This window comes from Lipophrys pholis (assembly GCF_963383615.2).
Source record: "Lipophrys pholis genome assembly, chromosome: 14".
Classification (NCBI taxonomy): domain Eukaryota; kingdom Metazoa; phylum Chordata; class Actinopteri; order Blenniiformes; family Blenniidae; genus Lipophrys; species Lipophrys pholis.
In genome coordinates this window covers 24,902,348-25,046,526 of record NC_137633.1, presented here as the reverse complement: position 1 = coordinate 25,046,526, position 144,179 = coordinate 24,902,348, and the positions used below count along the sequence as shown (strand labels likewise).

The window sequence follows — 144,179 nt, the reverse complement described above, 5'->3', positions numbered from 1 at the left end:
CCTTATCACGGTTTAACAGGGGGTGTTTCAGTAAAGTGAGCCGGACATGAGGCAGCTCGTTTTCACACTCCAATAGAGGGTGGGTCTGTTTGTTTGTCTACCACCCCCCCTCCCTCCCCATCATGCATTGTGCCCTGGCTGGAAGGTCTGATCAAGCATGTGTGATGTGTCTCCCCCCCCCCCCCCCCCCCCCCCCCCCCCCCCCCCGGCCGATGGTGCTCCAGCTGGGGATGTGTGATGTGTGTTCCTTCCTCTCATCAATCAGTGGTCACATAAAGACTGGAGATCACATCTGGGTCATCTAATCCTGCCACGATTCAATTCACACACAGGAAAGTCTCGGAAGAAGTTTCATTTACTTTAACAGACCGTTTTACCTGGAGCTTCGAGGAGACCACAGAAAATACTGACGGGCGACGATGAAACCACTGGAAATGAATGGAGAAAGGTGGAGAAACTACCAGCAAAAACCACGAAGAAGAGATAAAACAAACATGTAAAACAACAAAAATGCAGTGCAGTGAATTGCAACAGGGTTCTAATGGCTTAAATAGTTAAAACAGATATAATGGCTCCGGAAGATTAAAAGTTTCAATAAATCCTCAAACACCGTCTCAAGAATCCCCCGGCTATAAACGGCTTCTCAAAATGTAATTTAAATGGCTTTAATTGTACTTTTGAAACTTCACAAATACAACCTAAGATTAGTTTATTTAATTTTTTAGGAATACAAAACTTATATTTGCCACTTCATGAACTACGTTTTCTCCATTTTAAAGTTTGGACATGTTTATGGCTCCAGATGAGTTTTATTTAAGGTGAGAATTGTACTTAATAATTGTAATTGTTGAGTGTAGTTCACACTGCTGTACCTCACAAAACAATAACGGCTTTCTCGTGATAGTCAGACCCGGCCCACGAGTACGCTCCCACTCGGTCAGCCTTCCCACCCCGGAGCATTATCCTGATGTAGGGAGGGGTCGTTCACGGGTTATCAAGAGGTGAACGTGATAAATATGAAGTCTGGAAACGAGTTCTTTCTTTAACAGAAATGTGTCTGAGGCGTCCGTCTGTGTCCGTTTTGTAATTTCTTTGTTTATTGTGTGTGTAACTTCGGGCGAAGCGTTAAACGACTGGAAACGTCGGTAAACATCCCGAGTCTTATCTCGTGGTGGTTCTTATCGTTAGTGATCCTCCCGAAACGGGAATGTGCATTAACATTCAGTCTCTCCCCGGATTGTCCAACAGGAGGAGAGCGTTCGCAGCCTGGGGGCCGAGGGTCTCTTCCTGTTCTCCTCCTTAGACACCGACCACGACTTGTATCTCAGTCCGGAGGAGTTTAAGCCCATCGCAGAGAAGCTGACAGGTGAGGTCCTGTCAACCCCGCCGTGTGTTCCCCCCTCCTGGTTTTAACCCCTCGCTTGACCGCTGGCCCTGCTTCCTCTCAGGGATCACGGCTCCTTTGGATTCGGAGGAGGACCTGATTCACGACCCCGATGGAGAAACTCTGACTCTGGAGGCCCAAATGCAGCCGCTGCAGCTGGACTCCATGACCAAAAGCAAGGACGGCTTTCTGGGGGTGAGTCCCACCTCAAATATGTTCCACATCAGAAACGACTGTCAAATACAGACTGGAATCAGGTTTGTAGTGTTGAAAGTATGACATCATCGTTACAGGGTCGACATTCACAATTCACAAATCACTCCAGACTGAATAAACTGATAAATGATGTGTTTCTACACGCTGTACGGTCGGGCTCTGCAGAACAGGCACTCGGTAGAGTGCAGACCTTCGCCAACGCCACGTTTGTTTGCGGAGCGGAGTTAGCATAACTATTATGATAGCCTTTTGCCTCCCACATCCGCTTTGTATTGGACTTTTTCTTTATGCAATTTTGGGGGATTTATTCAGAAATGGTGAGCTGTTATCATCACACTGTCTAATCGATTGGTCCTTGGATGGTGACAAATCATCTCTGAAATGTTCATGCAATTCGGGTGAGTACCTTTTGCGAAAAGTTGGTAACATACATACATACATACATACATACATACATACATACATACATACATACATACATACATACATACATACATACATACATACACGCAGATGAAAGCATAAGTCCGACTGGATCGCTTAAACTCATCGGAGCCACTCGATCTCAAGTCACAACATCAAGAAAAGTGACTGAAAACAGCAACGTTAACACTGCGGCGATTAAAGGAGAGAAGAAATCAGTTGTGTTTGGTCCAAGAAGAGAGAGAGAGCAAACACATCAACATCATGCACTTACCTTCTTCCTTTCGTCCCGAAATAATTCAGCTCGAGTTAAAATGTGATGAGCAAGTCATGGTCCTGAACTGTTCCACCTCTTCTCCTTTTCTCTGAAACCGTCAGCAGATCTTTTTCCTGTTGTGGTTACATCTCTGGGTATTGAAGCGCTGATACATTTAAATGCCCCGTCATACTCCCTTTTTGAACCCATAAGAACAAGAAGAAAATTTCGGCGGTGACGTCAGCCAGCTGCTGAAAAAAAAGCTTTTTGGGCAGGACTGTTCATACTCCGATAAGAAGCTGTCGAACTCGCAGGCCACGCCCCCTCACAGCAGCCACACGTCTGTCAAGCGGCGTTTAAACTTTTCAGCTGCACAGTTTATTTCTGGCCTCCAGTGCTTTCAGAAACACATTTCTCTGAACTGTTTCAGTAATAAAAGAGTTTTTGTCCGAGCGCCATGTTGGTCTGGTTTTAACTACAGGAGCTGACAGCTGTTCGTGATGCGTTCAGGTGCATCACGTAAGCCTGCGCTCTTACAATAGCGATGTTACAAGCTAAATATGATTAAAATATGACTGATAGTGATTAGTGAACTGGAACACGCATGTGCAGCACACGGCAGAGCAGAAGTTTGGGCAGTGCGGCTCCTGCATAGTTCGGCCAGGGCAGTTGGCACAGCCCAAACAAATTTCATCGGCCAGAGGGAGCTGGATGAAGGAAATGACGTCATTTTGTTTCGTCTTGTTCTTATGGAGTATGAAGCGGCCTTAACCCTTCACTGTCTGTGTGTTCTGCAGGTTTCTCACAGCTCTCTGAGTGGACTTCGCTCCTGGAAAAGTGCGGCGGTGCCTTCCTCCTCCTTCTCGGCCTCACAGTTCAGAGTGTTCCTGCCTCCGAAGAACAAGATCGCAGTGGGAGACACATGGTGGCTGATTCCCAGTGAGCTCAACATCTTCACCGGATACCTGCCCAACAATCGTTACCACCCCCCAACACCGAAGGGCAAAGAGGTGCAGAAAGGACGTTCCACGGTCGGTCAGGTCGCTGCGGTACATCCGCCTGCTCACGGCTCTTTCCTCCTGCTGCAGGTTCTCATCCACTCCCTGCTGAGCATGTTTCACCCTCGGCCCTTCATCAAGTCCCGCTTCGCCCCACAGGGAGCCGTCGCCTGCATCCGGGCCTGCAACGACTTTTACTACGACATCGTCTTCAGGTGGGGATCGTCAGACTGACTGTGACTGGGTCACAGTTTGATATTCCGTGTGTTTTAATGGTATTTTCCCCTATTGGGTGCACAGATTCAGAGTGAGGCAAATGTCAGGGACATGTAATAGTGGCACATGGTGAGTGAGACAGTGTAGGTCCTCCATCAGTCTAAACCTCCATCAGTAAACCTCGAGCAGCTGGACTACAAAATAGTCCAGATTGTCCTGAAGCAGCTCTCACTGTGAGCTTTATTACAGAGAAAAGTCTTGAGCTGAACCTTCAAAGTAGAGCCTGCGTCAGCCGCCCTAACTGAACCTCGGAGCCGGTTCCTCATGAGAGGAGCCTGAGAGTTGAAAGCTCCGCCTCCCGTTCTACTTGTAATGGACCCAAGCACCTCCAGGGGGCACCACTCTGAGAACCAAGTGTTCCGCGAGATCGGATGGACTAACAGTCTCTAACAGATGAAGGAGCCCGAAATAAAACACAGTTCAGGTTCGGATTACAAATAAATTGGAAATAATGTAAGTTATGTAGTGTTTCTGTGCTGCCCGGTACAGATTGGTCCACGGACCCAGGGATTGGGGACCACTGATCTGACAGACATGTTGGTTTAGATGAAGAACTCAGAGGCTCTACAGCAGAGGTCTTTGACCCATCGATGGCAATCGACAGGTCCGTCTTTCGCAAGTTTAAAGTCCATCTCATATTTTTCATTCAAATCTGCCCCTCTGTCTCTAATGTCTGATTGGGTCATCAGCTATGGTGAAAAATGGAAGCAGCATGTGTCGGCAGCAGCGGAGAGACTCCACAGAGTTTCAAACACTAAAGGAAACCTGTGGTCTGTGGCGCCGTCACGGTCGAGCATTGCGCTGATATGTTCGGACAGCACCTTGCTACAGTCCTACTCCGATCTGTGCCGTGCGTCACGTGATAACCATTAGTGGTCAGGTGACCTGGACGTGGCCCCGGATTTGATCCTGGAGGAGTTACAGAGCAGAGCGAGCAGAGCAACATAACGTTTCCACGAAGCGTCAGGGCGGAGGATGAAAAGACCTTAATGAGGCTTAAAGTGTGAAAAAAAACCTGACTGAATCAATAAGCGTTGATGGTGAAGCCTTTTTCAAAAATAAAACTCAGTGCAGACTAACGGAAACCTAAATGAGCATTTTCAAATTATAACTCTTTACTCTCTCTGTGCTGCCTGGGACCAACTGATCCATGGACCTTATAGAAGAATATGGAGGTCGTCTGTCTGCAGCAGCAGCAGTGCGTCCCGAGCGCATGACCGTACAGCGAGCGGCTTTTATCAGTATTTACAGCCATAACGTAAAAATATACTAAACTGTATCACGTATGTATGATGATAAAATAAGCAATATAAAATCTGTAATTTCTTTATTTTACATGTAACCCATTGGTCAATCATCTCACTTGCAGTTTGTTTTGCATGAGACTTTCCCAGAGACTCACTTTAGTTGTTAAGGTGTACATACAGTTTAGTATATTTGTACGTTACAGCTTTAAATCCTAATAAAAGCAGCTGGAACAGAACAGACGTCCCATCGACAGTCAGTCAGTTTGAGCTCTTGTGGACGGGAATCAGTTTTTGCACAACACCGACACATCCACTCTGCAGCTTTACACACGGCTGTCACCACACTATTTATGTGTTTACTCTAAATTAGACTGATTGTTACACACTTTGTCACAGTTGATAATCAATCAGTTCTATCCACCGCTCTGGATCAATCAGTTCTATCCACCGCTCTGGATCAATCAGTTCTATCCACCGCTCTGGATCAATCAGTTCTATCCACCGCTCTGGATCATTTGAAGATGAAAGTTTGACATATGAACATGGAGCTGCTGATCCAGTAGTAATGTCCCACTAAAGAAACATCTATACCACTGCAGCTTGGCTGTTTATGATTACGTGGATCTGTAAGTCTGATATATGAAGATATTAAACGTATGAGATGAATCTGGCTTCAATTCTCCACCTCACAATCAGCACTGCCAGGTTCCCCGTCTCCAAAATGTGTGTGTGCAAGGTTCAAAGTTTACGTACCGGTACACACATTCTCCCTCAAAGTTTATTTTTGTAGATCACAAACTTTGCGTGGGAAGTGGCGTACGCATCTTTCAGGACCCGCTTTGTGCGTAAGCAACCTTTATAAATGAGGCCCCTGGTCAGTAGTCGTACTGGAGCAGTGTGAGTGATGAAGGTCTCTGTGTCTGCAGGATTCATGCTGAATTCCAGCTGAATGACGTCCCAGACTTCCCCTTCTGGTTCACCCCGGGTCAGTTCACCGGAAACATCGTCCTCTCCAAAGACGCCTCCCACGTTCGTCACTTCCACCTCTACGTCCCCAACGACAGGTGAGTGAGCGAGTGAGCGAGTGAGTGAGTGAGTGAGTGAGTGAGTGAGCGAGGGAGTGAGTGAGCGAGGGAGTGAGCGAGCGAGGGAGTGATCGATCCTTTCCTCTGTGGTTGCTGCAGGTCTCTGAACGTGGACATGGAGTGGCTCTATGGAGCCAGCGAGAGCAGCAACATGGAGGTGGACATCGGATACCTGCCGCAGGTACAGCTGCTCACATTCGTCTCACGGAAATATACGTCATGAAGACAGATCATATTATGCTCACCCTCTCGGGCGAGCGAACGAGAACCTCAGAGGAGAGTGGAGAGTTTCATTCTGCTTTACCTAAAGCTTTGAGATGTGCACAGGGACTCCTGGAAACAATCAAATCCACTGGAAACGGCTTGAAAAGGTGAAAGCGCTACAATTGCAGCTGAGATATATATAAAAAAAAAATGCTAAAATGCTTAAAATGAGCTTGGTTGGTAGAGCGGTCGTCTCCCAATCGGAACGTTGCAGGTTCGATTCCCATCTCTGCCTGCCTACATGCCCAAGTGTCCTTGTGCAAGACACTGAACCCCAAAACTGCCCCCCATTGGAGTGACAGCGCCTTGCACGGCTGCAGCCTCCAGTGGTGTGTGAATGTGTGTGTGAATGGGTGAATGTGATGAGCCATGTAAAGCGCTTTGGGGCTGTTGTCAGCAAAAAGGCGCTATATAAGTAAGTCCATTTATCATTATAAAACAGCTGCAAAGGCTAAATTAATAATGGGAAATAACAATAGTACAAAGAATAAACCTGCTAAATCCACTAAATCTGTTAAAATGACGAAAACAGCTGTTAAAACAGCTGGAAATGCAATAAAAGACACGTTTTCCAGAATAAATCTACCTTTAGATTTACCTTAGTTCCACAGGTGGATTCACAAACAGTAGTCACAAGTCACAGCACAGATGCTGAACATAGTAAAGTGGCATTTCTCCTTCAACGTGTGGTTTCAGTTGGAGCTCCGGTCCTCCGGTCCATCCACGCCCTCCATCATCACCGACGAGCAGGGGAACGTCGTGGACCGTCGGGACGGCAGTAGCGAGTCCATCCACTTCGTCTTCGAGGACATTGTGTGGGCTGCCGAGCTCAGCCGTCAGGAGGCCGCTCGGCGCCTCGAGGTTGCCCTCTACCCCTTCAAGAAGGTTGTTCTCTATGAATGCCTGAGTCATTTGTGTGTTTTGGTTTTTCTCGGCCCCCTTCCCGAGAGACGTCACCTTGTCCTGGTCTTCCGCAGGTGTCCTACCTGCCCTTTTCAGAGGCTTTTAATCGAGCCCATGCAGAGAAGAAGCTGGTGCACTCCATTCTGCTCTGGGGGGCTTTAGATGATCAGTCCTGCTGAGGTGAGTTAAAAAAAAAGCGAGCACATCTGAGCAGGAAAGTGAAGCCACAGGCTCTACAGTCACAGCTGGACACAACGTAAGAATGACCCCCGAGAGAAAAGACCTGTCACCCAAAGTAAAATGTTCCTGTCATTACTGGAAGCTGGATGTCTGATTCATAACACTAATGAATCAGTTTAACAGCGAAAACTCTGACACTGAGCTCAAACATGCTGTACCATGGAGGACGGTTCTTGGTAATTAATTGGGTCAGAGGGGAAGGTTCCAGCTGCTGAACTGCAGGACTGGATTACAGCCTTTCTGTGAAGACGGTAGAAGTCAGATTGAAATCATCCGACTGTGCAGCTGAGATGTTTTCAGTGGCCTCGTGGTTTTCGCCTCTGCAGGTTCGGGGCGAACTCTCCGGGAGACGGTCCTGGAAAGTTCGCCTGTCCTGGCACTCCTCAACCAGAGCTTCGTCAGCAGCTGGTCTCTGGTCCGAGAGCTGGAGAGCATCCAGGTGGGCGCTCCACTCACTCTCTCTCACTCACTCACTCGCTCACTCGCTCACTCGCTCACTCACTCACTCACTCACTCACTCACTCACTCGCTCACTCACTCACTCACTCACTCACTCACTCGCTCACTCACTCAAACTCCCCACAACCGGATGAACTTTTTTTAAATGTCAGGATTGAAATCAAAATTGATTTTACTTTCTATGCAATAGTTTATTTTTTGAATTCAATCGGGCTGTTTTCTGTGTTTTTGTGGAAGCAGCTGAGTATTTGGTGCGTATTCTGTGTTGTTTTTTTCCAGGCTGATGATCAGAACTCTGCGTTGGGAGAAAAAGCTCGTCTGCACCTCGCAGACTACAACTTCCCGGTGGAGATGATGGTGGCTCTACCCAATGGTACCATAGTGAGTGTTTTCAACACGTAGCCCACGTTGCTTTATCTTACTTTCAATTTATTCATTAGAAATACACACATTATCAGATATCATCATTGGGGTAAGTTCTTTTTTCTCTGTTAAGAAAATCAAAGCAAAATTGTGGAGCAGATTTGAATCGGTTGAAGTGCTGGGACTGGTGGGTTTTGTGGATTTAAGGATTTTTTTCAAGATGATAATGATGAATGGCCCCAACTTGATCAGTTGAATATTTATAACAATTTTATTTTAATATAAATGGTACATGAAAAATCGAAATTTTCTAAGCAGGGCTGCCCAGACCTCCCTCGCCCCAGACACTTCCTCCAGCTCTTCTGGTGGGACCCCAAGGTGTTCCCAGGCTCGCCGAGAGACATAGTCCCTCCAGCGTGTCCTAGGTCTGCCCCAAGGGACATGTTCGGAACACCTCCCTGGGGAGGCGTACTGAGGCGTACGGAAGTACTGGAGTTCTGCACTTGTGCATATCCAGATTAAGACGTTCCCCGCACCGACCCGTGTTCCACCTGACGGCGGACGACTTTGCGCGAGAAACTGCAGACGGCGGCGCCGATAGAGGCGCTGCTTCACAGAACTGCGGCGAGTCGTCACAAATACCAGCTTGTTAGCAGCTAAAGCTAACAAACGGTTAAGAATCAAAATGTTAGGTCGAGTTTGAAGTTTGAAACTGTTACTTTAGTGGAGAAAGTGAAGGTCACTAGTGGTAGACTCAATTACACGGCGAGCAAGAGTTTCTAAAAATCTCATGAAATCCCAACTTCACTGGTGGTTGAGTGGTTCAGCTTCTGTCATACTGCCTGGTTTGAGTCCAGTCATCAACTAAAACATTTATTTATTTATTTTTTATTGAATTATTTTTTCGATAGGATATCTCAAAGGCTCGACATTTTTTTTAAGGGATCAGCGCCTATATGGTTGTTATAATGCCGTGGCTAACAGCTTGTGCACCCACTTTACTTATTTACTGGAATTCAGTAGTGTTGCCAGACCTGAAATAAAATCATGCCCCACCAAGTATTTACATCTAGAAACGCCACTGGGCGTGTCGATTGTCAAAGAGTACAATACTCTGTAAGTCCATATTTTGACACTAAGTACGGAGGTAAGTATGACAAGGTTAGACTCAACTGAGCAACGAGCAAATGTATTTTTCATATCTATGCGAATGCATATGTAATATTTGTAATATGAGTAAGTAATAAAGTCAGAGTTATTTAAAATTGAGGAGTAGTTACATTTATTTTACATTATATATGATTACATTTAGTTACATTTATACTGTTTTACAGTTACATTTGGCCCTTTGAGGGCAGCAGCCATTATACTGATGTGGCCCTCGGTGAAAAATGAGTTTGACACCCCTGTCATAGACGATATACATCGTATACTTTTAGTCTTACCAAATTTAAATGTTCTTTAATTGTTCTCTTTCCAACTTCGATATGTTTTGAGGAGTTCACAACACAGAGTTGAATGGTAAAAACGTGTTCCGTTAATTACGTGCAGTTTGCATCATGTACAGTACACAGTGTCTGTATGTCAGTTAATCAGCTCCGTGAGCTCCACGCCAGTGCAATAACTGAACACGTGTTAACATCAAATCCAAATAAAACCTTGAAACCAGTCAGACAGACAAAGATGAATGAAGATCTCAAAAAAATGTTATTGTTTTTTTTGGTGTGTTTATTAGTTCTACAGTCGTAAACTAAAAAGTTTCAAGTAGTTTTTTTTTTATTTATTTCTAATTGGTATAATTACTGCCTCCACTTGATAACATATGAAAAATATGTAATCTCATACTGTAATATTTTGAGATCCATACATTCGTCCATCTTCTTTCCCTCTTAGTCCGTTTGAGGTCTCAGTGGCAGTACAGAGAGCGGAGAAGTCCAGACATCTCTGTCCCCTAAAACGTCCTCCTCTTTTCTGGGAGGACCCCGAGCTGCTCCCAGACCAAGCCAGAGATAGAATCTCTCCAGTGAGTCCTGAGCTGACCTCTGGGCTTCCTCCCAGTGGGGTGTGTCTAGTAAACCTCTAAAGGGAGGCCACCAGGGGGCACTGTGATGAGCTGAGCCTCCTCAAACTGGCTCCTCTCCATGTGGAGGGGAAGCAACTCCAGTTTGAGTCTCTCCTGATGGCTGAGCTCTTCACTGTATCACCAAGAGTGACGCCTCCACCGTGCAGAGACAAGTCAATTCAGCCGCTTGTATCCTCTATCTTCACTCTGTCAGACATGAGCCACAATATTAAGACCACAGGTGAGGTTGGGATGAAGACTGACCTATAACTAGAACTCTGCTTTATGGCTCACCTCCTCTTCGTCACAACAGTCGGTACAATGACAATCGTCTGAATATTGAGATCCTGTGTGTTTTTTATTATATAAAGGATTGTCAGTAAATTCACAGGGGCAGCGCTCATGTCTCTCGTGGGGTTTCAGGTTCACCACATCAACGCAAACTTCTTCCTGGACCAAACCGCCATGAAGCCCGAAGAAGAAGCGGCAACTTTCAGCTTCTCCAGCGGATTCGAGGACCCGTCCACCTCCACCTACATCAGCTTCCTGAAGGAGGGGCTCGAGAGGGCCAAGGAGTACCTGCCCTAAGTGTGTGTGCGTGTGTGTGTGTGTGTGTGTGTGTGTGTGTGTGTGTGTGTGTGTGTGTGTGTGTGTGTGTGTGTGTGTGTGTGTGTGTGTGTGTGTGTGTGTGTGTGTGTGTGTGTGTGTGTGTGTGTGTGTGTGTGTGTGTGTGTGTGTGTGTGTGTGTGTGTGTGTGTGTGTGTGTGTGTGTGTGTGTGTGTGTGTGTGTGTGTGTACTGGACCCTGACAGACTAAACTGGAAGACATGATGATCATTCTTGTAGTTTGGCTGAAGATAAGCAGCAGTGAGCAGCTGGTAAACATTTTCGTTTTTCATTAAGTTTGTTGCTCTCGATTCAAATGAAGCTTCGGAAGCGGAATTTGTGTTGTCAGTGGTACGTTTGGCATGAGCAGTAACAAACATTCAAAGCTGCTCCTGCTTGCAGCTGCTTCAGCCATGTGGCTGGAAGACTGATCCAGGAGGCAGGAGTCCCGGTGTGTTCATGGTGTTTCTGTGTCCAGGAAAGAGTTTCTGTGCTGTTGTTCCCTCCAGCCAAGCTCAGCTGGTAGTGAAGGCTTTGCCTGAAAGCTCAGTTTTGAGCGGGTAAGGCCTGATGTTCATGCTGAGGCTGCTGTAGGGACCCTCCTGCAGGGGACACACTCCTGCAGGACATCCCGCCGCAGGACGTCCAGGATGTGCACATCAGCTGTGACTCGTCCACCTCGTCGCTCATTTTCTTCTCTATCAAAGCCAAATGGTTTTTTTTTTTCTATGTGGTGGACGTTGGAACCATACCAAAAGGTCTGTTTTGAATTCAGCAGGTTACACTTTGTCTTCGTGTTGACTTGTACTGGAAGAAAAGAAAACCTGTTAACATTTTGGAGGCTGTGAATCAGATTTCAGTGGGATTCAAGTGTCACAAGGTCTTTACCATCAGATTTTTATTTGGTCTTAATGGTTTTCAGGCATGTGCACAAACTGCAGTTTCCACTGTACATTAGTATTTTTTCCTATATCCTGTAGGCTTCGTCATGTTAGTGAAGCTTTGCATTTTTTTTTGTTTTTTTTATAAACAATGAATTATTTACCAATGGATTATTGCTTCCGGATGTCCAACAAACATTCGCCATTTCATGCTTAAGATACGAGTCAGTTAACCATGTGTCAAGGTGTGCTCATATTCTTTATATCCAGGATAGGATATTTACCTTGTCTACAAATGTGTTCTTTTTACCTTCAAATGTTTGGATATTTTGGAATAATTAAATTCTGGTGTAAACCCAGTATGACCAGATGTTTCCATTGTTTTTGAGACCATTTTTACTTCATTTCACCTCAGGGGTTAAAAAAGTTACGCTGGACCAGAAGACTGACGTTTCCCTGAAAAAGTACACTGAAACTAAAGTTTTATTTGACGTCTTTGTTTTTCTTTTTCTTTTTTTTTTATCTGAATCTATTGAGAATTGTATATATTTTTCATCCCCTTTTTTATTAAAGGCAAGTGTCCCTTGAAGACAGATGTCCTCTCTTCGGAGGGACGGGTCATGAGGACAAATTGTTTCATTCAATATCAACTGGTCCTAAAACACAGAATATGTTATGGTTATTTAAAAGCACATAACTGAACTAATATAAAGATGTACACAATATATATACAAAATAAGTTTCATTTTACTTCAGGGACCACATCCAGTCCAGTTTCATCTTGAGTGGACCAGACTGGTAATGTCTTCATACTAGGACTCATTCATTTTCTTCCGCTCATCCGTTTCCGGGTCGCGGGGGTGACAGTCTGAGCACTGTCACCCAGATCACATTGCACCGATTAAGAACCTTCCTGCAGGTGGTGAGCCCACGGGAAGGTGACGCCCGGCGTGGGACACGAACCCACTACCCTGAGATTGTGAGTCTCATGCTCTACCAACTGTGCTAGCCGGGGGACATACTAGTTGTTAAAATCCCTTGATGAATCAGATCATTGCTGTTGATGGCAACATCCCTTTGGTCGGGGTTCGATTTGAGGAAGACCACCTGGTACCTCCAATACCACACATCATCAGTTGTGCACCCCGGCTTCATTGGGTGTTTCGGCCTTTTATCAAAATGCACCCTCACCCGTGGCCGGCCCACCGCAGGCTGATCAGGCCTGGGCGTGTGTCGCACCGGAGGCTCCAGGAAGTCACTTGACAGCCCATGACGTCTCCTTCCGCTTCAGCCACAGCCAGTGACTGCATCTTTCGGCTGTAGCCGCCAGCTCTTAGACGGCCTTCCGTTGTGCTTGTCTGTTGATCCCCACCTCCTGTGGTAGCCTTGTTGTGGTACAGGCTACAAAGCAACCCTGCAGCTCACTTCCACTGGACACACGTATACCCTCCATCCACGGCCCTCTGCTTCACTGGCCAAGTTTGCATATCGCAACTTTTTCCTCTCAAATGCCTCATTGATGGCTTCCTCCATGGGGATTGTCAGCTCAACGGTGAAAGCACGTCGACAAGATTTGGACCACAGGTCCAGGTCTGGGCACAGGTTGGTCACTGCAATTTCAGGTGGGAAAGTGAGCCTCTGATTTAGGTCTACTCGAATTTCCCAGTCCCAGGCCGCATTCAGTGGACCTGAGTCTGGAGGCAGTCGGTTGGTCGGGAGTGTCTCCCCTCCTCGATCACCCTTCGCCTGCACTCAGCTGGAGTAGCCTTCTGCCATGTGGTTGTTGTTGCACCCAAGCCAAGGCCCCCTCTGCCATGTTCGACATGACCCACTATGTCCCGATGCCTCAGGTTGGACTTTGCCACTGCTACTGCTGCACCTGGCCTCCACTTCCTCCCTGTGGCTAATGTGGGAACTGCAGCTTTGACGAGAGGATCTTGGGATTCTGTGAGGGTAATTTCAAGTCTTGCCTTAGAGCATTTGTACTCCTCCACCAGGCTTGAAATCGGCAGGGAGAGGGCTCTATTTCCATACAGGCCTATGCTATTGAGGCATCTTGGTACTCCAAGCCACTTCCTCACTTGTGCATTCACCAATCTCTCATAGCAGATTGGCGTCGGACAAGGTGACCTCATAGATAGAAATTGGCCACATGAGGCACCAGCGCTTCAGCTTCCCTGGGAGGGCAGTGCTGTTGATCTTCTTGAGGCCACTGATCGTATCTTGCCTGAGTTGTTCCAGCTGTATGGAATCTTTGAGATCACCATTGTACCATGGCGTTGATGAGGATTGTTGGAATTGCCTCGTCATTGATCTGGAACCTCTTGTTAGCAAGCTGGCCCTTGACAATGAAGATACTGCAGGATTTGCTGGGTTTAATCTCCATTCATGCCCAACTGATGTTTCTCAGAAGTTGGTCCAGCAGGCGTTTGGTGCATGCTTCTGTAGTTGTTATGGTCGTCATGTCGTCCATATACGCCCTGATTGGAGGAAGCCGCATTCCGTTCTTCGGGTGTTCTCCTCCAACGATCCACCGAGATGCTGGAATGATTAACTCCATCGCCATGGTGAAGGCCAGTGGGGAGATGGTGCAGCCCACCATGATTCCTATCTGCAAGTGCTGCCAAGCAGTTGTACCTGCCTGAGTTGTGACGCAGAACACATCCTGGAAATAGGTGTTTTGGTTGTTGTTGTTTTTTAAACTTTAGAGTTTTTCAGTTTAATGTACATACAGTACATATCGTGCACACAAACGGATCCAATTATGCATATAAACACATAAAGTCACACTTAGAACACCCTCCCTGAAATTAAAAAAAAAATGTAATTAATTAAATAAATAAATACATAAATAAATAAATAAATCAAATAAACCAAAATGCTGCAGTGTACCCTTAACTTGTAGGCACCGACACAAGTTTTATGGCTATAAAAGCAGCATCGTAAAGTCAGACATCAGCAAATGACATCTTCTAGACAAATTCCATAAAAGATGACCATGTTTTATGATATTTACTTAGAGACCCTAGTAAACTGTATCTTTAGTACTCCATCTGTAAGCAGAATGAACAATCTGAACAATCACAGTTTAGTAGGCAAATAAAGAGCCACAAGTGCAACATAAACTACTTTAAGAAAGGTGGCGAACCCCAGGCAGCAGAAGTGGAGATAGTTTTGCGATCGTTACGTTACGTTATGGAACGATAAGGAAGTGAGCCCAGAGTGTAGTACAGATGCAATCATGTATCACCTGTATTTAGTGTGTGTATGTGGGTGTTTCCTCAGATCTAAACTGAAATATGGAGATTCAAACTGCCAATCGTTGTTACATTTGAGAAATGAAGAAAAAAACTGTTAATTTAAAAGTTCAGAGGCCTCGTTTCTGCTGAAATGTTTGAAGACATTCTGTAGCTCTAATATTGATCTGAGCTGTCGGACTTGGCAACGCCACCACAGGTGGAAATGGGAGAAATGCCATTAGAGATGAGGAGGTTACAGTTATCAATGGTATATTGGGTCAATCTACAGGGGCATAGTCAAAATCATCCAACAAAATGCAGTTTAGAACCGTGTTGGGAAAAAGTGAGGATAGGGAAACATAATACAGGGGAATGTGGGAAGTGTGGGCAACCGGAAACAGTCATTGTATATTGTCAGGGATACAAAACAGCAAGACATAGGTGGATTAGGAAGTTGGGAAAATAATAAGGAACCTTGTATATCACAGATATACCACAGCAGAAGTCAGGGAGTAAGGGATATCAGTTTACGTTTGAGTTTCTTCGGGAGAGCAAGTTAGTGGGGACAATATAATTTTGTTGATTCATCTATGTATTTATTTATCTTTTATTTTTGACGGTGTGTTAAGCCATTCTGATCCACACTCCATGTCAGTAGGTGGCGGTCTTGCACCAATGCGTTGCTTGCCAACTGCCATAACAAAAAAAAAAGAAGAAGAAGACGAAGACTGCAACGCAAAGCGGAACGAAGTTTCAGCCGACGTTTCTGGGGGACAGATGTGCCGTGTGTGGTTCCGGTTTGCATGAACGAATGGGATTTTATTTTAAAAGCTTCATATCTGTAATGGGAACAAGACTCGGAGGTTTAGTGTGAATCTTTTTTGAGGATTTTCCTGTTTTAGGAACTGAAGGTGTGGGGCGGAGCGGAGCTAGCAGTTAGCCTCAACGCTAACAGCAGAGCCACACGGTTTCTGTCTTCCTCCTGTCCTCCCATTCTCTTCTGTCCTATTCTCTTCTGTTCTCCTCTTCTGTTCTGTTCTCCCTTTCCTACTCTTGTCCTCTCTTCTGTCCTCCTCCTCCTCCGTCCACACTGCAGACATGCTGGACTCGGTCTCGGACCTCCCGCTGGACAGACACATCTTCTACGCGGTCCTGGGCTTCTCCTGGACGGTGTACCTGTGGGAGGCGTACCTCTCCTACAGACAGGTGAGGTTCCATCATCTGATGCACAACCAGTCCTGTTGTCCACATGCTGACTGGTCAGTCTGGGTTGTGTTGATGTAGTGCAGAGAAGACTTTGAAATCAACTTAATGTGCTTTTACAGCCACGAAGTTCTAAACCAAGACGTGGATTCAGGAAGTCACATAATCATGTTAGTCTTCCACAGAAAGAAGCAGCAGGCCGCTCACTTTAACATGCTGAAAACACTGACACGAAGATCTGCAGCATCCTATCCAGGAGCCTCCAAACATGTTCCACCTTCACAGTCAACTACAATTCACCGTTATAGACATTTCAGACGTCTTTCTTTCTCGTCAGTTTAAGACGTTCCAGCTGCACTGCATTTTTAAAATCTATTTTACAACTGTTGAGCCAAACTGATCTTGTTTGTGTGGCAGGTCTTCCTCATACCTTTCCAGTAGTTTGTGTGCTCAGTCACGGTTAATGAATTTTCCGCTGGGGCTTTTCTTTATTTGGATTTATTCCTGTTCTCTTAGCAGCAGGAGAATTTGGAAACTCATCATTTCTCAGCTGAAGCGAAAGACAGCATGCAGGAGACTTTTGGTTATTTTCTTTTAACCAGATCTTACTGGACTTCCCATGGGCTCACCACCCACAGGAAAGGTTCTTAATTGGTCCAATGTGATCTGGGTGACAGTGGTCAGACTGTCACCCCCGCGAAACGGCTAAGCGGGAGAAAAAGGATGGATGGATCTTACTGGATCCACTATTCAAATGTTCTTTACTTCAAATGGCTCATGTGGACCTTCAGCTGAAAGAGAAGAGTCTCTTAGAAAGAGTCTTGTCTGTAAATCCAGAACTGAAGGTCCAACCAGACTGACATTAGCTGTCATTGTATTATTAGGACCATTGCAGATGTATTTGTTTGTGTTGTCACAAGGCCATAAATAAACTTGGTGGTGGTCTGACGCGTGTGATGATTTCTAAAGCAAAACTAACACTGTGCTCATGTCTCTACCTTGAAGAGGAGAATCTACAGAACGACGACCCATGTTCCCCAGGAGCTCAGCAAGATCATGGACTCTGAAACATTTGAGAAGTCTCGTCTTTACCAGCTGGATAAAAGCAACTTCAGCTTCTGGTCCGGACTTTACTCGGAGACTGAGGGGACGGTAAGGCATGCTTTAATGAAGAGGGGAATTCAGGACCGTGCAAAAGTCCCAGTCTTCTGCGAGAGAAAGCTGCAGGAGCTCTTTCAGAAATGGATGTTAATTGTTTATTCGATCTCTCGAACCTTTTTTTGGTCAATTGCAGATATTTGGTACTTTGTACAATTCTTCCTGTTCTAAAGCTTCAGTTGGTGAACACAGAGACTGAATGCTGTTGTCTCTTCCCTCTCGCTTTGGTACAGCATCTTTTTGTCAGGAGTACCTGAGTGATACTTTTAACTTGAAATTATCTCTCAGAAAATGGTTTACTAAATTCTTGTTAGTGAGTATTTGGATGTATCGCCCCAACGGTTCCAGTAAGTCAGATTCTGTTGAACCCAACATTATAATGTAGGACAATGGCTCTTATGTTTCCAGAAATGACACAATTTTGTGTGATTTTATTAATTTTGATGCCGTTAAACAGATCAAACATGTAATTGGAAAACAAGGGTTTTGGTAACACTGTTTATATTCTGGTTTATAGTTGGTCGAGATGTGTTTTGCATCCGCATTTGAATATTGAACCTTGACTGCAGAGAAGTTGTTTGTTGAGGTTTCTTGTGTTTCCGCCCTCCAGCTGATCCTTCTGCTGGGTGGAATCCCCTTCCTCTGGGCCGCCGCCGGCACTCTGACCGCTCGCCTGGGATTCGGTCCGGCGTACGAGATCAGCCAGTCCTTGGTGTTCCTGACACTAGCCACCCTGTTCAGCGCCATAACGGGACTTCCCTGGAGTTTGTACAACACCTTTGTGATTGAGGAGAAGCACGGCTTCAACCAGCAGGTACTCGGACCGACGGGCTCGCCTCACTGCGGCCAGCATCATTACACTCTACATCTCCAGAGTCGCTCTGTTCTTTGTTTTGTTTGAATGTATTTGCTGGTCATCCTCTCAGACGCTGGGATTCTTCCTGAAAGATGCTGTGAAGAAGTTTGTTGTAACTCAGTGTATCCTGCTGCCGGTCACCTCGCTGCTGCTCTACATCATAAAGATTGGTGGAGACTACTTCTTCATCTATGCTTGGCTCTTCACCCTGGCTGTGTCTCTGGTTGGTGCTGTGCTCATTCAGCCCCTCGGCTGTGTGGAGAAACGTGTTTTGTGCTGTTTGGCGATGGTGAAGGAACTTCAGGAGCAGCCGCTCATTATGATCCCGGCGTGTGTTCTGGTTCTCTCAGGTTCTCGTCACCATTTATGCGGATTACATTGCTCCTCTATTTGACAAGTTCACGCCGCTGCCTGAAGGCGAGTTGAAGACGGACATCGAGGCAATGGCAAAGAGCATAAGCTTTCCCCTCACGAAGGTTTATGTCGTCGAAGGTAAGATTTACTCCTCCACTCTGGCCCCCCTAAGGTCTCCTCCGGCTCCCCTAGGGTCTCCTCCGGCCCCCACAGGGTCTCCTCCGGCCCCCACAGGGTCTACTCTGGCTCCCCTAGGGCGAGCTTCTTAGCGTAGCCATGATGTTAGGGTGAGCGCGTGAAAGTTTGCAGATATCCTGTGTCCTCATGTTTTCACCAACATTAGTCTTAATCAGGGATGCACAGATACTGATACCAGTATCGGGTATCGGTTTGATACCAGACACGAGTACTCGTACTCATAAAACTGCCACCGATACCGCGACACCCGATACCGCTTCACGGCAGCGCGCAGTTTACGGCGCTTCGCTGCAAGGCACAGGCGGCCAGTGAGGAGCACAGCACTATTTTGTCAGCCATATTTTTGGAAAATTGACCTTTGAAGTGGCGGTGGTGCGGGGCCCGAAGCTGTCCTCGGCGTCGGGGTGAACTCCCTCGCCTCACACCCGGTGGAAAGCAGGACGTGGAACTCAGTTTCTGAGATGAATACTTGTTGTATTTATTGGCCGCTTACTTTCATGTACAGCTTCTTGCTAGATCGGCTCAGCATGTACACGCTCGCTCCCTCAGGCGCAGTGGTTAAGCGCAGTGCGTCTCTTAAAGAGGCCACACACACACACACACACACACACACACACACACACACACACACACACACACACACACACACACACACACTCTGATAACAAAGGTTTTCTCACAGTATATGTGGCAGTGCCATAAAAGACGGATCGTTGTTCAAACAACATCTGTGGAAAAACATAAATGTGTGTATTGGCCTACTTAGTACTCGGTATTGGTATCTGTGAGTACTCAAATGCAAGTACCCATACACTACTCGTTTAGGAAAAAAGTGGTATCGGTGCATCCCCAGTCTTAATGCTTTTTTACTGTTTTTATAAGGTCTTATGGGTTTTCAATGCTTTCAACATGAACTTCTCAATGTGGTGCTTTTAAATTGCCCCGAGGGATCAATAAAGTTTTTTTTGACTTTGACAGACTGCTGCAGGTCACATTTACTTCTTTTTGAGAAATTACGCTCAGGGTTTCATGTTTAAGTTTCAAAGAGACCTGTCCGGGTGTACCGTCCTCACCCATAATTAGCCGGGTCTGGCGCCCCGCTGCCCTGAGCAGGATAAAGGGGTAAAGGCGGTGGACTGGCTGAAGTTTCAAACAATAGGAGAACGTTCATGTTGTGTAAATCTTACTTACTTCACTGGTTTTGTTGCGTTTCAATAATGTAGTCAAACTTTTTTCTACTTAAACAAGTTAAGCTTTGCAGTTTTTGGTAATTGGTTAATAATCTTTTCGTGTGAACTGAAATGACTTTTGACACCTCCTGAGAAGTATTTAAAAGTTTTACTGAGATAAATGTAGGAATGAAATACAGTTTAAGGGCGCGTGACGTTGCTCTATATTGAATCCTTTTCAGGTTCCAAGCGTTCCTGACACAGCAATGCCTACTTCTACGGCTTCTTCAAGAACAAACGCATCGTGCTGTTCGACACTCTGCTGGAGGATTACTCTCCGCTCAACAAGTCCGGAGAGCCGCCGGCCGAGCCGGCCGAGAGTGAGGAGATGTCCAGCGAGGCCAGAGTCAAGCCCAAGGTCAGCAGGAGCACCTCGGCTTCCCGTGTGGACAGTTCTCCTCGGGGTGGTGGCTTCAGGGCAACGCTTGCTTCAATTGAATTGACAGGGTTTTGGGTTTATATTTACTTCACATGAGAACATTGTTCACCTGGGATGTTTTGATGAACTTTCACAGAACAAGAAACAAGGATGCAACAACCCGGAGATCCTCGCCGTGCTGGGTCATGAACTGGGTCACTGGAAGCTCGGTCACACCGTGAAGAATATCCTCATCAGCCAGGTGAGGTCTCGCCTTCCATCTGGAGCCGCTTCTACAATGTTCAACTCTTATGAAACCGTGACCACGTGGATCACTCTCTGGATCACTCTCTGGATCACTCTCTGGAAAAGCACCATCCAAAAGCTTTGCTCGTTTTTATCCCCCCCCAAAAAATAGGCGCGTGAATATTATTAGTTTTACTAACATTTAAACAAATGACGTGCTTTGAGACGGCAGTTCTGTCCATGTTCTGGACGCCCAGCCGTCACATGTACAGCAGGTCACTAATATTCCTTCAGTAGCCTCTTAAACCCATTGTCCTGTTTACAGATCGTTCTGTTGGTCAGAGTTCTGAGCTTCCAACACAAGACAATGTTCCATTAATTTTATTTAGATAGAATTTATTGTCCGACCCAAGGGTGTCAGAAATTAGTTTTTCAGGCTGGTTTAATCTAATAACAGTTGTAAAGTATTTGGATCAGTGTGATAACTGCAAATAATATATGTAGCACAACAAGGATATTGTATGTTATCCCCTTCCTCCCTCCCCCCTCCCCCTCAACTTCTCTTCTCTCTCTTCTCTTCTCTTCTCTCTCTCTTTGAGCGTTCCCCCCGGTCGTGTACAGCAGCCATGCCAACTTCTAATAAAAGCAGCAACAGGAGGAGACTCCAGGTCTCTTCCTGTTCAAGAGTAAAAACTGTTCTGACTCCGAAGGCTCTCAATCACATCATATTGTTTGTCCAAGCTGCCGAACAGGACAAGGGGAAGAAAAAAAAAAGAAGAAAGAAATGAGTTTTTGACAGGGCTCAAAACTGCGTAACACTCACACACATAAAGGCATTAAGAACAACAATACTCATAAAGGACGATATTACAACATTATTACTTAAAATAAGGGCGAAGAAGGTGAAAGGACCGGCTGCAAGATTCTTAAGTTCTTGGAGTTATGTTTCCTCTGCTGCTGAGGGCGGTGACTGCAGATGGAATGCAGATTGTAAATAGTTTTTCTGGCCAGTGGGACTTTGTATCTTCTGCCTGATGGGAGGAGGGTGAATGAGTGATGGAGGAGGTGGAGGTGGTGGAGGGTTCCTCACACAGGTGGGACAGTGGAGTTTGTGTTGAGCCAGTTATTTTGCTGGCTTGGTCGCTGACGCGGGATCGTTTTATTTTCTGTTTGCTGGTGAGGAAGTTTCACCAAGATGTGATATTAAAGGTGAGAATGGATTCTATGAGTGAGCGGTAAACCATTGTTAGAATCTTTTTACTGACGCTGAAGTGCCTCAGTTTCCTGGGAAGATGGAGACGCTGGAGTGCTTTACTGTAAATGGTGTTGGCGTGTGTCTGGAAGGACGGGTAGGTGTCTGTCTGTGTCCTTAGATACTTATAACAGTCCACCTGTTCAGGCAGTTTAGACTTTTTTTTTTAGTGATTCAGAGATTAATGGGGACACCGTCTTCATTGTCCACACTCAAAGCCGAGTTGGCGTTTTAGGATTTCTGCCCTCTGGGACCGGTGTTAAACAAAAACCCGTGTTCAGGCTCCCAAAGCGCCGCGTCGTGTGGCTGATCGGACCAAACTGGTGCGTCTTCGTGAAACGGCGTCCTCGTGTGGACAGGCCCCGAGACTGACCTTTTGTTCTGAATAGGTTTTTGCATGTTTTCTGAAAAGGACTGCACACAGGACTGTTCTATCCTAGATTTGACCGTAGAGTGCTGAAAACCCCATTTTGGATTTTGTGTGCGTTACAGTGTTTCTCAAGGTTTTGCCAGGTTTCGCCTCATTTATTATTTAAAATGTATATATTGCACTTTATTGAATGCAGGCCAATAAATGTAAATGGTATAGATGGAACCTGGTCATTAAAATGATTACAGATGGGATTTATTTTGTCTCTTTTTTTTTTCCCGGCGGCCCTCAGTCTAATTTTGGTGTTTCTATATTGGTCCTCGGCTAATAAAACTTTGAGAACCCCCGCTCAACTTTCTCGGGTCTGGAACCGTTGTCAGACGGCGTGTCGTTACTCGGCTGAGCTCCAAATGCTCTCTGATTGGTTGAGAAGCGGCACGAAGCCCAGCCCCCTGTCTGTGTGAGCCTCCGGAGCCCAAAGGGCAACGACAGTCTGTTTGAATTCGTTGTGAGAATAATGATGACATGGTGCCACCTTGCACGGCTCCGCTTTGAACAAGTGCTCTCTTTCTGCAGATGAACTCCTTCCTGTGCTTCTCCCTGTTTGCGGCGCTGATCGGACGCACGGAGCTGTTTGTCGCGTTTGGCTTCGCTGACAGTCAGCCCACTTTAATAGGCTTGATGATCATCTTCCAGTTCATCTTTTCTCCTTACAACGAGGTGAACCAGAGTCCACACACACACACACACACACACACACACACACACACACACACACACGCCGATCCTCGGTTTCAAGTCATTAAAGCCTGTTTTCCCGCTTTTTTTTTTTTTTTTGCAGCTTTTGTCCTTCTGTCTGACCGTCCTGAGTCGCAGGTTCGAGTTTCAGGCGGATGCGTTTGCTCGAGGTATGGGCAAAGCCTCCGAACTCTACTCCGCCCTCATCAAGCTCAACAAGGACAACCTGGGCTTCCCCGTGGCGGACTGGTTGTTCTCCATGTGGCATTACTCCCACCCTCCTCTCCTGGAGCGCCTGGTGGCGCTGGGCAACATCAAGCAGGACTGACACGGCTGGATGGAGGAGCAACGAGGGGCGCCTCCTCTCGAGGGCCTCCGCGGACCGCTGCTGCCCGCTGAAGGAGGAGGAGCAGCGAGGTGCGCCTCCTTCTCCTTCCGTCGAGGGCGTCTGTAGACCGCCACTGGCCCTCTGCAGCACCCTCTGTACTGTTCCTACTTTTCTCTTACTTCAGCTATTCTTATCTTGCCATACTTTTTGAAGTTTTCCCCTTTTGAGAGTTTTTTTTTTTTAACCAAACCAAAACATATCAGCCTGAATATTGTAAGCGTGTCTTTATTGAAGTCTTTTTCTCTACAGACTCCCGTTGGACACCTGCTGTGAGCAAATCATCTGGACAATGTGTGTTTAGAAGAAAACTTGTCAGATCTATAAAAACAAAACAAAAAATGTATGTATGTATATATATATATATTTTTTAATTTGATTCTAATATTGGGTTTTTTCTTTATAATTGATGAGGTAAAACATCAAAAAACAGACTTTTCAAAGGATGCAGCCACATTGAAATATTGCTAATCCGTACTAAAAATACAACACGTCATGTCAGTTTATCTGTGGAGAATAACTGGATTACATTCTGGGAACTTGTTTGTTTTTTTTAAGACACACAGGTCCGATTTGTTGCTCTTCAGCATCATTAGTATTTGTTAATCTGAGTCTTCAGCTCCAACTTAAGAGGAACTTGATGTTTTGTCATAGTGATGGCATGCGAGTCCCTCCACACCAGTTTTAGTTCTGATAGTGAACACATTGTGACCAGAGCAGTGCACAGAGTTTCATTTGAAATTTGCCTGGATCTTTATTTTCCTAAGTGTGTTGGAGGAATCTTATTTAAATATTTCTAAAGCACTCGCTTGCCACCAAGGGTCCAATGACGCCAGTATATGTGTAATTTTGGTGATTAAAGAGTTATTAAGTGAGTTGATTCGGTGTTTCTTAGTGTCTTCTCCTCATTTGGGACCGTTTGTTGCCTGACTGAAGGAAGAGGAAGTCCGACTTGTTCAAACAGGACCGTAAACTATGTTTGCAACGACGATTAAAATATCTTCAGCGCATTTATTTCAGTCTGACTCCTTCATTTGCGGTCGTCCTGGATCATAACTGCCTGCCTGGGGTTTGTAACAGACTGAAGCGTTGTGAAATCGTTGTAAATTCAGTGAGTTCTGACTATTTGGACAGTTTAAAGGCTCGTCCACTGAACGTACTGGAGGAGAGGACGATCCTCATCCAAGATGGCGGAGATGCCGAGACCTCAGCCTACATAATAACGTCTGCTTATACATGTTTACGATGACTCATTTGTGTATTGTTTGGATTTTATGTTTTGGTTAAACAACAAAATGATGCTCAATTGATGCCCCGTCCCCACCATGGTATGCTGCTCAGTCCCCATAGTGGTACGGTCCGCCTCCCCGGTCCACACAATGGTACTGTCCTCCCCACCCCGGTCCACACAGTGGTACGGTCCGCCCCCTCCCTGTCTCCACAGTGGTACGGTCGGTCCCCTGTCCCCACGGAGGTACGGTCAGTTGGTATATTTTGGTGGACAAGGACAAACTCCAGCATAGCGAAGCTGACGGTTTAAGCATCGACCATGTCGAGGTTTCTGCGGCCCAACATCCGGACTGTCATCACGTCACAGCTCAGAATGTCGTCGGACCAGGTAATAAACAAGCCTCCAGATAAATCCTGACTCTGGGGCCGTTCCTCAGCCAGAAACAGCGCAGAGTCACTCTGTCATGGTTACTCACGTGACGTTTATCCTGGGTTGACCCTCCATTCCTCTCAGGTGTTATTGTCTGTACACAAACACTTTCTGGACTCTTCCAAAACACCTCCAACAGAACCGAGTAAACAAACAATGAGGCCTTTTTGTCCCCTGGAAAGGTTTGGACGTTGACCTTCAGCGGAGCTGCTGGACTGAGCTGAACTGTCTAATGCCTAATAATGACCCTTCTCAGAGATGGTCACCTGTTCTTCAATGTCAACCAAATGTAAACCCAGCAGAGCCTCAATGGATCTGAACTGTGCTCCTGTCTGATTGTCTTTCCTACGCATGTTTTTTTGTGTCCCAGCTGGGCGAGCTGGGTAAGGGTGCAGGTAAAGGTGGCGGCGGTGGAGGCTCCATCCGAGAGGCCGGAGGAGCCATGGGCAAGAAGCAAGCTGCTGAGGAGGAGATGTACTTCAAGTATGGAGACTTTCCTCCTCAGAAACCCAAGTTTACCTTCAGTACGGTCGAAGGTTCCTTCATTTGGCTCTCTGTGTCTGTGTCGGCCAGGCGTAAGGAGCAGGAGCAGCTGGCCGCGCTGAAGCAGCACCACCAGGAGGAAATCGACCACCACAAGAAGGAGATTGAACGTCTCCAGCGAGAGATTGATCGTCACAAGGGGAAGATCAGGAAGCTGAAGCATGACGACTGAGTCTGATCTGCACTGAAGAGTTCCCTGATGCCTTTGAGAAATTCTCCAATTGCTGCATGCAACTGTGTCCCCGGCCAGTCATGGGTGTGTGAGTGGTGGTTGTTATGTGATGTTTAAATTTATTAAAAACCATTTGTGAAAAGGTCCTGCAGGTTTCTTTAGGCTTCTTTTCCCACTTTCACATTCCAACAGTGTGTCTAAATGCTGCAGGCACAGGTTCAAAAAGATAAATATAGTTGACGCTTCGCGGGGTAAGACCAGCTTTTATGTGCTGCATCAATAAATTCTGACTGTGGTAGTTCTCAGTGGTGTGTCGAACAGATGAACAGAATGATTTATTAATAAAAAAAATCAATCATCATTCTCTGATTGCAACTTCTCACAGGTTGGTGTTTTCCAATGTTGCATACCTGAGAACAACTTTAGGATTTTTACTTTGAAAAAAGTTTTAGTTATGACTTTATTTGTAAAATTCTAATTAAAAGGGATGAATAAAATGTTTTTTTTTATTTTTTTTATTCAAAGACATGACCATAATAGTCCTGTAAGGAACAATAATGGAGACCCAGTACATGAAATTATCAAATCCAGTTATTTACAGTTATTTTGTGGTAACTGGATCCGATTTGCCGGTCGCCTGTAAACCATTGAGGCACATTGAACAAGGAGATGTTGATTACTTTTCTGTCAGGAGAATTCCCGATTAAAAAAAAACCCTCAGGGAGACAGAATACACAGGGATCACACTGAGAGCAATTTAAAAAGTTTAAGACACTTTAATTACAAGATTCTTGCAAGAAGAGACAAAGCCACAGTACAACCTTTGCATGGTTGTCCAGGGGGGGTATTCCAGGTAGGAGGTTCAACAAACTCCGAGTCTATCCATGAATTCTGACTTGATTTAGTCTGAGATGGGAAATTCAGAGTTTCCGGTTCCAGAACAGCTGGTCAGAATTAGTTCAATCAAGTCGTATGTGAACCTCGAGTTAAGCTTGTGCACAACCACAATAAAAAGCCATCATCGATGGAGCCCTGACACCACGGATCACTACGGCAACAGACGGAAAACCGGGTTGTTTTGTCGTAAAAGTCCCGGCGCTGCAGCAGCACAGGAGAGAGAGAGGAACTGGGAGAAAACTGCTGCATGAATCAATGCACGAGTTTGAAAGATCCACTCCGGTGAATTAAAATGAAACTTTAGATCGCAGCATACAGGTAGAAATAATAAACAGGCATAAAATCTGAATTTCATTTCGGTGCAATCCAACAGGAGAAAGGCAACTTGGAAGCAGCTAAAAATGAAATATAAAACCATAATTCAAAATAAAAAGGCAAATGCATTTATGCTATAATTGCACCTCACTTTGATTTGATTTTCCATCTTTATATTGTTGGATATTGATGGAGGCTTTTAAATCATTAAAAACAATAAGAATTCAGTAGCTGCTTCAAGTAGTAATTTAAACCACTAACTAAATGTTTGAACTTGTCCTCTGTTAATATACTACTGAGAAGATTTTATTTTTCTTGTTCTGGCCCTTGTCCTGTTCGGCAGCTTGGGCCAACAATATGATGTGATTGAGAACCTTCTGGAGTCAGAACAGTTTTTCCTCGTGAGTTTTTGACCTCACCTCCACCACGTCACCACGCCTTCTGATGGGTTTGTTATAGTGGGGCAGATAGCTGAAACAATCTTTCACTTGGTGATGCAAGCACCAAATTTGGCACAAATGTGGTTCAAGACCTACTCTTTCCAAAAAGTACGCTATCCAGGTTGAAAAACAATATGGCTGCTATTTTCCAAGATGGCCGCCACAACAATCATGAAATAACCGTTTCGGCCATAGAATGCCAAAAGACTTGGTGGTAGAAGCACCAAATTAGGTAAAAATATGCATCAAAAACCTACTCTTACAGAAAAGTATGCTTTCCAGGTAAAACAACAAAATGGTAGCCATTTTCCAAGATGGCCACCACATAAGCCATCAATAAGCGTTTACGCCATAGAATGCCCATAAAGATTGCCATCAAACCCAAACTTGTGGTCAACCATGTGTCTGTGCAATATCTTTGCAGCTTTTGCAAGAACAAGTGCATCAGACAAACTTGAGGCTTCTGACAGTACAGGACCAACATCCTTTTTAAAAGCCAAAAGAACATCTCTGCCTTTCTTGTAGGCCTCTAGCCCAGGAATCTCTGCCAAACGTTTTTCTTTTAGTCTGGTTGAGTTCACATCCGGTGCATCTGTGACAAATTGCTGTAGTCTCTTGGTAAAAAGACTAACCAATTCTGCAAGCCGGAACACAACTGGCTCACTGCTGCTATTGCTTTTCTCAATGATATAAGATAGCAACTCAGAGAACACTAAAGGAAAGGCATCCTTTTCTTGAGATGACTGTTTTTCTTTGTTCTCAGCTGCAATATGTGCCCTCTCTCTGTTGTATAGAGCTGTTAAGCAGAAGCGGTGATATCTTAGTTCCAATGCAACAACATCTCCACCACTTAGTAGAGCCAGAAGTTTGCCATCACTGAGATTATGAGCACATTCATTGAGCCTCTCATTAAGTTGCATAGTCATGGCTTGACGTAGCTCGGATTCAGGTTCCAGTTTTATGTCATAAGAAACATTTTTGCACTTCAATGCTAGTCCTACGAATCTTTGAGTGTCCTTCACAAGGGTCATCCTGAATTTCAGCTTCTCTTTTTCTAGCACGCTCTAGTTTGCTATTGCTGAACATTTGGCGACAGTTTTGATGATATTTGGCATTGTTTTGCCTCAGTGTGTCCTTGATACCGTCTCCTTCATCCAATCTGGAAATGTCTAACTTGATAGGCAGCAGGTTGATTTCTTGAAAGAGTGGTATATTTGTGGCTATCATGGAATAGCCATCAGAACTGCACATATAACGGGTTGGGGGAGACTTTAACTCCTCTTTTGTAGTTGTCTGACATAGGCAGCACTTTGTCCAGTCAGTCTTGACATCACAAGTCAATGGATTATTTTTAGACATGTTGTGTAATATGGTTAAAGGCCGAGGGGCTATCATTTTACCACCTAACCATACTAAATATCAAAAGCACATTGAAATATGGGATACAACAAGGTTCAGGCATGTAGAGCCCTACACCTGGCCCGATCGTTCATCCAGTGCCATTCAAGTCCCGTGCGATCTGTACACCATCTGGGTAACTGAAGCCCCGTTACCCTTGGCTCGGCTTTCCCGCGCTGGCACATCCTGTCAATTCAGGTGCGGCTATCTAACTAAATTTACAACTAACTAAATACTTAGTTCAGCTATATACAGGGCTTATTAGATAGCATTTGGGACACTTAAGTACTAAAAACTACAGTGAGTATACCACCACCACAGTTAGTAAACTACAACTACAGCTAATACACTATAAGCCGACACTGAACCCCATGCTGAGTCTCACAGCAGTGATGTCACCAGTGTGCCCTGGTTGTGCTTTGACACCACTCTCTAATGCAGAATATTATAAGCCATATTGAAGATCTGGGGATCTGGGCCCAGTATTAAAAAATATGGCACTGTTGATTGACATTACCAAGCAACTTCACACTATATGCAATTAGACAGTCGTAGAAATTGATAAAACAACACCCATTTTTAGTAACTCAATAGCCTCTATCTTGAAAAAAGCAGACTATTGGTTTTTTATATTGCTACTCTAATGTTACTTTAGACAGAAGACATCCTTTTAAACATTCACATCATCCAAATATTCATAACCCTAGTAATGTTATGCTGAAACTGATTTTTAAAGATTTTAGATGGCGGCCATCTTAAAAAATGGTCACCATTTTGTTTTTCAACCTGGAAAGTGTACATTTCTGAAAAAGCAGGTTCTGAAGCACATTTGTGCCAAATTTGGTGCTTGTATCACCAATTCTCTTGGCATGCTATGGCAAAAACAGTTTTTTCATGGTTGATGTGGCGGCCATCTTGAAAAATGGCCGCCATATTGTTTTTCAGCCTGGATAACGTACATTTTGGAAAGAGTAGGTTCTGAAGCACACTTGTGCCAAATTTGGTGCTTGCATCACCAAGTGAAAGATTCTTATGGTATATTGACTTAATATGCCCCACTATTAAGCCTATTGGCGTCTCCATCCTCACCATGATGTCCCAGCATGCAACAGCAAAGAGGATGGAGCTCTCCACCACAGACTCAGAGAAGACCTTCAGACTCAGAGAAGACCTTCAGACTCAGAGAAGACCTTCAGACTCGGGGAAGACCTTCAGACTTGGAGAAGACCTTCAGACTCAGAGAAGACCTTCAGACTCAGAGAAGACCTTCAGACTCGGGGAAGACCTTCAGACTTGGAGAAGACCTTCACCATCGTGTGACAGATGTTGGACATCAGCTGCCTCAAAAAATAGAAACAGTGTTGGCCCTTCTTGAAAAGAGCTTCAGTGGTCTTCTAATTTAATGTCTTTTTTTTCTTAAACAGAGTTAAATAGTTTTTTGGATTTCACAAATAAACAAAAGAACATAAGATTGTACATCATTCCATTGTCTCACGTTGCACATTTAAAACAACAGAGAAAGAAGGAGGAAAAACAACAAAGGGAATATTAATTATTTAAATCAGTTTGCAGCTGAGAGAAAAACAATAAGAAATGTTAAATGACAAAAAAACAGAAATACAGCCACCGTACTATGTTGTACTATCAATACAAGTTGAGATCCAGCCGCGGTTGTCCAAAGTCGTCCTGTACTCAGTGTCATCATCCTGCTGATACATCAACTACTGCAGAGTCACTAGAGAACCTCCGGAGACGGCAAGTGTCGGTGCAGCTGAAGTCCAGGGTGTAGAGGCTGACGAGAACGGGAAAGAGGATGGTTTTAGTCAATTAAATTTGTATTTTTACCTAATTCATTAGGCCACCAGAGGGATCGGTGTTACTATTATCTGGCTGGGAAGGCTACATAGGCCTAAGAATATCCTTTCCGATTACGCTACCGGAAGGAAGTATAAGTGTTTTGACCATTGTGCAGAATTGGTTTAGTTTGCATTTTAATGAACTTTTAAGGTGTCCTTAGCTCTTCATTTACTGCCAACAAACAATCAAACAAACAAACAATATATCAAGGAAGTCTTCTGGTAGCAAGTAGAGTCCTTGTTGAGGTTTTACAACATTATACTATAGGTGGATTGATGCATTGGTGAAAATCTACCTGAGGTTGGCTTTAGTTTTCACTAAACTCAGACTAATTGTCATTTCAATTAAACCAACCCTAAAACACATTCATTTCCTAAAACGGAGTAATTAAGCATCTTCTTGTATTTGCTTACAACTGTGTTGATAATCTGTTCAAAAGTACAATAATCATCACCGAGGGCCTCTCTCAATCTGAAAAAAAGGCAAGACTGTTGTAATGGGGTTTATAAACACACTGTATGTGTTTACTATTCTACTGTTCTGGCCACTTGACAATCTTTAAGCAATGTCACCTTTCTCTAGCTGTTTCTGGCAGTTTGAGCAGTTTTTCTGCACATATAAACTACCTTTCTATACATCAAATGTCACATTTATCTCCTTGAACAACTCTCAAAAATACTCCTTGAAAGATAATATGGCATTTAGAAATAATATTGGTGTCCATATTTTAAAGTATAATAGTTTCTGTCACAGATTTCAATGACATTTAGACTCAGAATAAATGTTAATAAAGTTTCGTTTTCAAGCTAGTGTGTAAAACACACACACACACACACACACACACACACACACACACACACACACACACACACACACACACACACACACACACACACACACACACACACACACACACACACACACACACACACACACACAGGAAGCTCTACATGTCCTCACTTCCGCCCGCCCCTGCCTTTTACTTCGGGAAGCCCCGTGGCTCGCTCTTTTCGCTCATCATGGCGGACCGCTTCAACAAGGTGAGCTCCGGCTGCGCGCTCTTTCTTCGTCTTTGTGATCATTTCACAGAGTTACATTGCGTTTTTTGGGACTGCAGAGATGGGGGAACCGAGTGGCACGGGTGAGATGGTAGTAGTTTGGCTGTGTGTTTTCTGAAACGACAGATTATAAGCACTGCGGCGGGCGAGCCTGCCTCCTCATGGCTCCGGGGTTAGCATTGTTAGCCGGTCAGACGGAAGCGTCTGGATTAATGTTCAATATTCTGGACTAAGAATGTAAACGTAATGTAATTTACATTTCCTCAACAACATTCGTTGCGTGATCACAATTTACATCTAAACTCGTATCGTTCTTTAAGATTAATGCTAAGCTAACATTCGCGTTAACCCATGTGCTTCAGTTTTTAATCTGAAATTACCACAGATTGAAACATCCGAACCTACTACAGTACAGGACCTTTTAGCTGGTGTATTTTCCGGGTGTGGTATTACACCCGTGCCTATAATGTATCTCTGCTGTGCTCAGGTTCTGCTCCTGGATGGCCGGGGCCATCTCCTCGGTCGGCTGGCCGCCATCGTGGCGAAGCAGGTTCTTCTGGGTAAGTTTGAACCGTGAGAACTTTCAAAGTCTTATTTTCGATATAGTTAAATTAATCCAGAGTTCTGTTTCAAGTCTAGTTATGTAGATTTGAGTTTTGTGGAAAGTCTCTGGGTATTTAAAACCCAGTTTGGTTTTCCGGGGTCTTGGTTCGGATCTTCAGAAGGATATTTAGATTTCAGAGTCCAGTGCAGGGAGCGATTCTTCTATAATTAATCTGTCTGGATTAAAGAGCCTCGAGAGAGAACTAGAGCTTTGAGTCTCTTTGAAAGACTGAGTCCAGTTGTGACGCAGTACTACCTTTGCCTCTGGTCGGTGATGATGCACTTATCCACCTTGTTCGAGTGTAAACGCTGAGAAGACTCACATGCACTACCATCTGAGACCGGAGGCTAATTAATCTCTCACTAGATGAATCTGTCCTCCTGTGATAACGGTTCTGAAAACTAAATTTATTTTATCCTTCCTCAGGGCACAAGGTTGTGGTAGTGAGATGTGAGGGCATCAACATCTCTGGAAACTTCTACCGTAACAAGCGTAAGTCCTCCTCCCTCCAGCCTGTCTTACTGTAACGCTCGTTGTCGGTGATGTTTTAACCCCAATATTTTGAGTTTCAATGACCATGAGATGATCTTACATGCACTCCCATCTGAGACAGCATCATTCATTGAAGTGACAGCGGCCGGTGTCTGGATTCCTCAGCTTTGTACCCATGTCCTCTCCTGTCCCTCCACAGTGAAGTACCTGGCTTTTCTGCGTAAGAGGATGAACACCAACCCCTCTCGTGGCCCGTACCACTTCAGAGCTCCTAGCAGGATCTTCTGGAGGACAGTAAGAGGTGAGAATGAAGTGAGAATGTGCTCAGATTCCTGACCACCTTACTCTGTACTGATGCCACTGCTCCAGAAGAACCGGCTATTTAATGTAAATTAAACCTGTGGACAGCAACTCTGAGTTCACTTTGATACTGTAACTTCCTCATGAAACGCACAAGTCACAAAATACAAAAAAAAAAAGAGGAGCTCCTTCTGGTTGTGGATTGTGCAGAGTTAAAGGTGGTCTTTGCTTGACAGTGATGAGCAATTATCCCGAAGCTGAAACAAGTTGATGCCACCAAAATTACGGATCTGAGTGCTGAGTCAAGCAAAGCAACACGCTAATGATTTCTTTTAGTTCTGACAGAAGTGGTAACCTCAAATGTCTCCACCAGGCATGCTGCCCCACAAAACCAAGAGGGGCCAGGCCGCTCTGGAGAGGCTGAAGGTGTTTGACGGTATCCCCCCACCATATGACAAGGTACATGCTCCGACTGTGTGTCCTCATGCTTCCGCTGTCTGTGATGAGCATTTATCCACCTTGTTTGAATACCGACTGAAAAGAACCAATGCCTGAGACATGTTCTCCTCTAGAAATAAACTCTTCTCTTCATTTCCTGTGTTAAAGTTCTGATTTTCATTCACAGAGGAAGCGCATGGTTGTCCCTGCTGCTCTTAAAATTGTGCGCCTGAAGCCTTCTCGCAAAGTGAGTGACACCCTACAGAGCAGCACCTATACGGTTAAGTATGTGAATTCTTCTAATGGAGCTTTGTCTTCCTCAGTTTGCTCACCTCGGCCGTCTGGCTCATGAGGTCGGCTGGAAGTATCAAGCTATCACGGCCACTCTGGAGGAGAAGAGGAAGGAGAAGTCCAAGCTCCGCTACTCCAAGAAAAAGACTCTGATCAAGCTGACCAAGCAGGCGGAGAAGAACGTGGAGGGCAAGATCTCCAAATATACAGACGTCCTGAAACAATTCGGAGTCCTTGTCTAAACTGGTGTTCTCTGGCCAATAAAGAGAAATAAATGTTTATAAAAAGGTTCTGCTTCATTGATCTACATCTGAACGGACCGGGTTCGTTTCTGAGTAACTGAAACTTTCTCAAGATGAAAGAATGTGGCTTCATTCAGGTCTGAGGTTTGTCCTGGTTCTTCTGGGTACAGCACATCCTTCCATGCTGACCTGGGTGCAGTTTGTTTAAAAAAAACAAAAAAAAAAACGGGTATGGACTGGACGGAACCACTGTTCTGTCATGGATCACCTGGGTTTCCAGGGGTTTGTGATGCTGCTCTGGGTTTCACCAGTAGGTGGCAATGTGACTTCGATAATACTGTCCCTCACTTTCAACTAGTGTTCGATTAGTTTCAGTTACTACACTGTAACTTGCTTTCCTTTCCCCCTCAACCAATTAGAAACTTGACTGCAAATTTAGAAAATGACCTAAAAACCATCAGTTTCCTTAATTGAATTGCGGTACATTCTGAGGTACCCACTGGCCTGTACTACAACCTGTGATGGACATCAGGATCTGTTTCCTGGTTTAGCTTATCCAGACATGCACGATCCTGATAACCACTACAAAGCAGGTTATCTACTCACTAGTTCTCCAGAGTGTGCGAGTTCAGTGACGGGTGAGAATATGAAGAATTAAAACATCAACCAGGCTGAAAGCAACACCGTTACTGTGTCTAAAGCCAGACCATTCCCAGAAAGTGAAACTGATTACACACGTGAAATATTTCAAGCCCTTATTTCTTGTAATTTTGATGATTATGGCTTACAGATAAAAAACCTCATTCAGTGTCTCAGAAAATATAAATATCACAAAAGATGTTACAAGCACAAATGTCAGGCCTCTGTAAAGTATTTAGATTTTATTGCACTCAGTTTAGGTTTATTCACAATTGTGTAAAACAAACCAAACTCAAAGAAAACAAACATGAGTAACATCTTTCACCACTCCATTAACAATGTGATCGGTGAACTACTCAGTCTCTCATTAGAATGCGTACCATAACAGTTAATATTCAGCATCTTTATCCCCTCTGCAGCTTAACATAGAGCTGCAAAGTGATCTCACACACCATCATTGAAATTCACAAACAAAAGAAAACAAAAAAAATTCCTTTTTACTGTATTTACATCATCCAATTCTTAATTTTAACATTTTATTTTATCTCAGTTTAAGAATCCAGTAGGTTTACCACTACTTTCATTAGCACTAAACAAATTAACCACACAATTTCCAGACTTTTATGACACTATTTTCACAAATTAATTTTAAAGTTTACTCAGTTTTTTTTTAAAGCAGGGCTTTGTCGGCTGTAGTTTTCACGTTCTCATTATTGTAGTAAAGAACTCCAAATGATCACAGATCATTATTTGATAATTAAACGAAAACAGTTTCAAGCTTATCTCTTCCTCTGACCAAGCCCATCCAGTGTTGCCGGGGCAACCCCCTTTACGATTCACGGACGACTCGTCCACAAAACTGCAACCCCGGAATTTTCTAAAATAGCCGACGCCCCCAACACATTTGATAAGGAATATAATTATAGTACCCTCACCCAGGAAATGCTACAACTGACTGAATATTCATTTATTGTCGGTGCTGACATGAATGCTGTCTGGCAAGGCCTCTGAAAGATCGAGTGCGACTGCTAATAAGGACCAGGAGACGGCGACAGCAGCTTTACAGGCCGGGGTCAAGAGTTTAGCATTGATGGATATCTGGGCGGCTGACCCCGGCCAGCTCAGGTGGTAGAGCATGAGACTTGCAATCTCAAGGTAGTGGGTTCATGTCCCACGCCGGGCGCCACCTTCCTGTAGGGCTCACCACCGGCAGGAAAGGTTCTTAATGTGTGAATCTGGGTGACGGTGCCCAGACTGATACCCCTGTGACCTGGAAACAGATAAGCGTGAGAAAATGGATGGATGGATGATATCTGGTGGGCTTTTAACCCGAACTTTAACAGATTACAGCTTCTTCTCGGCCAGGCATAAAACTTCTTCAAGGACAGATTTTTTTCCCCATCACATTAGCTGTTTCAGAACATTTCTAATGATACTCTTCTACCTATGGCGCTTTCGGATCATACAGGGGTCTTTGGTAATGTGTGAAGTGGTGGTCTATCTAAAAAAGCAGCTCGATGGCACTTCAATTCCTTCTTGTTGGAGAATGAGGCTTATAAAACACAGTTTAACGCTCAGTCGCAGGATCTTTTTAGATATTAATGTGGGCTCAGTAGAAGATCCCTTAATTCTCTGGAATGCTGTTGAGGGACTCATCAGGAGTAACGACACACTTTTTTCTTCAAACATGCGCAAGGCCAGAGCCGCTACATTACAAAACTTAGAAGCAGACTTTACTAGACTGGATTTGATATCGCGAACAAATGATTCCAAACAGGTAGAAACACAGCATGATATTGTTAAGAAGGGAATAAATAATTTTCTCAAACAACAATCAGAGTTCTTGATACATAGGACGAGACAAAAGTGTTATTTCCATGGCTCAAGGCCCAGTCTTCTTTTAGCTTCTAGAATCAGAACCAAGGAGTCGCTTGCAGATATTCCATGTATTAGGTCGTGTACGGGTAATATCACAACTGATCCTAAAAAAATAAATGAAACTTTCAGAACCTTTTATGCTAAACTATATCAGTCAGAGATTCTAGCGGATGGTGATAGGTACGCTAACTTCCTTGATCAGACGGACCTCCCGAAGCTCACAGAAGGCGATGCTGCAAATCTGAATGCTCCAATTTCCTTGCAAGTATTGAAGGATGCAGCAGCCGCTATACAAAGGACTAAATCTCCGGGCTTTGATGGGATACCTCCTGAGTTAGATGTAACTTTTGGGGACAAACTTGGCCCATTAATGTTAGATATGATGAGAACATCAATAGACAAAGGAGGTTTTTCAAGAGATCTTAACCTTGCACTTATCTCTTTATTGTTGGAGGAAAATAAGGACCCAGATGACTGCGCCAGCTATCGACCTCTCAGTTTGCTGAATGCTGACCTTAAGATTTATGCAAAAGTGCTTGCCGGTTGCATCTAAGAACACATGCCTGAGTTAGTCCACTGCGGCCAGACAAGGATTATTAAGGGCAGGATGGATGCTGATAATGTTAGAGGCCTCCGACATGTAATAGACGACGCAACGGGTAAGAACACACCATGTGCAGTTCTTTCCTCAGACGCTGTGAAGGCCTTTGATAGGCTTGAGTGGCCGTTTTTGTGGGCTGTGTTACAAAAAATGGGTTTCGGTGGGAATTTTATACATATGGTGAAGGTTCTGTATTCTAAACCTTCTGCCCTAGTTCTCACAGGACAATTGTCATCCGCATTGTTTCCTGGCTCCAGGTCCTCCTGGCAAGGTTGCTCCCCGAGCCTTTCGAGCCTTTCGAGCCTTTCGAGCCTTTCGAGCCTTTCGAGCCTTACGATAACCCAGAGTACAGATGATCTGCCAATCTGCTACCATGCAGCCCATCTCAGTTGGTCATACCTCTCATCATCTGGCTTTATATGCTGATGATGTGCTTGTATTTATGGAGAACCCGGTCCGATCCCTTAATATTCTGCTCAATGTCTGTAGTGAGTTTGGAGACCTATCTAGTTTCAAAATTAATTGGAATAAGTCGACCTAAAGCTAAAGCACTGCAAATTCCATCTAATATTCCAGTTGTACAACAATTTAAATACCTTGGAGTTCATATTTTCCCGACCCTGAACCACATTGTTTCTCACAACTACTTAGGAATTTGGAAAGCAGTTGAATCAGACCTGGACAGATGGACCAGCCTCCCTAACGCTCTTCAAGCCCGTATTTCTATTGTAAAAATGAACATCTTACCTAGAATTAATTTTGTGTGCTCTATGATTCCTTTTGCACCTCCTGTCAATTACTGGAAGAAAATTCATTCTTGTGTTTCGCAATTTATTTGGAATAAAAAGCGGCCTCGCTTAAAACTGTCAACTTTACAGAGAGGTGGACCCGAACCCTCCTGAGAGGGATGCAGGCCTCGGATGAGCGGGAGGCACACCTGAGCCGGGAGCTTTTGGGAGCTCCAGCAATTGGAGCAGCGGAAGCGTGTCCGCCAGGAGGAGCTCCGCGTCCGCCAGGAGGAGCTCCTTATCCGCCAGGAGGAGCTCCTTATCCGCCAGGAGGAGCTCCGCGTCCGCCAGGAGGAGCTCCGCATCGGCCAGGAAGAGAGGCAGGAGGAACGGCGCCAGCTGGCACAGCAGAGCCAGCTCTTTAACGAGACTTTCCTCCAGGGGGTTGCTTTGCTGGCGCAGGCCCTGAGAGCCCAGCGTGACACACGGCCAAATGAATAGCTGGTGGTGGTGTTCAAGGTCCTGAACAAAATGGCCACATCAAAGTGCTAAGAAATGGATGGCCAGAACACAGAGGGAATATCCCACCAAACCTCAGACCCTACATCAGGGGTCTCAAACTCAATTTACCTGGGGGCCGCTGGAGGCAAAGCCTGGGTGAGGCTGGGCCTCATCAGGGATTCCACAAAAAAAGTTGTACAACAAATCCTCAAATGTCATTATTAACGGTTTAAAGGATTTCTTCTGAACCTGAAGTGTCCTGAACATGAATGGAATGCTGACTGAAGATCATGAACGGCTCTTCTGAATATGGTTTCTCTTTCCTCCTCCTTGCTGCGCTTCTTCTCACATATCTGAGCCACAGCTTGAGAGTGGAAGCAGTTGAGACTTGGGTTGTTCGGTATACCTGTACTGTATTGGTATCGCGGTACTGACGCCTTTAAAACGATACTACACTGGGGCCGGCCGGTACCGGTTACGGGATGTTTTGGCCAATCAAAAGTGCAGAAAACAGCGCTCTGGTTTCTTTTTTTCCTTTTCTTTTTTCTTTTTCTTTGCATTCCGGTTTCTCTGAGACGCGCTCCGACCCGAGGTCCGCAACCGAATAAACGCTTCACACTCGACCTTATTTACCATCAACATTCCTGGACACGACTTCAAAATAAAAGTCAAAGGAACGTGTTTTCAAAAAAATCTTCTCCCAAACGAGCTTGTACTTTGAAAAGAATACCAGATGCGCATGCGTAAATGACATGGCGTTTGCCTCCATGTGAGAGTACGCATGCGTAACTGACTCAAACGACCCGTGGAAACTCCGTAAAAAGAAATCGAGTGCATCAACGGAGCAGCAAAGAGCAAGAGTCTGGCGAGAAAGAGAGAGAGAGAAGAGAAACAATGGCTGCTGCTCCATCCACAAGGCCACAACTGGTTGAAAAAACAGGTGCCAGAAGTGCTATATGGGGATACTTTGGCTTTAAAACAACTAAGCACGGTGTCGCCATTAACACCGACGCACCACTGTGCAAACGGTGTTTGAGAACATCTCTGGCCAAGGGTGGAAACACTACTAACCTGGCTAAACACCTGAAGGACAAACACCCAGACCTGCACAAGGAGTTCAAAGAACGACAGGTAATAACTTATACCCATGAAAAAGTAACTCTGGATAAAAAGTAAAGCTGTTATAAATATTAGTATTATAAATATAATATAATAAAGAATATTAAAGAATATAATATGAAAATATTTAATTTTAGCCATTTAATGTCATAAAGATTACTGCATAGTAACATACCATTTAAAGACGTTGGTCCTACTTAAGACAGGCTGGATCTAATGACATTTTTTTAGGTTATGTATCTAGAGATAATCACCTTCATTTTATTTTTTCACTCCAGAGGTCTGGTGCTTCTGGTACAGAGAGAGTGACGCCACCCAGTGCCCCCACTCAGAGGCAACCTACCCTTCAAGCTGTTTTTGAGCCGCATGCAAAATACTCCAGAGACTCTCAAGATGCTAAAAGGCTCAACAGAGCAGTTGCAGAATTCATCTGCCGGGATCAAGTGCCAGTATATACAGTTGAAAAGGCTGGGTCCAGAAACCTTGTTCAGCAGCTGGACAAATGTTTTGACCTTCCCTCAAGGAATTTTTTTCATCTACACAGAAATTCCCAAAATATATGTTGAAACAAGGTCAATAATTAGTGCACAGCTGGCAGACAACCCATTTTTCTCCTGCACGACAGACATCCGGACAAGCAGAGCTGTGAGTTCGTGGCTGTAACTGTGCAATTCCTGGGAAATGCAGTCCTGGTGCATAGGATGCTCTGCATTGCAGTCTGACCACACAGCAGACACTCTGAAAGAGGCCCTGGAAGATGTCATCATGGACTCCAGGGGCCTTGATATGGAAAAGAATGTCTGGAATTACAACAGACAATGCTACTAATGACCGCAAGGCATTTTCCAACGAACTCTGGATTCCCTGTTTTGGCCACAATTTGCATTTGGCAGTCAAGAAAGCCATAGAAGTTGATCGTGTGGCAAACTGTCCCGGTTACGTAAGACAGTGTCAGGCTTCTCAAGATAAAATAAAATGTCAAGACAGCTGAAGGACAAACAAAAATCTTTAAAGCCCCCACAACATAAGCTGATTCATGATGAGCCTACACGGTGGGGATCTACTTATGATAAGGTGGAACGCTTTTGTGAGCAGCAGCAAGCAGTCTGTGCTGTTCTGGCTGATGACCGAAAGAAATGGTACCTAATGCCCAAAGACACAGACATGACAACTTTGGAAACAGTGAGGGATGTCCTGGCTCCGCTCAGCAATTTCACAGATGCCCTTAGTGGAGAGAAAGAAACAACTCTCTCATCAGTCCCGCAACTCCTGTGGAAAACTAACGCCTGCCTGAACGACGAGGAAGGCGACAGTCCACTGGCACCGGAAATGAAAGAGAAATGTAGAGAAGACTTTGAAAAAAGATGGGATGACCACAATATTAAGACGGCACTGAACATCTCCACCTACCTAGACCCACGATTTAAAAGCACATTTGTTACAATGGAAGAGGAATATAAAGGGGAGCTGCTCCTAAAAGCTCACAGAGTTGTGCTTCAAGGGCAGCGGAGAGCAGAGCAACGAGAAGATTCAGATTCAGACTCAGAGCACCAACCAGCAGGTAGTGATCTAAAAAGCTTGCTCTGCACAATCACCTCCGAAAAGAGGGGGGCTGACAGTTTAACAAGACAAGATTCGTCCACACTGACAACACCTGAAGACAAACTAAACAGTGAGATGACTGACTATGAACAGTTGAAAGAGATAAGTGCTGCACGGGACCCCCTGGCCTGGTGGGGGCAACACGAGGCTGATCTGCCCACCCCTGCTCAGTTTGCAACACAATATATGTGCATTCCAGCATCAAGCTGTTTTTTTTGTGATTGTTGTCATTGTTTTTTTTTTTTAATGTGTTCAAATTGTTCACCTCTAACTTAATAATTTTTGCTTATTCACAGTACTGACTGTTCTAAAATTAGTACAATCAGAAAATGTTAGTTTTTTGAATTGTATTTTCTTCAATTTATTTTAGAATGTCTGTTCCACAGAAAGTTTGTCTTTGTGGTGTTTTACTTATTGATGCATATAGTTCTAAGATTTTCTGGAAAAAAATTGAATCAATAATGACATTTTTTTGTGTTCTCTTGTTATTTGGAAAATTATCAAAAAGTATCGAAAAGTATCGAAATACATGGTGGTATCGTTATCGATACCGATACCTTCCCGATCCGATACTCACATTGCTATTGCAAATATACTCAATAGTCTATTTTTGGAGCGACTAAGATGTCTGAAGCTAAAAGCACTATTGGCAGAAGCTTTGTTTAGCTAGAAATTATTGTAAAACTCACTTATTGAATCAAAATTCTTCTCAGAATGACTTAAGAACTTATTTAAACTTTAGTCATAACAAAAACCCAATTACACTCTGCAGTCTTGTTCTCTTATTAATGTTAACTTAAACAACTTCACCTGGATTTTGTGGCAAATAAATTTTTTTTTAAATGAAACCCAGTGAATCAGTTTGACTAACATATGAACTATAAAAAACTACAACATAAACAGTATTCAGTAAAACCAATCAGAAGAACCCAATTCCCAATTGCCTTTAGGGGGCGCTGTGACTCAAACAAAAAAACACAGAAGAAGAAAGACCACAAAGAAATTTAGAAGTAGACTTCTGCACATAAACACATAAACCCCTATATATAACTCTAGTTTTATAGGTCTATGGCCCCGCTCCGCCTGCTTCTAGCTTCTGCAGCTCGACCGGAGCTTCTAGTCCCTGATTGTTGTGGTTATTAGGTGACATAGCGGATCGCGGTTGGGGGTCGGAGGGGGGTGATTACGTCATCTTATTTCCACGGATGATCGTCTTTGATGAGCGTACTCCGCCGCATGTTTACTTTTTAGATGTCTTATCAAATTAGTTGTGTTAAACGAAGCTCTGGTGCTCCACCTCTCGAGACTGTGGCGAAGCAAATAGTACAACTGGCTGCTGGACTGGTTTGGTTGTCAACATTAAAATACCTCCAGACTGCTGACAGTTTATCCTCTCACTGGCTTTAGGCTGGTAACCTCAGTTTACGGCAGGTCGCAAACGGGGCTCGCTTTACGGTGTAGGTACCAGATCTGTCCGGGGCGGGGCTTGCGCATGCGCCTGAGCTACCAGAACTCCGCCCCGGACCGATCTGGTAGCCTGAGCGCATGCGCAAGCCCCGCCCCGGACAGATCTGGTACCTACAACGGCAGCTGACGTGAAAGTCAGACTCCCGGTGAAAAAGTTCCCGGGGAGTTGCACTCCAGGAAATAGTAATTTATTGTTTTTGTCATTAACAAGGTCACACGGGTTCAATAATACCACGGGGCGAGACGGTTGCAATTAAAACAAAGTTTATTTCCAAAACAATTTTTAAAGATATACACCCCTAAATCAGGGTCACACACCAGTACCCAGACTAAAATATGATGGGCGAGAAGGGAGGGATTAAGTCAGGGCTGGGGCTTACCATGTGGCAGAGCAACCAAAAAGACAGGGGTCCTCAACTGAAATCACCCGTGACACTGCAACACACACACACACACACACACACCCACACACACACACACACACACACACACACACACACACACACACACACACACACACACACACACACACACACACACACACACACACACACACACACACACACACACACACACACACACACACACACACACTCTTTGTACATAGTGTTGCTGTTTAATAGATTAGATCTCCGTGTTCGATGTCGTTTGCTACTTGAATGTGTTGATTTATGAGATGATTTCAGAATTATTTATGGATTAATACATTTTGTTAATAAACGCCTGTTAGCTGAATTGACGATTCTTGGTGATTATTGTGTATTTATTGTTGACAATTCACTGGTTTGTAACAGTCTGTGCTCGGATCTCACACCTTCCCTTTTATTTAAGATTGTTATATTTTACACAGAAATATTAACTAACTTAAATAAACCTTTTACAAACGAGACTGATATTTTGGTATTAGCTATTTCCAGTTTATCTGGTGGTGCCCCACTTTATTATTAATAGATAAATAACAAATGTATTCAAATTAATCATTTTGAATTATTTATTTTTAATTAAGAATAAAAAGAAAGCTCAAGAAACAGATGCAACAAAACTTGCTAAGATTGGCAACTTCTTCATTAAAACCAGCCGCACGGTTAGAAACAACAAATGATGATGGAACGGGTAAGATGTTTAACTTTGCCTCCAAACCACTTTCAATTAAATTAAGTCAATGAATTCTGTGGAGTGGTAGCATATAACATAATATTATATAATTTAAATAATAGTATCGTGCAACGCCACATAACTGGGAAACCTTGTCTTTTGGTTCCTCAGAAACCAGATCCAGCAGCACCAAGCAGGTCGGACTGATCTCAGGATAGATCATATTATTATATTCAATATAATGAAGAGTAGGATGGAGACCGGCTCCATATGAGACATGCCCTGAGATTCTAGATGATTCAGCTCTACATTAATGAAACTGACCTGAACTTTATAAAAAGGGGAGATTTGTGCTGAGAATTTAGATCATTTTAAAAAGTGATTTAGTGTGAGAAGCAGAGCCAGTGGTGATGAGGGGATTGATCCTGTCACTATGGAAGGAACAGCTGAGCTATTGGAACAGTGTGTGGACAATCAAGCAGTATGTCTAATATATGAGAAGTTTCTCAACAGTACATTTTGATTAAAAACAGACTCAGGAGCACTTTGACCAGAAGTAACTAGAGGCATCCATGCTCATGAGCACTGAGGAAGGAATCCTCATGTCTTTGGAAAATGATATTGTCATAAACAAAGAGGCAGAGACCAGTGCACTGCTCAGGGTTTATTCATGTTCCAGGGTCGGCCATGTTTCTTTGAAAAACAGATGATAGTGTTATAAGAAAGTTCATTCTGTTAATTCTATATTATGAATCTAATATTTTATGTTTTTGTTTCATTTTTAAGGTTTGGATATCTGTTAACACTTATTTGAAATATAGATTCAGAAATTCTATTCTTAAAAAAAGATGTATTGTATTCTGTTGGTGCACTTGTGTTGAAAAAAGATTTCATTATGAAGCAACACTTACTTGCAATGAATTTAAAATATTTTAAAGACTTTACAGGATAGCGCTTTGGACTTCACATGTAAGATTAGAATTACATGATTTTAATAGGTGGTGATCCAAAGTGGGCCGGTCGGAGGTAAGAAACTCCAGGGCTGAAAATGAGTCCCACCCCGGCCATGGTGACATTGATCCAAATTAGTGGCAATAACTTGGAGGACTACGTGGACACAATGTGCAACAAAATCTAAATTTTGGCAATCTCTCGAATGCCCCCCTCCTGGATAGATGAGGGCTTCCCAGAGGTCAATAAGATTTGCTCCACAGTGGTTCATCACTGTCAATATCACAACACAAAACCCCGTCAGACTGCAACCATACTCTTGTGAGCCGCCGTCAAGTCAGTGTAAGACAAGTTAAAACTGGAAGGACGTGAGCCCCCAAGTCCCCTTTGCCTGGGGCCTGGTCTGTCGTATTTACAATTTTAACAATGAATCCTTCATTTGGGAGAAATATTACGCGTCATAATGTTGGTCTTCAATTCTCAAATAACTCTTACCTGACTCAAACATCCAGCACTACTTTTTACATTCTGTATTGTTTGAACAGTTTCCTTACTTTTCTTTGCATTTTTCGCAGTCTTGTGCATTCTAGCTTTTGTTTGATCTGGCCGCTTCCTGTGGTTTTCATGGTGTTGGAGCTTGTACTTTCTCTACTGAGGTACTTTGTGTTTCCAGCGGAGCTGCAGTCAGAAATGACACACATTCATTTGTAAACTCAAAAGGCCCGTGTATCTTTCATCCAAACACATCTGTCTTCCTGTCACACCACAATGCTCCCGGGCTGAGATTTGTGTACGTCCATATCTCAAAGAGAAGTTCTGTGGCGTCGACCTGCTAATGCACCACTGAGAAAAGGTAGCCTGCTGTTGTTAGATAATATATTCCATTTCTCTCCCTCGTATACCTCCTCTCTTTCCCCCGCATGCTCCTCCTGCTTGTAGGGAAACCTCCAGAGAAAGGGGGGAGGAGAGAAGGCCAGAGGAGAAAGGTTTCAGGGAAGAAGTCATTTATTTCCAGGCATTTCGCACGAACGTCATGAATAAATTCAGTTAGGTGAGCATTCATATGTGGCTCTGATTGTTTCGTCTGGTCCCTGTGGAACAAGGAGAAGGGGCTTTGACTGCTGGCAGTGTGTGACGGTTTTATTCCTGGAGTCTCTCAGGGAAATAATTTAGCTTGTATTTTACACGAAGGTTTGCAAAATATGGATATTTTACACATATTGTGTTATGTGATGTAATGATGGTCATTGTTATCCCACTTCCCTGCTAAAATCAAACAAGTAATGAGGAGGAGTGAGGATACTGAGCTTTTCTTTTCCGCATAATCAAATGTCCAAAACTGATCAAATTCAATCAAATTAGATGTAATGAAACTCGAAACTTTCTCAGAGACGTGACAAGGTCATTAGCATATAAGTACATTTTATCCATAAAGGATTTCTCACGGATTCTTTTTCTAAACCAAACATCATTACAAACTTTGGCAATACAGCTATTTTCTCTCAGTTATAAATATTAGTTTGATAATATTATTTTTCTATTTTTCATATTTAAGATTTTAAATCTTGATTCATGTTGTCACTCCTCTCAGATCGATCCACAAAATGCAAAGTGAGGATGTGTGAAAATGAATCAGCTCATAAGAAAACAAGTGGTCAGGCACTTCTTACAGTGAGACTGAAAAATCAAACACTGAGACGACAAAGTGTCCATTTTTATTACATCTCACAATGATAAGACATTAAAACCAGTGACAGCTGACAGCAGGGGGTGGGTGTTTTTAATCCAGACCTTTCCGGGTACAATCTGCAAACTGAAAAGAGATCTTTACTCGTCATGAGATGGACAATAACTCGGCTGCATCGTTTTTTGTTGATTCGTTCAGAAAAGTATTTTGCCAAAATATTATTGAGGAGCACCACGGGACAAAGACTAATATAAGTAGACATGTAGTCGATCATAAATTCGGTGAGTTGAGCTCATTCATTGTTTAAAGTTCGTCTCACAGAATCCATACAGAAAAAAAGAAAACATTTAGGAGCCCGTTTTAGTCGTTGATGTACATATTTAATATGCTGCCAATACCTTTCCTTGTGTCTCAAGAGCCTGTTTGTAGACTCAAACTCGCCAGATCTCGATTTGCAGCGGAAAAAACCGATAGTTTGGTTCAGTTGGAGCCAGAAACATTCTGGTCAAAGTTACAAGTGATCTTCTCATGGGCCCAGACAAATGGCTGCTCTCCGTTCTGCAGAACCTGATTTACAGTTATCCAGCGTGCGTCCTATAACTCTCTCTGAGTTATTCTCAATCGTGGCTTCACCTAAACCAACATGTTCGATCCAATCCCAACGAGACTGTTTAAAAACGTTTTCCAGGATTTAAACTCTGCGTTACGTACCCAGTTTATTGACGGATAAAGCTACCCGAAGCAAGATCCTGTTTGTACATACGATCTAGGATCTCAATTCGCACTGGAAAAATAATTAACGATCTGTTTCACAACTATTCTTGTGGCTTGAAGACTCTTTTGTTGAGACAGTCTTTCTTTGTTTTCGGGCCGAATCGGTCAAATGTTGATCTTTTTGCTTGTGTTTTTCTTTTTAAAGGAAATTTGCCATTTTTCGATATCCCAGAAACCCTCGAAGCAGGTTTCCCAAGATGACGCCAGTTAGGAAACATAAACCCAGGTTGATGGCTTCAAATTCCAGTTTGTTTGTAAACAAATCGACTTTGGTGTGATGTACTGGGGAAACTGCGGGTTGGATACGAGTAGTAATGGTCTTGTTTTTGGTGTGTTGGTTTATTCTCTGTGCAGAACTGAGACTTTTTATTGGAATTATATTTTAAAGGTGTTTTCTGGTAGAGTAACTTTAAAGACCCTCTACAATCAACGTGAATGAAGTGGAGGAGAAGCAGGTCCTCTTCCAGGAGCTCCTGCAGTCAGTGAGGTGATGTGCTCTCATGCATGAAGGAAAAATACATGAACTAGTGAAAATACATAAGGATCCTTCCTTTAACAGGGCCCATATGTTCAGATCAATTCCTGCTTTCATGTAGAAATGGATTGTATTTCAGAAATTAAGAGGATAAAACAACAACATTGAATGAAACAGTCATCCATCCATCCATCCATCCATCCATCCATCCATCCATCCATCCATCCAGCCATCCATCCATCCATCCATCCTGTCCATCACTTATCCTGTTTAGGGTCGCAGGGCGCTGGAGCCGATCCCAGCGCCCTGTGGTGGAGGGCAGAGGACACCCTGGTCTGTCACATGAAACAACTGTTTTCATGATTAAATACTGGTACCAGTACACACACACACACACACACACACACACACACACACACACACACACACACACACACACACACACACACACACACACACACACACACACACACACACACACACACACACACACACACACACACACACACACACACACACACACTTCCAACTAACATTAGAGAGATGTGCTGCTTCTGTTGTTTGTTTATCTGCCGCCATTCTTCAAAATACCAAAATCATTCACTTCTGCCTTCCTTTGTTTTTGTTTTTTTGCTTGATCATGTATTTGTTTGTTCAACACTCACTTTATGTTTATGTCTGGAAAGTGCTGCTCAGGCTCGTCTGCTTGTACAGCGGTTGCTTGTTGGAAGGTGTGTGTGGATTGGTGCGGTAACTGTTTTATACCATGAACAAGGGGTATTGTCTATTGTCGTACTATTGTATTGTTTCTTGCTTGTTAAACTACAACTTCAGATCTTTCTTACAAGCCCCTGATTGTCTCTGTGTGCAAAGTACTCGTGTTAATAAACCCATGCGTAAAGTGTGCCATCCTTGAGTAAAGTGTAAATGTCTTAATCAACCTCTCCTCTTCCCTGGTGCACTTCTGCTTTACACTGCAACAATAATGTGTGATCATAGGTGCGCAGACTGAAAAGATTGAGCACCCAATGGGGGGGGGTAGCCGAATTAAAAAAGAAAAAAATAAAGAATAACTAAAACCACAAGTTGGCCTGGAACCAAGCCCTAACCTCCCGCAAGATAGGCAAGAATTCCCCTGCTGCACCACCGGTGGTTCAGGTGTGACGAAGAAACGTCCGAGGCTTTTCTCACTCAGCTTAATATTGTCGATAAAACGTTTGCCCCCCCCATTGAAGGGACCCTAGAGTTTTCAGCAGGATATCCCCAGAAGTCATTGTACATAAGACTCCAGGTCTGCTTATCGCAGGGTTGATTAATGGTGATACAGGGACAATGGTAAAGCAGAGGCTCTCCTGCCACGGTACTAAGGAACCTGTTATTCACTCATTAATGACTGTCAGGGCCAGGTTGAATAAGTCTGTAGATGTCTGAGCGAGCTGTGTTACAGGAGAGATAATCAAAACTGACTGTGCATCTCGGTTTCTTCACTGCTTATCAAGATTAACTGATGCGCACTTTCCTCCATCTCTGCTTGTGGATATCGTGTTCAAACTCTTCAGTAATGACAGCAGGTATGGCTTAAGCCTTGTTCTGAATGATCCTCCCAGCGGCTCTCAGGTGGGTTCCTCCGTGGGCGAGGCTCTGCTTTGCTTGAAGCTCCAAGATCCACTGCTGTTGTCCAACGCTGCAGCTTGAAGAACTCATTAGAGCTGATTGTCTCTGTGTGGGAAATATTCATTTCTCACTCTGTGTGTCCTCTGAAATTCCTCGAGCTCTGAACAGAACTCTATCACAGTTAAGTCTGCTGCTAAACTGCTCTCATTAAGTCTGTGCCAAAGCTTTTGTTCCTTTTTCAGTTGGTTGATGAAATGTTTCTCTGCACTCAGTTTCCTCCATAAAACCTTGAAGACTCACACGGAGAGCTGAACTGGGAGAAATTACTGCTCAGCGATCACGGAGCCGGTCGATGCAACGTATCATGGAAGTTTCTGTTCGTCGCGTTTCAGATGTAATTATTGGGGGTTTATATTAGGTTTGTAGTGTAACGATTGTGTTGTGTTATCTTTTTGTTGCTTTGTTCATGCAGTTAGTTAATTCTTCTAGTTTAGTTTGGTTTATTAGTTGTGGGTGGGCAACCAGGAGTGAAGAGGGTTTTGTGTGGCGTGTCGTCCTGCCACGGTGCTCATGTTGATTGATGAGTGTCAAAGTAAAAGCCTGTGCTATTCGGGTAAGTCATAAGAGAGCTCTGCCATGAGCGTCATCTCTGCATTGCTTGACATTTTTAAGACCGTGAGTTTGAGAGTTGTGGCTTACAGTATTATTTAGTTGTTGAATGATCCCCCCATTATAGATTGATCACAAAAGTCTCTTTGCACAAATTGGTGTTTTTTTTTATTGGAATTATTGAAATGTGGCACCGTCCGGTCCGGCCCGCCTCGATCAAAATATTAGGTCGATTATTTATGAATACAAGTTTGAAACTCTTACTTTAGTGGAGAAAGTGAAGGTAACTAGTAGTAGACTCAATTACACGGTGAGCAAGAGTTTCTGAAAATCTTGTTGCGAGGTGAGGCTATTAGGTGGGAGAGGGAAGGACTTCCAGGGGCTGCTAGGGGGCGTAGATTTTCTTTACCCTCAGCTTACGGCCTTCAGTGTGGCGTACTGGGGTCGTGTTCAGTCAGCCCCCAGGGCCACTCCCCGGGAGCCCGGTCTCCGTGAGCTGATGGAGCTCATGAAGCGCCAACAGGAGCAGCTTAACCAGCTCACCCACACTGTAGCCTCACTACAGGCCCCCCCGTCCCCAGGGGCAGGCCTCCCACAACAGCCCTTTAATATGCAGGCGGTGCCAGCAACCTGGCCATTTTGCCCGTGAGTGTGACGGGGAGAGGACCCCCCCCCCCATCCCCCTACTAATTCTGTCTCAGACATGAACTCCAACACTGATGGAGTTCGTTTCTCCCGGAAAACTGAAGCCCACTGAGTTGCTGAGCCACAGCTCGGTTGGGGAGTCTTCCGGCTTACGTGAAGGTGCCGCACCTGATTAAGTTGCTGCTTGTCCCAACATTGAAGTCTCCATTGGTGGAGTCATAGTTTCATGTTTGGTGGACACAGGTTCCATGGTGTCCACAGTCACCGAGAGCTTCTTTCTGGCCCAGTTGGCACCGTGGGGCCAGGATCACCTTCACTCTTGTCACTGGCTCCAGCTGTGAGCAGCTAATGGCCTAGCGTTTCCCGATGCAACAGGGATGGCGTAAAGACCCTGGGGAGTCTCCACAGGTAGAGAGGAGGCAGAAAGTAGGATGGCTTTAGGGCCCTGGGGAGTCTTTAAAGGCAGAGTGGAAGCAGCGCTCTCTCTCTCTCTCTCTGCAGGTGTGCAGGTGAGGAAGTGCAATCAGACACGAGAAGCACAGCCAACAGTTGACAGGCACTCAGACAGAGGCAGCAGGTACAGGGCTGAGGAGTGAATCTCTCCAGCCATCGGCGCACAGAGCACCGCGGTGCAGACTGGCATTTAATGGTGCAGTTACATTAATCAAAAAGACTTTATTTAACTGTGATGTCTAAATGTATTTTGTGTTTCTTTTTAGCATCATTCATCACGACACTAGGCACACGGCTGGTGTGAACATAAATTAAACAACTTGAAGGTACGGCATATAGGTTCATTATTTTACAAAGATGGATTTCTAATGCCAAACATTGCTTAACACCTGTTTGTTTTATTGGACTATTTACAAGTGCAATGATTGTCACAGTTTTTTCCCACCTCATAAATTCATTTTAATGGGCCTTTTTATTTACCTATTTTCTTGTTTTGTTTCCTCCGGGGTTTTATTATAACGGACGAGGTACAATATATAATGGGCGTTGTGCAGTCTGGGTAATAGCTGCCCGGGAGTTGTGGACTTTTTATTTAGTGATCCTTTGGTGTGTTGTTTTATCATTGGTGATTTTTAAACGTGTGCAGTGGTCTTTTATCTGACTGAAGGGTGTTGGGTCCCATTATTATTTTATTCCATGGTCTCCCTATTACAGTCTCTTTTAACAGAACCTGCTTTTTGCATGTTTTGCACCCGTTGGTTGGCTACTGTGTAGCCCTAACCGATCTATTGTTCCTCTTTTACTGTTTGGATTTTCTCTTCTTTTATTGTAATAAACTTTTATAGTTTTGTGAGCTGTCCGCCTCCTGTCCTGGTCATTCTGGACATTAACCTGTCTGTGTGGTGAACTAGGGTGAGAAATACAAGTCATAGAAATTTCTCAATCACTACAGCTATATCAGTTACTTGGAGCTGGATTTGTGGAAAAGTGATGCCCAACGGTGGCATCCTAATTGGTAAAGATCCCCACGGTGCCCCGCCTCTTGCCTCTGGAATCTTGGGGACGAATGCGATTCACCGATGCCACAGAGAACTCTTCGGGGTATTTGGTCCATCTCTTTTGGAGTCCCCGTTGGCATCACAGGCACCTAGTCCAGTCTTTGCAGCCCTGCAGAGGTGCCATCAGGCCGCCTCTGAAGTCCCTGGGAGCCCTACAGGTGCTGTGAGGGTCCGGGGCAGACGAGCCGTTCATATCCCTGGTGGGGTTATGAGATTGGTTGCTTGCACTCGCCCTGAGCACTTGTCTGGTCAGTGTTGTGACAGCCAGCCTGTCCACGCCCCCTGGAATCATGACTGGTGCGCTGAGCAACTCATTTTGAGAGGCGCTGCTTTTAAACTGTCGGCCTCACCTGGCAGTGTTGAGGGAACACGGGGGGAAGCGGACGCGTCGGAGCTCTGCTCCTTAATGCTCGTGAAGAGAAGTAAATCCTCCCGCCAGCATATTCGTGTCCGACAGTGTGTTCCTCCATGCCAGGCTTTTCACAGACCTCTCCTTCCTCCAGCCACTGCAGCGCCACCGGTCCACTGCAGGTATCGCACCCTTTTCTTTTCTGTGATCACAAGTTATCATTCCCGCACTGAGCAAAACACTTCCTGATTCAACTTTCAATCCACCTTTTCCACTACAGCGCCCCCTCTGGAGCAGTTGGGAAGCACGACAGGAGACTGACGGACTGACCAAATCAATCCCTGGTGCTTAAATCTTCCTGCTCTGGTAGAAACTTTGTGTTTGTGTTGATGAACTTTGAGTTGCTTCTGAATAATTTCTTTTGCTCCTGAAGAGTTTTCTTCTCCCGTTGGGAGTAAATTTGCATTTGATGAACTGAACTGCATTTTCTCTGCATTTATTATTTATTTTTTTATTGGAACGATTTAAGTTTAAATGAAAACAAATACAACATTTCCTTTTTGACTAACTGTGTGTTTCACAGATTGCATTAGTCTCATGTCGGCCTTTAAAGGAGTGGAAGTTTGGCTTGTTAAATGCAAATATCTGTTGTAGGCGATCTGACCCAGATGAGGGCGATTTGTTGGAAAATTCCTCCGAGCCTCACATTTTGATGACGCTGGATAAAGCCTTCATCTGACGGTGGCGTGGGTGGTATGGTGTGCCAAGTCGCCATACCACTTTGAGTCATTGTGGTGGCCAAATAATCAGGTGGAGAAGGAGAGTGGGTAGCAGAAGCAGCCTACACTCACCTCTCGGTCATCGTACTGTTACATAACATCTTCCCAACATCTCACACTTTCCACAGTGAGGCTGATTGGCAGGAATGTGAGGTAGGTTACCTGTTGGCAGTCTCCACAAAGACTTAAACTGCTTGTTTTTGTGTTCGATCATACAGGAAGTGCACTTAGATTAGTAGTAAAAAATCAGAACACAGCTTCACCACCCGTGTACAACTAGTCAAGGCATTCGTCTGTTGAGAAACCACTGCTGCACTTTTATTTGTTCATTATTTAAACGGGCTGCAAAAAGTCGTGATTGAGAGTCGCACTGTTTTCTTTTGTGTGAGGTGTTTTTACACAAAAAACAGATATGTTGTGGAGAGAGAGAGAGAACCAAGCACAGCGCAAAACCTATTAAAAACACTTCATTTCTCAATTTATCTGTAAAATGTATTGGCAGTGAGGTGAGAAGCAGTGAGAAGTCTCCCGACTCTACATCGCAGGTTAACTCCACCAAATATTACTTAATATTCAGTCAGGTTCAGGCTTGAGGCTATTTGTGGAAATAGAAGTATGACTATTATGCCTATCAGAGGTACAATGAGCTTTTCTCTTTTCATGGCAGACAGCACTCCGGCTCTGCAGCTTTCAGATTACAAGGGATAACAGCACTTCAGCACATAAACATCCAAAAACAAAGAGAAAACTGTGCTGAAACAAAGTCAGGCGATGCCAAAGATTGTGTTTTATTTTATTGCACTGTATTAATCCCCAGAGGGTGAAATTCCGTCCAGCAGCCACGCAGAGTAGTGGTCAGGAGAGTTGGTGGGGGTCAAGGGTCTTGCTCAGGAACTCGTGGTGCATATTTCTGGGACTGCTGGAGGAAATCAGTGTGGACGGGCGAAACCCACACACAAACTGGGGAGAACAAGCAAACCGGGCGATATTTGAACCCACAATCTTCCCGATGTGAGGCGAGAGCGAACCCCTGCTTGGGCCTCCTCCACATCTGTAGCATCTGACGCAGTTCAAATAATCTCCTTCATTTCTGGAACGTCCACTGAGCAGCTGTCAGTTCATTTCCTGTTGGGCGAAGAACAGACAGGCTGTTGAACACACTGCTATTACGTAAACCCAACAGACCACACAAACGAATCCTGTGAAAAACATCCAGGGAATGAATCAAAATGCTGTGTTGGTATCGTAGTGGTGGTTTAATGGAAGATCCACTGTTAATGAGCAGCAAATCCACTAAAACACAGACCGTGGAGAAACGCCACGAAGCAAATAAAGACATGTAAACAAAGAACAGTACAGCAAGCACAGAGCAGACAGAGCAAACCTTGTGAGCGGAGGCAGGGCCCATGCTCAGCCTGCCACTTTAAATGACAAGTGCATTGTGAAATCGTAGCAAGTGTTGGTTTTGGGAAGTATAGTTTGTGTTTCCGCGCTGCACTCCGGCGTTGTACTGCAGGTGTCTGTGAAATGACCGTGTTAGTCTGGAGGGTCGTAAAAGTGGAATAAAAGAATTCTATAACCATCAGCGTCTCCCCTTCTCCTTCCTTCTCAAGGCCCCTTCATACTCCATAAGAACAAGACGAAAGTTCGGCAGTGTGGGGTCTTGCCGAACAAAATGACGTCATTTCCTTCGGCCAGCTCCCTCTGGCCCAAGAAATTAGTTTCGGCTGTGCCAACCACCCTGGCTGAACTATGTGGGAAACTTCTGCTCTGCCGTGTGCTGCGCATGCATGTTCCAGTTCGCTCATGACTATCAGTCATATTTTAATCATATTTAGCTTGTAACATCACTACTGTACGAGCGCCGCAGCTTGTTAAAATGTCGGAGTGCAGGCTGACGTGATGCACCTGAACGCATCACAAACAGCTGTCAGCTCCTGGAGTTAAAACCAGACCAAAAACTCTTTTATTACTGAAACAGTTCAGAGAAATGTGTTTCTGAAAGCACTGGAGGCCAGAAATAAACTGCGCAGTTGAAAAGTTAAAACGCCGCATCACAGACGTGTGGCTGCTGTGAGGGGGCGTGGCCTGCTGCGAGGGGGCGTGGTCTGTGAGTTCGGCAGCTTCTTATTGGAGTATGAACAGTCCTGCCGAAAAAGCTTTTTTTTCTGTGTGTCTTTTTACACAGTTTACACCTCAGGTATTGGCACTAAAACTATCTATCTATCTATCTATCTATCTATCTATCTATCTATCTATCTATCTATCTATCTATCTATCTATCTATCTATCTATCTATCTATCTATCTATCTATCTATCTATCTATCTATCTATCTATCTATCTATCTATCTATCTATCTGTCGTAAAAACTGCATATGTGAGTATGTAGTTTCAGAAACAGAGGAGAAACTTTAATCTGAGCAGATTCATGATGCTCACAGCTTAATGCAAGCTCCGGGCCCTCCATCCCTCCACCCCTCCACCCCTCCACCCCTCCACCCCTCCATTTTAAATCACACTTTCGACACACACATTTCTGTATTTATTGTTGCTTTCTGCTAATTTATGTACCTGGTTGACAATCAATTTGTTAATATCTAGAAAGTGCGGCTCAGGTTCAGTTAATCTAACAACCGTTGGAAAGTGTTTGGATTGGTGTGATAACTGTAAATAGTATATATAGCATAAACTAGGAGTTTGGCTGTTGTGGTTGTAGGACAACTCTTCCACAAAACTGCAACCCAGGAAAACTCGTCCACGGACGGCACCCATTTTTTTGAGAAAATAAATCCTTTACAATGTACTTTTACATATTGTTATTTGTAATTGATATTTTATGTATTTTTCATATATCATATAATATATCCCTTTTTCTTTGTTAGCGCTTTGGGGGAGCTCGATCTTTCAGTGATGGTGCTGGGGGATTTAGGGAGCTCTTGTTTATTTTCTACTGTGATGTCGACAATATGCGCACATCGCACCGCGCACATAAGTCGCGCACACAGTAAAAGCTCTGCTATTTAAAACAATATTATGTGACCCAATACACAAGATATTCAGCCAAAGTGATAACGATGAAAGGTTTACAAGCCGGCCACTTAAACTCGCCACTGAATGTAAACCTTAACACAGTTAAGCCTCTGATGGAGCCTCGACAGCAGCAGGAAGCAAAACACACAGCAGGTTTTCATTTTGGCTTTAAACACAACGACACCACCTCCTGCTGCCAGTCACCACAACCTCCACTGAGAGACAATAATGACATATTAATAAACACTGCATAGACATAACCAGGAGTCAGAACTCGGATCTCAAACACCAAACAGGCAATAATCATGCACTCACCATGAGACGTCATCATAACACGATACCTCGGTTGTTGTGGTTTAGAGGCCAACACATGCACGTTGCACTTCTGTTTGTTCTATTCTGTTGTTGTAACAGGTAAAATTAAACAAAGATTAAAACATTTAAAGGTTTATAAGCTGTGTTATGTTTTGCGGGTACAGACTATTTTTCTTTGGAAGAGGCGGCAAAATGGCTCTTTTGATAGTAAAGGTTGCAGACACCCGGGAGGATGGTCACTCCCAACAAGTCGGCAATATTAAAATATCTCATCTGCCATTAACACTCCCGTTATTGTTCATGTACGCCGCTTTGCACATGTTGGTTGTTTTGTTGACTGGGTTTATTGTAACGTCGGCGCTCCACAGCACCGCGGTCTTCTGATGAGGTTCAGACGCTCCTCTCAGTAACAGGAGAGGAGGAGATCCAGCGGGAGATGGACGCTGCATTTCGGATTGAGAAAGTTTTCCGCTGTGTTAAAGGAAGATCATGACTTTGCATGGCCGCTGAGTGGCGGCTGCGGGGAGCTGACAGCTTCGGACGGCTACGCAACTGCAGCTTCACAACTCTTCTTCATTGCATAACGTCATCCATACGTCTTGTTTGGACGTTCATATGACGTCCAGACACGACCTCAACGTAACGTCCAGGAAAGACGTGCAAAAAAACTTTTATTCTGGCTTTCCTGAAGACGTCTTCTGGAGGTATGGAAATGACGTCTTGAAGACATGATTTGGACCACCGTTCCTTCTGGTTCCTTGCAGTTCCTTGTTCATACAGTAGAACCTCTGACGAGCGGACCCGGTAAGAGCGGACACACCCTGTTCTGGGCGGACACGCCACTGAGCACAGACACATGTTTAACTGTTAACACACCTTAATGAGCCACAACCTGCCTGATGCGGACAACTGACAGGTTTTCCTGGCAAATTTCAAGCTGAGAGGAAAACTAAAATGGTCAAACTTGGGCTGGACCTGATTATTGGAATATTCAGGCCACGGGTGCTACACGATTGCGTCCATACTAACACTCCGGGTTCACTTCCGTCCGCGTAACGTAAAGTAACGATTCCAAAACAATCTCTACTTCTGCTGCCCGGCGTTCTCCACCTTTCCTCGAGTAGTTTATGTTTCACTTCAGGAGTTCTGAGCCGACGATTTTGACAACACTCTTCCTTAACAGCAGAGAACATAAGGCCCGCAGGCCAAACCGGCCTGCAAGAGGCTCCAGTCTGGTCCCGCAAGCCCACCAAGCAAGATGATTATAAAAGATATATACAAGTTTTTCTTTTTTGACATTTCATTGTATTTCGCACCAGAATGTTTCATTAAGATTGACTTTATGTTGTGGATTGTAATCATTTTCAGTACTTGATCTTACAAAAATATAGACAATTTCATTACATCCACTGTGATCGCAACAAAGAAAAACTTTCAAGTGTAAATATAAAGGTTATTATAGCAATAGTTTACCAGTCTGGTCCACTCAGGATGAAACCGGACAGTATGTGGTCCCTGAAATAAATTAAATCTTATTTAATAATTATTTTACATACATCTTATTTATGTGTGTAAAAAAAAAAGAAAAGGCCCCCTTGTGGCCACTAAGCGTCAGACACTTTCTGTTGACTCTCTCTCTCCCCTTTGGAAGACGCCTCGCTTCACCTGGACTTCTAGCCAATCACAAGTTGACCCAGGCTCTCTGCTGGTAGCTTCGGTACGAGACCTTTGCCAGTCGCGCACGTTATCCACAACTGTCCTGTTTCTGTGTGCGTCTTTATAAGTAAGAATGTGTATTTTCTTGTTCCTTTACTGTCAGGTGCTGGATTGGTAGTGTTTTGTCTGCTAAATGTGAGCTCAGGCTTTGCCTGCCTGACTGTAAATCCAGCTAATTGGCGATAAGGCACGTGACACCTCCCGGTGCGACCGGTTGTAGTTATTCATGCGACCAGCAGAGGGAGCCATTGTATTGCGAATGGTTTATTTTTTACCTATTTCATGGTTGAAGCTGTTTCAGCCCACAGCCCAGCCTTGTTTCATTATTTAATGCCAGTTTCGCCCATGTTCATACTTTGTTATTTTTTCAGCTCTATGACTATACTAGCATATAGTTAAGACAAATGGATGTTTCTTGCATTATAGGCCATTTGCGTTCTGCTTGTTATGTTTTATTTCTGTTTCTCTGTTTCAGAACCACACTAACTTATATGTAATTTTACATATTCAACCATACAGTTGTAAACTCAAATAAATCATCATCCAATGAGGAAATCTCATGTGATTCTGACCAATCACCCGCTGTGAGCCCTACCTAATGATCCACCCCAGTTCTAATTCAAGGAAGCCAGTCTTCTTCCGCACAATGTGTATATATGTATTTATATTGTATACATCTTGTATTGCTTCAGTTATGTGCTTTTAAATAACCATAACATATTTGGTGTTTGGTTTGTTTAATATCAACTGGTCCTACAATGTGTCCTCGTGACCCGTCCCTCCGAAGAGAGGACACCTGTCTTCAGGCGACACTTGGAGTTTAAGGCGTCCCTACATCAGAGGTTTTACTGTATATGGTTTGTATGAAACACACACGGCATCTGTCTTTGCAGCAGCCTACAACAGTGAGGTTGTACGGCAGTGTAAGGTGTGTTACGGATGAAGGGAAGCTATTCATATGCACAATTGTATGCTCTGGTTGATGTAAGCCAGTTCTTGTTGTCATTGAAGAAAGTTAGCCCGGGGAAAGCCTTCTTTCCATCATTCCACATGGTGTCAGAAGTGGTTCGAATCAAATCGAGTCCAAATGGCTAAAGTTTAACCCACCAGGGAACTTTTCATCTTATAAGCTGAATGAGTGGCCCGACTGGAAACCGTGGTTTGAGTGATTCAGGCTCGTTATTAATTTGATAAAGACGTTGGCCAAGTGCAGGTGAGCTGCCTCATTTACACAATAGGAATTGAGGCAGAAAAGATCTATAAATCATTCATATATGCTTGGAATGAGGACTGCAACAACCTTGCCATGATGGTGGGGAAGGTTTAGGAATATTTCTTCCTGCAGAGTGATATTATCCATGAGCGTGTGTTTTCATCATAGCCCAGCGGCGAGGAGAGAGAGAGTGGCGTGTTTCATCTGAGCCCTGTACGACCTGCCGGAGCATTGTGAGTTCGGTGCTTGATGAGAGGAGAATATCCACTACCGCATCGTTGTCAGGATACTTGACTAAGAGCTCTCCCGGATGCTGCAGCTCATGGCGGACCTGACGCTAAAGCGCCGACGATACAGATGCAGTCGGAAAAGGTTACTGTGCAGGTGAGCCTGCAGGGACACACGACGGGATTGGCACAGAAGGTGCATTCAAAGAAAACAAACACACAATGGAGGCCACATCGACAATGAGGCAAGTAAAAAGACAAGAAATGGGAAGGAAGGGAAAGCACAGCATAATAGAAATAACAGATGTCGAGCAAAAGCTTCACGCAATCAATGCAACATAATGGGACTTTGAGTTTGCCACATAGCAGCCGCTTTGTGAACCAAGTCAATGAGATGGAACGCCAGTGAACAAAGTGAAGTGGACTGTGTACTCCACTCCACTTGACAAGAACTGATATCACAGTCATAAGTGAAGACACATTTTACACACTCACTCTCACAAAAACACTAAAATCACCAGACATTCTTCTGGACAACCCGGGAGGCGAGCTATGCTGTGTGGGTAGTTTTGATGCAACCATCAGATACAAAAGGTAGAACTGCCCACTCACAGCCTACGTGGTTCATAGACACAAAGCCAACAACCTACTGAGACAGTCTTTATCAGTACGGATGAACCTGGTGAGACATGTAGACGAGGTGAGGAGAGAGAAATGCTCACTTAGACAAAACAACCTACTGGGCATCGTATCGACCAGTCAGGGGTCAGGCCTGACTCTGACAAAGGGGAAGGAATTCACCGCCCACCACCACCTTAAAATGTTTGGAAGCTTAAAAGAGTCCTCGGCATGCTGAACTGTCTGGGGAGGTTGATTCCAGCTCTCGCAACAGTGGGGCAGCCATTATATGAGCTTTTAAAGAGCAACAATATCTGGACTTAGGCCACCCACAGCAATCAGCTGTTGAAGGAATCATGACGCTGAAAAGATGCTGATGAAGGCATCTGTGCTTACCTTCTATGATGTCATGAGGCCTACATCTGATGCAAGCAGTTATGGACTGGGCGCAGTGCCACTAACTCCATCAGGAGTGGAAGCCAGTAGTTTACTGTTCCAGACGTCTCGTAGAGGCTGAAACACACCATGCGCAGAGGGGAAACTCAACTCAACTCAACTTTATTTATAGAGCACTTTAAAACAATACCGTTGGCCAAAGTGCTGAACACAGAATAAAAGCAACGTAAAAAGGAAAGGAAAGAAAAGGAAGCAAAGAAGAGGAGTGTTTGGCTGGCTTGCGGGCTTGTGAAAAGGTCAACAAATATTTTTGTGGCTTAGACGAATTCAGGCTCAAGACTGATCACAGGCCATTAGTCCCACTCATCAACAACAGGAGCCTTGATAATGTTCCTTGAGGATTTGGAGGAGCTCATCTCCTCAGCGGTCTGGATAGATAATCGACTCCGGTACCGTCAAAAGAACCAGAGGAGCCGTCAGCTCCCCAATCGTCCTGGAACCCTTGCGGCCACCCCTGATCGTACCACCCTCTCCTATCCAGCTCTTCTGGCCCTGGGGAACCCATGCAGCTCGGGAGAGCCCACCTGTTTCCTGCGGAGAGGAAGCGCAGGTTCAATGCCCGTCTCTGCCTGTATTGTGGGGAGGCGGGACACCAACGAGCCACCTGTCCCCATCAGCCAAAAGCCTCGGCTGATCAGGATTGGAGGTGGTCCTGATGAGCCATAGCCCTAGCCCCCAGCCTTCGGCTCCCTCTCGCCTCCAACTCCAAGCGTTCCTCTTCTGTGACAAAGGCAGTTTCTCCCGGCACGTCTTGGTAGATTCTGGGGCGGATGATAATTTTTTTGGATCAGGAGTTTGCTGTTAAAGCCGGTCTCACCTTGGAGCTTCTTCCGAACCCCTGGACTGTGAGTGCCCAGGAGGTTGGCTCACATCAGCCATCGCACTGTTCCCCTCCATCTTCTGGTCTCTGCAAACCACAATGAGGAGATTAGGTTCCTGGTTCTGTCATCACTTCATGTCCGGCTGATCCTGGGTCTCCTCTGGCTAAAGAGACACAACCCCCACATTAACTGGGACCTGAGCACCAGTTCCAGTTGGGGTACTTATTGTCATACTTACTGCCTCCAATCGGCTCCGGGACTCTCCCTGACACCCCCCTCCGCAGACCAGGAGGAGATAGACCTGGGTTCCGTCCCTCCTGAATATCACCATCTGAGAGAGGTGTTCAGTAAGCAGCGGACTACCTCCTTTCCCCCTCACTGACCATATGACTGTGCCATTGAGCTTCTTCCAGGGGCGCCTCTTCCCTCCAGCCACTTATATAATGTGGCTCTCCAGAGAGAGAGGCCATTGAGAAGTACATCCACGAGAATGCCGGCCTGATCCATCCCTCATCATCTCCCTTGGGAGCCGGGTTCTTTTTTGCGGCTAAAAAGGATGGTAAGTTACAGCCATGCATTGACTTCCGAGGTCTGAACAATATTACGGTGAAGAATAAGTACCGCCTGCCTCTGATGGACTCCGCTTTTCAGACGCTCCATGGCGCTCCTGTGTTTTCCAAGCTGGACCTCCGCAACGCTTATCACCTTATTTGGATCCGTGAAGGTGATGAGTGGAAGACGCCGTTTGAGACTCCCCTCGGGCACTTACAGTATTTAGTGATTTTGGACTCACAAATGCGCCCGCAGTGTTCCAGCACCTGGTCCACGATGTGCTGTGGGGACATGCTGAACTGGTTCATCTTTGTTTACTTGGACGACATCTTGATCTTCTCTCGAAACCAGGAGGAGCATATTTTACACATCTGGGCAGTTCTACAGCGTCTTCTGGAGAACTGGTTGTTTGTGAAAGCAGAGAAGTGTATCTTCCATGCGACCCCGGTGAGTTTCTTGGGGTACATCATAGAACAGGAACAGGTCAAGGCGGACCCGGCCAAGGTCCAAGCGGTGGTTGACTGGCCCAGACCTACTACCCTAAACAGTTGCAACGGTTCCTTGGGTTCGCCAACTTTTACTGGCGGTTCATCAGAAACTACAGCAAGGTCGCAACCCCTCTCACTCAACTTAATGACTATTGTGGACCGCTTCTCCAACTCCGTGCACTTTGTCCCTCTCCCTAAATTGCCCTTGGCTATGGAGACAGCAGAGCGGATGGTCAGGGATGTGTACCGGCTGCAACGGATCACCCAGGATGTTGGTTCTGACTGAGGCCCGCAGTTTGTGTCCCAGGTATGGAAGGCTTTCTGTAAAGCTCTCGGAACTTCTCTCAGGCTCTCCTCAGGGTATCACCCTCAAACCAACGGTCAGACGGAGAGGACCAACCAGGACCTGGAGACTGCGCTGTGGTGCGTGACGGCTCGGCATCCATCTTCCTGGAGCTCACAGTTGCCATGGGTGGAGTATGCCCACAATTTCCTTATCTGCTCGGCCACTTCTATGTCCCCTTTTATGGTGGCCCTTGGTTACCAACCCCACCCAGGTGGTTGGCGTTGCCGTGTACTGGTTGCCATCTTAGACGCTGCCGGCGGGTCTTGAGGGAGGGTAGGGCCGCCTTGGTTCAATCATCGGCTCGCAACAAGAGACTGGCTGACCGTCGGAGGTCTCCAGCTCCCTTGTATCACCCCGGACAGAAGGTATGGCTTTCCTCCCGCGACCTCCCACTCCAGGTGGAGTCCCACAAGATGGCGCCTGGATTCATCGGTCCCTTAGAGATTGAGGAAATCATCAACCTGACGGTGATGAAGCTGAAGTTGCCGGTATCCTTAAAGATCCATCCTACGCTCCATGTCTCATTGTTGAAACCAGTCCACTCAAGCCCTCTTGGGTTCGTGTGAGCAATACCTAGTATTACCCAAGTTCAAAACATGTTCTGGTTGAAAATGTAAATAATGTGACACTTACTGAATGTTGGCTCTATTTTATGTGGCTTGGATCCACTGTGGCCAACTTGGTGACTTTCTCGATAAATCTGGCCAGTTTTCAGGTCCTGTTGGCGACTTTTTTTTGTGAAAAGTGACTCGCGACAAATCTAGCGACTTCTTCTGGTGTTATTGGCGACTTTCTAATGTGTTTGTCAACTCTGACGGGAAAGCAGGTATCGTTCTGCAGTCACTGCCGTCAACGAGCAGCGGGTCCTGCTGTGAGCCCCTCCTCCGTCCCGAAGCATTGACAGACCTGCAGTCAGTCTGACAGTCCCTCCCTCCCTCCTGCAGCGGTCCCAGCTGCAGTCAGACGAGAGGAGACCCTCACCACACTGCGTCCACATTGAGAATGAACCGCGCATGCGCAAGCCCGCTGCTGCTTTACTGAGCGGCAAGTAAATAGAAACGTTTTTTCAATCACACTAAAACAGATCCAATAAATCACTGCATTTGACTCGCACAAGTCTCAGTCACTTACCTTGCCAGAGTGTGTGCCTCTCTGTGACATAAGCCAGCTCATCATGTCACAGTCAAAACTGTACTCTCAAAAATACAGAAAGGAGTGGGAATCAAACACACATTTTAAAGGCTGATTGAAGCCGTATACTGGAGGGGATACAAGAAAATTCTGCCTTTAGTGTAAGTAAAACTATCAGATATAAAAAAACACATGACAACTCAGAAACATACCCAAAAGGCAAAGCCTTATCACAGTTCATCACTCAAAGCCGTCCTCTATAAAGCGGCGTTTTAACTTTACGGCTTATTTGTTTTCAGAAATACATTTCTGAAAACCGTGTTTCTGAAGGCCGCATCTGAGCTGGTGCACAGTGCGCCTGTTGAGTTTGCGCTCTGGCCAGCTACCAATATTTGTATTTGTGTCAAATACACTTAATAATCCTCCCAACTTTGTCAAAAATACTTTGGAATCCAATCCTTCAAATCAATAATGCAGAAAAAAATTGTCGTGGACGAGTTGTCCGGGCTTGCAGTTTTTGTGGGAGAGTTGTCCGTTCACTGATGCTCACAGCCACAGAGAGCAGCAATTATTCACATAAAGCTAAATAACAGTGAATTACTCAACTGAACTCACACTCATGGTTCAATGACAAAAATAAAAACAAAAACACTAGAATCAGCAGCAGAAAGTACATTTGCAGGTCTAAACATATTCAGGGCATTTGTTTTTAAACTTTGTCTCTTCTACGATCTTATTCCTCTTTCCTACAGCTCCCAAGTTGATTTACCTGCACAGTATTCCAATAAATGGAAAAACAACATACTTCAGGGTAAACAAAGGATGATGCGATAGAAAGACTTCAAAGACTTCAAAGATATATTCTTGTGGCAAGGACTCAGCTTTGCTGCATGCTTTTATATGGACTATTGTATGGCTGTATATTTCCACAACATCCTTCAGAGCTCTGTCACCTTCTCTAACCTGTAGAAAGCAGGAGTACCTACATCACAAGCCTGTGGTCAGACAGGACACACAGCAAACAGCCCCATAATGCAGCTCTCGTACACTATGTTATGTATGTGGACAATTCTTTTCTATATCAAACAAATCAATGGAAAACATATTGTGAGCAATTAAAGACCTCGAGCTCTCATAAGTATAGAGTAGTGTATTTTAAACCCCTACTCTGTATCTTTTTTTTATGCATATAAACATTGCTCAAACTAATGCTGTAAACCACGGCAATCCTGCAATGACAGCTATAGAGGTTATAGGACATTTCCACAGCAGTTAAACTGTACTTCAGCTTCCATATAGACTGATCTATTATGTATATGTGCCATGCAATGAAAATAGAAAATAATTGTAAAAACATCAAGACTCAAAACTGCATCACAAGATGTACATGAATCTTTCAAAAATTATTTCAACATGACTGAAGTAAACAAAAAGCCATAGTTAAAAAAACCAATGGTGATTTTACAGAACTGTCGTACTCTACTACTCTGTTTTCATCTAGTAAACTATCATCACCACTAGTGGGCATACTCACTCACATACTGGGTAACTTACAACCGAACTGGTGGCTCTATATCTGCAGGGTCGTCTGTGGAATCCAGCCCCCCGTGAAGCTGCCATTGGAGAGCTGCTGTCAATTGGATCGTCCTGCTCCAGCTCACTTCAATGTCCAGACCAGGGGCTTCATCTATAAAGGTTGCTTACACATAGAATGGGCCCTGAAATATGCGTACGTCACTTCCCACGCAAAGTTTGTGATCTACAAAAATAAAATTTGCAGGAGAATGTGCGTACCGGTACGCAAACTTTGAACCTGGCAGCACTGATTGTGAGGTGGAGAACTGAAGCCAGATTCATCTCATACGTTTAATATCATCAATTATCAGACTTCTAGATCCACGTAATCATAAACAGCCAAGCTGCAGTGGTATAGATGTTTCTTTAGTGGAACATTACTACTGAATCAGCAGCTCCATGTTCATATGTCAAACCTTCATCTTCAAATGATCCAGAGTGGTGGATAGAACTGATTGATCCAGAGCGGTGGAGAGAACTGATTGATTATCAACTGTGACAAAGTGTGTCACAATCAGTCTAATTTCAGAGTAAACACATAAATAGCCACGGTGACAGCCGTGAGTAAAGCTGCAGTGTGGATGTGCTGCAGTGAGTGCGGAGCCCACCGCTGCTGGAGACAGACAACCTCCTCGTCACCCTCCACCTCTCCCTCTCGAGTGACTGACGATACAACACCAAGTCCACTGAGCGTGTCCGTGTTCAAATATTTGATTCACTTATTTAATAAACAGATAAAGCTGAACTCCTCCAAAATGTCTTTTTCCCTCTCCGACACTCCGTCACAACCATGGGGGCTGTTTTGTGTCCAGCGGGGCGCTCGGGTGCCAGCCCCATGATGTCACTCTCCTCTGGCCTCCACCTTCAGATCGGATTCTTCTTCTCCACCCCTGGAGTCACTGATCTCTGTGTGGCTCTCATACCAGAGGCCAATATGGTACCATCTTGGTGGGCAAAGGCTACCATATATTTTCTGAAAGCAAAACGTCTCAGGTGTCTGAAAATACATAACCTTTTCAACTTGGTCGCTTTTAGAAATTAAAGCTCAGCAAATATCGGAAATTGTGAAAAAAATATGGCAAACTTTGAAAACGTAAAATTGCAATAGCTCAGCATACAAAAGTGATATACATTTGCAATAAATGCCTACTTATTGGTTATTTGATATGGGGAATTCATTTATTTATATAAAGGTCAAGGTCAATGTCAAAAAATGCATAAATTTAAGGATATGACTTCATTTAACATGCTCTAGATATCACATATATTTTATAGATCCAAAAGTAATGTAATCTTGAAGGCAAGGCTATGGGCTTTTTAGGAAATGTGTAATATGTGGTAGTATGTGTAATATTTCTGATCTTTGCCGAGCTGTAATTTGTAAAAGCGACCAATTTGAAAAGGTTCTCATGCATTTTCAGACACCTGAGACTGTTCGCTTTCAGAATATATGTGGTCGCCTTTGCCCACCCAGATGTACAACTTTGTCAAACTAGTAAAACAAAAGTGCGTGCAGATGTGCGTACGCACAGTTTTATCGATCCAAGGCCCCAGGGGCCTCATTTACAGCGCATAGGATTCCTACTAAAAATGTACTTGAGCCCAAATCTGGAAATGGAATGCGCCCCCAAAAATTATATGTAAATATATGCCATACAATTAACACAATGCGGCATCGACTCTTTATTATATTTATGATCCTCCCCTCTTGAAGGCAGCCTCAAGACTCCAGCTTCAGGTTGAAGTCACTTCCTGGGTGCACGTTTACATAACAATAGCTATTGTCTCTGATTTACTGAGGCCACACTGGTGGCAGGGCACATAGGAGTGAGAAGTGAAAATAGTTCAACAACACGTACAGGAAAACAGTCACAGCTTTTCTCAGGCCACATTTACACATACCTGTGTTTTTACAAAAACTGATATTCCCCCTCTACATTTACAAAAGTTCAGAGAGAGTTCAGAGCTATTATGAGCAGCCAGACGTGTAGGGGGCAGTAATAGCCAATAGGCAATAGCCAATCAGAATCCTTGAAAAAAATAGGTCACTAATTGTGACGTAAATGTCCGCCTACCACCCTTTAGATGCAGAGTTTTTCCAGAAATCCTCATTTGTGATGACTCATCGCTGCATTTATGTGTAATTGCAAGACGCAAATGCAGAAAAATATCACAGTTTTGGAATTATGAGTAAATGAAAGCTGATAAAATGCTGCTTCTAACTGATTCCAGTGGTCGTTTCCAGATGCCCTCAGGGGGAGCACGTTTTCATCTTCACAGGAGGTTTGGCTGTCAGCTTTTCATTGTTCAATGAAATACAGGCGGACAGAAAATTTGGATTTTATTCTTGGCTTTGAATATAGAATAAAAAATAAATAAATATAAGTATGGTATCGACTGCATCGTGCACAAGGCAGCTGGTCCGTTATATTTGTCTGATCTGAATCACGGCATGTGAAGTTTTCAATAATGCCGCTGTATTGCATTTTAATCACCCGGTGAATTGTTTGATTTCACCTTTATTGTATGATTTAATACGGAGGTACTTCATTGACTGATCAGGCTTTCAAAAGTGGCCTAAAATGTTGCACACTCAGCACAGCAGACTAGTGCTACAGTCATATTATGCATACTGTATGCAGCGTTTGGACTCTGCTCATATCAAGTACGAAGTGTGCTTGCTGTTTCACGGTTAATAAATATTTCATGAAGCCGAGTGGAAAAAGCTTGAGGTGCAGAAAATCTGAAAAAAGTCAAAGAATACCTCCACAGCTCTTCCTGCAGCTACAGCCATTACAGTGATGTTTGTATCATGAAGTGTGAGGAAAAGGAAAGAGTAACGTGAATATCGGCTAAGCCTTACATTATTCTGGGGAGGAAGTGTTTCTATCCTTTCACCTAAAGATGGCTTAATATGCAGTATAATATGTGTATCTTACCGATGAATCCCCAGGAGCACTTGTTCATCATTCTTCAAAATGAATCATAAGTAAAGTGTGATTGGTTTATTCAAGCAATAAATTGGTTAATTTATATAACAAGAGGCACTGCTTTCCTCTCTCTTAAGTGAAGCATCTGACACATTTAAATGTGATTAATGATAAACTATTAAACACTGTATTCAAAATAAAAATAAGTGAATGAAAAGTTTTTTCACCTAATTTTCATTCAGCTCTGGAATTCTGTGGCTAAAATCCTTTATTTTCATTTCATTCACTCTTAAAAATATTTCTTGAAATGTAGGTGTTATTTTTTTCAGTTGCAGGTTTAATGTATTCAGAAAAGGATCTTTTTTTTTCACATTCAAATCCTGTTTTCAAGTTTCAAATTTTTTTTTCACTTTCAAAACTTTTTTTCACTTTCAGATGGTATTTTTCCTGGTTCAAGCTTTTGGCCCTGTTCTGGTGTGGAGGCGTGGCTTCCACTGAGAGGGGCGTGGCTTTCACGGAGAGGGGCGTGGGATTGTGTTGCCTTCAGGAACAGTGGGTACTTTGAAACCTTAACTCAATACTCTCTATACACTGTTTTCCCCCGATAGCTGTAACTAAAGTTATGCTGAGGAGGCAGATCACTTTTACAGGCTAGTTTGGGCAATTCTTAGTAATTGTCAATATATAAAAAAAGTTAAATATTACAGATTGTTAATTTTAACATCCATACTTAGAGAACCAATGTTTCCCATTTCCACATAAGACTGTGAATGCAGTGCAGTAATGCTGAGTACAATGGTGTCCTCGTCGGGCCAACCTGCTGGCGTACAGTGAAGAAATACAGATATAAATATACTGCAAACAGCAAAGGTACAGTGGAAATTATCCTAAGTATCGTAAGGCTGAGTAACATTCAGGAAGACGTTTTTAGGTGTTAAGACAGCAAGTAGGCATAGATCGTTTGCACTGACGTCACAAATTTCCCATGATCCTCTCTGATTCGCTAGTGTCCGCCATCTTTTATGACAGCTTTTATTTACAACACACCGGTAACTGTTGAGGAAGGCGCAAAATATTTCATTTCATATTGTGTTGGTGCTTTTTTTGAGGGGATTGTCCACACAGAATGATCTAATACATAGACTTACAGTAGTAGACCCCTACTAGATTGTAGACATACTCTTATAGATAGTTTACTATACGGTGTAGACTGTAGGCTCTCTACACATATAGTGAATGATCTACTAGCACATGTCTACATTGTCGGCTCGTTGGAGCAGACATTCACACACGGTGCACATTGACGGCAGAATTAATTTATTAATAGTTCCTCATTAGTTATCTGATGGGACATTTCTTCACCAAATGGACGTCTTCAGCAGCCACACAGCGCAGCGCTCTGGGAGGGGATGGAGGCCGGGGGTGTAGCTCAGGAAGTGACGGTGCAGGCTGTAATGACTATCGGAGTACCGGAGGAGAACCAGCACACACGGAGAGAACATGAAAACTCCACACAGAAAGGCTCCAGCCGGGATTTGCACTGGGACCCTTTTGTTTTTGTTTTTTTAACTGGTCCTTCTGGCTGTGAGGCGAGAAGCTGTGGACTAATTTACACGTCGTGCCTACATCATCCTCAAATTTGAACAAATTTGCTGTAGGGGTCAACCCCACCGCACTCCTCTATCTCACCACGATACCCAGCTTTATCTGGAACGTTCAATCCTTGATAAATTTGGGAAAAATCACATGAATCCGATACGAAGACATGTTCTTATTCAGCTGTATACAAAAAAGATGGCGGACCCAAGCGAATCTGAGAGGATCATGGGAAATCTGCCATCAGTTGCAAACGATCTATAATCATTGTAGGAACTGGCTTCATACTATCAGCTGCTGTTAATGTTCATTTCAAACTTCAGTCGTCTTCAGTCGTCCTTTTAAACAATGTTTATATGAGCTTCCTTTGAATCTCAATGAAGGAAACACAATCAGGGAACAAACCCTGAGCTTTCTTTGCAACGCTGTCACTAACAACCCCACACATGATCCCACACCCCTCTCAGCGAAAGCCACGCCCCCTCAGGGAAAGTCACACCCATCTCAGTGAAAGCCACGCCCCTCCCAGGGAAAGCCACGCCCCTCTCAGGGAAAGGCACCACCTATTAGTGAAAGCCACGCCCTCTTAGGGAAAGCCACGCCCCTCTCAGTGAAAGGCACACACATCTCAGTGAAAGCCACGCCCATCTTAGGGAAAGCCACGCCCCTCTCAGTGGAAGCCACGCCCCTCCCGGTGAAAGCCACACCCCCCCACACCAGAACAGGGCGAAACGTTTGAACCTGAAAAAAATACGACCTGAAAGTGAAAAAAAATGTTAAACTTGAAAACAGGATTTGAATGTGAAACAAATAAGATCCTAATCTGAAAACATTAAACCTGCAACTGAAAAAAAAATAACACTTACATTTGAAAACATATATTAAAGAGTGAAAAAGGAACATAAAGGATTTTATCAAAAGAATTCCAGAGCTGAATCAAAATTATATGGAAAGTGAAAAAACTTTTCATACACTTATTTTTATTTTGAGTTTTTAATTTTTCAAAATTGAAGCTCAAACCTTGGACATTCAGTTTCAAAATATTGTTTTTCAATCACATTTTTTTTTCAAATGACCAAACCTTTTGACCTGGATCGAGCTCCAAAATAATGGCATGCTGTTTAGGAAATTAATCATTGAATATTTTAATATATTGAATGAAACCTTGAATATATTGAATGAACTTTGAATCCTTGCTGACGTTAACGAGGCACTGTCACTGTCATTTTAAGCAAAGAGGACATGATAAACTCAATAGCAAATGCTTGCAAAAATCCAGATACCCCGCCGAACAATTATTCCTGATGAAGAAGTTCGGTTACTTTTTAATGATGGCAGACCTCCAACAGCTAAGCCTATTTGTTATTGCAGGTCTCAACCAGGCATGTCGAGGTGTAATAAACGCACATGCTCTGTGCAGGCTCATGTAATGGATGACCTGAAGCCTTAATTTACACTTTCAGTCTATTTTCCGAATTATTAACATACTTAATGGCACAGGCTGTGATAACAGTGAATTTATTTTACACTATTTATTCATATATCTGTAGTTGAGGGACAACATTTGTTTTATATGTAATTAAACTATGTACCCTGATTAATACAGAAGAAAAACAATTTTTTTTATTGCATGGTACCATCATTTCTGGCTGACAGCCATGAGTGATGCGTTCAGGTGCATCACGTAAACTCGGCTGCTGAGAAATCTTTCTCCTCAGAATCACAATCAGCAAATAACCAATAAAATCCTTCATCAACAGAGATAAAACCCTTGGTGAGTGTCTCTCTCTCTCTCTCTCTCTCTCTCTCTCTCTCTCTCTCTCGGCTTCTCCGCAGCAAGCGGACGACGAGCACACACACACGCACACACACACGCACACACACACACACACACACACACACACACACACACACACACACATATATCTACACACAAATATATATAAAGAATAAAACATTTTTTTTTTGCATTCATACACATTCATTCAGACAGTGCACCTCATCCCAATATACATATTCACATTCAAATCCATCCATCCATTTTCTCCCACTTATCCGTTTCCGGGTCGCGGGGGTGTCAGTCTGAGCAGTCAGTCACCCAGATCACATTGCACCGATGAAGAACCTTTCCTGTGGGGGGGTGAGCCCCACGGGAAGGTGGCGCCCGAGCTCATCCTAATCATTGTAGTTTGAACACTCTTTGTTCTGAAGTCCAGATTCTCCCTGTCATCAAAACCCCCCTTTCTATCAGTAAAATGTCTCTATATGTCTAATAGTTGCTTATTTTGTGCATTCATTTGCCAATTCTGCCGATGTGGGCGTTTTAGTAGGCTAGAATGAATAAATAAGGCATTAGTGTGGTCCTGGAAGCCTTCCTAACCCGTCTGATGGCTCTTTTCTGGAGTGAGCACGACGGTCGGAATGATGGTTTGTAGGTGTTGGCCAAGTTTCCACACAGTAATTCAAATATGGAAGTATTAATGAACAGTATAGGATATGTAGTGCTTTAGATAGATAGAAATCCTCAAAGAAAAGTACATTTTCCAGTTAAACACAAGAACATGACACCAACAAACCTCTTTGTAATGTAATGTAATATAATATAATATAATACTGTCAGGTCTCTGTGTCGGCCCCTGTTTGTCTAAACTCGTGTTTCCAATCAACCAATGATGTTCCCCCTCTGTGTTCTCCCGTCGTTGTGTTCCACCTGTGTCTACCCTTTCCCTGTGCATTTAAACCCCTCTCCATCTGTTGTCCTTGTCGGATCGTCTTGTCTTCATGTCGTTCCACTCGCCACCCTTGTGTCCCCTGGACTTCAATAAACTCTGGTTTTTATGGATTTCTGTGAGTCTGCGCTTGTGTCTATCCACACGCCACCTGCACTCCCTGACAAATAGATTATATTGCACATGTATTCTGACGGCCATGGCTTCCAACGTGAGAGCAACATGTCCATTTTCAGCCTGGTCTTCCTGGCATCTTCCCGCTGTAGTGATTGAGAAATTACTATGACTTTTTATAACTTGTATTTCTCACCCGAGTTCACCGCACAGACAGATTAATGTCCAGAATGACCAGGACAGTAGGCGGAATAAAACAATACTGAGACCCAACACACTTCAGTCAGATAAAAGACCACTGCACGCGTTTAAAAATCACCAATGATAAAATAACACACCAAAGGATCACTAAATAAAAAGCTAAAAGAACGTTATGAAAATAGTCTTTGAATTTAAATATAGTCTCTGTGGGTTGAGTCGACATTAATTCCATGGTTTTCCCTGAATAAATATCCATTAGAAGCTTCAGTCTTCAGTAGAAAAACAATGTGATTAATCGCAATTAATTACAGAAAATTTATTACAATTAATTCGTAAAATTTTTTAATCGACTGGCAGTACTAGTTTTTATCGAAAAATATTTAGAGAAGTAGTTGATGTATTTAATTTATTTTAATGAATTTTTTTTTAAATATATGGATTTGCTTTTGGTTTAACTTGGTTTAATTTTTCAGACTGGCCACAGTAAAGTGTCTCGTCACCAATGCAGCACTACACATGATTTAATCTGGAAAAAGTTACCAAATTTTGCACTCAGTTTGCATTGCACACACACTCTAAATTTATTAGTAAAGAAATCAACTGGTATCCAGTTCTGTTAGTTTGTCCTCCGCTGAGCTTTGCTTCAGCGATCTGAGAGCACTTCCCATCCAGCTCTGTTCTAAGCTCCAAAATGGACTCGTTGATTTTCATGTTTTTAAAGTAAAGTGTGCTGAAATGGACCTGACACTACTTAAACAGCCAAATACTGCCTGTGTTCAGTCTGTTCCACCGAGCGCCCCCCGCCCCCCATTGGAGGACGTGATCGCGAGTACCCGACCCAGTGCAGGACTCGGCTGTGGAGGTGGAGACTTGCGGCGGTGGCGTATTTGCGTCAATTAAAAAAAAGAGAGAAATGTGAAGGAGCGGCGGCAAGGATTTAGGAATGGCGGCCCGCCACTCCTAAGTGAATGTAGAGGAAACAATGTATTCCACAAGACGTCCTCAAGGACGTACGTCTTTCCTGCACATTACATGGATGTCTTGTCTGGACGTGACATGAACGGCAATTAAAAAAAACAAAAAGCCTCAAATTGAACCCAAAGTTCCTCTGTGATGCAAATTAACCTCTGAAATAACATGTATAACAAACTAGACAGACTAAATGTGCCAAAATTTAATAAATAAATACACCATTAGGTAATTAATTGAATGTGTCATTAATTAATTAAATCGGGAATGAAATAGATAAATGTGTCATTATACAATTAATATTTAAAAAACAAATTTATTTTATGTAAAAAAAAAAAAAAAATATATATATATATTATTATTTCACCATTTAATTAATCATCTCATGGTCTAAATGATCCAAAATTAAATAAATAATATACTATTCAATAATTAATTAAATGTGTGATTAATTGATTAAAATATGAATTCATTTTATGTAAAAAAAACATATTTAATTCACTATTTAATTGAATATTTCATGGTCCAGTGTTGCACTGCTTCATGAATTAATTGTATCTGTCAAACTCACCCGTCAAAGTGAGTGGGCGGACCTTTACATCTGATTGGTTCCCCGGCACATCAAGTCAGAACAGATCCCAGGTAGAGGATTGATGCAGAGCGAGTGAACATATTCCAACACACTGGGTGGCGCTATACATCACTAGGTTGGTTTTGATACTTTATGGACTACCAGTGAATTCCAAGGGGAGGACTCGGCCCTGCTGAACGCCTCAAACACGTGTGATTTGTCAAAATGTCAAAAACTGCCTATATTATTCAGCCACTGTTTTTCAACTGTCTTACCAGTATTTTATTTCAGGTGATGTTGCAGTCGGAGAGGGGGTGATGCCTTACCTTATGACCACAATAATATCCAAACTCCAGTTTGGATTCAGACTAGATCTCGGTATGTCTCTTATTATTTTAAAGATTAATATGAGGACATTTTTAAATGTATTTAACAGGTTAGTTGTTGTGACTCTATCCCCTGCTCTCTTGATACTTTACAGGAGGAATGGGCCAAACTGTTTGAGGGGGAACCTGACCATCTGGTTCCAGCAGCATCAGAGGCACTTATTGAAAGCTACCTCTTCCGGGTTGCAGGAAGGATGTTGGCCCACTCCTTTCTGCACGCCGGACCCCATTTCACTGGATTAAGTCCTGCTGTGATTCATGTACTGTTCCAACGGGGACCCGGAAACAGCAACTGTTGTTTGCAGGAGACCGTCCTGATCTGCTTATCAGGAATATCATAAACCTGGTATGTCACATTAAGAAAACTGCCTTGCAAAATAGTTTTTGGGTTCATGTAATAACCATTATGGTCTTGATTTTAGTCTGAACATGACAAACTTACACCGGAACAGAAGGACACAGCGTCAGATCTTTCCATATCTTTGGATCTTCCGGCACCACAACAAATCGGAGATAGCTACATAACAAACTTCTTCTTAGGGATGCATCAATACCACTTTTTTCCTAAATGAATAGTGTATGAGTACTTGCATTTGAGTACTCACCGATACCGATACCGAGTACTTAGGCTAATACACACATTTATTTTTTTCCACAGATGTTGTTTGAACAACGATCCTACATGACTGACGTTCAAAATTTATTATTTTATGGCACTGCCACATTAACTGTAAGAAAACATTTCAATAAAACATATCTGTGTGTGTGTGTGTGTGTGTGTGTCTCCCCATTAACAGTGGTTGGGTTTGCTGCTCGCTTGACCACTGTGCCTGAGGGAGCGAGCGTGCCTATGCAGAGCAGATCTAGCAAGAAGCTCTACATAAAAGTAAGTGGCCAATAAATACAAGTGTTCCTCTCAGAAACTGAGTTCCACGTCCTGCTTTAAACCGGCTGTGACCGGAGTTCACCCCGAAGCTGAGGACATTGTAGTTGGTCTCCCCTGCGTCTTCCGACCACAGTCTGGAGACCGGAGCAGGAAGGGTTAACACTTTGTCATAAACTGAGAACTAACATTTGACAAAAGTGCTTTCAATAAAACTTTGTCAAAAACCACGGGGTTTCCTCTACATTCATTTAGGAGTGGCTGGCCGCCTGGGGTGGTGGTGGGGGTGGGGGTGGGGGTGGGGGTGGAGGGTGCGCTCGGTGGAACAGCCTGAACACAGGCAGTATTTTGGCTGCTGGAGTCGGTTTAAGTAGCGGCAGATCCATTTCAGTTCACTGTTTTAGGCACCGAGCCTCCAACTGTCATTTGGACGGTCAATTTTGAAAAGACGGACATAAAAATAGCACACGGCTTGCTCAAACCATTGAAGATTGTTTAAATGGCTTTGAGCAAGCGGCGCACTCCTCACTGCAATGTGTGCTCCTCATCACCGCCCGCCCGCGACTTGCAGTGAAGTGCCGTAAACCGTGTGCTGCTGTAAACCTTGTGCTGTGGTACTGGCGGCAGTTTTATTAGTACGAGTACTCATGCCTGGTATTGAACTGATACCCGATACTGGTATCGGTATCAGTGCATCCCTGTTTCTTCTCCATACGGTGAGTTTCTGCTGGTTAAGTCACAGAATTCATTGCTGTAGTTGTTAAAATGATGTAAAGTGAATTGCTTTGTCAACAATGGTAGAGATGGAAATGGTAAAGTTTTAGTGCTGAAATTCGCGCTATGAATGCTACTTTTTGTAGAATATAAACATATTTAATCTTTGCCCATGGTCATGTTAAAGTTCTTCAAAACCAGCATTTAATGCATATATAGTTGAACTTCTACAGTATTTCTCACTCCTGCAAGTATTGATAGAACGGTTGCATATTTAACAAAACCCTGATTTCACATTGACACAGTAGGAAAAAATGATTAGGAAAATCTAAACCTTCATGGAAAAATATCACTATGGTATAATCAGAGCATCTCAATAACAGACATTTGGTTTTTGTAAATTTGCATTTTGATAATGTATTTTCTAAAAAAATGTGATACAGTCAAGAGTTCACCACTGTTACCTTTTCTTTCAAATACAGTTTTTAAGCATTTCAGCATTAAAGTCACCAGTTGCTGAAGTTTACGGAGTGGATTTGACCTATTCATCAATCATGTCTTAAGCAGAACAGTAATGTCAAGTGTGCATGAAGTACCACATTGGTCCTGCTCCATAAACGCATGGGTTGGACAGCTGAACCTCACAGCGCCTCAATGAAGACTGTGGGGTCCATTCCAGTCCATCCCATAGTCTTCATGAACCTGAATGAAGGACAAGCATGCTTTGTCTTGGGGATTCAAGGGATTCAGATTAGTTTTGGTCTCAAGTTGGTGAGAAATTTAATCTGGTAATACATGTTGCTTATTCAGTTGTTAAATCGTTATGCATCCTCCAAAGAGCGTTGCTCCCTGTGTCTTCTCCAGAGTTGCTGTGGTGGCTGATTCCTTTCAGCTCTAAGACCATGGAAGTTCCAAGCATCTCTGAAGGAGTTGAGGCTTCACTGAATCATTGGAAGGAAGATCCGGTGTAGTGCGATTCAGTGTTCCCCAGTCTTCCAATGAAGTGAAAATCTGATAGAAGAGGTACAGGGCCTGTTCATAGACATCTCACTACATTTTCTCTATTCTGTGTTTAAAATAAAATTGAACACATTGTACAAATACACAGATATCAAAAAAGAATTTGGAATGTGTCTGAAGACATACAAGAGGTAGGAGCTCACTCTCATTGAGTGTACTGCATGCGCATAGGTTTGTGAAGGAATGTTAGATCACAGTGAGAAGAGTCAGTGCGTTCCACTCACTACAGCAAGAACGAGTCTCTTCTCCGTAGGTGAACAGAAAATAAACAAATTTTGCGAATTTGAATTAAAAAGCAATCAGAATTAAATGGAAAATGGATTAATGGTTCAAATCAGTTGATAATAAATATAACTTTTTAATGTATTTATTTATAAGATATTTTCTTATTTGCATGATGACGTGTGAGGCTCTGCCTCCCCTGCATCTATAACTGCACATCACTGATAGACGATTTGCAATCCGTCACACTTCTGCTCCCTGTTCCTCATTTGCATAAAGTTGACTGAGGATTATTTCATGCAAATGGCCTCAGACGCAACACAGCTTCAAAAAACACTGCACCGTACCCAGCATGCACTGCAATGCATTTCACATTGACAAAGAATGAGAAACGGGAAATTTATGGATCCTGTGGACACGTACCTTCATCCTGCACTGCAGATTAATTAAGATGATAGATTAATCCACCATGTTAATTTTGCCAGTCCTAATTTATACTGATGTTGTTGGATATATGGTAGCTACACATTGGCATTTCCTAGTGGCTACTGTTAAGCGTTAGGTGGTGGCTACGTGTTTATTGTTAACTGGTGGCTACATGTTTAGCATTAGCTGGTGGCTACATGTTTAGCATTAGCTGATGGCTACATGTTTAGCATTAGCTGGTGGCTAGATGTTTAGCATTGGATGGTGGCTACATGTTAGCATTAGATGGTGGCTACATGTTTAGCATTAGCTGGTGGCTACATGTTTAGTGTTAGCTGGTGGCTACATGTTTAGCGTTAGCTGGTGGCTACATGTTTAGTTTTAGCTGGTGGCTACATGTTAGCATTGAGTTGATGCATAGACTTGAATTTCTTGGTCATGTGTAAACTCTCTAGACTCAGACTCCCTACCAAATCGATGGAAGCTACATCAAACATTTCACCTAATAACAGGATTTAACTCTGAATATGTTGAAAACAATATAGTCAATACAGGACATGGTTTTAGGTAGCGAGTCGTCCAGTCGTTATTTGGACGGTCAATTTTGGAAAAAGACGGTTGAAAACATAGCGGCCGGGTTGCTCAAAGGCATCTAAAATATGTATATAATGGCCATCACTACTTGTCAACATCTAATTATGTCTTAATCTATTCTTTTTTTTGGCAGAATATAGCGAATTATAGGCTCGATTACACGACTTGCAACTTCTGGTTTTGTATTACGCCCAGTGACGAGCAACGTGATTGGTCAATCGATACCACATATATACCTTTTAAAAGGCAGCCTCTGATTGGTTCGTAATTCTCTGACTGATCCTCATGCATTCAAATGCTGAGGCAGAGAGGAGAAATTTGGAGGAATTTTCTTTCCAATATGCTGAGGAATTATGTATGCAAAATCTACACAGGTGATACTAATTCTATGGACCGATAATCTGTCTAATTTTTCATTTCCAAAATGTTGACATGTGTGGATATCTGTACATCATTCATGTTTTTCACCAAAGAATAACTTATTCTTTGCTGTGAAAATGTTGATTTTGATATAAGTGTAACCAGGCGGTTAATATTGTATTTTCCCACCGGCGTACAGCCCGTGAATGCACCATCCCCGTCTCCCAGATGTTTTCTCAGCCGTGCCCCCTGATTAGCAGGATCATAAGCAGGTGTGCACACGTAGCATCTGAGAGTTCGGGACTCCGAGGCTGTATTGTCGGGCACTACATGTGAGTGGAAATCGTTTTTTTTTTTTAAACTTTCAAACCCAATGATGTGATGTACTTAACTTATTTTTGTCTTGTCACTGGGGTAGGGTCGCTATTGAGGGGGAAATGCTGCTCTGGTGATGCTCCCTGAGCCCCTGTGGGAACTGTGTTTCCAGGTGTGAAAGGTACATGTTGTCCGATATGTTCAGTATTGAGTGTGGATGTTCAGAGGGCTAACTGGTATGTTTTTTTTATACAGTTGGCCGCTGCGTGCTCAAATTAAGCTCTCAGTTAGTGTCTTAAGAAGCTCTGAAATAAGCTCAATTTGTGTCTTAATAAGCTCTCAAATAGCTCTGCCTAAACATAGCACCGTGCACTTTCTCTGAATAAGGTGAGGTTTAGCTTATTGGGTTGGTTTGGTTAACTTCTTTTTTTTGTTTGGTTTGTTTTTGGTTGATTTCCGAATCTTAGGTTTAAGTTTTGTTCGTATTTTTGTTTTATAGACATCACATTGTTCAGAAGGGTTTTATTGGTGTTTATAGTTGTATTCTTTTTGTGTCAAGCTTTTAAAAACGTCTTTTTAAAAAAATTTGCATTTTTAATATTGCTAGAGATCAATAAAACCACCTATTTTTCCTACTACACCTGCCTCTGTTCAGATTTGTAACAGACTTACCTCGTGCTGTGATCTTTAATATACAAAAAAAAGGGGAGCCCTGCCTTCCCGCTGGTTACGTAGTGGCGTTGTCGCCAGGATCTGGCGAACGAGGGTGAGTGTGGCATAAGGGGTTTTGTAGTTTTGGTATATCGGAGAGCTATTAAATGAAATAAATAAATACATTGAGAGCTTAATTGGGCAGCAGCTGGCGCACCGTGGGACGTGGTCCGAGACTTTTGGCTGCCAACGTTTATCCCACTAATCGTGGCGGAGGAACTACAGCAGCTTTGGGACCGGGTCCGCATGTTGGAGACCGAGCGGGACCAGCTGCAACAGGAGCAGGGTGCCACCCAGGCGGGTCCTAGTCAAAGAGGAGTAGAAAACACGGGAACTCTGGACCGGATCATCTACCTGCCTCGAGAAAGAAAGTGCCCCATGTTCCGAGGAAGTCACGGTGTTGGGATTGATGAGTGGGTGAGGAAATCCGTGCAAGCATGCGTGTTAGGCATGTTGGACTGGCAGATCAGCCGAGGTTTATTTTTGATCATCTGGAGGGTGAAGTGCCAGATGAGATCAAGTACAGAACTGTTGGAGAACTTGATAACCCTGAGACTGTTTTCAAAATTTTAAAAGAGCTATATGGGTGTCAGAAACCTTAAATTTTGTTGCAAGATTTTTATTCCAGACGTTAGAGGGGGAAACTTTATAAGAATTTTCACATGCATTGTTTTGTCTAATGGATAAAGTGGTTGGCAATGCTCCATATAAGATGACAAATTCATCATCATTGTTGCGTGATCAATTTGTGTAAATTATGGTTATTGACATTTTCAACAGAGAGCATATAGTCTGGGAAAATCCAAACTACACCCTGCTTGATGTCTGGTCAGAGGCCAATGAGTGGGAGCGTGAGGGAGGGGTTGTTGAGAGTAGAGCCTTCTTTGTATGCTATTCAAAGTGCTAATATACCACCACAGGGCCTCTCTGCTACCGATACTGCTTCCCAACTAGCAGCCCTAACTGCTTTAGTTCAGAAACAACAGGAGCAATTAGCACAGATTACCCAGGCCCCTTACCGCTATACAGTCACCTCCACCGAGGTCTTCGGGTCTCAATAGTGTTACCCGTCATCGTTGTCAGCAGTCGGGCCATATTGCTCGGCACTGTTATGCCCATTTTCGTTCCAGGCCCAATCCTGCTCAGTCCTCTCAGGCTGCAGCCCCCAAGAGCCTTCAGCAGATGGAAAACTAGCACCCCCTACTGTCAGGAGCCAGACATTAGGAGGGGTAGGGTTAGGCTCATCAGTCCCAGTGGTAGATGAAGAAGTGGAGTATTTAATAGCCCCTTGTCCACAGGTTACAGTGAAATTAGCTGGAGTTCCTGTTCAGTGTATCCTAGATACTGGATCAATGGTTTCAACCATTTCAGAGTCCTTCATACAGAATTTTCAAGATAAATTAAAGTCATGTCATTGGCTAGAGTTGAGGGCTGCTAATGGGTTAGCTATCCCCTACCTAGGTTATCTTGAGCCTGATGTAGAAGTGGGTGGGAGCGTGGTCTCCAGAAGAGGAATCTTGGTTGTAAAAGACCCTCCAGGACAGGATAGTGCCACTTCCGTACCGGGTATTATTAGCGTGAACGTCATATAAGCGTATTACGAGCAGCTTTATCACCAGTATGGGCCTGATTTGTTTGACCTTACCTCTGGGTTAGGAGTCCCCACCTCCTGGTTACCTGCTCTTCAGTTGTGCCAACAGGTCACGGTGCATGATCGCTCAACTAGAAATGGTTTGGCAAAAGTTCGGGGTCGGAGGCCTGTTGTTATCCCTGCAGGAACCACAGAATTTGTTGCCGCCACTTGCTCCGCTGTGTTTGGATCTACTGGGGGTACCCTATACAAAAAATATGGAAGCCCTGCCTTCCCGCTGGTTACATAAGTATTGACAATCATGCTTGTTCCCCTACCCATCTAATTATGTGTGCCTGTGACATTCCAAGGCCTTGGGACCTCGCTATAGGTCGCGTCCAGGTAACAAATAAGCATACAACATTCACTTAAAAACTAATAAGAGGATAATAGAAACTATTTTACGGTTCAGAGTCTACAGGTGCACAGTTTAGGGGTGTAGATAGAAGCAATGTGCCAACTACAGGGGCCATAAACAGCACATGTAGTGAAGTTTGGAGTGAGGTGAGTCCGGTACAGGTACAGGTGGAAATCATCACCAATGGAAATAATCCATTACCTTAAAAGATAAAAAGACAACATTTAAACAAAACAAGTAAGGATATAGGATACATCAGTGAAAATTAAATGCATTACTGTGAAGAAGCAAAATCTCCATGTCATATTGTACTATTTAGAAGTCTACACTGCATTAGAATGTACCATTTAAAGTCTGTTTTTCAAAAAGTAGACCTTAAGTCGATCTTGAACACCAGTCGGACCAATGTGTGCCTTGAAGTGGGAGGCAGATCTAGCCACTCGGGTTCGTCAGACAGACTGCAGGAGCGTTGGCTTGTTAGGCTTTTAGGAAGAACATGGCAAGAGTGGGGAAGACTGCAGCTCAAAAAACATGTATAATTCACGTCATGTCTCTACCCTCTAACCCTGTATAACTTAATAATACATGCACTTTCCCACCCCCATGTGGCTCCACCATTATAAAGAAAAACGAAAACTCACAGTACAGTCTTAGTGCTGCTGCAGAAGTGGCTCATGTTTGAGAAAATGACTGTTTTCCTTTATTTTGTGCTATTACCCCTGTACCAGACATGAGAATGACACCTCTGTGGCGAACCATTTAAAATTTTCTGGTCTGGCAAAATGGCTCCATAGCATCCATGACATTGTTTTCACATTTGTAAGATCTACTACGGGCAACATATTTCATCGGTGTCCAAGTAATTTGGTAGACTTATGAAGCATGCTAAGCCTCACAAAAATGTCAATGGCGCCCATACTCTAAACACAACATGAAGTCCGCCATTTTGAATTATGCGTGAAATGCATGAAACACATTCCTTCCAGGCATTAAGTCCTAGCAGCCTGAAATTTGGTCAGTATATACAACAGGTCTTCCTGATAAAAAGACATCAAAATGATACTCACATCTCAAAGTGCGTGGCCATGGTGCTTCATTGAATATCTGATGGTTTGCTATTAAACAGGAAGTGCTGTGTAACTCCGCTCTAAATGCTTCAATTTGCCTGCAACTTGCCATGTGTCATCACAGTGCTGCCCTGAACACATCCACATGCAAATGTACATTCATAATCATAGCGCCCCCGATTGGCGAGAGGAATTATATTTTCACATACACACACTTAATATGTGTGACATCATCCTTGAGACCAGCAGGGATATGAAGCACATCAGGACACACAAAAATGTCATGACATCCATACTGTTACAACCAGCTCAGAGAAGTGACAGGCAGTTGAAGTGCAGTACCGGTAAAGAGATGAGGGGAGCGACAGTGGAGTCTCTGTCGGGGTAGTATCGCGGACGTGGTCGCAGACAGAGTGGAGGCAGGCTGCAGCCCACGTGTTTCCATTCTGCTTAAATCAGCCAGCTGGAGAAAGCCACAAACAGGTCAGGCGTGACCAGTGGGAGACCAGCAAGGACAGGAGACACAGCATCGATGACTGACCAGAAAAAAACTTCACAGCATCCAGAGCAGACTAGCAGGAGAGCAGATGGCATGAGCCCCCCGATGTGCACAAGTGTAGCACAGTGGGGGCTGTACCAAGCACAGCACCTGTCGCATCTGTGCAGGAGCCACACAGGTGTCGCTGACTAGGTCTGCACAGAAAAATTGCCTGCCCGACTGGACAGAGTGACGCTACACCATCCCCCACCAACCAAAATTAACATGACTGAGGGCATAATTGAAGTTATTCCCCAAGTGTGCAACCTATGAACAAAACTCGGCCTAAAGGCTAAGACCACAGCCAATAGCTGCGACCAAACTCACCCCCCCAACCCCGACCACCTAAGAATACTCTTCTCCCCTCCAGGCACGGTATCTCAAGTGAAAGAGATAATGTTAGTGCAGGCGAACATCTACAACCGGGACACAGACCAGAAACAAGGCCTAGCCCACAGGGGCATGTGACAGGGCATCTGCCTGAACATTATCTCGTCCACAAATGTGCCTAATGTCCAAGTCATGAGTCTGTAAAAACAAGGCCCACCTAACTAAAAGGTGGTTTGGAGACTTCAGGCTCTTCAAAAAGGTCAGTGAATTATAGACCATATGGACCAACTATGGGAGCTGTCCCACCCACATAGACTTCAAAATGCTGAAGGGTCCAAATCATGGCTTGGGCCTCCTTTTCAATCACAGAATAGTTCGATTGATACTTGTTAAAACTTATTGGAACAAGCCGGCCTAAGCACACCATCAGACAGGGGTCCTCAACTGAAATAACCTGTGACACTGCAAAAAAATACTCACACACACAAAATCAAAGTAAGAGAGAGAGGACTGAAGACTGTACCACCACCAGGGAGTAAACTGTCGCATTCACCCCAGAAAGGAACACACATTAATAAAACACGCCCAGTGTCAAGGATTGCAGGCGGTGTGTGGATGGACCCAAGCACAGACTCACAGAGTTCCATAAAAACCAGAGTTTATTGAAGTCCAGGGAACACGAAGAGATGCAGGGGGCACAAGGGAGACGGGAGGGGCGAAATGATGACACGTAGGCAAGACGATCCGAAAAGGACAACCGAGGGAGAGTGGTTTAAATACACAAGGAAGGGGTGGACACAGGTGGAACACAATGATGGGATAAGGCCATTGGTTAATTGGAAACACAAGGTGAGACACACAGGGGCAGACGCAGAGACCTGACACCCAGGGTATAAGAAAACTGATGTGGACTAAAGGCAGAATTTCTTACATTAAAATAACCCCCGAAAAAAGAGAAATGATTGATAACTTACACTTACAGAAATCTAACTAATTTGATGAATTTAAGGAAACACAAAAAGAAACCCTATTAATGAAATTCTAAATAACAGAAAAAACAAGACGACACAAGCTTAAAATACTGAGCCTGATTGAAAAGGTGTGGGGCGATCCCACAGGCCCCAGCACGGCCTTTCAACAAGCGTCGCGTACAAAGCGGGCCCAAGCAACACGCTCCTGCACCGGACCAAGACACGGTCCAGGCCAAGTGCCGGGAGCAAAAGGATGAAAAAAAGAAAAGTAAAACAGAAGAAAAGAAAACCAAAATCACAAACTGAGAATTCTGGCTTTAAACTCAAAATTCTGACTTTCAGTTGGGAATTCTGACTGTAAACTGAGAATTCTGACTTTTTTCACAGAATTCTGACTTTAAGCTCAGAAGTATGGGTCCCTGTGGGGAACCAACTTCAGTGGGCTGCCAGTGACTTTAAGGTATGTAGGGGAAGAGCCAGACAGAAGTCCAGTCAGTAATAGAGCTGTCTGTTGATTCTGGAATCACCTTTGGGCCCGTTCGTGATGAAGCCGAAGACACTGACGACACGTTGATCCATGAGGCTTTTCTTATCCCCGCTAGTCCACCCAATCCAGAGAATGTGATAACCATCACCATACTTCATGATAACACTTTACATGACATGATCACTGCTTTCTCTGATGAAGAGATCTTGAACAAAGTAGTGAACATGAAACTCATACTTCCAGACTTCCAAACACTAAATAGGCAGGAAGTAGATCCGGGGTCATGAGTGAGGTTCTCAGCTGCTTCTGGCATGAATTCTACGAATGATGCATACTTGGTACAGCAGTGAAAGTGCTCATCATCCAACATGATTTTCCTGCTGAAACATAGGAAGCAATTGGCAGAATCCTTTTAAAAGGTTACCAAGACTTTCAGTACCTACCACTCAACTCAACTCAACTCAACTCAACTCAGCTTTATTTATAGAGCACTTTAAAACAACACAGTTGGCCAAAGTGCTGTACACAGACAGGAGCAGATAAAAAATAAAATAAATAAATAAATATATATATAAACAACACGGAATAAAAACAATGTAGAACAATAAAAATAACTAAAAACACGAAGAACAAGAAAAGTCAACCTCTCAGACTGAGTTAAAAGCCAAAGACAAAAAGTGTGTTTTCAGAGAGGTTTTAAAAACCAGAAGTGAGTCGGCCTGTTTGATGTGCAGAGGAAAGTCATTCCACAATTTTGGGGCTGCGACTGAATAGGTGCGATCACCTCTCTGCTTCCTCTTGGTCTGAGGGACAAACAACAATGACTGATCAGCCGACCTGAGAGAGCGAGGGAGTGTACGGCCGTGGGGCGAGGCCATGAAGACATTTCAAAACAAATAAAGAATTTTGAAATCAATCCTAAGATGAACAGGGAGCAGTGAACCGATGCTAAAACTGGTGCTCGTGTTTTTTGGCTCCTGTTTGAAGTCGAGCAGCGGCGTTTTGGATCAGCTGAAGGCGTGAGAGTGAGGACTGGCTGAGCCCAACGTAAAGTGCGTTGCAGTAATATAAACGAGTGGTGATAAAAGTAGGGATTAAAATCTCAAAATGATGCAATGAGAGAAAAGGTTTCACTTTGGCGAATTGTCTCAACTGAAGAAAAGCTGGACTTGACCAAACAAACTCGCGCCCGCCTTCCTAAGTGCTTTATAACTGTGTGCACTGTGACCTGAAATTGCATTTTCTCCAGTTTGTAGGCAGGGAAGAACGTGACATCTTGATGCAAGCAATGAGTGATTTCTCCACAGTTGACAGTGATGACCTTGTTGAGGTTCTTGACAGCTCTGGCTGCAGGAAAAGAATCACAGCGAAGACTCTTCCTGCAGTTCTTGATGGAATAGCACACAAAGAGCTTGTCCAAAAGCTGATGTTCGTCATTGACTACAGGAGAGAGATCGCCCAGCATTGTCTCCTCATCTGTGCAGAGGCATCGATCAAGATGCTGTCTGACCTGCGACGAATCGAAAAAAAGATCTGTCAGCTGCTGAAATTTTCAAATGATTTGACTCCAAAACAAAAGGAAATGAGAAGTCATCCAAGAAGATTCATCAGAAAGCTAAGACGAAATCAAACTACAGAAATTTCTGCGTTTCTGCACTGGATCTGATCTTGTGGCAACAGGCAGCATCTCCGAGGAATTTGAAGACATGACAGAGTTCACCAGAAGGCCCATTGGTGACACCTGTGGAAAAGTTCTGCGCATTGCTGAAAGCAACGTATGGGTAATGGACATTGTTTAGAATCCCACAACCATTACAAGGACAATACTGTTCGTACTGTTTTACATTTGAAGTAATGATGCAGAAAGGCAGGTACTGAATTGCAAAGAATGGAGATGAACAAATATTTTTGACCTTTAATACTTGTAGTGTCTCTAATAGAGAGACATATCCTCCAGCTGTGCAGGAGGAAGCCTAATCTTGCATGTTACGTTGTGTGTCATTGAGTTCAGGTCTGGATGTTTTTTAGGTGACTGATAGATCACCTCCATATCCAGTTTTTCTGAAGTGTTTTTTGTAAATGCTGATGTTCTGATATTTCACAGATACCATGTTGCCCGGATAACGCACATCTTATTAACCAACCAATTTAACAATACACAGTATACTGAACAAAAATACAAACTCAACACTTTTGTTTTTGCTCACATTTTTCATGAGTTGAATTCAAAGATTTAAAACATTTTCTATATCCATAAAAGACCTATTTCTCTCAAATATTGTTCACAAATCTGTCTAAATCTGTGTTAGTGAGCACTTCTCCTTTGCTGAGAAAATCCATCCTACCTCACAGGTGGAGAATATCAAGATGCTGATATACAGCATGAATATTGCACAGGTGTGCCTTCGGGTGGCCACAATAAAAGGCCACTCTGAAATGTGCAGTTTGATCACACAACGCAATGCCACAGATGTCACAAGTTTTAAGGGAGTGTGTAATTGTCGTGCTGACTGTAGGAATGTCCACCAGAGCTGTTGCCCTTGAATTTGAATGTTAATTTCTCCACCATAAGACGTCTCCAAAGGCATTTCAGAGAATTTGGCAGTACATTCAACCAGCCACACCAGCCCAGGACCTCCACATCCAGCATGTTCATCTCCATGATCGTCTGAGACCAGCCACCCGAACAGCTGCTGCGACAATCGCTTTGCATAACCAAAGAATTTCTGCACAAACTCTCAGAAACCGTCTCAGGGAAGCTCATCTGCATGCCTGTCGTCCTCATCGGGTCGCGACCTTACTGCAGTTCATCGTTGTAACCGACTTGAGTGGGCAAATGCGCAGATTGGATGGCATCTGGCACGTTGGAGACGTGCTCTCGTGACGGATGAATCCCGGTTTTCACAGTTCAGGGCAGATGGCAGAAATGTGTGGCTTTGTGTGGGTGAGTGGTTTGCTGATGTCAACGTTGTGGATGGAGTGGCCCAGGGTAGCGGTGGGGTTATGGTATAAGCAGGCGTATGTTATGGACAACGAACACAGGTGCACTTTATTGATGGCATTTTGAATGGACAGAGATACGATGTCGAGACCCTGAGGCCCATTGTTGTGGCATTCATCCACGACCATCACCTCATGTTTCAGCATGATAATGCACGGCCCCATGTTGCAAGGATGTGTACACAATTCCTGGAAGCTGAAAACATCCCAGTTCTTGCATGGCCAGCATACTCACCGGACATGTCACCCATTGAGCATGTTTGGGATGGTCTGGATCAGCGTATAAGACAGCGTGTTCCAGTTCCTGCCAATATCCAGCTACTTTGCACAGCCATTGAAAAGGAGTGAAACAACATTCCACAGGCCACAATCAACAACCTGATCAACTCTATGCCAAGGAGATGTGTTACACTGCATGACACAAATGGTGGTCACACCAGATACTGACTGGTTTTCTGACACCCCTCTGCCAGACACCCCCAATAAAGCAAAACTGCGCAATTCAGAGTGACCTTTCATTGTGGCCACCTGTGTAATATTCATGCTGTCTAATCAGCATCATGATATGCCACACCTGTGAGGTGGGATGGATTATCTCGGCATCTATCCTGCGTAGAAAGAGCACAGTACATCTCTTAATGTGAAATAGGCATTGCGTCACTTAACTATAGCTGGTCTATACTGAGGCCTCATTTGTCGTGCTGTGTTATATATGAAGGGGTAGAAAATGGTAAAATCCAAAACTCTATCAGTAAATAAATAAATAATTTATGCAAATCAGTGGCTTGCGCTCATATGGTTCTTCTCTGATCAGAAGGCTGAAATAATTGTATATGTCTTGCTCCTACACTGGCAGCCATGGGATGAGCCAGAAGAGAGCTGTAAAGGCTGTGCTAACAAACACCGAGCTTTGCAGCCAAGGTAACCAATTCTGTAAGTGTAGGATAGTGCTGAAGATGGCAACTGAGTTTTAGCCTCAGAAGTGATAAATGGACTAACTTATTTAGCGCCTTCTCGCTGACAGCAGCGGCTTTAGATGGTTCATTACATTCACCACCAATTCTCACACACACACACACACACACACACACACACACACACACACACACACACACACACACATCATTGGAGGCTGCAGCCATGCAAGGCACCGTCACTCCAATAGGGGCAGTTTGGGGTTCAGTGTCTTGCTCAAGGACACTTCGGCATGTAGGCAGGCAGAGATGGCAATCGAACCTGCAACCTTCCGATTGGGAGACGACCGCTCTACCAACGGAGCTATGCCTTCTTGAATTGGATTTGATTTTTGTCCAAAAAGTCTCCTGTGAAATGACTTTCATCCTGGAAAGTCTGAAACAAGTTCCACCAGAATTGTGCACTCTGGTTGTGAAGGGTAGCCCTCCATCCTTCAATTGTCTGGTTTGCCGTGCTTCTTCCATAGAGGAAGCTCCTCTCTCCTGCATAACTGTCTGGATGGTTTCTCCACAAAAACATCTGCATTTGTTCTACACAAACATTTTCTGTTCCCCTGTCTGGGCAAACCCTCTCTGGACATCCACCTTCACCTGACACTGTTCTGATAAAGTAACTAAAGTAACTACTTTGGGACAGCTGTTTGAGGGATAGGTCTCCATCCATAACACATACCGGCTAAAACCACTGCAGCCACTGATGGCAATGCCACAGGGTTTAAGCTTATCATAGCCGTCCATGTGCCAAAGTGCATTTGGTCCTCTGCAGCTGTACTGACGTCTCCTTAGGCACCGTGCTCTGAGAAGTTCTACACCTTGTGGATCGAGCAGTTTGATGATGCGTCTTATGGTGTCTTGTGACACAGCAAATCCCCGCTGAACTCCATGAAGATGTAACCTTGCTTTTGTCCACTGGTCATGACTTCATGTTGGACAAAAGCAAACACTTATTCCAAGTCAGTTGCTAAAATTGCAAGTATTTCCTTGCTACTGAAAGAAATCCTGAAGTACAGTTTGATAAGATCCTCCAAATCTGGCACCGCAGGCATTTTTGTGCAAAGCAAACATGAAGGGACTTGTTGAGAGGATTCTTCCACAGAATTTTAAGACAGCAATTGCATCATCCATGAGTACGATGGCATCTTGGTCGATCTGCTCAGAAGAGGAAATAGAATATGACATAATGACTTTTTTTCAATGTGAACATGTATAAATGTTGGATTGATTGTTCAGTTGTTTTTTTAAGTGAAGTTGTAAGAAATATTTGTACATAACATGCAGTGGACATCCTATCGCAAACACAGAGTTTGTACAGTCAGGAACAAAAGCAGGGTGGTAAACTGCAAAGGACAGGGATAGTAGTAGTACAACAACACATGTACAGTATTGAAGCTACTCTTAAAAACCTCTAGACACCTTGCAGTGATATTAACACCGCTATGTGAAACAGGATACAGTGGACAGTACTGACCCAGTGAAAAGAACTGCCCGGTGTAGACCAGTGTCACTGTAGCTTTAAATGTCACACTCGGACATTGCTGCTGCTAAGTTTGGGAAAAAAGCCTCTATTAAAAGAAAAATAGAAAAACTGACAACACCCTCCCGAGCCTTAAAACTCTAACTCAACACTATAAGTTGTAATACAGTTACATTATTGTTCTCTGAAATCAGGTGTAAAAAATGGCGCTGTCTTAACCTTTTCATGTCACCCAAGTGCTAGAACCAGGAAGTGAAACTAAACTCAAGCTTACGTCACGTTATTGATAAACTAAAATGATGCTTTCAGCAATCATTTACTGATAATCATGTCTGTTCCTTACTGCTCTTCTGTTATTCAGAACTGTAAAGCAATAGAGCCACCTGCCTCGGCACCCTGAGGCCACAGGAGCAGACTGCCAGCAGCATATCAATGAATTACTGTGACAAAATGACAAGTCGTGATGGACCCGGGGATATTGTTCAGAGCTCGCAAGCATCTGCATTTAACATATCGGCAGTCATTTCCTTATTTTTAAAACCACCATGCACCCCAAACCAACACTTATCATTTTCACTCACCTTCTGCTCCTCCATCAGTGACGTGACTTCGACGGGAACCCCTCGACCACGCGGAAACGCCACTAAATCTGACATCCTTGGTCCGTACCTGGCTCTTCCCCTGCATACCTTGAAGTCCCTGGCAGCTCACTGAAGTTGGTTCCCTAAAAGGCACCCATACTTATGAGTTCCAAGTCAGCATTCTGTCAAAAAAGTCAGAACTCAGGGTTTTCTTCCCCACAGTGGCCCTGATCCTCTTCTGTAATAACTACTTGACTTAATTAACCTTAAACAGAGGCCAATTCTCAATATGCGTACTGGACCGTACTTGTCCATCGTTATGTACTCATGAAATGTCATCAGACGTCATCAGACCAAGGCTACGTTCACACCGCACATTTTGATTTTGATTGACCTGCCATGTGAACGTGATTGGACCGGATGTTTTCAAGCCCCAGAGCGCGTGTGCAGAAGATGACGTGAAGTCAAGAAGAGCATGCGTGGCATGCCGGTCAGCAGGGTTGCCAGATGTGACTCACTGTTTCCAGCCCAAACAACATAAAACCCACACACCTCAATAAAATCCTGCCCAAATCTCAGCCTGTGTAGGAATCATGTTAAAACAGTGAAAGTATTATATGTGTAAAAATGAACACACCATAAACACACAAATGCACAAAATAAATACATTTAAAAGGTAAGAGAGTTTGGATATTAGTCACTGTGAGCAAAAAATTGGAATTGGGTTACTTTTCTCCGTAGTGTGAATGAGGCCCAAGTACTGATCCACTTCTTAGTAGCATCTCACCGAGAACGCATGGAGTACCCGGACGCGTTCTCGCTCTGCCAACTTTATCAAGAATGCATCCACACAGGACCGGTGCAGACTTGGGAACCCAAATTACCCATAATGCATTTGGCAGAAGATGCCGGAGGAGAAAATACACAACTGTGAGTAATAAATCTGCTATGTTAGCTTCATCGTTGAACAGAATGTAGTTATAGAGTATAGTTGTTTAAAATGTTGATATAAGGTTGATATTTCAGGATCACACGTGAACATCTATTTAGACGTTTTCGGAGATTGTGGATCCAGACATCGGGACCGAGATGCTGCTGACTGTGATCTCTCTCCAGTGGTTAAACATAGGATATCAAATGTTCTGTCTAAATCTAACGGTGTCCATGTTTTTGCAAATTTCAATTAGTTTCTGAAACAAATCTTCTCGGCTGAGGGGAAAGATCATGTGTAAAGCTATTTAGCTTGACTTTGATGCTTAAAATGAGAGGTGAAGGTATTACTGACCAAATTGTTTTGTCTCAATCGTACAAATGTCTTCTACTCGTTGTACTGGAGGATGCTGCGCATTAAAACTAATATCATGCACCATTTAAAATCAAGGACAACTGAGGAATACTGAATCTCTGATCCAGTGGTGAAGAGGAACTCATCCAGATGTGGATGGGAGTGAGTATTGTTTTGAATGCTTGAATTATTGCTTGCATATATATTCATACAGGTATGACTAACTTATTGAATTGGTAGTGTGTCATTAGGGTCCGAGCACTGACAGTGCAAGACACGCCTTTTTAAGGCCTTAGCATTCATAACTTTTTGTGAAACTTTGCACACTTGTCAGGTCCGGAGAAAATTCTGATAATTTGGAGGAGTTACACATGTGACTTCTGCAATAGCTCAATGGCGCCACCTGCAAAATTGGAAAAAGATTGCCCCAGAATCCCGTTTCACCGAGAGCAACGGAAATCGGCACACATATGTAACAGGCAAAGGCGAACAAAAGATTCTCTTACGGCCATACCGAAAACACAACAGGACGTCAGATACTTGGCGGAAAATGGTCAATCTTTAGGGTCCAAGCACTGACACTGCATAGGACGCTCCGCCCGCTCAGCATCAGACAGCTGGAACAGCCGGAGGAGTTGAATTTTAAGGGCGGTGTATTTTCCGTGCGCCGGCGGGTCCCGAAGTAGAACCATTACTCGGCAAGTGGTGGAAGAATCCAGTGCAGCGACGACGTGCACGTATTTCGTGTCGTTGGCCGTTACACCTCGTAGATGGAACTGAGCCTCGATATGTTGAAACCACGGCTTCGGATCGTGCTGCCAAACCTCCGTCAGTTTGACAGCAGCGGCGTACACCACCGGAGCAGGTGATTGCACCGCTGCTGGCTTCAACAGACATGTTGAGATGTCGGGGTCACCAATGTGGAGGCTGGGGAAGATAAGACGGACAAAGGAGTCGAGTCGGCTTTCTTTACTGCCTCCAGCAGCATGACACTTCACCTGTCAAACATTTTCTCTTGTGCGTCACCGCACTTCCTCTTTTGACACCTCCCCGTCACCAACACACCCACTTCATTCTGCTTGAGAGAACCTCCCTCAATGTGCACACCACAACGTCACAGGTCATTGAGCTCTCGGGAGAAATTACATTAAGGAAGTGCTTCCGGCTTCGCTACTGTGCAGACGTGTCTTCTTTGCTTCACACTTTGCTTTTGCCATTTTTTCTTAATCTTTTTTTTTCTTTTTTACTTCTTTTACATACAAGAGAGCGTTTTAAAGAAATACTTTTGTGTTTCTGTCAACATAATACTCATTTAGAAAGCTGATAAGAGGAACAAAACTTCACTTCAGGACACAGGACTTTTTTCTCTCAACCAGCAGTCAGAGGAATCCAACAAACAGACCGGTGAAAGAAAGTCATCCAGCTGCAAGGACTGTGAGAAACTGGCTGAGTAGGTGAAACAGCTTGAACAGAAGATTGAAACGCTGTGTGAAATACGTGAAAGTGAGGACTTCATCCACTCTGTCGTAGCTATTGTACACAGAGGAAATGTCACTGGACAGTCACAGATTGTACTGCGTGGGAATACTACTGATGCTGAGCACCGCACCATGGAACTGGCAACAACAATTCCTTGGATTTGCCCCAATGTGACCAAAATAGCTGTTGAGGCTCCAAAATCGAACAATTCCAAGAACGTTTCTTACTGAAACAGCATCAGAGCCAGACCTAAGATATCCACTCGAGCCCGGACCTGTTCTGATGTTGTGCGTAACAAAGGCAAGTCCAGTAAGAAAACAACCACAAGGCCTCCTGCATTCACTCCTCCAGCTGAAATCCCTCTGAAGAACAGATATGATCCCCTGGCTCTGGGTGAAATGTGTGATAACACGGACCAGCCAGGACTCGGGGATGCTCATCACACAACAAGCAGGAAACACAAAGCAGGTTCAGCAGAGTCTCACTTTTAGCTATTTTATATGGGCGTTTAGCTAATGGTACTAGGAATGCGGATGTGAAGTTTTTCATCTTTCCAAAGCAGCCGGAATGCCGGAAACTCGTTGTCTTTTATCGGGTGAATGAAAATAATGGATTTCGGCAAGGCAGAGCATAGGAAAAACTGGTCTCCTCGGTCTTGTCACACTTATGTGTGCTGTCAGCATTTTAAACTAAGCCACGCACTGCTGCCAACTTGGCGACTTTGTCGCTAAATCTGGCGACTTTTCAGGTCCTGTTGGCGACTTTTTTGTGTGAAAAGCGACTGGCGACAAATCTAGCGACTTTTTTTCTGGTGTTATTGGCGACTTTCTAGTGTGTTTGGCGACTCTGACGGGAAAGCAGGTACGGTTCTGTAGTCACTGTCGTCAACGAGCAGCGGGTCCTGCTGTGAGCCCCTCCCCCGTCCCGAAGCATTGACAGACCTGTGGTCAGTCTGACAGTCCCTCCCTCCCTCCTGCAGTGGTCCTAGCTACAGTCAGACGAGAGGAGACCCTCACCACACTGCGTCCACATTGCGAATGAACCGCTCATGCACAAGGCCGCCGCTGCTTTACTGAGCGGCAAGTAAATAGAAACGTTTTTTTAATCACACTTAAAATAGAGGTTGCAAACTCTCATGTGGGTCGTTTATCACATAATCGTACAGATCGGTGAAGATAAAATCGGGCCACTGTTTAGGATTGTTGATCTTGGTGTCTGCTGGGGAGCTTGTACGAACATTCAGAAAACCCTAACATATTTAATTTGGCATCGTATCGCATCTCCCTGGCCTCCTCCGGTCAATCCTCTTTGTAATTGTATGCCATTTAAGTAAAAGTACAATTATTCAGGCTGGTTTGTTTTCCACCAAACAAAAGTGGTGCTGTCATGAAGCGTCATCTGTGACGTAAGGAGGGGAGGGGGGCTGAGCAAGGGCTTGGAGGACAATTTTCCTCAAAAGACAATATAAAAAACTTGACTTCACTTTGGTTACACTGGTCAACAGCCAAAACACTGTCTGGGTTTTTTCAACTGATTTAGAGTAATTTTGATGTCCTGAATCCAAAAATAACTTTGGTTTTGCTCAATCAGGTCAAATTTCTTTTAAGAAAGCCAGTTACATGTTTTTGGATGTTTGTGTTTGCATGTACAACTATTTTCGCTTTGTATGATACAAAAATCTTTCTTATTTCTTGAAATAATGGAACTCTGAAGAATTCACATGAGCCAATTGATGACTAAGTGGTATTTTTTCTGTTACAGGTGAATAGAATGGCTTCGACTAGAAGAGCTTGCCAAAATAAGTCAGACATTTTCTGCTACATCTGCGGCGAAGACACCGTTGTTCCTGACAGAAATCCAGTCACAAGTTTGATAAAGCGTGCTTACCGTGCTTGTTTTGGTATGCGGGGCTGCACAGCTCAGTTGGTAGAGCGGTTGTCTCCCAGGTTCGACTCCCATCTCTGTCATCTCTGCCTGCCTACATGCCGAAGTGTCCTTGGGCAAAACACTGAACCCCAAACTGCCCCCATTGGAGTGACAACGCCTTGCATGGTGCATGGTTTGTGAATGTGTGTGTAAATGGATGAATGTGATGAACCATGTAAAGCACTTTGGGGCTGCTGGCAGCGAAAAGGCGCTATATGAGTGAGTCCATTTACCATTTGGTATTAAGCTTGGTGATCAAGACAAAGCTTGGACGCCACACCTGGTATGCAAGGCACCGAGTGTCTGCGCCAAGACAAGAAGAGTTGTCTGAGGTTTAGGATTCCTATGGACTGCTACTTCTGTACTCTTGATGTGACTGGGATCAACAGAAAGAACCAGAGTACCCTCAAGTATCCTGATCTTAAATCAGCACGTTGTCCAGTTCCTGTCTTTGGAGAACTTCCTGACATTAGTGAGGAAGATTCCTCCAGTGAACAAGTAATTGAGTAAGAAGAAGTGATTCTCAATGATGACGCTCTACGTCCTTTCTCCCTAAATGATCTCGCTTTATCAATGCTTTGCTCGCTTTACTCAATTTACAGAAATCGAAGTTTGTAACATATAATTAATACTTTGTGTTGGAAAAAGATTTTTTTCTCAAAAACCTGTTTCTGGTGAGAAATATTAACAAAAATCAACCGATAATGACAAAAATCAGAAGAGAGGCCTTTCTTCAAAACAACTTTGCGTAAAAACCTGATCTGATCGAGAGAAACGGACGTCATTTTTAGATTCAGTTGTGCAACATTGTCCTATATCGATTGAAAAAACATAGACAATTTACAAAAACATTTTTCTTGTTACCCAGTGTTATAATTCCATGATTTTAATAGGTGGTGAGCTAAAGTTGGCCGGTCTGAGGTATGAAACTCCAGGGCTGAAAATAAGTCTCACACCGGTGTTGTGCCAAAAAGTGATTCCCGTCCACGGGATCGGCTTTTAGCAGGATTTACAGCCATAATGTAAAAATATATTAAACTGCATCACGTATCATGTGTGTATGATAATAACATAAGCTGTATAAAATCTATAATTTCTTAATTTTACATGTAACCCATTGGTAAATCATCTCAATTGCAGTTTGGTTTACAAGTGCAAACAAGGAAAACAAGACAAACACAAAAACACTGTAAACATTAATTATTGACACATAAATGACATGCAAGATGATGCTATGAGCTGCAAATCCTTCCTTGTTAAATAGTCATTTTTTGCATCCAAGAAACATTAGATTTTCCCAGAGACGCACCTTAGTGGTTACCGTGTACATACAGTTCAGTATATTTGTACGTTATGGCTGTAAGTCCTAATAAAAGCACCTGGAACAGAACAGACGTCTCCAATGACAGCCAGTCAGTGTGCGCTCCCATGGACGGGAATCGGTGTTTGGCAGGGAATCACTTTTTAGCACAACACCGGCCCTGATAGCAACTGTAACTTGAGATTTTGCTGAGGTGAGGGGGAGCGGGGAATCACTGCTGATCAGAAATTTGAAATGTTTGGCACTTTCATGTAATATTGCCAGCCCATATTTTCCAGCGCACTCTGATGTGCACAAAACTTTGGCATGCATCATGTTCCAACGTGCGTAGGTGTACAGGACCCATTCAATGCTGCTTACAGCTTTTATATGTTTTCTTTTCTTCCCCTTGTCCTGTTCGGCAGCTTGGGCAAACAATATGATGTGATTGAGAACCTTCTGGTGTCAGAACAGTTTTTGCTCTTGCAACAGGAAGAGACCTGGAGTCTCCGGCATCCTTGAGATAAGAACGACTGAAGAATTTTAGACTCATTAGTTTGCCTCATAGCTTCATGGGCGGAACAACTCAGTTTCATCAAACATGCAACATTTGATTTCGCTTGGAAACAGACGTCAAAACTAAATTAACCAATTGCGAAAAGACCAACAATGTTTGGGCGAGGCCTACGCCCAGAAGAAAACTGTAAGTCCCGGAAAGTTTGACACACTTTGGGTGTGCTCCTGCGTGAGTTCACCTGGTGTCCAGCACTGCTCATTGCATTTGGCTACATTTACTCGAATAAATGGTAAAACTTATCTTGCGGTCTTGAGAGTATTTCAGACAACCAAGATTAGGGTCAAAGGACCGGGAGGAGCCAGCAGGCCCAAGGCCGGGTTTCAACAACTTGGTGCAGAAACCCGGGATCCTTTTTGGTTTTAAGTCATTCGGATGTTGGGCTTTTATTTCAGAAATCCTCTTTCTTCCACTGAACGGCAAGGAGCTCCTAAATGAAGGGAAGCAGAAAACCTTTTCTACATGTTTGCCAGACCTAGGTCTGTCTGTCGTTTGGGCGGAGAGAGGAGGTCTGGAAGAAAGCCATTCAATTTGTGAGTAGTTTTGCTCTTTAGAAAATTGAGTGACTATAGTCACATGTAATGCTGAATCACATATACACACATCGGACTGGAAAATAAGCGTCCGAAAACAAGAATCATTTGGCTAAATCAGGACTCCCGAGGGGTAATGTGCTCCACCCTCTGTGTGTTGGTGAGGACTCTGGCTGCAGCGTTCTGGATGAGCTGTAGTTGTCTGACAGATTTTTTACTGATGACATCATTACAAGATGAGAGCTGACCTTTAAGCTTTTTTCTTTAGGGCCAAAAACAACGAGCTCAGTTTTCTCTGGGTTGAGTTGTAGAAAGTTCTGACACATCCACTCCTTCATTTAATTTATTTATTTACTCAGCCGGTATAAAGGGGCGTAGTCATTCAATGACACTGATATATAGAGCTGTGTGTTGTCTGCGGAATTATGATAAGAGATGTTCTTATGTTCCATGATCTGAGCCAGCGGGAGCATGTAGATGTTAAATAAAAGGGGCCCAAGGATAGAGCCTTGAGGAACCCCACAAGTTTTTTTAATTTGCTCAGACTCATAATCAGCTATTGACACAGAATAGTTGCGATCTTGCGAGTAGGATTTAAACCAACTTAGTGCAGTGCCAGAAATTCCCAACCATTTTCCCAGTCGGTCCAGCAGGATGTATGTGTAGAAAGTGTGCGGGAGCATCGCTGACTCTGGCTGAATTAGCAGAGATTGAAGGACGGACAAGGACAGATGGTTATGTGGATGAAGAGAACAACTCTGGCCCATAGTCAGGCTGATGTACCCAGCGAGACTAAATACAGCAGAGCTGACTAAAATGCCCCTTAAACCAGGAGAAACAGGGGCTAAATACCTAAACCATACAATGATAAAATGGCAGGAGAAAACAGGAGGACCTGTAGCAGGACCAATGGAAAGAGTGTATCGTAATGCTATAGAATTGTCCCTCCCCGGGGACATACTAGGTAAACTGAAAAATACAGTAGGGCTCACTGCAATGAACACAGACGAATGGAGAGCTCATGTGGAACACCATATTGATAAAAAACAAGCTGAGGAGGAGAAACGTGAGGAAACACTGATTGAACTCCAGCTGCAACTCATGAAAGCTCAGCTTGAGGACGCAAAAAAGGAAATCAATGACCGTTTGTTTGAGGTGTTTTATGGACCAGTTTGGTGTTTGAATTATGACTAAAACTGGAAAACGGGGTCCCCCGGCTCGCTCAGCTGGTGCATGAGACTCACAATCTCAAGGGAGTGGGTTCATGTCCCACGCCGGGCGCCACCTTCCTGTGGGCTCACCACCTGCAGGAAAGGTTCTTAATTGGTGCAATGTGATCTGGGTGACGGTGCTCAGACTGACACCCCCACCACCCGGAAACGGATAAGCGGGAGAAGATGGATGGATGGATGGATGGACTGGAAAACGGTACTATGAGGAACCCTTAAAAAAAAAAAAAAAGAGGCAGACAGAAGTGAGCGATAAAGAGAGAGCAGACTGGGGAGGGCTAGTGTCGGGAACGTGCAAACAAGAACGCGCCCACACAGCTCTTCCTTATCAAACTGGTGAGCGTGCCAAGGACACACACACACACACACACACACACACACACACACACACACACACACACACACACACACACACACACACACACACACACACACACAGCCCTCCCAGAACCACTTCCCATATTTCCGGCCCTGCAGGTCACCCTCAGTCAGCTGTCCGTCCAGAACCAGGAGACCCACCATCCTTCACCCCCCAAGTTCCAGGAGCGAGGCAGACCCGGGGCACGGTAGCAGGGGCCAGCCTGCCCCAGCAGGGGCCAACTGGGGCCTGACACTCAGCACCCCCACCCAAACCCTGCGGGACAACCCCCCGGCTCACCCAAGTAACGACGCCCCAGGCACCGACGGCTCTCAGAGCCCCGGGGCGGAGCCACCACCCCCCCACAGGGCTACATGGTGTATTTAATTATTGGAGACCATGTTGACTCAAATTGTGTCAAATGATTTTCCCTACAAGCAGACATTCTCTCCAATGTGATGTGGTCTCGAAGTAAGTTTTTAAATAACTTTATATTCAGATTACTTTTCAAGTTCCAGTTCATGAGGATCGCCATTTTTCCGACGCTTAGGGAAACCAGGAACATGCAGGACTAATTTTTCTCTCTCTTAATTTCTGTGAGATCACCTGACAGACAAAGTGCAGGTGAGACTGGAATAGGGTGGCCCAGGCATAACATAAGTCTTCACAGATCCTTTGTCTGAACGTTTGGACTGGTGGACACAGCCATAGTGTGTGTAGATAGTACCAGGGAGATCACCTGTGCAGTTTGAACATATGTTAGTGGAAGTGCTTACAGCTTTACTTAATATCGTTTTTAATGCACTGTTTTAACTGCTTAATTGTACAGTGTCCTTGGGTTCCCAGAAAGGAACCTTCAAATAAAATGTATTATTATTATTGTTACAGAAGAGCCGTAGAGTCACTAGAGGAGCTGCTGTGGAAATACTACGTAGGATTAGACACATATGGCTGCAAGCTGTGCGTTGCAGAAGACCTCTATTTATTGGATAATATAGAGTGTCACAGATGAAAGTCTAACTTTAAGCCCAATTAGTTTTTGTTTTTTTTGTTTTTTTTAATTCCCCTGGAGGAGGGAGGACGATTCCCTCCCGGCTGCCTCGGTGCCTCCTCCTCCGGCTGGGATGCTGCTTCAGACGTCTCACAGCGCTCTGCCCTGGTACGTCCGATGCCGCTCCTATTTTTCCTTTCTTTTCTTTTTTTCACTTTTCACTTGTGACGGGATTGAACTCTGTGTAGATCAGGCTGCGATTGACTTTACGACGAAATATATTCTATTCTGTTCGCCTAAGTTTGCGACGCATTTGCGAAACGGGTTTATTTCACGGTGTGGGAGCGCCGACGGAACTCCTGATACATGCAGACTCCCTTCAGATAAGATGTGAGGCTCACGCAGCTCGAGGAGAAATATAATCTCCTGAAAGAAGACTGGACGCTTCAACAGGAAGAATCCACATCCCGTCCGGTTGCTCTGGATGTGCGTAAACGCAGGACGCCTCTGCCAGGAACACCCGGTTAATTTTGTCCTCCGCTTTCATCGAACACGGAGAGGAGAGGACGTCACTCAACAAACATCAGCTCGTAAGTTATTAATGCTTTTAATAACCTTTTTTGCGGACCAATCAGTGTCTTTAGCCATTACGCACCGATCTGGGAGCGCAAAATATGGAGACAAGAGTTCCAAGTACGATGTTTGAACCTGAAAAACGCGCATAATTGGAATGTCACAAGTTTAAATAGCTTTTCACTAATTATAAATGAGCTCTGCTGTGATCAATGTGTAACACAGAAGGTGCAGGTGGATGTGATTTAAGGTCCGTGGGGATCATTGCTGGCACGATGACTGTTCCCATTTCGTGCCGCCCCGCAGAGGAAAACGTTCGGATTCAGCCTGTGATATAAGTCACATAAAAAGATATGAGTATAAAGAAAGCTTTACAGTGAGATATAACAGACTTGAAGAAGAAATAAATCCTGCTTTAAGCCCATCCAGCCAAAACAGATTTACTGAATGCGTAAAAAAGGGTACAGACCCTAAAAGTACTGTGTTTCACGGTAAAACACCAACACAGTAAGTATTTGCACTGCTTAACCACAACGTCAGTGTCCCCGCAACGATTTTTTTGCTGAAAATGTACCTTAAAGTGGTTTGAACTGTCAAATGCAGGTGAAGTGAGTGTGGTCAGTGGCTCCGGCTTAAGATCTCCAGAAGATTGAAAGTTGATAGTGAGATACTTTGTAGTGAAAACATCACATTTCAGAGATTATTGGTTCAGGTGTGACCCCACGATGAAACAGATAAGCAGATATGCCAGGCAAGAGAACACACACACACACACACACACACACGCACACGCACACGCACACGCACACGCACACGCACACACACACACACACACACACACACACACACACACACACCAGGGTTTGAGTGAATATTTGGATCGACGATTGACTCTAGTCGTGATACCTACTCCCTGCTAAACAATGGCACTGAATGAAACAGTAGAATTATTGAATCTTGGACTTTATTATTGTCTAAATGTGTAATTGTTTTCCACAGTGAAGGAGGAGCTCTCCTTTATCTTAGCCATGAGATAGCACATTACAAAGAGAAGTCATTTTGTAGCGCATTAGACTAAGCTTAAAACTCTGGTTTAATAATTAATGTAGGAAAAGACATATCATGCCTGGTGGTTTCAAGGCTGCTTGATGTGAAGAACAGCGCTTTAATGATACACATGTGGAGAATATCACATTGTTTTTACACTAAATTATTCAACGTTGAGCTCAAACTGATTCAGCGTCACTAAACTCAGATCTGTCCATCAGACCTTTTCATCACTTTCCACCAAATAAAAATCAACACATCTGAACATCTTATTTGGGATGGGGTGGCGGGGACACAGACATACCTTGTTGATATTGATAGTTATATTTAACACATAGGACTAAACCAATCACAGTTATTGGAATCAATTATGAGTAGTGTTTACCAAAACCCAAACAAGTACATAAATAGATAAAATAACCAGAACTAACAGATAAGTTAATACTTACAGTTTAATAATAATAATAATAATAATAATAATAATAATAATAATGATAATAATAATGCATAGGTTTTATATAGCGCTTTTCTGGACACTCAAAGACGTTTTACATTGCATTATTCATTCCCTCCACACTCGATGGTGGAAAACTGTGCATGTAGCCACAGCTGCCCTGGGGCAGACTGATGAAAGTGAGGCTGCCATTTTGCACCATCCGACCACCCCCAACCACTCACTCTCACACTGCATCCACACAGGCAGTCTGGGGTTCAGTGTCTTGCCCAAGGACACGTCGTTATGTGAGCAGGTAGAGATGGGAATCGAACCTGCTCACATTTTGGTGAGTGCTGACAGAAACTGAACAATAACAGCAACATATTTCTTTCCTGGACAAATAAATAGACTTAGTGTCCTAATATTCTATTCTATCAATATTTTGTGTGGAGCAAAGTCTATTCTATTCTATTCTATTCTGAAGCTTTCAGTGACTATTCTGCAACATGTGGCGCTCACATTGAATAAACCGTTTTCGTGCCTTTATTATCACTCTGCACTGCAGGGCTGATCGTTGTCTCCCTCTAGGAAATAAACAAGTCAGTGTCAAAAAATAAACCTTTATATGTAGAAATCACCACTGGACAAGCGAACTGACTGTTGACTGTGTGGAAGTAGAATAGTGGAGCAACATTAACTGACAGTATAGAGAAGATAAGAAAAGGAAAGATTAAATAAAGAACATTTTCCTTCCAGTTCTTCTCTGTAATGTAGGGACTGTATTGTGCGCTCGACTCTGGTGTTGCATGAGAGGAATTTGAAGTGATTGAGGACCTGGAGGTCTTCGCTGTCTCCGGAATCAGAGTCCAGGTGAACAAGCAGTGACTGCAGGTCGCTGAAATGTTCCTTTGTTCTTAAATTAGTGTTTCACAACATCTCGTAAACCGCGCTGTTCAACATTGTTGCTTCTGCTGGATCTACATTATGATATCATAAACAAAGCACATGGCAGTGGAGCGTGTGTCATCATGACATTGTTTGTCCTGCACTACGCTGTTTACAGTAGAGTGCAACACGTGACTCGGCTGTGGCGCCGCATCACAGCTGAGCAGATGGTGGAGCATCATCTGTAAAGAACAGTTTACCGTTCAGCTGTGACGCACGCCTTTTGTGGAACATATCCGTGCAGCAAACTCTTTGAAGTATCAGATGATTGTTTCTGTACCAAACAACCATCAAAACCAAAATAATGACCAGGAGCGGCTCAAAGCACAAGCAGAAAGATGAAAAAAAAAAAAAAAAACAGCTCTGGCACCAGCGCAGCATTCATTAACTGGCTCCACTGCTGACATGAGCGAGAGCTAACTACTGGCAGACAAAAACAGATTCCACACACTCAGGGAAAGGCTTTCAGTCAGTCTGATGATAGGTCTCAGTGTGCTGAATACCACACAAGGAAGACTGATCAACGATCTGCAGCCGTCCACTGATGGGAAGACTGAGGAAGAGAACTAAGACAAAGGAAACAAGCAACATGGATTCATCACCATCAAACTGGAACTGCACTCACGTCAGGCATCAAGCACTCTCGTGTATTAAATGAAGGAAGTACGTACAATGTGATTTCAGTGCAACAAACTGTATGGAAAAGTTATTTTAAGACCTTGTGAGCCCACTTTCCATGTTGATTTAATTATTTTCACAATAACAAAATAATAGTGAAAGGAATAATTGCCTTCATTGGATGCACACTAGAATATTGACACGTTAACCCGTTTTACAATTTTGCACTATTAAAAAGCAAAACCCTCTCCAGGCGGTCGGACACTCGAGAAGAATGCAGAAATGACGTCGCCTCAGTAACGCGTTCTCTTGGCTCACGCTGGGAATGCTGCATTTTCATATTTTTTGTGGTGCTTTTTTTTGAGGATTTTCAACAGTGAGGATCTACTAGGACAGTGTTGGCAATCGACAGGTCCGTCTTTCGCGAGTTAAAAGTCCATCTCATATTTTTCATTCAAATCTGCCCCTCTGTCTCTAATGTCTGATTGGGTCATCAGCTATGGTGAAAAATGGAAGCAGCATGTGTCGGCAGCAGCGGAGAGACTCCACAGAGTTTCAAACACTAAAGGAAACCTGTGGTCTGTGGCGCCGTCACGGTCGAGCCCTGCGCTGATATGTTCGGACAGCACCTTACTACAGTCCTACTCCGATCTGTTTCGTGCGTCACGTGATAACCATTAGTGGTCAGGTGACCTGGATGTGGCCTCAGATTTGATCCTGGAGGTGTTACAGAGCAGAGCGAGCAGAGCAACATAACGTTTCCACGAAGCGTCAGGACGGAGGATGAAAAGACCTTAATGAGGCTTAAAGTGTGAAAAAAAACCTGACTGAATTAGTAAGCGTTGATGGTGAAGCCTTTTTCCAAGATAAAACTCAGTGCAGACTAACGGAAACCTAAATGAGCATTTTCAAATTATAACTTTTTACTCTCTCTGTGTGGCCTGGGACCAACTGATCCATGGACCGGTACTGGTCCACAACCCGGTTCTGTATTGTCACATGCACAAACCTTTTTCTTCTAATTAAAGGTTTAAAAGGAATAACACTGTTGAACATGCTGTACGTGCAGGATTGAAAAAAACATCACAACACATAAGTTTTGATTTCCAACACATAATTTTTATTATCCAGACACGAGAAAAAGCGTCCGTCCAACACTGTCTAGATATCCCATGTAGGACTGTCTGTCAAATAGTTACGAGTTTGACACACACCATTGGAGGCTGCAGCTGTGGAAGGCGCTGTCACTCCAATGGGGGTAGTTTTGGGGTTCAGTGTCTTGCCGAAAGACACTTCGGCCTTCCGATTGGGAGACGACTGCTCTACCAACCAAGCTATGCCTTCTTGAACTGGATTCGATTTTTGTCCAAAAAGTCTCCTGTGAAATGACTCTCACCCTGGAAAGTCGGGGGTACGGGGGTGGACCTTCCCCAGGTGGAGGAGTTTAAGTATCTTGGGGTCTTATTCAGGAGTGACAGGAGGAGGAATCATGAGATCAGCCACAGGTTCTGACAGCTGGCTGCAGTAAAGGCAGTCACGTTCCCAGACAGTTGTGGTGAAGAGGAAGCTGATCTATAAAGCAAAGCTCCCTGTTTAACAATCCTTCTACATCCCCACCCTCACCTATGGCCATAAACGTTGGGTCATGACTGAAAGAATGAGATCACGAGCACAAGCGGCCGAAATGAGTTCCCTCCGCAGGGGAGAGGCGTCACTCTTCGTGATAAAGTGATGAGCTCAGCCATTCAGGAGATATTCAAAGTCGAGCCGCTACTCGTCCACATTGAAAGGAACCAGTTGAGGTGGTTCAGGCATCAGATTAGGACGCCCCCTGGTGGCCTCCTTTATCTCCTTTTTTTATTTCACAGTTGCCAAAAAAATATACAGAATCAAAAACATGCAATTTTGCCCTCATATCCCTCCTTCTCCCCCTCAACAACCAAAAGTAATGATGAAATTAACATATATTTTAACATAATACGTAAAAAAACAAAAAAGAAGAAAGAGTAAAATGAATGCAAATGATATGTTAATACAAAGACAAATAGTCGACCTTTCCTCCTGTCCAAAGGGAGATCTTGCGTATCATTTGGCAAATATAGGTTAGGTTTCACATCAAACACCTTTTCTAAGGTTTTTTTGCATAAGTGAATGGATTGAGCTCCAAAAAGTTTTCAAACGGTCACATTCCCAAAACAAATGCAGAAATGTTCCATCCTCCACTTTGCATCAAGGACACTTTATAGATATGTCTTTTGAAATTTGGCTCATTTTAACTGATGTAAGGTACAATTTATAGATAAATTTAAAATTTGCTTCTTTAATTTTATTGCTAGTCAATGTGAAATACGTACATTCACATATGTTTGACCAGACATGTTCTTCAAAGGTCAACCCTAAATTATTCTCCCAAGCTTTCTTTAACGTCTGGAATGATGACTTTCCTCCTTTTGCCAGAATCTTATAAAATTCACTGATCTTTCCCTTGATTGTGTCCGAAGTTAGTAACAGATCTTCGATTTCCAGAACTTCTTTCCGCAGTTTGTTTGTTGTTTATAAGTGACTGGACAACACTACGAATTTGTAAGAATTTTAAGAAATCTTTATTAGAATTATCATATTCAGACCGAGAGTCACTAAATGACTTCGATTGCATGTTTTCTTTAAAAAGGTCTCTAAATTGTTTTACTCCATGATTTGTCCAATCACTTATACTAGTCAATGTGGAATGCCTTGGTATGTCAGGATTATGATGGATAGGGGAGTACATTGTTCCCACCATTCTTCTTTCTACAGTCTTTCCAGGTTTTCAATGTATTGCAAATGGTGAAGCTTCTTTGAATGTCTTTTATTTTTTTGAAATGCTTTATAAATATAAGAGAGCTCAAGGATAGTGGTTCCAATGAATGTTTTTCTATTTGTATCCACTGAGACCCTTTCTCTTTCAATTTCTTCATTGGGCTGACCAAAAGTAATGTTGGAAATTAGGGCGCTCCAGTCCTCCCATTGCTTGTGGTTTCATTAACAAAAGGAGGCTAATCGTAGGTTTTTTTTATTGCACCAAATAAATTTAGAAAGATATTTGTTCAATGTTTTGAAAAAAGCTACTGATAAAAAACAGGGTATCGTCTGAAACAGGAAATTAAATTGTGGGAAATACGCAGGAAAGTTCTTAATCAGTGTAATGGGATCTGGGTGACGGTGCTCAGACTGTAACCCCTGCCACCCGGAAATGGATAAGCGGGAGAAAATTGATGGACGGGATCTCGCGGTGGCCTGGTGGGGGCCCGGCTGGCGCCCTAAGGGGCGGGAGGCATCACCCTCCCCCCCAAGTGTGAGCGTCCATCAAGATCATGGGAGGAGTATTATGGGGCGGGAATGTGGGTGGTGGGTACGAGGCCCCTGGGGGTGGGATTTTGGCTGTCCTCCGATCGGGCCCGGCCGAGCCTTCGCTCTTCCTGATCTGGGGGAGGGAATTATTTATTATATAAACAGAGATATTTCCAAAGGTCTTGATTGAGGTTTCTATTTGGGGAATACTGTCTTTCAAATTTGTCATGAAAGTGATTACATCATCCATGTACAATGGTAAACAATGGTCTTCACCACCGATAGTCACACCTGAGATACCACGATGTGCTCTCATGGCCACAGCCAAGGGTCCCATAGCCATCACAAATAGTCAAGGTGAAAGTGGACACCCTTGTCTCCTTGATTGTCGAAGAGTAAATGGTTTGGAAACATTGTTGTTAGTATTTGAGCAGCTGGTTCAGTGTACAAAAGTTCTACCCATTTTAGGAAGTTCACATTAAATCCAAAGTGTTTGGGCACATTAAAAAGATGGCCCCACTCAATTCTATCAAAAGCTTGGCGTGCATCCAAGGACAGCATGGCTGTATCTCTGCCGTTATTTTTTTCAGATAATATATTCAAAACACGCTGAATATTATGAAATCCTTGCCTATTTTTAACAAAGCCATTTTGGTCACGAGCAACAAGTTGCGGGAGATATACTTCCAGTCTTCTGGCCAAAACTTTGCACCATATCTTTGTATCACATTCCGATCAAACTGATTTGTCTGAAGGAAGAGCATTCATTAGGGGGTTTATTAGGTTTGTGAAGTAAGGTTATCAATGGGAGCCTCAAAGAGGGAGGAACAATTCCTTTAGTGAAGGATTCCTTATACATGGCCCAGAGTGGCCCCACAAGTCTTACAGAGAATATTTTATAAAATTCTATAGAAAAACCATTCTGGCCTGGCGCTTTCCCACGCTGCATGTTTCAGATGGCCTCTCCTATTTCCTCTATTGTTCTACAACAGTCTAATTCTTACTGCTCGTTCTTATAGTAACTGATCAAATTAATTATATTAATTAAGCAGAGACAATGGGTGGTTTTTTTCCCCTGACGTCTATATTCTGAATGTGTACAAAACGTCTTGTAATTCTCAATCAGAAATTCCATCCTGTTTGTTTTACTGTACGAAGGAACAGCTTGTAGTTGTTTTTATTTCTGGACCATCTTTATTCCGCATGAATTTCTTTACTGCATCTGTTTCTGTCAGTATGAGAATATAAACCGCTAATAGTCTTCCACATTGTTGTCTTTGTCGAACGTCAGCTCAGGGATGGATCTTTGTTTCCTGACCTGCAGTGATTCACTGCTCCTTCTCTTTATGACTCAAACACACTCCAACATAAAACAGAAAGATAAAGACAATTAAGTGTGTCATCGTCCACTCGTATGAATACCTACTGCAGCACACACATGCACACAGACACAGACACAGATACGCATGCACGTGCACGTGCACTACAGTCACACGCGTACACACACACATTTGTGTGTTCGTGTAGCTTTTTGACATAAACATCTGAATCTGTATTCATACAGGATTTCACAGCTGATGGAGAAACAAGCTCACACGTGAGTCTTTCAAGTCACACTTTTTGAAGGACTCGTGTCAAGCTTGAAAGTTGATTCATTTTGCTGATTGTATGTTGTGAAAGCCGTGAAAGAGGAGACGGACAGACGTGTTGAGTCGGCTTTCTTTTATTGCTTCACACAGTACAACAGACCCCCGGCTAGCTCAGTAGGTAGAGCATGAGACTCACAATCTCAAGGTAGAGGGTTCATGACCCACGCTGGGCGCCACCTTCCTGGGGGCTCACCACCTGCAGGAAAGGTTCCTAATCAGTGCAATGTGATCTGGGTGACGGTGCTCAGACTGACACCCCCGTGACCCGGAAATGGATGGATGGATGGATGGATGGATGGACACCACAAAAGTGGGTGTGTGAGGATCTTGCCGGCCTTCCTCACAGTCTGTTGCTCACAAAGGGTGGAGAGGGCTCTGACAGGGAGCCTGATCATTCTGGAGCAGGTCTTGACAACACCCACCAGCTGGTTTTTATTTTGTATGGAGATGGAGTGGAACCAGCAGATGAAGGAGAAGGTGATGACGCTCTCTATGAATGAGCAATAAAAGGTTGTCAGGATGTTTTGTGCTCACACCAAAGGATTTGAGCTTCCGCAGGAGATACTGTCGTTAATGGCATATTTTCAGAATCTTATCCATCTTAAGCTCAAACCTCAGCTGCTGGTCAAAGACTGTGCCGAGGTATTTGTACTCCTCCACCACCTTCATGGGGTCCCCATGAATGGTGGTGACTACAGCCTCAGCCAGCACCCTCTGTCTGCTAGAGAAGGTCACTACCATCTCTTTGGTCTCACTCACATTTAGTTTGAGGCACAATCTGTGAAACCAGTCCGCAAACTCGGCGAGAGTGGAGCTGTGGTGGTTTGATGAGCCGGACAGCAGCGACAGGAGGACCGTGTCAGCAAACTTAACTAGGCGGCAGTTCTGCTGGGTAGACCTGCACTCATCAGTGTAGAGGATGAACAGAAGAGGGAAGAGAACACTGGCAGGTGGTGAGCCAGTTGAAGTGGAGAGGACGTCAGATAAGATGTTAACCAGTACTCTCTGTGGCTTGTTGGTTAGAAAATCCACGATCCACAGGACGCGATGGGAGATGGAAGCAGGTGGTGAGTCTTCCCTCGACAATGTGTGGTTGCAGGGTTTTAAATGCAGAGGAGAGATCAGCAAACAGCAATGGTTTGAATTGGCCTGCGAATATCGGAAAGGTCTTAACAAAACTGAAAAAAGAGAAGGTACCAATTATATTTTTGCAGGAGACCCGCCTATCTCAGTCAGATCACCTGAACGGGCATCATGTGAGCATAACCCAATTGGCTTCCGCCGCCAAACCACGGTCGTCCTTAGACTGCACCAGAGGCAAAGTGGCCAGAGCCGTATGCACCTGCGGCGGGAGCTGACGTAGAAACGGCCGGGTGAAGAGGAATGAGTTGTCATTTGATCCCAGCAGCGCGAGCATATTTTGCATCAGCTCCATGGGTTTACTAAAAATAATAATGGCTTGGATTTATATAGCACTTTTTTCGAGCTGACTCAAAGCGCGTACAGAGACCGTTATACATTCACACCAGTGATGCTAAGCTACGTTGTAGCCACAGCTGCCCTGGGGCATGCTGACAGAGGCGTGGCTGCCATTTTGCGCCAACGGCCCCTCGGACCACCACCAACACTCATGCACCATTCATACGAGGCAATGTGGGTAAAGTGCCTTGCCCAAGGACACAATGACAATGACTAGGATAGAGTGGGATTCAAACCACAGACCCTCCAGTTAGTGGACAACCGACTCTACCACTGAGCCACAATCGCTGTTTAGTGACTGCAGGCGCGCCGCTCATTCCGCGACTGACAGATTGAACCGATGTAGAAGCTGATTTTTGAGAGTATTTGCATGGTAGTATTTCGTGTTATCTGCCATGATGCCTCGGAGCTGGAACTGAGCTTTGACATGCTGAAACCACGGCTCCAGGTCGTTTTGCCAAAACTCTGGTACCTTGGCTGTATTGGCAATATTGCAACCCCGCCGGTTTGTATGTTCTTGACAGAAATTTTCAATTTTCAGGGTGACCAATGTGGAAGCCGTGAAGGAGACTGACAGAGATGTCAAATCCGCTTTCTTTACTGCGTCACAACACAGCACGACAGTTTATTTGTCAAACATGTTTCCTACACCACCGCACTTCATCCTTCAACACCTCACCAACACCTCCCCTCACCGACACAACTGCACCATTTTGAATGAGAGAACCTCTCCCCAATGTGCACACCACATATATCACATAAATGTTGAATTTTCTTATTGGCAGTGATCTGCATCGTCGGTAGCATCGTCCATCGTGTGTTGGATTTAAAGGACACGTAAAGGCTCCATCTGAGGGATTTACATTCGTGTCACTACAATACATGGAAGGTTAAAAAATGTTCATATTGTCATTTGTGTGTGGTGTCACAACGACACATCACTCACCTTGAACATGACCCGGACTGAACTCTGCATTATTCTCACCACACACAGGCAACAGGCTCTTGTTCAGAGACATAAAACAGCCCACCAAGTCTTTTTCATGCTGTTTTCACATTCCAGAAAGAGGGAGACTAATCTGACCCCAGTCACTACCCTACAAGGTCATGTGATTGAGGAAGTTTCCTCTTATAAATACCTTGAAATCATAATCGATGATTCCCTCACGCTTAAGCCTCACATTGGGCAGCTTGTGAGACAGCTTAAATTGAAACAGAGTTTTTATTTCAGAATTAGATCGTGCTTCTCTTTCAAGATTAAAACGCGCCTTGTTGAAGCTACTTTCACGTCCATGTTGGACTATGGGGACATTGTATATATGAAGGCCTCTTCTCAGTGTCTTCACTCACTGGACACTCTTTACCATGAGATTTATTACGGGCTGCAAAGCTCTCACATATCATTGTTCCTTGCACGCACGTGTTGGATGGCCGGCTCTATCCTCACGCAGACACATTCACTGGCTTGGTTTTATCTGCAAGACAATTCTTGGTTTACTGCGTCCCTACCTTTGTAGTTATGTCACACAGAAACCCAGAAATGACTACAGTCTGCGGTCTAAAGACTTGTTTTCACTCACGGTTCCGACTCTCCGTACGGAAAACTGGGCAAAAAAAGCCTTCATGTGTTTGGAGTGTTTTACAGAAAGACTTTAAAGTTTGAACTCACAGAGCTGGTCTCACTGGGAGAGTTTAGGGCCCTTTTACGGCATCTGAAAACAAAAAATTCACCTTGTTCTTGTTTTAACTAACCTATTTTTTTTTTAACTATTTGGTGGCTTTTAGAGTTTTATCTTTCATATGCTCTTACTCTGTGACTGTAGTTTTTCATGCTACTTATTTGCTTTAAGAACATTTTAGTATTATTTTGACACTGTAAATTTATTTTATGTACTGCTGCCAGGAGACATTGAATAAATAAAGGCTAATAATAATAATAATAATAATAATAATAATAATAATACTTTTGTTCACAATCCAACAAATTTACTTTTTGGCCTAAAGTGTTATTTTGAGCCAATCACACTGCAGTAAATTTGTCACATCGGATAAAAGGTTTTACGTAAAGTCAGTGGTGGCCAAGCCACTGCCCCCCTGGTGGAAGCAAGAAGGATTTTTAATTTATTATTATTTGTGATTTACTTTAATAAAAAGAACTATGGTTTTGCCCCCGGTTAGCTCAGTTGGTAGAGCATGAGACTCGCAATCTCACGGTAGTGGGTTCATGTCCCACGCCGGGCGACACCTTCCTGTGGGCTCACCACCCGCAGGAAAGGTTCTTAATCGGTGCGATGTGATCAGGCAGGCGAAGGTACAGACCGGGTGGGCGTTGACGAGGATGGTGGCCCAGACCCCCGAGGTGGTTGGCCAGATCAGGTGGGCGGAGACGGCCCTGGTTAGGCCGTGGGCCTAAACTTGGTGATGGGGGTATGTGGCAGAGAGGTGATTAAGACCCTGATGGGAATCAGGTGTGCTGCCTCACCTCTCTGCCCATAAAAGGAGGAGCTGCCAGAGACTCGGGGTGACAGGCGGGAGACAGGCTGAAAAACCTGTGTGTTAGTTTGGTTTTGATTTACTTTAATAAAAAGAACTACGGTTTTGGGATAATCTGGCTCCGCGTCTCTGTGGGGGAACCCGGCGGGGGCATGCTCAGCCGCTACACTGTAATGCTGTCAAAATCTGTTTATGCCAACAAAAAACCAACGATGGGCCCTGAACTGCCTTTGCTTAATTTTTTATAGATAGTCTTCAATAAAAGAGAGGATTTCTTGATTTCTCTCTCTCTAGTAATGTTGGTGTGTGTGTGTGTGTGTGTGTGTGTGTGTACACACACACACACACACACACAGCCAAGAGGAACCTGCACCCCACACAAATGTGATAAGCTCTCCAGTCGTTGAAAAATAATGTGCTTTTCCTCCAGTAATTCAGCGTTTGGACATGCCAGCCATTCATGCAAAGCATTTCCATTCTTCTGTACAGCCCTGCTCTTCTTGCTGCCGGGTAACACAATTCTACATGCATGAACATCTCCCAACCTTTCACTAATGTATAGTTTATAGCTTCACTTGCACAAATATAATACGACAGCGTCCCAGTTCAGGTAGTATTTACAGGCTGCTAAGCTGATTGAGGTAATATTTGGTTTTGTCCTGGGTGGCATCCTGCCGACAGGAATAAGGAGAGAAAGCCAGAAGCATTGGCAGAGAGGATTAAAAGACAGTACATGGACCAGCTGAACAAGGATCATTGTGTAAAGCCAAGAACATAATTAAATTTTCTCAGAAGTTGACATTATACACACATTTCCTAGAATAATGCAGACAGAAAACAATCAAGCCCCTTGAATTGGTTTTTGCTCTTTTCAGTATAATGCATCGTAAAAACATAATGTTCTGCATGCATTCACATACAGCCATAAGCTTACAGGACTTCACACCATAAAACACTCTGAATTGTTTCATTCTAACCTGAGTCATAATCTATATATCCATACCTCTAAACTATAAATCAAACCATCATTATATTTTTACTTGGATTCCACTGCAGTTCAACCTGCTCCACTCAATGTCAATGAGAAAGGTTCTTAAAAATATGAAAAGAGAAAAACATAAATATGATGTATGTTGAACCAAAAGACAGCGATTCAGACTCAGAGACAAGAGATTTAAATGTATAACAAAAATGTAAGTGAAATCCAAGTCGGAATGTTCATCAAACAAGAGTAGACAGGGTTTCCATCAAAAATAACAAACAATCTTCACAGACGAGGGACGACTGGAGATATGACCACTGTGGGAAATGGATGATCTCAAGAATACTGGAAGCTGAGCAGAGGCCGGTACTGTGGATGATTTTCTTTTATCAAGATAACTTCAAGGATTAATCCTGGGTTTTCTGTACGACGACGCTGGCCACTCCATTACAGATAGAATACCTGCTGCCTGCTTCTTCTCTAAATACTTCTCCACCCTCTGGAGGTGCTTTGGGTCATTGTCCTGTTGGAGGATGAAATTGGCTCCAATCAAGCGCTGTCCTCAGGGGACGGCATGGTGTTGCAAAATGAAGTGATAGCCTTCTTATTCAAAATCCCTTTTACCCTGAACAGATGTCCCACCTTACCAGCACCAAAGCAGCCCCACACCATCACCTTACCCCACCTTGCTTGACAGACGGAGTCAGACACTCTCCCAACATCTTTTTAGTTCTGCGTCTCACAAATGTTCTTCTGTGTGATCCAAACACCTCAAACTTCCATTCGTCCGTCCATAACACTTTTTTCCAATCTTCCTCTGTCCAATGTCTGTGTTCTTTTGCCCATATTAATCTTTTTCTTTTATTGGCCAGTCTCAGACATGGCTTTCTCTTTGCCACTCTGCCCTGAAGGCCAGCATCCCGGAGTGGCCTCTTCACTGGAGATGTTGACTCTGGCGTTTAGCGGGTACTATTTAATGAAGCTGCCAGTTGAGGACCTGTGAGGCGTCTATTTCTCAAACTAGAAACTCTAATGTACTTCTCTTCTTGCTCAGTTGTGCAGCGGGGCCCCCCCACTTCTCTTCCTACTCTGGTTAGAGCCTGTTTGTGCTGTTCTCTGAAGGGAGTAGGACACACCGTTGTAGGAAATCTTCACTTTCTTGGCATTTTCTCACATGGAATAGCCTTCATTTCTAAGAACAAGAATAGACTGTCGAGTTTCACATTAAAGTTCTTTTTCTGGCCATTTTGAGCGTTGAATCCACCCCACAAATGTGATGCTCCAGATACTCAAGCTGCTCAAAGGAAGGTCAGTTTTATAGCTTCTCTAACCAGCTAAACTGTTTTCAGCAGTGCTAACATGATTTTACAAGGGTTTTCTAATCATCCATTAGCCTTCTGACACTATGAGCAAACACATTGGACCATTAGAACACTGGCGTGATAGGCCTCTATACACCTATGTAGATATTGAACCAACAACCAGACATTTGCAGCTAGAATAGTCATTTACCACATTAACAATGTATAGAGTGTATTTCTGATTAGTTTAAAGTATCTTCATTGAAAAAAACTGCTTTTCTTTAAAAAATAAGGAAATTTCTAAGTGACCCCAAACTTTTGAACGGTAGTGTATATATATATATATATATATATGAATATCAAAGAGGAGCAGTGACGAAGCTCTGCCTGAAACGTTTCTGCTTTAATAAAGTGAAACTGAGTGATCACAATGCCGTGCCATCCGTTTATATTGTCTGAGGAATTAGCGAGTTGATAAACTGCTTCATGTTAGCGCTGATCTGGATCCCGCAAGTCTGGATAAGTCAACCCAGGAAACAGAGAGTCATCCTGGATATGTCTGTCACAATTCGTAGTACAGCCCCTTCACGGAGATGTGAATTGACTGCTACAGCGGAAGAGCAAGCTGTTCATTGTTTCGATGCCGCGATCAGCGCCGTTCACCTCGGCGAGCTGGAGTTTTAAAATGGTGACGTCTGGCGGCAGAGCGACCGCCTGGCTGTACTACGGCTTTGCAAACATCCATTTCGATGTGTTGCTTTGTCGTGTTTTGAGCGTAAAATACTTCCAAACAGCGACATGTTGCCATGAAAAGTTGGATAGCCGCAGTGCTGCTACGTCAGCCTGCGAGCCGGCTGCAAACTGTGGAATGGATTTCTTGACTCATTCCTCCACGCCTCATTGAGACCCGCCTCTGTTAAGGAAATCCATTCCACAGTTTGCAGCCAGCGAGCAGAGCAGCCTGAAACAGTGAAGCACAGACGGGGTTCATGGATCAGAATTCTCCGCAGGTTGGATCGGACATTTCTGATCCATGAATTATGTTGGTATCGGAACCCGATACCGATGCTGGATCGGTATAATTATATTACCAAATACATTTTTCATTACAAATATCTATCTCATTTTTTTCTGATTAAAATGTTGGCGAAAGCTAGAAAGGTAGAATTTTTCTGAAAAAATGTATAACCACTACATTAAGTGTAAAAAAGTCATCATTAAAAAAAAAAAAATCTAAAGATGTGTCACTATTTGGAAATGAATGCCAAATGTCTATATTGTAGTTTGTCCATGTGGAGTTGTCGTAGTTAAGCCCCGCCTCTGACCGATCTGGTACCGACACCGGTACCACTGCTCAGGATATAATTGATTGATTGATTGATTGATTGAAATGTTTATATCGAATAAGGTACGGAAACAAAAAAGGAAAAAAAAAATGAAAATTAACAACAAAGTTTTCCTCTCAAATAAATAAATAAATGAATAACATCGTCAGATGAGTATTCGAAAAGGAGTGAGAAGAAGTAAAACTTATTTACTCTCACCCCTTGTCCCAAGTAAATAACATACCTACTTCCTTCCATCTCTTACACTTACACACACACACACACACACACACACACACACACACACACACACACACACACACACACACACACACACACACACACACACACACACACACACACACACACGTCCTGTGCAGCACATAGACTATATATACATACACGTCCATTCATACATACCTAAAGACAGACATAAACACCTGTACCCACACACAAGCACACAGTGCAAGGAAAGAAACGAACAATAGAAATAACGGAAATAAATGATGAGACATTTTCCCCTAAAGTAGCCCAGTGATTGGCCACACCTTCTTCATCCTCACACCTTTTGAAAATCATATTTTTATACAGCATTTTAAACTGTCTCATATTTGGACATTACTTCAGTTCCACACTAAACCCGTTCAGTACTCTCACCCCGCATACTGAGAGACAAAACTCTTTTCTGGTCCTACGAAATCTTTAAAGTTACATTTCCTCCTCAGATTGTAAGACTCTTCATAATTTTTGAACAATTGTTGGATATTCCCCGGTAATAGATTGTGTTTTGCTTTGAACATTGTTTGTGCTGTTTGGTACTGCACAGTGTCAGTAAGCTTGAGTAATTGTGACTTCAGAAATACTGTATTTGTGTGTTCCTGATAAGCGGCTTTGTGAAGGATCCGTATTGCTCTTTTCTGAAGGATATTTATTGAAGATAATGTGGCTTTGTAGTTGTTGCCCCAAACTAATTGCCATACAAACTGGGTGGTGGCTGGACAGGATAAAATATGAAAAGATTAAAATTAAAAAATTAAAAAAGATGAAGAAACAAGTAAGTCCGTAAGAGGAGGCCGCTGACATGAGAAGTGATGTAAAATACAATGCAAATAAATCCCCCAAAACATTGTCATAAAAATTAATTTAAAAAGCCCGAACTGTTAGACTCGGATGAAGTGTCCGGTGGGAGAGAGAAAGAGAGCAAAAAAAAAAGAGAGAGCGAGCGAGAGAAACAGAGAGAGAGCAAGCAAGCAAGAGCGAGAGAGAGTGAGCGAGTGAGCAGCCAGGTCGGGGCTTGTATGGTGAATGCCCCTCATAGTGCACACACAGCGTGAACAGGAGTGCGCCCACAAGGCCCACCACTTCTGCTTTCTGCCTCCAGGTTGACACACACATCCACAAGTGAAGCAGACGCACACTCGCACAAGCACACCTGTGACTGGAGAGCGTACACCAACTCACCAATTCACTGACTTGAATTGACTGATTTTTCCTGATCGCCTTTGAGCGATTCATTCACTCATTTGAACTACTTCTGAGTCTTGACCGTTTGAACGCTCTACTTTTAGTCATTTTAGACACCCTGACTCTCCTGACCTTAGGAATTATATTGGTGCTTCATTTTCATTTCATTTTAAAATACCTCAACAGAATAAATCATTGATTTTATTTTTAATTTTGTGTAATGACTCTTTAAACATTCTGACATTTAGTTGACTTCATTGCCTTTTCAAGTGCGTCATTCAGCTGTTTTAGCGATTTTGATTTGCTTTTTATGTTTTTAAGGCGCTTAAGAGGCTTCTTCTTAGTTGTTTCAGCCATTTTGTCTTTTTTGCCTCCGGTCATCTGATCAGCTGCTTCTGGAGGTACCGAGGTCCAAACGAAAGCTCAGAGGGGGCGGGGCCTCTTCTGTTGCTGCTCCTCTGTTGTGGAATGATCTCCCACTGCCTGTCAGGCAATCCTCTTAAAACCAATCTTAAGATCCATTTTTATTCCCTGGCTTTTATTGTTCCGAATTTTATTGTTTGTTTTACCGTATTTTACTGTTTTATTGTAACTATTACTCGTCTATTATGTGAGGCACTTTGGCTTCAGCCGCAGCTGTTTTAACGTACTATATTAATAAAGATGACTTGATTTGACTTCTAAGAAATCTTGTCCGCAGTACTTTTGCAGTACAGACAGAGGACACTCAGACAGGCACATTAAGGCTCCGTTCACACGGCAGGTCTTTGATTCTCAATTCCGATGTTTTGCTCGTATTCCATTTTTTTTTTTTTGCCTGATCGTTGACATTACATCTCTTGCTGTGTGAACTTGATCGATGGGAACGGAACGGTTTCGGGCCCCGGGGGCGCAGGAGACAGAAGTAAGTATGGATTGGCACGCAGGTCAGCACCTGGGTTGCCAGATGTGACTCACTGTTTTTAGCCCAAACAAGGTAAAAACCCACACACCTCAATAAAAACCGGCCCAAATTTCAGCCTGTGTAGAAATCATGTTAAAACCGTAAAACTATTCAACACGCCATAAAACACACAAAGGTAAAGTTAAAGGAGACATATCATGCTTTTAAATCCTTCCTTTTTACATATAAATCATACAGTTGTGGTCTATATAAAGCGGAACTGCAATGCTTGGGTCTGAATTCCTCATTATTAGAGCTCCACAGGCCCCTTTTCTACAACTTTTCTGATGTGCTTCTGAGAGCAACTCGTTTTGGGGCGGTCTCTTCATACCCCGCCTCCTCTCCAGGTTGCAGAGGTGACACTCGGTTCAACTCCAACCTGTTCGGCCATCTTTGTAGTTTGATAGAACAGATACAATTATCTAGCGGCGCAGAAACTTTATATTCACACATTATTTACAAAATGTCAACAACGGAAGATTTGTCCATCCAGCCATACATGTTGGAGCCAGAGTCGGACCCGGCGGAGCGAGATGAAAATGACGATGATGCACCTGAAGAACAACGTCTTCATATGGATGTAACGCAATGGTGTGTTACTATATTTACACTAGCTTCTCCATCCATGCCCACTACTACAATACTGCCTGTATTACAACGACTATTTAACACAGAAGTTACATTATAATCTAAAACGAGCACACAGCGCTAACATATGAAGACGGTGCAACTGCTAATGCTAACAAAACAATGACAGGGACGTCTTATCATCACACTTTTTAGCGTTATATACAGCTTACCGAAGTGCTCTGTTCGTCGTCTCCATAGATAGAAGGAACTGACCGCTCAATCAGACCAAGTCTTTCGGCAAATCCTTCTTTATACTGGCGGAGGTTGCTGAAGCAGTCGTCCTTAAAGTGCTTCGCGCACACAAAAATGACCTTACCCACAGATGTGGGTACATTTCTGTGAAAAATAAAACTCAACCAGGCACTTCGAAAAGGTTCTGATGCTGGGAGACGGTGTAACGAAGCTTGTGGGTTACTACGTCCAACAACCGAACATTTCCACTTATCCTCTCGTAACTTCGGTTGGACTACAAAATCGCAGCGAGAAACAAAAATGGCGGATTGCTCGAAATGTCGATGTCCTAATTTGGCAGTTCCGCCGGGAATACTGTGACGTAATAGTTCAAAAAACGTAATAGAGAATAGAAAAATCGAAACCGATCGCAAAATATGACCAAAACAGAATATAAAGATATCAACGGAGCACCTGAAGAGACTACTTTGAACTTTTCTGTACTTCTAAACACTCTAAATATACAACAACATGCATTTAAGGGCTAAAAAAGTGGATTTAGCATGATATGTCCCCTTTAAACGGTGAGAGAGTTTGGCTCCCCAGTTGCAGGATACCCGCCGACCAGCCGGTGTCGATCCATTTTCAAGTGGTTTATAAATAAAAGCGGACAAACTCTGGACAACGTGACGAGGGAGAGAAGAAGGAGAATGAGGGAAAAAAGAGAGCAGAGCTTCTAACATTTTGCCGGAGCCGCTTCCTCCAGCACTTATCTGTGACATCAGTCACACGTCAACGACGAAGCAGTCGCATTTAAATAAAAAATAGAAAATCTAAATTGGTTGCACGTAGGACCGAGGCTTGGGTCTGGTTGGAAACAATCGGAATTGGAACCTTCACATGGCCACAAAGCAGGATACGAGTCAGCGTTTCCCTGCAGCGTGAACAAACCTTCGTATGTGTCGGGTGCAGGGTTGGGAAGGTTACCATTACAAGTTACCTGTCAAAAAAAGGAACCAGTAACTTACTCTAAGTACTAAAATAAAAAAGTAATGCACCAGAGTACTTTTAGTTACTTTTGGATTACTTCACCAGCGAACATAAAAAATAAAGACAAGAAAGAAAAGAATGTGTCGTCTGCTCAGTGTGTTGATAAATCCTCTACCAGAATACACAAACTGCACTTAACAGAACAAGTTTTGAACCATCAACTCTCAGTAACACATCAGGCGTCTCACACAGATGTTTTTTTTTTTTTAAAAGAATCAAAACCACAATACGAATAAAGTTTTCAATGATTCAAACGTTAGTCCTCAAAACAATTTCTATTCAAGAAAATGTGCTCATCTTCAATCCATCCATCTTCTCCCTCTTATCCGTGTCCGGGTGGTGTGGGTGTCAGTCTGAGCACCGTCACCCAGATCACATCGCACCTGATTAAGAACCTTTCCTGCAGGTGGTGAGCCCACGGGAAGGTGCTCATCTTTTTCAAAACAAACAGCAGATAATGTAAAAGTAGAGAGAAAACGACCTGTAAGCAAAAGCAGGTGGTCACAATGATCTGCCCTCCGACGGCACGCTGCCACACCAGGACACGTTAACAGAGATATCAAATCCTGTCATCATGCAGTGTTTAGCAAAGTAGAAAATAGTTATTCAAAACCATAAAAAACAAATCAGCATTGCTTGCAAATCTCTCTCTCTCTCTCTCTCTCCCTCTCTCTCTCTCTCTCTCTCTCTCTCATTGGTTTTAATGTTGTAGTTTTTTTTTCAGACTAAATATAAATGTTTGTTAGTCTGGCAGCATAAATCACTGATTGATCATAACTGACCGACCCGCTACTGATTCAATGAACAGACTTAAAAAAAAAAAAAAAGGTTATGGCGCGTTTTGCCCCAGTTAATACCTAAAGCATGAGATCCTCTAAACATATTGAGAATGGCTGACTACCACCCACACAAGTAATCGGCAGGTTAGCGAGCTAATAAAACTAGTTGACAGAGTCCGGGTGTGTGTCAGTAAAAGTGAGCGGGTTGTTTCCTACCTGTAGATGTTTCTTCAGGTGAGACGTTGACACACGTTCACGGCTGGGAGGCATCATTTGCATTGTACAGGGAGGTTAACAGCCTTCTCTCACTTCAAAACAAAAAGGATGTTTCTTTCCCCGGCGGCAGCCACGACGAGAGCGGCCGCCGGCGGTATCCATGGCAACGCCTCGTTTCAGACGACCCTCTACCTTAAAGTGTCGGGAAGCGTCGCAATGCCAGTGGACGGCGCATGTGTCGGCTGGATTTCTAGTTTCTGGGATCTGATTTTCTATTTTCTACAGTTCCGGGTTTTTTTGTATCTTAATTACGTAACGCCGTTACATGTAGTCCGTTACTCCCCGACCCTGGTCGGGTGACGCCTCGCCGCACTGATCAGCCTCGTAAGAGAAACATAAACTTGAGACATAAACAAACAGCAGCCTTTGTGTGTAACTAAAGTGATGTGTGACTCTGAGTGGCATTTAAGCATATAAATTAGGTGATCCGGTAGATTTTGAATAGTGCAATAGTACAATTTAAAATAAAAAAGTGAAAAAAGCAGCCTAACAAGGCCTGTTCCAAAACTAAGCCATCTGTGAATGATTGGAGGCAGCGTACTATACTTGTTTAGGGATAAGCTCAGCAATTTACTGAATACTTAAACTAAAACAAGATAACAGAGATAAATAACTTACCATATAGTTCATAATAGAAGAGCACCCATCTTTTCCAAAGATGTGGAGCACGCTAAGAAAGAACATACCTCACTAAATGGGAAATTCCCCCTAAAAAGCCCCGATCCAGCACCAAAAACCACCAAGCAAGGTGGTTATATAGGATTTATAGGAGTTTTTAATTTTTTACATTTCACTGTATTTTGCACCAGAATGTTTCATTAACATTGACTTTATGTTGAGATTGCAGTCATTTTTTATTACTAACTGTTTGATCTTACAATATTATCGACAATGTCATAATGTACACTGCGCCACAGCAAAGCAAAACTTTCAAGTGTAAATTTAAAGGTTATTATAGCAATATTGTACCAGTCCAGTCCACTCAAGCTGAAACTCGACTGTATGAGGCTCCTGCAGTCGAATTTTATTTAGTATCTATTTTGTTTCTCTGTAAATAATACATACACTTGTATATATGTATATATATTGTGAACATCTTTACATTGATTCAGTTATGTGCTTTATATATTATATATTATCCACAACATATTTGTTGTTTGGTTCATTCAATATCAACTGTTCCTACAATTTATCACATATCACAAGGTAGTATTTAGTAGTCCAGAATGCACCATTTAAGGTCTATTTTTTTTTTCAACATTTTTAAAGGGCTGGCTTTGACCCATCGGCCTTGTGTTTGACTCCCTGGTGTAAAGTGAAAGTGAAACTTAGGAGAAGTCACAGTGCAGCACAGCGCTCATTAAGGTGTGGAAACGGTTAAAACCTCTTCGTGCACAACGATTTGAGGCTACGAGGTCCCTTCATCCGAGGTTCTACTGTACACGTATTTTTGATGCGCTGTTTTTTCTGTCGTCTTTTTTCGAAAATTGACCGTCCAAATGATGGCTTGAATTTCGCTCCCGAAAACTATGCAGGTTCCCAATAGACTCCCCCCCCCCCCCCCCCGAGGCTTACGCTCGCGCACTGCCGGGAACTATATGGTAATAACATAATTCAATGAAATAAATACAGCAGCAAAGGGCCGTGGATGAATGTTTGTGTACCTGATAGTGAAGCAGACAATGTGAGCAATCATTCCACAGCTCCTCCTTATCAAACTGCTGAAGTGCCACGAACGCTGAACTGAAGCAACCAATGGAGGCACTCAACCTAATGAGAGAATGTGAGTGGTTCACCAATCGAATTGTCTGATAGAGGAGTATTAAAAATAGTACTACTATTGATTTTCTTTTTCTTTTCCTTTCACTTCAAGTTTTTTGTGTTTCAAAATCCTGTGTAGGCAACCGCCGCATCCATCCACAAGCCCCGATCTTCATTCTCTTCCACCATCACCACCAACTCAGGATGTGATCTTCACAGCAATGTTAAGTACAGACACACGCATAAGATAAGTGACCGGACCCGGATCTTTGACGTGTGGTGATACTCTGTCCTTTCTGCTTTGTTGAGACTTTACATGCAGGAAAGATGTGAAAGCAGTGGAACGGAGAGCGAGCTGCTCCAAGAGGAGGAGGAAGTGTGATGGTGGAGGGTGAAGAGGCTTGTGGAGGCGGTGGGTTCGACATGATGATGACGTGCTGCTGAGACATGCCTCGCAGCCGGAAGCGATCGGTTCATATACCAGCCGGGTGTTTTCTGTATGAGGTTTTCATGTTCACCCCAGGTGAGCATGGGTTTCGTCCCCATACTCTGGTTTCCCCCCCACAGTCCCAAAAACATGCACTATGGGTCCCTGAGCAAGACCCTCGCACCACATCAGCTTCCCCTGAACGCTGGGCCGTGTGGCTGCTGCCAATGGATCGTTTGGTGAAGAAATGTCCCCTCTGAGGACTAATAAGGGACTACAAACAAATTACCCTCTGTCATCAATCTGTCCCATAAACTGAATGAGATCATTCAACATACGGTCTAGACTCAACACGGTATATTGAATGATCAATCAATATATCGTGTTGACGATCCACAAACAACCCGCCAACAACAATACGGAAACTTAACATTCCCTGCACGATCCAGAGAGAACATGTTCTCTCATTTCACTTTTTGTTGGTTCAGAATAACCACCAACAAGGTTCAAGTTTCTTAAAGAGGAAAAAAAAACACCCTTTCAAACGTTCGCGTGAGGAGCACATGATGCAGTCGCCCTGTAGACGCACGTCGCTGCTCCCGCTGTTCCCCGCTGTTCCCCGCTGCTCCCGCTGCTCCCCGCGGCTCCCGCTGCTCCCGCTGCTCCCGCTGCTCCCGCTGCTCCCGCTGCTCCCGCTGCTCCCGCTGCTCCCGCTGCTCCCGCTGCTCCCGCTGCTCCCGCTGCTCCCGCTGCTCCCGAGCCTAATCTAGCTTAATGCTTAATGTGTTACTTTTTCTGAATTTAAAAACTGCATGTCTATCGACAACATGCCCAACACCAGGACAGATAAATCTGCCACTAACGAGCCAGGAGAGGAGCCAAAACACAAAGACGAGTATGCTATTTAGCAAAGAAGCTAACCAGGAAGCTCAGGTGTATGCGGCACCGGTCATCGACGCTCACACCCTGGCTGTGGATATTTCCCAAAAAGGTATCGAGAAGATATCAACTCTGATGGACAGTACGTTTGTGGAATTATCCGCCACACTAAGCAACATCACTGCTAAGGTGGAATCCAATGCAGAGCGCATCACAGACGCAGAGCATCTCAGCGGCGGAGGACAACATGTCGGCCATGTCACCCAGCTGGAACCTAAAGAGCACATTTTAACAGAGCAGTGTACCGATATGGAGGGCTGGAGCCGTAGGGACAATATCCTGATCCACATCCTCAAACAGAACAGACAGGGCCGACAGCCGGTCTCTTTCTTTGAGAGCTGGCTCCCAACTTTACTCAGCTTGGACACCAAGCGGGGCATTATTAAGATTGACCGGGCTCACCGGAGCCTCGGTCCGCCAAGACCTGACTGGCCATGCGTTGTGATTATAAAGCTGCATAATTCCGGTGACAAGCCGAGGGTCCTCTCTGCGGCCAGGCAACAAGCTCCGCTCACTTACGAGGGCCAAACAGTCTTTATCAGACGGGACATGGCGGCTATAGATTATAGGAATCAAGAAATAAACCAAACCGACGATTAGCAAGGCTAGCAAAAGGCAGAATGGAACCAAACACAATATCATCTCTTTTAGATGATAATCAGAATAGGCACTACAAAACCAAAGATATTAACAAGAACATGATGAAATTTTTATCAGAAACTCTATTCATATGAATGTCACCCTTCTGCTGCCAAAATAACACATTTCTTAAGTGGAGTGACTCTTCCGTGTCTGTCGGAGGAATAACAAAAAACACTAAATGCACCAATAACTCTGAAGGACGTTCAGGGAGCCATAGCTTCCCTGACAGATTTCGTCCAGAATTTTACAGAGAATTGAGCCACCTAGTTGCCGGACCACTCACGGACATGTATGTACATTCATTTGGGGGTGGTCACTTCCCACCAACATTAAACCTGGCAAACATCAACCTTATCCATAAGAAAGATAAACCTCCAGATATTTGTGGCTCATATAGACCTATTAGTCCTAATGGACAGTAAATTGCTTTCAAAATTACTTGCAACAAGACTAGAGAAGCTTCTGACATTACTAATAAATCCAGATCAGACCGGATTCATACAAAACTGATACTCATTTACAAATGTGAGAAAATTACTCAATGTAATTCAGTACTCATACCGGGCCTTTGCCATATCCTTAGATGCTGAAAAGGCATTTGACAGGATTTAATGGGAATATTTATTCAATGTCCTTGAGAGATTTGGGATTGGAGGGGATTTCTTGAAATGGATCAAGACACTTCCTAACTCCCCAGTGGCTTGTGTTATGACTAACAGTGCTCAATCTCTGCTTTTCACCATACATAGAAAGAGTTGTCCTCTGTCGCCACTACTATTTGTCCTTGCACTTGAACCCTCAGCTGAGGCTATGAGGTCAAAACAAGATGTGCACCGTGGGATAATTGGAGGGAAAGTTAATAAAATAGCCCTTTATGCTGATGATATATTGCTGTTCTTAACGTAACTTGATATATAATATTACCAGTTATCCTTTCTATTATTCCTGAATTTGGCTCCCTATCAGGTTGTAAAATAATTTTTTATAAATCAGAAGCTATGCCACTAGGTAATTCTACCGTCCAAAATCTGCTCGAGCTGTCCTCTGAAATGTTCCCGAAAGGGCTTCACCTACCTTGGAATCAATGTTTCCCCAAACCTGACAGACCTGTGGAAGCTTAACTATTCTCCATTTTTTGATAGAATAAAGAGGGATCTGGAGAGGTGGCATAATCTTCCCCTGTCATTCATGGGGCATATGAGCCTAATTAAAATGAATTATTTTTTTTTTGTATCCTCTCCAAATGTGACATCTCTGGTTACCCCAAAAAGTGACAGCCAATATAGAAAGAGTGTTCTCTACATTCATCTGGCCTGGCAAGAAACAGCGGCAGAAAATCAAAGGTCTCCAGCTGCCGACTGATAGAGGTGGCCGAGCTCTACCAAATATCTATTATTACAACTGAGCCTCTCTGTGGGAGTGACTACATGCTCATCTTAAATTGGAGCCTTGTCTAGACTCATGGATCTTCCAGCCTTCCTCTCTTGTTGTGCCTGGCGACAGGTGATGGGAAGAAGATACCAGGGGACATAAACTGATTAGATATATTATATATAGGATTACGACAGCAACAACACATCATCAGTAGAGTAAAACGTACCTGTCTCACGACGGTCTAATCCCGGCTCACGTTCAAATATTATATTCAACACAATCAGGGTATGGCAGAGAATCTGTAAACACATGGAGGGACGTCCTGCACTTCATTACTGACCCCCCCCTTATAAGAAACCAAGATTTTACTCCCGATCTCGCCCCTAATATCTTTGACCTGTGACATAGCAGAGGAGTGAGAGTGGTCGGAGACTTGTAAACAGAAAATTCACTTATGACATTCCAATAACTACAATCTAAATTTAACATCCCCAATAAACACTTGTATGGTTTTCCCCAGATCCGTCATTTTGTTGACTCGAGAAAGTTTTCTCCCTCTGGTTCGATATTGTACAATGAGAAATTTCTTTTCAACCTTAAAAATATCAAACATTTTTTCTCGGCCTTCTATACATTTCTCTACTCTCTCAGCCCAGGTGACCTCAGAGACATGGGAGGGGGACAGAAATGGGAGGGGGACCTTGACACCGTATATATTGAGGATGACTGACAGGAAACCATTGAGGTGTTAAGTTCAACCTTTACATGTGATAGACTCAGAGAGATACAGTATAAAACACTGCACCGCTTACATATAACTCCTTTTATATTGAATAAGCTGGATCGCCTGATTTCTTCCCTATGTAATAATTGTAGAAAAGAAATTGGAACATATTTCTGGCAATGCAATCTGATTAAAAAAATTCTGGGGTGCAATTTCTAAAGAGCTGAGTGGTATCATTCGGGTCAGCATTAAGAGCAACCCAGGCCGGTTCATTCTTGACCTTCCATCAAAATCTGTTGCTTTGGCTCGACCACATTTCAAACTGTGTGACAAATTGCTGTTACTGTCTAGAAAATGCTGATAAATTTGGCAAAGCATAAACCCCCAACCATTGCACAGTGGTACAGGGAGATATTTTGGCTCCTTCCTCATGAAAGGATTACTGCGGTTATGAGAGACAATGTCAGGTATGTCAAAGACATGTTGTCTCCTCTGCTTAGCTGTTTACCCAAAGATTTGACTTGAACTTGTGATAAGGAGACAGAATGACAAAGTGGCCAAGCCTATTGGGAGCTAACCAATAAGCGTCTTCCTCCTTTATCCTTGTGTGCTCTACTATCGACATAGTTCATCTGGCTTTGTGTCTCATTATCAGGTACATATTAAGTCTGTCTGCAAAGGATCTTCGAAAACTGATCACAAAGCATATAACATTGGGCTTCGTGGTGGGGGTGGGAGTGGGGGTGGGGGTGGGGGGTCGGCGGCTGGATTTTAACTTGTATTGACATATTATGGTGGCTGTATTTCTTTTTTATTTTGCACATTTATTTTCCCTTTCTCTCAACTGCAAATTTATTTAAGCAATTAATATACCCTTAGTTTTTTAGTTTTTAGTTTTTTCTTTGGTGGGTGGGGGGGGGGGGGGGGGGGGGGGGTGTTGGTTTGTTTTGATTGTTTTTTCTAAATCCTTTCTCTTTGTGCAGTATAATGTTGTATGTTGTCTTCATGTTTAATCTGAAACCTGTTTATTACATCCAGGCAAATTTTATCTGGTGTAAAGTGGTAAAACATATCTTTTGTTCATCCCGGGTTGCAGGGCATGCTGCAGCGGGATTTCAGTGTGTGAAAATGTGAATGTGATAGCCTGACTGAGCAGGAGTGCAGTGAAGTGAATACACGCCGTCAGAAACAGCAACATTTGAACTTTGTTTTTTAAGTGTGCACTGTGATGCTTCTCTGTATTAGATCACCAATTTTAAAGCCAGATGTACACGTAAGTTATGTCACACATGGCTGTATTTAGGAAAGCTCTGCTATTGCCTGTTTCTCTTGTTCAGTCATTATGAACCTCATTACTGTAAACCAGACCCTCGGGAGAGAAGAGCTCTGCGTGCGCGCGTATCTCATTTTCGCCAACGAAAGTTGAGGCAAAGGTTTTGTTTTTGGCCGTGTGTATTTAGTTATTAGTTTGAATGTATTTTACCAACTTTTTGCAAAAACTATTAACCCAAATTGCATGAAATCTCCAGGGATGATTGGTCATCACCCAAGGACCAATTGATTAAACTCTGGGATCGAACAGCTCCTGGAAAGGTAAGATATTTAGTTGTGGACACACTGGAGCTCCGTGGCGAGCCATCAGTCAGATCTGCAGCGCAGAAGCCGCTATTAGCACACTGCTAACTCTGCTTCGGTGCTAGCGGCTAATATTTCGGTTTGGCAAGTATCCAGAAACACCAGAGCCCTGGGTCAGTGTTTTACACACTGATGTTGCTGCGTCACAGGCGAGTTAGCATCAATATGAGGTAACGGCTAACATACTAGCGATGCTAACTTGGTTCAGCAAAGAAATGTGGCATTGGGTGACGGTATGCGTTCGACTGAGTGTAGTTCTAGTTATAAAATGCAGCTGCGTTTATCTCATTCTAAAGTGCTTTGAGTCATATTTAGGAGACATTTTTTAACCATCAATAACATAACAGAAGATCTCATGAATAGTGAATATTAGGGATGTCCCGATCACACTTTTTGGCCCCCGATACCGATCCGATTTTTCAGAATTGAGTATCGGCCGATACCAATACTTTCCCGATCCAATACTTACATTGCTATTGCAAATATACTCAATAGTCTATTTTTGGAGCAACTAAGATGTCTGAAGCTAAAAGCACTATTGGCAGAAGCTTTGTTTAGCTAGAAATGATTGTAAAACTCACTTATTGAATCAAAATTCTTCTCAGAATGACTTAAGAACTTATTTAAACTTTATTCAGTCATAACAACAAAAAACCAATTACACTCTGCACTCTGCACTATCTCTTATTTATGTTAACTTAAACAACTTCTCCTGGATTTTGTGGCAAATAAAGAAAAATTCAAAACGAAACCCAGTGAATCAGTTTGACTAACATAGAAACTATAAAAAACTACAACATAAACAGTATTCAGTAAAACCAATCAGAAGAACCCAATTCCACTTCAAAGTGTCTTTGACTGGTTAGGTTGAAAATAAGTCCTTAAAAAAGTCCAAATACAATAATAAAAATAAATAAATAAATCTTAAACATAAAAGCTCTTAGGCTCCAATGTAACTTATTTGTGTATTAAATTTCAGTTTAACTTAAAGCAGTATGAGAGGTTTGACCTGAATTGTCACAAAACATTTACATTTCAATGTGAATTATAAACACTTAATTCCACTTCAAAGTGGCAAAACCTGACAAAAGTAATCTGAACATAGTTTTCTCAGAAACTTATTCAGAATACGATCTTTTTTCTCCCTGGCCTTCTCCCAAAAAAACTTCAGGGCATGTAGTACACATGCTAGGCCTTGAGGGGCACTGTGACTCACCAAACACAAAAACACAGAAGAAGACAGACCACATAGAAATTCAGAAGTAGACTTCTGCACATAAACACATAAACCCCTATATGTAACTCTAGTTTTATAGGTCTATGGCCCCGCTCCGCCTGCTTCTAGCTTCTGCAGCTCGACCGGAGCTTGTAGTCCCTGATTGTTGTGGTTATTAGGTGACGTAGCGGACCGCGGAGGGGGGTGATTACGTTATCTTATTTCCACGGATGATCGTCTTTGCTGAGCGTACTCCGCCGCATGTTTACTTTTTAGATGTCTTATCAAATTAGTTGTGTTAAACGAAGCTCTGGTGCTCCACCTCTCGAGACTGTGGCGAAGCAAATAGTACAACTGGCTGCTGGACCGGTTTGGTTGTCAACATTATAATCCCTCCAGACTGCTGACGTTTTATCCACGCAATGGCTTTAGGCTGCTGACCTCAGTTTACGGCAGGTGGCAAACGGGGCTCGCTTTACGGCAGCTGACGTGAAAACGTTTTTTTTTTGTTTTTTTGATCGGCGGGGTGATCGGCTGGATTTGCCGATTCCCGATCACTCACAAATCACCAGTATCGTCCCCGATCCGATATCTACCGATCGGATCGGGACATCCCGAGTGAATCGTGTTTATTTATTCAGTTGAACACAAAATCAAATTTCATAAAACCTTTAGTCACCTGTTTGTGAATGAGTGCAGCAATACTTACATTGTTATTGTTAGTCATTATTACAGTTATGAGTTATCACACTCATTGCAGTTATGATTGTATTCATTGTTTTAGTCATTAATAAAGTTATTATAGCCCTTATTACAGTAATAATCTGTTATTAATATTATTATCATTATTTTTTATTTTTAGACTTTCTTCAACAAAAGTAAAAATGTTTTTGAGGGCCTAAATGTACTTGGAAACTTGCTAAACCTTGCATACATACAATATCCTTGTTAGTGCTACATATATTATTTGCAGTTATCACACTGATCCAAATACTTTCCAACGGTTTCTAGATTAACCAGCCTGAGCAGCTCTATCTAGACAGTAACATGAAGCAGGAACATGAATTAACAAAGAAGCGACAACAAAAGAAAAACATGATTTTGAAAGCTGAACGAATGATAGAAAACAAGAAACATCAACAACACATCTCATGAGGAGTGGGAATGTGTGTGTGTGTGTGTGTGTGTGTGTGTGTGTGTGTGCGTGCGTGCGTGCGTGCGTGCGCGGGTGTGTGGTTGTGTGTGTGGTTTGTCCACTGGGTGTGGCCGGAACTGTTGTGGGGGAACCTTTAGCGACACCCCGGGGCCCGAGGCCATCGGGCCCGGACACCACCACCCCGGCGGACAGCAGCCCCCCAGACCCGGGGAGACCCCAGCGAACCACCCCAGAGAGCCACACTCCAGCCCAGAAAGCACCAGATGGAGAGTACAGAGAGGATTCCCCCCCAGGCAAGAGGAGCCCACAAGAGAAGGATAAAGGGCGCAGGGCCCAGGGCCCCGGAACCCCGACCCATGCCGCCAAGCCGAGACCGGCTGGAGCAGGGCCCCCGGGCCGGAGCAGGGAACCCGGGCCGAGCGGGCCGAGCGGGCCCCCCCCAGACCAGGAAGAGCGAAGGCTTGGCCGGGCCTGGCCGGAGGACAGCCAACCACCCACCCCCAGGGGCCTTGTACCCCACCACCCACGTTCCCGCCCCATGATACTCCCCCCCTGATCTTGATAGACACACCCACCCCCACCCACGCACACACACAGAAGCAGATGCAGACTCAGAGGCACACGCCCACACGCGCTCACACACCCACATTCTCACACACTCACACACTTGGGTGGGGGGAGGATGATGCCACCCGCCCCCCAGGCTGCCAGCCGAGCCCCCACCAGGCCACTGCAAGATCCCATCCTCCACTAATCCAATCGCGAATGGGGAGGGAACACCACACCCCAGCCCCTCCACGAGCGCCATGCCTGAGCCAGCGTGCCCCCCGAATTCCAGCGACCCCAGCGGGAGGTGCTGGGGGAAGCCCCGTCTCCCGCCCGCCCCCCATGTAGGGGTGTGTCTTTGTGTTTTGAGGAAGTGGATGCAATGTGTCTAAGGTGCGGTTAAAAATTGGCGGGTAGTGGGGGTCCGGGCGTTCTACCGCTTCGACTGGTTCCCAATTTCACATTTCATGTCAGTCAACATACAGTAACTATGTCGACTGACATTCTCAGTTTTCCTTCTTATTACTGAAGTTTGTAATCATTTGTCTTCACCTCTCCTGTAAAAAAAACCTGCAGTTTTTTGAACAGAGTTGGAATTCCTCCTCAGAGATGCAACTTCAGTTCAGAGGTTTGGTGTTGCCCTGACTGAGTGGGCTGTGCTGTGTGGGCGGTTTGTGTTCATGTATTAGTACACAGCATGGAGGAGGAGAAACGGGATGAAAACACAACTAATCGCCTGCTTTTCTTTTTGTTTTGTCTCACCCAGGATGGAAAGGCAGCGGGAAAGGCTGAATAAAAGTCGGACTGAAGGATGTGGACGGACACAGTAGCTGAAAACTGAAACCATGTGACGAGCAACAATTCATGTACAGTAATTAAAGATTTAGCTCATCAAGACAAACTCTTCAGAGCATGTGGAAATCCGACGCTTATCTGTGAGCAAGTTTCAGAGGTGAAACTGTTTGTGGCGCCGGTTTTGATGTACATGCGCCACAGCATCATCAGAGATGTCAAGCCAAGCCAAGTTTCAGCACAAAACCTCCATCCAGCAGGCTTCACGTGGACTTGAGAGAAGATAAGGCAGCAAGCAAACCTTTGTATCTGTCATTATCCGCTTCCCACATGCAGCTCCCCGCTTAGCTTCATTGAAAAGGAGGAGCCCATTAAAGCCTCTGACAGATTGGAAAGCCTGGTCTGAGGGTGTGGCTGCTGGCGGGAGATGAGATAAGAGAGAGAAAAGACGGCAGCTGAATACGAATGAGGATTTGGCTCCTTTCACTACTCCAGTGAGTTTCGTCAATATTAGAGAAGGGGCATGAATCATAAGTAGTGAGCTGAAATAATGGCATTAACTGTTTGCTGGAGATTGAACCTCCACCACCCCCACCCAAGAGGGTCCAGTCCAGCCCCCCATTACCTTTTAATGGAGTCACTGATGTTTCTGGTTTACTTACTGAGGGTGGCTGATTTAGGAACAATATGAGTCATAAAAACGAGCTTAGTTAATGCTCGAGACGTAACAATACTCCCTCACTGTGGGAGTGAATATATTACAACATAAACACGCAGGCTGAAGAAAGCGTGTGTCAGACTATTACTTTCATTAACCTGAAGAGATAAAATGTAACCCTGCTGTCAGTTTATTGGTGGAGCTCACTCCTGCTCACTCCTGCTCAAACTGAAAAAAAGGTGAGTTTGATGCCCTTTACCTACAAACAGGAATTTCAAAGCCAACATAAGAGGAAATACGTTAACAGCATTAACAGCCACACTGCAGCTGTTCGTTGATGCCATGCCTGAACTGAACTGTGTGCAGGTGGTGCTGGTGTGAAACTACAGAATAGAGGATTAAAGAAGTGGGGGTGCGATGGAGTTGGACAATAACTCTCTGGACTACTTCAGCATCAACTTGACAGAGACTTCCTTCACTACGGCGGCTCCGGCCTGGAGTGAAGCCTCCCTCCTCGGCCTCCAGGTCTCTTTGTACGTGCTGCTGGCGGTCGTCACGCTTGCCACCATGCTATCAAATGCCTTTGTCATCGCCACCATCTTCATGACCAGAAAGCTCCACACCCCGGCAAACTTTCTGATTGGCTCTCTGGCCCTCACAGACCTGCTGGTGTCCATCTTGGTCATGCCGATCAGCATCGTGTACACCGTCAGTAAGACGTGGTCGCTGGGGCAGATTGTGTGTGACATCTGGCTGTCGTCTGATATCACCTTCTGCACGGCCTCCATCCTACATCTGTGTGTGATCGCACTGGACCGTTACTGGGCCATCACAGACGCTCTGGAATACTCAAAGCGCCGCACCATGCGCCGGGCGGCCGTCATGGTCGGGGTGGTGTGGGTGATCTCCATTTCAATTTCCATCCCCCCTCTGTTCTGGCGGCAGGCTAAAGCCCACGAGGAGCTGAAGGAGTGCATGGTGAACACAGATCAGATCTCTTACACTCTGTATTCCACCTTTGGTGCTTTCTACGTTCCCACTGTGCTCCTCATCATCCTTTACGGGAGGATTTATGTCGCGGCGCGCTCTCGCATCTTCAAGACGCCGTCAGCTGGGAAACGTTTCACCACCGCACAACTCATCCAGACCTCGGCAGGCTCCTCGCTCTGCTCTCTCAGCTCGGCCACCCACCAGGAGGCACACCTCCACCCGGGCAGCGTGGGCGGGGGCGGCGGCTCGCCTCTCTTCATCAACAGTGTGAAGGTGAAGCTGGCAGACAGCGTGCTGGAGAGGAAGCGTCTGTGTGCAGCGCGGGAGAGGAAAGCCACCAAGACACTGGGAATCATACTGGGTGCCTTCATCGTGTGCTGGCTGCCCTTCTTCGTGGGCACACTGGTCATGGTCATATGTAAAGACTGCTGGTTTGATCCACTGCTGTTTGACACTTTTACCTGGCTGGGATACTTGAACTCTCTGATCAATCCTGTTATCTACACCGCCTTCAATGACGAGTTCAAACAGGCTTTCCAAAAACTTATCAAACTCAGGCGGTGAGGGAAAACCTTCAAGTGGATCCATCGGGAAAACAGGGACCAAGAAGGGAAACGATAAGGGGGGTAAATTAGTTGAACCTCTGTAATTTTAGCTTTCTATCTTGCAAACCCATGCTGGATGTGATACGTATTTGCAGTTGTGGTTGTTGTTGTTGTTGTTTTCAGGTAAGACTCCACGTTGTTGATCTGTGGATTAATTCAGTATACAACCAGAGAACCATTTGCATGCATCTTTAAAAAGAGAAACGATTTATCACCGAAAATGGTAAAACTATTGGTAAAAAAAAGGCAAATAATGGGTTTAAAGTCTTCTTCATGTCACAGACACATTGGTGATATTTCTTTCAGGGAAGCAACGAATCCAAACAGAAGAGGAGGAGAAAGTCAGAGTGAATTTAACCTGCTGGAAAGAAAAAGTCATGAGAAACATGTTGTGAAATTGTGTGCTGCTGCTCCCTGATTATATCCCTGTGGTACAGTAAAGTACTGAGAAAACATGCAAACTGTGTGTGCTTGTTTGTAAAAACATGTACAAGTACGGCTGTGGAAATGAGCAGCCAAGGAACTAACCAACATCAAGTAGTCTGGATTTGTTTTTAGATCTTGTTGTGTGGAGTCGATATTTAAGATATTGCAGAACATTAGTGTGGTTAAACTGGGGGAATGTTTTCCATGTGATGACTGAGCTGGTTCAGCTGTGTTTGGATTGAATTATGAACTGGACTTAATTCACTGAGGTGGATTAAGGTGCAGGCGGAGGTGTTGGAATCCAGACTGTGTTGAATGCTTCCTTATAGTGACACGTCATGACTCACATACACTCACAACAGAAAAGATTGTTGTTGAACATTTATACATGCAGGTCAGTCATTAGAGAAAAATAACATAGAAAGAGCCTCTCTTTAAAAAATATCACAGCAACAAACAAATATTCTCCAAAAACCCTAAAAAAAAATTTAACACTTCAAGAGATTAAATCACGAAATAGGCACAAGGTAAGATAGGCACTGTAGCACTTGACCATGGACGCAGGTTCTTCTGGAACAGGCCAGAGCTTTGCAAAGCACACATTTCCACAGTTGAGACTACGGAAGTGAAGTTCATAACAGACTACCTCACTAAATTCAAAGGTCTTTAACAAAGAACTAATGAGGCAAAAGTCTGGAAGAGAGGAAAAAATGCAGAAATCTTCATAATCTAACTAGTTCAAGCAGAAGGAAAATCCCAAAAGGAGACCCCTTTAAAAGGCTCAACAAGTTACAAAAGTTTAAAGCATTCCTGGACAACAATGTCCTCAGGGAGGGAGGGCGACTTTCCTCATCATCCTCTGTGTCATATTTGTGTAAAACTTTTTGCTTAAATGGTCTGGTTTGGTTTTGGTTTTTCACTGTCAACGCCTTCTGAAGCTTGCATTGACGATATGGCTAAATCTGCTTTGTTTGAGACGAAATCAACAAAATCCTTGAACGGTGGCTTCATCACTTGTTTTGATTTCATAACGTTCCGCTTCCGTCTGGTTATTGATCAAACTGGTCGCTTTAGTAGAAGGTTTTGACTCACTGTCGTTGTTGAGAACGTCGAGCATCTTAATATGGGGCATCGCAGCCTCGCTACTCTCGAGGAAGTCTGCGAATTCTCTTAGCTCCAAACCATTCTTTGAGCTGAGCTTTGGCCATCCATGTAGTTCGTCTCTGAGGGACTTACCAATGATGAATAGGTCTCCGAAGCTTCTCTTGAGTAGCTGCCAGACAGAATCACATGCTGCTTCAGTACCTATTATGAAGAATCCTTCAACAGCTTTCTTTGCACCACCACCTGAATACTTTCTCAGGTAGTCCAGTTTTTCATTTTTTGGAATGTCCTCTCTGTCAATTAATTTGTCAAAGGACAGTCTCCAATCTTTGAATTTCAGTGGACCTCCACACTGAAAGAAGAAAATAGTTGGAAATAGTTGGACCAGCTTAACTGAATTGTTTCAATTGGCAACATCTGAATGAATCAAGTCCTTTACACTTAGAGGTTAAGAAGCTTTATTGTCATTGTACAAAATACAGCGAAATTCCGTTTGGTTGCGTCTCTCATAGCAGCAGCAGCATGTCACAATCTTATTCATTAACTTCGTTAACTTAAGTTAATGAATTAGATTAGGTTCGAAGATTGATTCATTTGAACGTTACCAACTGAAGCATTTCAGTTAAGCTGGTCCAACTATTTAGTTTTTTCAGTGCAGTAAATACTGCAGGTTCTGCTATTTGCAGGCAATAAGCACCAATAGCTTCTGCTGGCATATTGACAAAATCAGTACCATCTGGGACTTGAGGCATGGACCTCGCAGTCGACGGAGCTTGGGGTGGTCGGTCGCATATCTGCAAGACATGTTTCTTGATGTACGTACTAAACAGATAAACGGGTGTGTGACACATTAGTGGGAGCTGCAGAGCCACAGGGCACCATCTTCTCTAATCAATCAATCAATTCATCCATTTTCTCCATCTTATCCGTTCCCGGGTGGTGGGGGTGTCAATCTGAGCACCGTCACCCAGATCACATTGCACTGATTAACAACCTTTCCTGCAGGTGGTGAGCCCACAGGAAGGTGGCGCCCAGCGTGGGACATGAACCCTCTACTATGAGATTGCGAGTCTCATGCTCTACCAACTGAGCTAGCCGGGGTCCTCCATCCATCCAATCCAACTCAATAATAGGAAGAACAGATCACCTGATTTGGGGGGGGGGTTATGCAATAGTTTCCCAAATAAGTCAGATTTTGGTCAGTTTTAAAAATGTAATAATATAAAAAACATGTAGACATGATATAAAGGTCATCGAGAGACTCAAAGTGGAGCAGCTGCTCCTCTACATTGAGAGGAGTCAGTTGAGGAGGTTCATCTGATCAGGACGCCCCCTGGTTGCCTCCGTTTCGAAGGTTTACCAGGCACATCCAACTGGGAGGAGGCCCCGAGATCGGTCCAGGACTCTGCAGAGATTCTAACTCTGGTTTGGTCTGGGATCGGCTCGGGGTTTGTTCCAGGAGAGCTGGAGCAAGTTTCAGGGGACAGAGATTTCTGGATTTCTTTTTTTCTCTATAATGCCACTGCAACCCCGTATGGACTTACTGATGGATAGAATATGACGATGAACATCAGTCTCCAAGGTAAGGTGTCTTAAACTAAAGATTTCTCTCTGGCTGTAATTAAAATGTGACCTCAGGACTCTCAAGTCTGGGAATTCTGGGGAAAATTCAAAATACACTTTCTCAAAAGCACATAGCCTGTATTGAAAGTGTTTTTTTATTGGCTGGTCCTGACTCTGTTCCTGTAACGAGTGGAGTGACGCTGGAGACTTAACATTAAAGTACATGTAGCGGTCTGATACTCTCCCTCTCTTGAGGTGTGTGGTGCTACATATGGCAGATAGTCGTTATTGGACTACGATAATCTTTTTTTGACACTGGGATGAAAAAGACAGATAAAACAGGTTCACGGGTTTATTAATATACTGTCATTTTGTCAAAATATGTTTATCCCAACAAACTAACAATGAGCCCTGAACTGTATTTGATTGATTTCTCTCTCTCTCTCTCTCTAGTAGTGTGTGTGTGAGAAGCAGCCTGGGGCGACATGAGAGCCGCCCCGAGGAGGCGGGGTTTAGTAGCGATCTCACCAATGGCTGACACACCAGAGTGACTGACGTGAAAATAAATAAAATAAAATAAAACCAAATCAGTGTTTGTTTGATGTCCAAGACTTGGGGTGACTTTTAAATGGCCCCTGGCTCAGTGATTGGCTTAAAGTTGTCAGTTCTGGTTTGTTCTTTAGGTTTCTATCAGACTTTGAGACAACAAGCGGTGAGTCTCTGATCATTAACTCTGTCACATCTCTTCTAATTTACCGTTTGAAAGGAGAAATTTGGCTGAAAAGCTGCAGGTCAAGTTCAACTTTCTCCAGTATAGTTATTTTTAAATGCACACAAACAGAAATGTGTCCAGGTTTGTTAATGTTTATAAATGTTTAGATATGCTCATATTTATTAATGACTGAAAACCTTAACAGCTTAAAAAAAAGCAGACAGTTTATTTTGCAATTGTTTTTTTTTTTTTAGGTTTTTGTGTTGTTTGGAAATATACCTGATGTACCTTTTGTTTTTCCTAAACTCCTATTAACTGTCATTTCAAGTAAACCAGCACCCAAACACATTCATGTTGATGTGAATCAGGTGTGCTCCCTCACACACTGGACACACAGAGGGACAGGACGAGAGCCTGGAAGAGGCTGTGTGTCTGTGAGTATCTGAGTTTTTGTTTATTTAATAAAAAGTAATGGTTCTAGGAGTTCTGACTCCATGACTCTGTGGTGGAACCTGGCGGTGGTCAGCACTACTGCCACAGAGATCAATTCTGCTGTCTACACTTTCCCTGACGACGCCTCCACCTGCCCAAATGACATTTTAAACTCCATTTACAGTGAGGACCTTCTGGATCTATACAGCAATCGAAGCATTGCATTGCGTCTCCTCATGACTCTTCCTGTCTCTGTTGCCTCTGGTAAGAGGAGCTTTTCTGCTGTGAAGCTCATCAAAATGTATTTGAGGTCAACCATGAGCCAGGAGAGGCTCACAGGAGAGGCTCACAGGACCAGTACTGATTTCCACAGAGATGTTCGGAGGTCCTCAGATATGGAAGATATTGTGGCTGCATTTGCAGAAGCCAAGGCCCACAAGCAGCAGTTTTAAGAAAAAAAATTGCACTACAAGTGGAGTATAGATATAAGACCAAGGTGTCACAGTTCTTACTTTCCACTTCAATTCCTTGTTTTTTTGTTTTTTTTTTGCTTGGTTGCATTTTTATCATATTTAAAATGTTGCCACGTTTCAGTCGTGTTTGTTTTTCTGGCATTTATATATTGTGTGCAAAGTTTGCATTCAGTTTAGATAGTAATGCTATTTATTATTTATTTTACATGTTGATTATTAAAGTATTTCTTTACTGGACTTCATTCATCATTATTCTGGGACCCGGGAGTCCCCATAGTTCTTCTTGCCTAGGGCCCCCAGGGGGTCTAGAAACGTCCCTGCATATATCACAAGCGAGATCAACACCAAATGTCAGCAACTGTTGGACAGAGCACATCCTGGCAAGTGTGACGACCAAAGGGCCTTTTTGTCGACCTTAAACAGTTATATTACCGGAGCTCAATGAGCCAACCTACCATGAGCCCTCCTGGCAGCAGACACTGTTCTGCCTGCAATAATAACTGAACACTTATAAGTCATAATAGAAAGAAACTAAATAAAACAGTGGGAAAACTCAATATTACAGAGTTCCACAAACAATAATAATAAACAACAATAAACAAATGTAGAACTAAAATGCAGCTAGTATAGCAGGTTGAATCACCCCCGAAACACCCGTTGCACACAGACGTTGAAAAACGAGTGAGGTGGTGTTGGTCCCGGTCCACTGCCGTGCATGCTGTGTTTTTCTCCTCACCGGTGTGCCCCCCCCCTCCCGCTGTGTGTCTGTGTGGTGGGCGGAGTCAAAGAGATCTGCGCTGGAGCTGAGCTGCACACCTGAGAGCCGTCATCGTCACCTCCTCCACAAAGTCTCTGGATCCTTCTACACCGGTTGGCAGATTGTCGGTTTATTATCTGTGGTGTTATGCCCGTCCAGCTCAGACCTCTGAGAGGATTTCTGTGTTTCAACCCGCTCATAATCCAAGTTTTTCTTTGTGCCCAGAATCTGTGCATGCTCACTCCAGTGGTGCTTCGACTCCCAAATAAAGATTTCACTCACTTTTACTCTGTCTTCGAGTCAGCTTTTAGGTCCTCTGTCCTCTGGAACATTAGTGTTTGGCCATTGTTCAGACCAAACAACTGATTTCAGCCTTTGCTCTCCGTGTGCTGTTTGAATGGACTCATGTTGTGATCTTCATTCATTTCTTTATATCTAAAAGAAAACAAACCACAAATAGCTCACCGTGTCAGGGGTTTTCTCTCTGCACAGCATGAACACACTGAGCTGGTCTGTCCAGTGGCTAAAGGATAATTCATTCTCCATAAGTACAAGAAGAAAGTTTGGTTGTGAGGGTTCCTGCCAAACAAACTGACGAAATTTGTTTGGGCTGTGCCAACCGTCCTGGCTGAACTGTGTCGGAGCCGCACTGCCGAAACTTCTGCTCTGCCGTGTGCTGCGCATGCGTGTTCCAGCTCGATAATGACTATCAGTCATATTTTTGTTATATTTAGATTGTAACATCGCTACTGTACGTGCGCCGCAGCTCGCTAAAATGTCGAAGTGCAGGCTTACATGATGCACCTGAACGCATCACTCAAAGCTGTCAGCTCCTGTAGCTAAAACCAGACCAACATGGCGCTCGGACCAAAACTCTCTCTTTTATTACTGAAACAGTTCAGAGAAATGTATTTCTGAAAGCACTGGAGGTGAGAAATAAACTGTGCAGTTGAAAAGTTAAAACGCCGCTTCACAGACGTGTGGCTGCTGCAAGGGGGCGTGGCCTGCGAGTTTGTTTTGGGTTTTTTGGTGTTTTTTTTCCTCTCTCTTGTCCGGTTCGGCAGCTTGGGCCAACAATATGATGTGATTGAGAACCTTCCGGAGTCAGAACAGTTTTTGCTCTTGCAAAAGGAAGAGACCTGGAGTCTCCTCCTGTTGCTGCTTTTATTAGAAGTTGGTATGGCTGCTGTACACGACCGGGGGGGGGGGAACGCTCAAAGAGAGAGAGAAGAGAGAGAAGAGAAGAGAGATTGAGGGGGATATGCATATATTATTTACAGTTGTCACACTGATCCAAATAATTTCCAACTGTTATTAGATTAACCAGCCTGAGCAGCTCTATCTAGACAGTCACATGAATTAACAAAGAGGCAACAACAAAACAGGAACATGATTTTGAGAGTTTGAGGAAATGATGACAAAAAACAAGCAACTTCAGCAACACCTTTCATGAGGAGTGAGTGTGTGTGTGTGTGTGTGTGTGTGTGTGTGTGTGTGTGTGTGTGTGTGTGTGTGTGTGTGTGTGTGTGTGTGTGTGTGTGTGTGTGTGTGTGTGTGTGTGTGTGTGTGTGACACCCCTGGGCCCGAGGCCATCTGGCCCGGACATCGCCACCCCGGCGGACGGCAGCCCCACCAACCCAGGGAGGCCCCAGCGAACCACCCCAGAGAGCCACGCCCCCGCTAAGAAAGCACCAGATGGAGAATGCCGAGAGGAATCCCCCCCCCCCAGGCCAGAAGAGCCCACAAGAGAAGGATAAAGGGCACAGGGCCCCAGGCCCCAACCCAAGCCACCAAGCCGAGACCGGCCGGAGCCCCCCTCAGTGCTACATGGTGTATTTAATTATTGGGGACTATGTGGATTCAAATTGTGTCAAATTATTTTTCCTACCAGCAGACATTCTCTCCAATGTGATGTGGTCTTGAAGTAAGTTTTTAAATAACTTTATATTCAGATTACTTTTGGATTTCCAGTTCATGAGGATCGCTTTTTTTGTGACGCTTAGGGAAACCAGGAGCATGCAGGACTCATTTTATTCTCTTTCAATTTCTGTGAGATCACCTGACCAGCAAAGTGCAGGTGAGACTGGAATAGGGGGGCCCAGGTAGAACCACAAATCTTCACAAATCTTTTGCCAGAACGTTTGGACTGGCGTACACAGCCAAAGTGTGTGTAAATAGGTATCGGGGAGCTCACCTGTGCAGTTTGAACATATGTTAGTGGGAGTGAGCCCCATCTTGAACATCCTTTGTCCTGTGTAATGAACTCTGTGAAGGACCTTGTATTGTATGAGCTGTATATTGGGGTTTTTGCTCATTTTGAATGTATTTGTACAGATTTGTGACCAAAACGTTGGGTCTCTGTTGATGGTGAGATCTTCTTCCCATTTGAAGGTTAAAGGGATGTTGAGATATTTGAACCTGACAAGATTGAAATAATCTTAGAAAGTGGTTTAGGTGCTGA

General features: G+C 43.8%; 5 protein-coding genes across 5 annotated transcripts in view; all 5 read left to right on the top strand.

Annotated features, from left to right (window-relative positions):
• selenon (selenoprotein N) overlaps positions 1-12,030 on the top strand; it is a 12,494-nt gene extending 464 nt beyond the window's left edge. The window contains exons 2-12 of the mRNA XM_080480567.1: positions 1,249-1,366; positions 1,449-1,579; positions 3,077-3,289; positions 3,368-3,492; positions 5,727-5,864; positions 5,985-6,066; positions 6,846-7,034; positions 7,127-7,232; positions 7,619-7,731; positions 8,031-8,132; positions 10,600-12,030. Coding sequence (XP_080336693.1) covers positions 1,249-1,366; positions 1,449-1,579; positions 3,077-3,289; positions 3,368-3,492; positions 5,727-5,864; positions 5,985-6,066; positions 6,846-7,034; positions 7,127-7,232; positions 7,619-7,731; positions 8,031-8,132; positions 10,600-10,764 — 1,482 coding nt within the window. The 3' untranslated portion in view covers positions 10,765-12,030. The remainder of the gene's footprint in view (positions 1-1,248; positions 1,367-1,448; positions 1,580-3,076; positions 3,290-3,367; positions 3,493-5,726; positions 5,865-5,984; positions 6,067-6,845; positions 7,035-7,126; positions 7,233-7,618; positions 7,732-8,030; positions 8,133-10,599) is intronic.
• Positions 12,031-15,684: 3,654 nt separating this feature from the next.
• Positions 15,685-23,340, top strand: zmpste24 (zinc metallopeptidase, STE24 homolog). The gene is given in 10 exon segments (XM_080480188.1): positions 15,685-16,107; positions 17,110-17,256; positions 17,873-18,076; positions 18,189-18,341; positions 18,469-18,610; positions 20,082-20,095; positions 20,099-20,257; positions 20,415-20,519; positions 22,702-22,845; positions 22,967-23,340. Coding segments are annotated over 10 exon segments (1,401 nt in total). The 5' UTR covers positions 15,685-15,999; the 3' UTR covers positions 23,192-23,340.
• Positions 23,341-24,250: 910 nt separating this feature from the next.
• On the top strand, positions 24,251-25,769 carry atp5if1b (ATP synthase inhibitory factor subunit 1b). The gene is made up of 3 exons (XM_080480189.1): positions 24,251-24,866; positions 25,279-25,391; positions 25,482-25,769. Exons 1-3 carry the CDS (start codon positions 24,798-24,800, stop codon positions 25,621-25,623), a joined length of 324 nt encoding a protein of 107 aa, XP_080336315.1. The 5' UTR covers positions 24,251-24,797; the 3' UTR covers positions 25,624-25,769.
• Positions 25,770-31,480: 5,711 nt separating this feature from the next.
• On the top strand, positions 31,481-34,000 carry rpl13a (ribosomal protein L13a; the record flags this gene model as incomplete). The annotated part of the gene is made up of 7 exons (XM_080479456.1): positions 31,481-31,570; positions 32,076-32,148; positions 32,619-32,684; positions 32,884-32,985; positions 33,358-33,443; positions 33,610-33,669; positions 33,746-34,000. The coding sequence occupies 7 exons, from the start codon at positions 31,481-31,483 to the stop codon at positions 33,953-33,955; spliced, it is 687 nt and encodes a 228-aa protein (XP_080335582.1). The 3' UTR covers positions 33,956-34,000.
• A 67,519-nt stretch (positions 34,001-101,519) lies between these two features.
• htr1d (5-hydroxytryptamine (serotonin) receptor 1D, G protein-coupled) lies at positions 101,520-136,703 on the top strand. Its single transcript, XM_080480869.1, has 2 exons — positions 101,520-101,885; positions 133,973-136,703. The coding sequence occupies exon 2, from the start codon at positions 135,074-135,076 to the stop codon at positions 136,208-136,210; it is 1,137 nt and encodes a 378-aa protein (XP_080336995.1). The 5' UTR covers positions 101,520-101,885; positions 133,973-135,073; the 3' UTR covers positions 136,211-136,703.
• The last annotated feature ends 7,476 nt before the right edge of the window (positions 136,704-144,179 follow it).

Bases quoted from the DNA above. Each gene is read 5' to 3' on its own strand.
- atp5if1b (XM_080480189.1), top strand. From the start codon at position 24,798: ATGTCGAGGTTTCTGCGGCCCAACATCCGGACTGTCATCACGTCACAG. The intron at 24,867-25,278 runs GTAATAAACAAG...TTTGTGTCCCAG, and splicing joins TCAGAATGTCGTCGGACCAG to CTGGGCGAGCTGGGTAAGGG. The intron at 25,392-25,481 runs GTATGGAGACTT...TGTGTCGGCCAG, and splicing joins GAGGAGGAGATGTACTTCAA to GCGTAAGGAGCAGGAGCAGC.
- htr1d (XM_080480869.1), top strand. From the start codon at position 135,074: ATGGAGTTGGACAATAACTCTCTGGACTACTTCAGCATCAACTTGACA.